The sequence below is a fragment of the Peromyscus californicus genome, unplaced genomic scaffold, assembly GCF_007827085.1.
Source record: "Peromyscus californicus insignis strain IS unplaced genomic scaffold, ASM782708v3 Scaffold_6__1_contigs__length_162567912, whole genome shotgun sequence".
In the NCBI taxonomy this organism is placed as follows: domain Eukaryota; kingdom Metazoa; phylum Chordata; class Mammalia; order Rodentia; family Cricetidae; genus Peromyscus; species Peromyscus californicus.
In genome coordinates, this window is record NW_026294584.1 from 112,198,044 (window position 1) to 112,342,222 (window position 144,179).

The window sequence follows — 144,179 nt, forward strand, 5'->3', positions numbered from 1 at the left end:
TCTGGGTCAGTCTGCAATAGTTCTCTGCCATACTGGAGGAATGAGAAGCCCCCACAAAGGGTGGTGGGAACTGAGAATTTACCCCCTTGCACCCGAAATATCGTCCCATAAACCTACTGAACTGTGGCAACTGAACTGTCTAAGTCACTGCAAATGAATGTCTTGGTAAAGTTCATCTTTGCTTTCAATTATCATGCTAGAACCATAAATGGAGAATCTGGGGATAGCTCCCCGGCTTTCTGGATCAAAGTACATGCAGTTGATAGGCAGTGGCACTCTTTAGTGGATGTCTAGGGCAATAGGAAGATATTTAAAAAACACTTGTTTTTAAAGGGCTGATTCAGAAAAGATCTCTGGAAAACTTCCCCTGAATCCACAAAGAGATAAATATCACACACTGTCCCTCATGTTAAATAGGCTTTAGAAACTGCTTGTGGTGAAAGGCATTGGCGCCTTACTTGGCCCCTAGAGTAAACAGAGCAGGATGAGAACTGGCTGTCTCTGCTCCCATTTTGCATCTGTCCCTTGACTTTGGGTCAGATACTTGTTCACATCCACACACAGACAACTTTAAGGAGGGTCTGTCTAAAACCTGGCAATTTTGAACCTGTATCCTCTCTCTCTTCGAGGCTGAGGATTCAAAGGTAACTGTCAGCTTTTTACAAGAGTGTATTCCATACCGGCCAAAGACACGTAAAGGTCTCCAGTCCTTGCCCTAAGCCTATTCATTTTTAATTCCAGGAACTACAGAGCTTTACAAGACAGACCATCCCCCACCCTCCACCCTACCCCAAAATGAGGCCAGTTATCCATGGGAGTGAGGCTGTATCCTGGAACAGGAGTGTTCATTTCCTAAGAGCGGGCTTGATCCCTCAAACAACAGGTACTTCAGACCACATTGAAGAACCAGAACTCATGACTGCCCAAGCCACACTTAGACTCTGACTGCCTCATTTTGCAATACATCTTAGCCCCCTCTCCCCAAATCTTCCTCTAGTTGAGCCTAAAAGTTCATGTCAGTACTCCAAACACAAACTTAGGGTCCCTGGACTCCTTCTTCTGTTTCTCACCCAAATGGGCATTGATTAACTCTATGTCTTTGTCTTTTACCATTGGTCATCTAGACCTTTGGGACTCCTGAGCTAAGACTTCTGCCCTAGAACTCTGGTTATATGTAATATGTGGAAATTAAGACCCCGTTTCATTCAAGGAGAAAGTCATATGGCAGTCAGTAGAGTATGGGAAGGAAGAAAGGAAGAGAGGGGAAGGGAGAATGTTCTAGAGTGGGACAGCATACTGGGTGACTAGAATTGACAATTTCTCACATGTTTACAAAGAGCTAGAAGAAAGGCGTTCAGAGTTTCCCAACATGAAGAAATGATAAATGTTTAAGGAGCTGGAACTGCTAAGCACCTGACTTGATCATTACACAATACAAACCTGTCAAATGATCACACCACAGTTATAAATATGTTCAACTATTAAGTGACCATTAAAATGCTTCTACTGGCCCTGCCTCAAAGAATGTGTCCTTCTGTCAAGTTGCTGAGGGTCACATTTTTTAAGTACATTCCCCTTAAGTATTCATAACCCAGTTCTAAATTCATGTTTATTTTATAGCATTTCGCCCTCATCCTTTTATGACTATTAACATTCACTCTGACAAGTTGATAAAGAATATTGAGCCTGATACTTGTGAGTCTTAGTAGAAATTAATCAAAATCCATCTGTTCCCTTCTCAGTCTGGACGATTTCATTACAACTAAACCTGAGATTACAGGATTCTTACATCCCCCCACCCCCACCGCCAGTTCAGTTGATTTAGAAACAATGATTAAAACTGCTTACTTTAAGGAAGATTGTCTCCAATCTTCCCTCTTGGAAGGCACTGAAAGATGAAAGCCTCTCGATCCTGAAATATTTATATCGAAGACTGGAAATCTGTATCTTCGGCAGGTTGACCAGCTGCAGCCGCAGACCTTATCTTAACATCCGTATTTCGTATCTTTACACTTTCAATTTCCCCAATGTGTGATGAAGTAAGAAGGTCTGAAGGCGCTCCCAGTTACCTTTCCTTAATTGTCAATCTAGCATGGCATAATAAAGAGACTTGCAGGGGAAGATTACCTTCCTGACACAGACTATTTACAGGGATAAATACCAGTTATCCTTATGTGGCCTTAGAATGGCTGCGTTCAAAGGAACGCAGAACACCAAACAGGGGGAGTGAGTTTAAGCCTCCCTCGAGGGAATACCTTGATCTTGATTCCAGAAAGCTAAAGAATTAGAAGTGATTACAAGAGAGTAATCCTGGACTCACCCAGCCTCACACAAGTGCTGTAATTAACTGCTCTCACTCTTTTTTTTTCTTTAATATATGCTTTCCCTGTGATTTTTTTCCCCTTTAATGCCCTTCTAATTGAGGCAAAGTGCTGCTATCTTAAGTGCACAGTTGGACAGGCTTTGACAAATGCATATACCGTAGAACCAGCCTTCCCCACTCCTAGCTTCCTTTGCGCCATTTTCAAAAATGAGCATCATTATACCCTCTGCTACTAAAAGCCAACACCCCTCTAAATTCCAGAAGGAATGTAGTCACACAGGCAAGTTGGTTTCTGAAGGAGCTAAATGCTATTCAAGACCAGCCCGTGTCAGCCCGCATCCTTTTAACAAGGCAAGAAAGAGAACCGGGAGCAGGGTGGGGCGCAGGTGGCTCCTGACCAGCCGCCCAGGGGATGGGCATCATGACCCAAACATTAGTTTAGACACATAGCAATTCCCTAGGACCGGACTCCAAATCCCGGCAGACCAGGGCAGCCTTTGAGCTTCTGAAATGGATAAATTGAATGAAGCAAGGCCAATTCTGGGCCAGGCTGCTGGCTGAGGTTTTGTGGGGGATTTTTTTTTTTTTTTTTTTTTTGTTCCTAGCTGTTCTACATAGACATTAAAACATCAGTTACAGCAGACCCAGAAACTGTCCTTGTGCCCTTGACATTTTCTCCCTCCCCACCGGCTTCTTTGTATGTGAGGCTGCTCTCCGCCCACGGCTCCCCACCCTTGGTTCACTGCACCTCGGGGGCGCTTCCTTCTGTGGCGGGATCCCCCTGGATAAGGGCAGAATTATAAACACTCGTCTTTAGAAGTGTTCAAGGGTATATATATATACACAGCCCAAGGAGGACAAAGTGTTCTCCACTTCATTCAGCAATCGCTGTTCGAGACGAGAAGTACAAAACTAAATGAAGAACGAAAGCAGAGAAGAGTGAAAAGGAGCTAGGTTCCCAAGAGTTCTTTTTGCTGGGTTGTTTTTAAAGCAAGAAGGTTTGTACCAGCAGGTTCTCTTGTCACCATATTAGGATGTCATAGTGGAACTGTGGAGCGCGACAGCCTGGCTGTTGGGGTTCAAATCCTAACTATGCCACCTAGTAAGAGATTCATTAAATCAACTGCTTCTCTGCAAAATGAGGACAATGAGAGAGTACTTAGCTCAGCACCCTTTTTTGGTAAAGAGTCAGATACTAAAAACTTTTTACTTAGTGGGCCAGTGGACCTCTGTCCTAAGCTCCCAATTCCATTGCTGCAGTGTAAAAACTGACCTAGGCAACATGGTTAAAAGGTGTAGCTATTGCCGGGCGGTGGTGGCGCACGCCTTTAATCCCAGCACTCGGGAGGCAGAGCCAGGCGGATCTCTGTGAGTTCGAGGCCAGCCTGGTCTCCAAAGCGAGTTCCAGGAAAGGCGCAAAGCTACACAGAGAAACCCTGTCTCGAAAAACCAAAAAAAAAAAAAAAAAAAAAAAAAAAAAGGTGTAGCTATGCCCCCAATAAATCTTGATTTAAAAACATCATATCTGTAATCCTGGCTCTTGAGAGGCAGAGGCAGGAGGATGGAGAGTTAAGGCCAACCTGAGGTATATAATGAGATCTTGGCTCCAAAAGCAAAAGCAAGGAGCTGGAGAGATGGCTCAGGTGGTAAGAGCACCTGCTGTGTAAGCCGAAGACCTGAGTTCAAATCCCCAGTGCCCCTGTAAACAGGCATAGCTGTCCATTCCAGTTGTAGACTGCTGTGCACCCCCAGCATTGTGGAACAGAGACAGGAGGATCCCAGGAGCTCCTTGATCATCCATCATAGCCAAAATTTTGAACTTCTGGTTTAGTGAGAGTCTCAGGACAATAAGGTAGAGAGCAATAAAAGAAAACAACAATTGTCCTCTCATGGCCTCTGCATTTCATTCTTTTTTTTTTTTAATTTTATTTTAGAAAGAAAACAGCAAAAGCAAACTGTGGTGGTTTGAATAAGAATGGCCCCCATAAGCTCATATATTTGAATGCTTGGTCATCAGGGAGTGGCACTACTTGAGAAGGATTAGGAGGTGTGGCCTTGTTGGGGGAAGTGTGTTACTTGGGGGTGGACTTTGGATTTCAAATCCCAAGCCAGTCCTAGAGTTACTCTCTTCCTGCTGCCTGCGGGTCCAATGTAGAACCCTGAGCTACTTCTGCAGCACCATGTCTGCCGGCATGCCACTATGCTCACCACCATGATAAACAGAGGACTAAACCACTGAAACTGTAAGCAAGCCCCAATTAAATGCTTTCTTTTATTAAGAGTTGCCATGGTCATGGTGTCTCTTCACGACAGTAGAATACTGACTAAGAAACAAACTCAATTATAGATCTGAATACGAATGCATTTGAATTTTATATAATTTTCACAGATCAAGAAAGATTGCTCTTTTATCTTTTTCTCCCGCCACTTAAAAATGTAAACAACTGTGTTAGTTTTCAGACTATTTAAAAACAGACTGTGGTGAAATTTGACCCTTAAGCCATGGCTTGTGAACTGACTTAGTTCAAAGAGTTGAGTGTTAACACAAGTGAAACTCTTAGACCCTGATCCTACCTACCGTAAGCACTGCCTCTGAGCTACTGGTCATCATTATTATTTAGTGGAAAGTGATGAAGGCCTCTCTCTTGAGGGGTCTGCTGACTGTTCTTCCCAGCAAGTCGGCCTTATGGGCATCTAGTTTTGAGAATAACAGTTGGAGGTCCTAAGAGACTCAGTGATCTCAGTGCCTCCTTTTAATACCTAGGAAAGACATAGTGAACACTCTCACCAGATATGGATCCAACACACAGAGTGCCCGATCATATAGATATGATCATTTGGTGAATGATTTTTTTTAAAGCCATTGCTGTCCACTTTTGCACATTAAATCCCACAAAGAGATTTATTTACAACATTAAATCATCTCTTTGTGCTGCCTGGCTACATTTTTAACTATTAAAATATTCATCACACACTCTGAGAACCTAATGCCAAGTGTTTTATGACCTTTTAAAGGATGGCTTCTTTTAAAACTCACCTTCAAGTGTGGATGTGAGTTTCCAACTGGGGCTAAGGAAGAACAAATATCAAGGGGATAAACAAGGCACCACTGCCCTGGAAGACAGCACCAGACATGAGCTGATTAAGCAGAAACATACGCAATCAGTAAAGCAAAGCGGTGGGTTTGGGAAGTGGCGATGGGAAACGAGGGGAAATCTGTTTGCTCCTTAGCAAGAGGAATGCCTTCTATTGCCCGCAGCAATGGGTTTCGACAGAGCAAAACTCTAGCCCACAGGTGACAGTTGTCTACGGGCATTTTCAGTTGCCACAGCTAGACAGAAGTAAGGTCGCATTGGCCTCTAATGGGAGAAGTCAGAGGCTTTGTCACACTTCCTGTGATAGTAGATGTCGATTGTCAATGTCCGATGATAGCCAATATCGATTCTCAAGGTGACAAAAATCTAATATCACTAAGGAGATGGGACTCTGGGTGTGCCTGTGGGAAATGTTGCTCGTCACGTTAACTGATGTGGGAAGGTTCATCTTAATCTTGTGAGGGGCCTGAACTGTTAAGTGGAGACGGGGGACTGGGTAGCATGTGTGCCTTCGTTTCTCTCTTCTTCAGATTATGGGTATGACGTGACCAGCTGCTTCAACTTCTGCTGCCTCAGCTTCCGCCAACTCAATGGACCTGACAGACCCGTGGATTGTGCCTGGAACTGTGAGCCAAAATAATCCCTTCATCCTCTAAATTGCCTTTGTCAGAGTATTTCACCCCAATAATGGGAAAAGAAACCCAGACAGCACTTACAAAATGCAGCATGGTCCCCCCAACCAAGAAGCAAACAGCTCGAAATGGTCAGTGAGAATAGCTGGGAAAAGCCCTCCCAGCACCTGCCTAACTCACAACAGACTTTGATTTTGCTTCTACTTGAAACTGACTCTTTGAGACTTGAGTGAAACTAAAGAAAAACACAAGGAAGCATTCCAACGCTTAACATTGCTGCTAAGAATGGCAACTATGCTTGAACTCTGTATCCACCTACTTTTTCAAAATCATCACAGTGGGGGGAAAAAAAATGCAAGATTGGTGTTCATTTAAATTACATAAATTAATTCAATTACCCTGAAGGAAACTGGTACCAGATCACCAGACGCCAAGCAACAGATGCTAATTTTGTAATTCAATTTACTAACGAGGTAACTTGACAAATGCTTAAGAGCTAGTCAGCTGTGGCTAAAACCAAACCATTCAAGGAAGTCGGTACCTGCTGTGTGTCAATTTAAGTATGATTCTTTCTTGTTCTCCACCAGGGTGAAGCTGCTCAGCTTTCTTAAGGAAGTAAGGCTCTTTAGACCAAGGTAAGGTGGAAGAGGAGAGTGAACATCCATCCCTTTTATGACAAAACACTAGATAGCAGAGGAAAGCATCTGGAGCGAAATATGGAGCGTCAAAGTAATTCTGATTCATCTTAAGGTAACTTAAAATTATAAGCACACTCATTAACGCTGTATATTTAACACTATTTTGAATATTTATGTCAGTTTTAGGCTTCAATTTTACAATAAAATTCTATTTAAATTAACCCATATTGTACAGTGCTGTGCAATTCCATTTAAGTCCATCTCTATGTGTAGAGTCTTTCCTAATTCATCAAGTGCATTCACATCTGTCATCTCACTTGAGCCCTAAAATAATTCTGAGAAGAGACTGCCAGTATTGTTACCCTCCATTTACACATTTACTTACTGCAACATCTGGGGCCTTGGGCCTCACAGAAGATACAAGTGATGATAGATGTCTTAGAAAGTTGGATCCAAAGAGATGGGGACACCAAACACTGTTTCATTTTCCTGTCACTCAACAAACATCCCATTATTTGGTGACTTAAAAGAACAGATGTTTTAGAGGTTCCCACCATTTGGTGAGACTGGAATACAGCTGAGGTTCCCTGGAGCATTAACTGTGCTCTGGTGGTATTATAGCCTGGGGTCCCAGGGGCTGTTCTGTGGCCTTTCGCGGGCAGGTAGGTGGGTGAAAGTGTCAAGATAGCTTCACTCACATCTGCTGATGGCCTCAGTGGGACAGCTGAAAGGCCAGGGTCAACAGGGCCCTTCTCTCCACCCTAGCTTGGGGCTTTTCCAGCAAGGTAATCCGATTTCTTTCCCCCTTTAAAACAATTCATTGCATTTACATTTGGGAAGTTCTGTGTGCCACTGAACTCATGTGGAGGTCAGAGAACAACTTGTAAGAGTCAGTTGTCTCCTTCTATCATCTGGGTTCTGGGGATCAAGTTCAGGTCGTCACGCTTGGTGGCAAGTGCCTTTACCCACTGAGCCATCTCGCTGGCCTCAGATTTTCTTAATGGACAACTCAAGCCCTAAAAGTAAACACACCAGCAGACGTGAATGAGAGAAGATGACAGTCTTTCATGCCCAAGCCTGAACACTGGCACAGGGCCACTTCTACCATACTGCATTGGTGTTAGAAATCATAGAGCCTACTCAGGCTTGAGAGGCAGAGCTACAAACAAAAAGGATGTCAGAGAATTCATGGCCATCTTTAATCTGCCATGTCATCTTGAGAATCTCTTCCATCTTAAATATTTAACATGACAGCCCAGTCACTTTGGGTCCTTCTTTAACATGGGAGCAATTCTGAAAAAAAAAATGAGTAATAAGGGTGAACTTTAAGGGTTATTTCCCATCCCTGCTTCCAGCTGGAGTTCTGCCTGCTTACTGTTCAGCTCCATAAAATCAGCTGCCACACTCCTGTCACCACAGACCTAGATCCTTCAGCCATCATGCCTTCCCAAACATGATGGACTATATTTCCTCTGAATCATGAGACAAAATAAATCTTTCCTCTCTCAAATTGCTTCCATCAGGTATTTGGTCACAGCAATGTAAAGATAACTAATATAGAAAAAATGGTACCAGGAGTGGTGGTGTTGCTATGCTCCACCTGACCATATGGTTCTAAGGTCTTTGGAATTGGTTTGCAAAGGAATGTGAAAGAGTTTGGAGCTGTAAGGAAAACATTACCAAGCCTTTATAAGTAGAGGTTAGTGGGCCATGCTGGTGGGAGTGGGGAAGAGTGAAATGCAAAAGAAATGTAGGCTGTGAAGCCCTGGATCATGAGGTTTTTGGAAGGAACCAGGGCAAAGACAATTCTTGTTGCATTTTGGAAAATAATCTGGCTCTGTTCTACTTAGGCCCTGAAAAATTGATCAAGGCTCAATTAAAAAGTAATGGACTAATTTGTTTTGTGGTGGGAATTTCAAAACAGCAAAACATTTAGGCTGTGACATACTTATTGTTCACTGAATTTTAAACAGGTTAATAGTGAGAAGCTGAGAAGAAAGAAATAAAAATATGCAGTTTGACAAGGAAAGGAGCATGGACCAGAAAGTATATAACTTGGATTTTTGTTTTAAAGAGACTCAGAGTTAAGAGATCACCTTGAGAGAGATTTGGGGTTTTTGAACAGGCAGTGTTGGTGCTGTGAAGACTGGGGGGCCTTTCAGGTTGGACTGAATTCATTTTGCATTATGAACCTCTAGGGACCACGGGCAAAGTCTTATGATTTGAATATGAAATGTCCCCCATAGGCTTAGGTGGTTTGAACATTTGGTCCCTTGCTGGTGACAGTGTTCTAAGAGGTTATGGAACCCTAGGAAATAGAGTCTATCTATAGGAATTGGGTCCTTAGGCGGCAGGCCTTAGGGCTATAGCCTAGTCTCTCTTTCACCCAGAGCTCTCTCTGCTTCCTTGTTGGTACCATGTAAAAATCAGCCATTGTGCACCCAGCAACCACAGACCAAGCTGTTTCAGCCACAATGCTTTCCCCACATAAATGGATTATATTTTCTGAACTATAAGTCAAAACAAATTCTTCTTCCCTTAAATTGCTTCTGTTGGATACTTGGCCAATATCTACATTGGAATAACTAATACAACATACCTACTACAAAGTTTATTAATTGGTCATAGTAGGAGATTAATAACTAACAATGAAGTAAAATATACTGTAATAGGAAATATGTAAACTTTTCATTTATTGAATTTCCCATTTAATAGTTTCAGTTAACTGTAGGTAAAGGAAACCATGGACAGAAAAACTAAAGATAAGGGGACACTGTAATTATGTAAGGGAAACTACAAACCAGAAAGGGTACAAGCAGGCCTCAGAACCTGTGTTCACCATTTTCTCTTGTTCTAATACTATCTCCAATTCTGCTCATACCATAGCTCCCTGCAAGATCGATTCTCCTAGTCACAAAGTTCAACACCCATCTTGTACCTACAGTAGAGAGCCCAACTCACAGGCACGTCAGAGTCGATGAACTCAAGATGGAGCTGGCCATCATTCTTTCCAAGCTTTCCTCTCTCCCCATCTTTGTTACTACCAAGTGACATGGTCAGCTACTCCATTTTCCAAATCAGCATCCATCTCAATACCATCCTTGTCTTCTGTACCTTCTTCACCTTCCAACATTAAACTGACAACCACGTTTGATGGATTGTCACTGCTACCTTCCACCCACTTCAGTCCACCCCCACCCCCCTTTTCTACACTTAGACATCAAGCCCCTCCTTACTATTTCCTCTACCTCTTGTCTCACTTGCCTATGATCCAGAGTGACCTTTCTGAAACCCAAATAAGATTATGTCACTTACCATTTTAGTTGGAAGACATGCTGTTGAGGATAAAATCTGAACCCTTTAAAATGATTTATAAATTTTGTTCTTGTGTGATTTGATTTGAAGACATCAAATGCTCTCTCACCACCGCCCACATTTCTCTCACAAACCCTGCCAATACAATGCCCATTTTACTAGTTTCTTCCAGTTAAGACTACTGCAGCTCTTGTTAATTGCAAATGGTATCTAAGAGGAGTCAAGCCAATTAACATCTTATCAGCCATTAACTCTTTTACTTAAGAACATTCATCAGAGCATCTTGGTGGCTATTTGATCCTTCGGGGATGAGTCACAGGAGGTAAGTTTTGAGGAAGATTGTATAAATCAGTGTCTGGAGCCATTTTTAATGCATGACAATCAAAGTAATTTACAAATGAAATGTGAAATATGCAAATATTGGGAGAGACTCCATATTTTGAAATTCTATGTTCTGTTTTTGTTGTTATTGCTGGAATCAGGTAACTAACGATTGTAGCAAGCTTTCTTGTTGGACTATCTTTGGACTACCAGCCCACAAATAATGACCTGGAGACTTATTATTAATTATGAAAGCTTGGCCTTAGCTTAGGTGTAGACGAATTTCTAAACAGTCTTATTAAATAAGAAACACAGAGCCAAATACAGGGTAATAGCAAAAGAGATCAGAGAAATAGCGAATAGCTACAACTAGCCTTAGCTTACCACCATGCAGTAGCTTGCAGAGAGAGAGAGAGAGAGAGAGAGAGAGAGAGAGAGAGAGAGACTTCTTCCTATCTAACCTGTGCTTTTATTGCCTTTCTGTTCTGCCTTCTCATTGGCTCTAAGCTGAGCCACATGACTTCCTCATCACTGCCTGTCTATACAGACCTCCAGGTCTCTATGGTTGGCACTGGGATTAAAGGCTCCTGTCACCACACTTGGCTGTGTCCTTGAACACGCAGAGACTCTACCTGCCATGTGACCAGATTAAGGGTGTGGGCTACCACCTGACTTCTGTTCCTGGCTCGCTAATACCTCTGATCTACAGGCAAACTTTATTTATTAACAAAAAGTAAAATAACACACTTCAGCACAAATAAAATATCATCACACTTAGACCTTTTCCCAACTAGCTCTTATTGCTTAATTAACCCATTTTTTTTAACCTACATTCTGCCACATGGCTCAATTACCTCTTCTTAGTACAGCATATTTGACTTGCTCCAAGTCTGCTGGTGAAATTACAGGCCTAGATTCCTCCTCCCAGTTTCTCTCTCTGCCCAGAAGTCCTGCCTATCCTCTCCTGCCTAGTTATTGGCCATTTCGCTCTTTATTAAACAAATCAGAAGGTACCTTAGGCAGAGACCCATCTTTACAGTGTAAAGAAATATTCCACAACAAATGATATCAGTCAATAAATCAGTGAATAGAACAGTTAAAACCAAATGTCAAAATCATCTTTACTTGATAAGATCAGATAACTAGGAAACTAATCAAATCTCCCCCCAAAAAATAAATAAATTCTGGGGGATAACATCAATGAGTTGATAGTGGTGGTTTGAATGAAAATGGCCTCCATAGGTTCATATGTTTGAACACTTAGCCCCCAATAGGTGGAACTGTTTGGAAAGGGTTAGGAGATGTGGTCTTGTTGGAGAAGGTATGTCACAGGGCCAGCTTTGATATTTCAAAAGACTCCTGCCACTCCCAGTGTGTCTCTCTGCATCCAGCTTATAGATCAAGATGTGAGGTTTCAGCTGTTCCTGCCACTATCATGGACTCTCACCTTCTGAAGCCGTAAGTTCAATTAGACATAGGCTTCTATAAGTTGTCTTAGTCATAGTGTTTTGTCACAGCAATAGAAACATAACTAAGATATGAGATATCCAGTAAGCAGAACAACTAAAGCCAAAATGTCAAAATTATCTAATCATCTTTATTTGATAAGATCAGATAGGTAGGAAAACTAAATATCCCCCCCCCCAAAAAAAAATATTTGAAGGATGACATGAATGAATTGATCACATATAAATTTGAATACTCATCATCTCTGGAAATTAAGAGCTCATCAAACAAGACTTTAAAAGTCTTCATTCATAGCTCAGCTCCTCCAATGTGATACTATTTATCACTGTGATAGGATTTGACCCTTAATAGAACTTAATAGTTGAGGCTTCAGTTCTCTGTCTATTCCTCTTCCATATTCCTCTTCCATATTCATTTCCCCAAGTTTCTAGGCTGTTGCTAGTAACTGAGCACCAGCATGTGGTTAGGACCATCAGAAAACCTACATCCCGGCCTGTGCCCAGGCCACCAGCTGTCCATCACATCTTTCACTAACACACCTGCAACATTTCACATTGTCTTCCCCAGCAGTTTCTAATGTCCCTACATCTTAAATCTCAGCTTTCTAATGCTTCTATAGGTCATATACTAACAAAAACTAGATCTAGTGATGATAAGTACTTAAATTTTTCATCGCTTTGATATTATACTATTTGGAAACTATAATCCTCAAAATATTACTATGAATCTAAGTATCTCTTTTACACGATAGGAAACTGAGGCTTCAAGTCAAATAATTTGTGAAAGCTTCATAATTAACCACTATTTTTGAAGATATAATGTACAATCAGAAAATTAAGTTGACCAATCAGTCATAATCACCTTACATGCTAATAAAATACTGATGAATAAAGCAATATGATGCTGGGGATGTGCTTCAAAACAGTCCAGTGAAGAAATGATTAGACTGTAGACCTAATGAGAGTGGCCAAGGACTGGAGTCCATGGTAAGGTGGAAGTGGGCACCCGAATATTAACTATATTATTCACTGCATCTCTGTAATATGTCCAAAACTCACAATCTAAAAAGCTTGTTAGTGTCATCTTTTAGTACGGTTACAAACAACCCAAGTCTACTGATGAGCACTGCTAATCAGTGCTTGGAGAGAATTCTGAAACTGCTTCATTATACATCCAGGTTTATGCTCACTTGACACGGGAAGGACAGGCCCTCCAGCTTTAAACACAAAGGTCTCACTTTTGTCACCCACGTGTATTTTTTTCTAGCATTGCACACTTATCTTAGTGGGAGAAACAATTACCCAGGCACTGTAAACCACTGGATAGTGTTATCTTTTAATTAACCTGTGTAGCCTTTCTCACTTAACCTAGTTTGAGAAGTGACAGCCACTTGAGTTGTCTAAATACTGTATGCCACTGCTCTTTTATTGGGTTTATTCAGTCAAGAACAATAGTTTCGTGCTGTGGGGTACAGCCCTCCAGAGCTTGTTATACTTTGGATCAGCTGTGATACTTGTCACGACCATTGATGCTGCAACTGTCCCCGACCAAAGCACTTGGGATTGTTTCCCTGTGTAAAACCCAGACTCCGCCTACGCATGCTCTTACAATGTTTCTGGGTGGATGCCATTCTGCAACTGCACTGTAAAACCCCCCCACCTGCTTACAACATTCAGTATTGGAATACTTACATCTCTGCTTAAGGTTGCAATCAAAAAGTGCCCCATTCTAACTTATTAGTATGTAATCAAAGCTCTATAAACATGCATGCTCTGGGGGCCAGAAGTGTCAGACCTCAGAATTCATTAGTCAGAAGGGCATGACTGGAAAGATGCACAAAAGTATACTAGATAGTATACAAGGACATTCAAGGCAGTGAGATTTTGAAATAGTATTTAGTAGTTGCAGCCTAACTTCGTATGATATTGGCACAATAAAATCATCAGACATTACAAGTATTCGTGTCAATATGGTTGTGATGATGGAGAGTGAGGTGTTCGTATTAAGTCCCATTCATGAACATCAGGTTACCAGGAACTATGTATATTATGATCATATGATATAGATTTATATATGTGCACATATGAATAGCCTAGCATGAGAAGTACATCCATGCTTATGAAACTTATACATATGTGTTTGAGGAACTATTGGGAAGGAGTTCACAGCCTAAATCTGAGTTGATAAATACTATGATTTCTTTGAAGTCATTTTTCCCTATCTATATTCTCATAAACATCTTCAATGAAATACTACTGTATGTAGTAGCCACATAAATATTCTTGGGGAAAAATAATATGCAAAACCTACTCTGTCTAAATGTGTTTCAGGGTTCAGATAAAAGGAAAGTGAAATAATTCAGAAGACAACGTACAAAACCTTTGGGGAGCACCTTTCCCACAAAGTAAAGCCTTTCAGTATTAATTACTGAGCAGAAAGGATGGAAAGGGTATCAGAGAAAGAAGAGGAGGAAAGAGCAAAGAGTTATTCTGCCAGTGTTTGTAATAGCCCACCTGGAGTCTGGAGATGAGTGAGATGGTCCTTAAAATCAGGGAATGGTAGCATATCTGTCTCCCCTTTTTTCAATGTGCCACTTACGTGAGCTACAATGTGGCAGGTATTATGGACCCTTTAAGGTAGGTCTTACTAAGCAGTGACCCTGGGGAGTTCAATGCTATGCCAGAGTCACACAGCTGGCAGGCTGTGAGCTGAGATGCCTGTTAACACTGGCTTCAGTGGTTCTCCACTACAAGGGACATAGAAAGCCCAAAGAATTGGCCATTGCTTCTCTGCTACTGACCAAGGCTAGACCTTAGCAGTGTCTGGATAAAGTCCTTGGAAGAAGAAGGAGATAAAGCTGAGCCGCACACCAAACACTGGGAGACATTTTTAGGAAGCCTAAGCAAGCTTTTGTGATAGTGAATGATTCAGGCTAGATGTTTATAATGAGCAATTTAGCTTCAGGCCAATATTAACTTCCGTTCCTATTACTATCAGATTAATTGCATTTTGTTGCTTTTTCTAAATACACTTCAAATCAGGAAACCTGTAATTCAGCAGTCAGTCATTAAAGTAAGCCCTGGATCTGCAACCGAGTTATCTGATGCTCATCTTCCAAATGAAGTAAAAGCCCAGAGCCTCCTTTATCTGTATAATAAACAGAGCATTAATAATAAGCAACTAAAATATTGTTTTAGGGCAAAAATAGATCTATACTGAAAATTTCTTCAGATCTAAGAAATCAAGGCAAGGAGACAAAAATGGCGGCAAAAACTTGGATAAATGTACACTTTAAATAATGCACTTATAGAATCATGGTAAATACAGATGCACATTTTATTTAAAGAGAATTCAAAATTAAAGGAAAATTCATATTATCTGATAAATTTTAAATACTAAAATGCTAAAAAGTCCTATTTCCTCTACCCCATTACCACAGAAGCTCTATATGGATGTGTAAGTATGTGTGCACACATCTATTCTTCTTTTCCATTGTTCCTTATGATCTCATACCATTAACATGCAGCTAATATCAAATATGGTTTCACAGCTAATCAATAAAACACAGTTTACATCAAATGACCAGAGAGTTGTCAATTTTTTAAAATCCCAGCCTCTCTTGTGGCTTGCTGACTTCAAAGACATGCATTAAGATTATTAAGCAAGTAATGATTGATTCATTACATAACATTAAGAAATGTTTTCTTTGAAGCTCAAATTAAAAGGTCATGCATGCCCAGATTTTTCTTCAGGTTGATAGTTAAAAATGTAGACTAGCTAATACTGCTGGCTGTGAAGGACACATAAAGGGGATTTGAAGTAATGCTCCTTTCTTGGCAATATTTTAATGAAATGCTTAATATTCTGGTGTGGATTAATGAGGCAGTTCACTATTTTCCAACAGTGGCTGAACAATTAAGAGCCAATCCTGAGAACAAATCAATGCCGCTGTTATTTTGATGGCGTTTCAAATGACCACCGCTGTAACAGAGAGGCATTTTACAGGAGCGAGAACAACCATTTACATCAAGCAGTTCGGCGCGGACACATTCAGGGGGTGGGATGTGGCGGCTCCTACTCCCAGAGATAAAGCTGACATTTTAGGACGAAAGCAATAGGACCAGCTGTAACCTGAGCATGCTTTGTGCCATGTAAAGAAGTCACACAAAAACGCATGCCAGTGTGCTAAGCGGTCCCCATAAAGCCAAGTGAGCGGTGCACTTCCTCATGCTGCTATCAAAACATGGCAGAAGAAATGGGTGCAGGGTTTTCAAGAGTCAGGATGGAGGGAATTGACTAGCTTCATAAAGGTAAAAAAAAAAAACCCGTATATCCAGCATTTGGGCAACCATCTCCATGTGGAGGCTAACTAGGGGGAAACTGGTCTTCCAACCAGCCTGAAGTCTGATCCAAGGCTGCCCTAAACACCTGTGTGCCCTAGATTATCGGGGCCTCTGTTGTCCACTAAACTTGCGTAACAGAGTAATAAATTATCTCAAAATTTCCCATGCCCAAATGAGGAAGTAAGTACTATGAGTGGCCAATGAGAATAAACTTTATTTCAGACCCAAGAGTCATAGGAAATAAGGATACTTGCTTATATATTGTGAATTTTATGTTCATCTCAATGCCTGCTCAGGGGAATATTCCTTTTAATCCAATGTCTTGGGGTTATTATTGCTGTGATGAAACAGCATGGACAAAAGCAACTTGGGGAGGGAAAGGTTTATGTGGTTTTTATATTCAGAATCACCATCCACTGAGGAAAGTCAAGGCCAGAACTCAAACTGGGCAGGAACCTGGAGGCAGGAGCTGATGCAGAGGCCATGGAGGGGTGCTGCTTATTGCCTTTCTCCTATAGAACCCAGGACCACCAAAAAGGCCTGGGCCCTCCTGCATCAATCACTAAGGAAACACCTTATAGGTCTGCCCACAGCCTGATCTTACAGGGGCACTTTCCTATCTGAGGTGCTCTCTTCTCAGAGGACTTTAGCTTGTGTCAAGTTGACATAAAACGAGCCAGCACCTCCAGCTTCTCGGAGCTCTCATCTTGCCTTCCCAGGTCGCAAAGTTGTTTTGCTTGCTATTTAAGAAAACTTCTGTAATTTAATCCTCCCCCTTCCAGCTCCCCTTTAGAACAGTCTATCTGACCAAAGTGAGGTGATGAAATGATAGGTTCAAAGAATAATTCATTATACTATCAAGATCTTGGCATGCCAATTGCTGAAAAGACTATTTTGAGCTGTCAGTTCTAAAGCACATATTTTTTCATTGACGGACATGCCAAGTGCTTGATGGAATAATGAATTGTTCCCATTGACATCACTGTCGCACACAACCCTTGGGCTCAAGGCAGCATTTTTCAGGCATGATGAATAACACTGCTGCTCTTTCCTCTGTGAGAGAAGGATAAAGTCGGGCTCCGGGAGTTGCTGAAGAAGACAATGGGGCCTGAAAGAAGAATGGGAAGTGACTGGAAGATCAGCCAAGGTCAGACCTGACTGTGCTGCATTTTATAACATGTCGGAATTTAAAATACTCAGATACATATTTAGACATGACTATCCAAAACAATTCCATCCAAGTATTCTGCTTTCTTGCTTGGAAATGTGATGTGTTTGGGTTTTCTGTTTTTGTTTTTGTTGTTGTTGTTGTTTGTTTATTTGTTTGTTTTGGGTGGTAGTTGGTATTTTTGCTTTGTTTCTCTGACTTGGGAGATACTTCCTATACCCCAACTTAGGAACCCAAGCATTCTTCTGGCTCAAAGAAAAAAAGAATTCACCCAAACCAAAGCCTCAGGAGTCTTGTCCTCACAACTCTCATAGAACTTTCATGTCCCATGTTTCACTCTGCTCCCAAGACATCATCACCATCCATGCATCCCAGGCAGGGCACACATCACCATCCATGCATCCCAAGCAGGACACATCTCTTCCATGCCATGCTAAGGAATGGCCTGTGAGGACTTGAAGTCCCACAAAACAAACTCATCAGGGGTCATCAGTAACAGTCAGTGCAATAACAAAGTCAGTCCACAGAGACAGGCATTAATGCATATGGTACTCACCCTTTGAGTGAAGACCGTTATCCTTGCATTTCCAAGGCTGTGTCAGACTGTCTTGGAGATGGCTCACCAGGTTCCACTTAAGAGCTTTGTCTGCCCACGTGCCTAAGTCATCAACACCACAGTGGGAACAGCTGTTTCAGGAGGTTTCGTCCTCACCTTCTAACTATTTACCTCTGTTGGCCAAAAAAAATAAAAAAGCTTTGGTCTTCCCTTTCCCCTCTCTCCGTGGTCATTTTCCTTCTGTAATTGAAAACTTTGGATTCTGCCAGGATTCCTTCATGTCTCAGCTCACTTCTAAATACTTCAGTTTGTGGGAGACACGCTCCCACTTTTACCCCAGGGTACTCTTGAGGAGGGAGAAGTGAGAAATATTTTAGATAGAAGGATAGAGGGGGGAGAGAGAAACAGAAGCACAGGATAGCTCCGGAGAGCCTTGATCCTTATCCACTGGCCCCTTCTGTCTCTTATAAAGGGCTTTTTAAAGGAATGCCAAGGGGTGGAGTGAAAGACTTCCCCCCAGCACAGTCAAGTGCAGACCCTTCCAAACACCTGGTGACCACGCATGTGGTCAAGTCATCCCCTAATGCAGCTCTGCTGGTAAAGCATGCTCAGATCTCACTAGGAACTTTTGTGGGCCTCCACATCAGTTGATCGATGATCCCTTCGTTACTCCAAGGTTAAGAATCTATGGCTGTGTCTACATCTACATCTGCAACTCTACATCTATAACTGGGTGGGCTGGAGAGAGGGCCTGCAGTTTGATTCCTGCACTCACGAGGCGGCTCATAACCATCTGTAACTTTAGTTCCAGGAATCCGATGTCCAATGTCCTCTTCCGGTCTCCAAGGGCTGCTTCTTACAGGGGCACTTTCCTTCCTGAGGTCCCCTCTTCTTAGAGGACTTTAGCTTGTGTCAAGTTGACATAAAACGAGCCAGCACCTCCAGCTTCTCGGAGCTCTCATCTTGCCTTCCCAGGTCGCGAAGTTGTTTTGCTTGCTATTTGAGAAAACTTCAAGTAGGCAAGTACACACATACATACACATGAAAATAATTTATTAAAAAATATATATACACATATATGCATGTGTGTATATATATGTACACATGTATATGTATTTTTTTCTTTAAAGATTTTGGGATATTCCCCAGAAGAAAACTCTTCCCAACAGGGCTACCTGGTGACTATTTTACATGTCTGGACTGTGAATTTACATATATGTGGATATTTACATATTTTAAAATTAGTCACTTAATCATAAGCTCAATAAGTCAAAGTATAACCTAAATACCGGTCTCTACTCTTTGTTTTCCATTTGTTTGTTTGTTTGTTTGCTTGGTTAGTTAGTGGATTGTTTGTTTGATATATTCATGTAGCCCAAGCTAGCCTTGGAGTCTTGGCACGCATTACAGTTAGCTCCCAAGTGCTGGGAGTCACCTTCTGAGTTCTCTATCCCAGACTCTGAATCACGTCTCATGATTATGATGGATTCCTTCCCTCCACAGCACTCAGCTGTTTATCTTTCCATATCCTTATTACGTCATCAGCGGGCGACTGCGTCCCAGCCTAAAAGCCTAGAAGCTGGACGTGCAACCCCACGCTCTCTCGCTGCATCTCTCTCTGCTCTTGGTCTCTCTCTCTCTGTCCTATCCCCTCTTCTCTCTAATAAAGCCCATTCTAACTCTGGTAACCATGGCTCGTGACTCTTCTGCTCATGACTCTTCCACGGCCAACCAAACCAGCACCATATACTCTTTCACTTACCCCACCTATACTTCCTGCCTTGCTACTGGCCCATCAGTGTTTTATTAAACCAGTGTACAAAAGCATTATCCCCAGGCTGAAGAGATGGCTCAGAGTTTAAGAGCACTGGCTGCTCATCCAGAGGTTCTGAGTTCAATTCTCAACAACCACATGGTGGCTTACAACATCTATAATGAGATCTGGTGCCCTCTTCTGGCAAGGAGGCATCCATGCAGATGTAACACTGTCTATGTAATAAATAAATAAATCTTAAAAAAAAAAAAAGCATTATCCCATAGCACACAGCTGTGGAGGAGTGGGCACCTCAGGAAGAGGCAGAGTATGTATGGTCTCTTTCACAGCTGTGGAGTGGGAACCTCTCTGGTATTATTTTATTCCTTTGCCATCCAGATTTGTTATTTGCACCAAGAAGCATCCACCATAAAACTTTTCTTTCCAGTACTCTGTTATTTGAATTGCAAAAACAAGGCAATCCCAGAGTACAGCATCAAGTAAAAGGTAAATATGATAAGGTTACAGAGTGACTTCGCCGGGAATTGATTTGCATAGAGATGCCTGACAGGACAAAGCAGAGACCAGAGGAGCTCCATCATCAAATCTTCTAGTCTTACAGGAAAGCAGAAGTCGTGACACCCTCATAAACTGAAGGAGGAAACCCTCAGTCCCGCTTCCAGGAGCCCATCCATAAACACTTCTCAAAGCACCTCATGTCAATTCCCTCCTTGAATGCTGGAGAATATGACCCGGAATTTTGAAAAATGATACATAGACGAAGATATTTTTCTGGGGCATTTACATTTTTCTATCATTGAGGAAGTGCTCCAGCTGTGAATTGGGACTGGCTTTCCTTTTCAGCCATTCCCCACCTGCCTTTCCAGTTTGCAGGTTTTCAGGGGTGGAGTGAGGCCTTCTCTTCAGTTTTCCCTTTTGCTCCTCGACTGGCTTTCAAATGCTAATACTGGCCTTTGGCTGCCTTGCCTTGGGTCTGTTCAATGCAGCCCTTGTCCGCAGCCCTCGTTCTAGCCTGTCATCTGCCTTATTTACATGTCTATACCACTTTAGCTTTGGGTTTGCTTCTGGGACTTGCAAGAGTCACCTTTAACTCCATCTCCTACAGGCTGATTGTCTTCCAGCGGATGCTCATCAAATCAGCCTAATTTCACTGGCTAACACTGTACCCAGCTTAGATCTTTGCCCAAAACTGTGCACGATTCAAATTCATTTCAGGGCCCTTGCAATTTCGTTTTCAGATTTCTCAGGATGGCTACCCTTTCCCTTTTCACCCACGCTAGTCTTGCTGATTGAATTACCCACGGCACTGCAGCTATAGCAATCTAGAGGACGTTAAATGTGGAGTGAGACAACCCAGACCCTGCACCCACAATTTCGGTCAGTCTCTATTTCACGGTGTGGTTTGGCAGTAACATCTCCAGGGCTGACGATGCTGTTTTCAGTGGGTGGTTTTGTTTGTTTGTTTTTGTTTGTTTGGATTGCCCAGTTTACAATCTGAACATACCAATGGCCTCATGGGTACTTGACAGGTGGCTTATAATTGACCCCATACAAAGGGATGCACAGATCCTGGACTTTGCCAAAGGACTTTAGCAATCTCTTGGTCAAATAAAAAGCATGCCCAGCAGAAGCCAGTATTACTCTTTCATCCAACAGCCTCCGTATTAGCCAGGTCTTGGTCCAGCTATGTATCCTGACTCTATCAACAAGGACCAGATAGCACAACTGAGTTAATTCAACCAACAACACGCAGCAGAGGCTGCGGTGATAACTCAGTCAGCAAAGCCTTGCAAGTGTGAAGACCCAAATTTGATCCTCGGAATCCACATGAAAGCTGGACAAGTGTGGCAGCATACTTGGAATCCCTGCACTGGAAAGATGGAGACAAGCAGATGCCTGGGGCTCACTGGCTAGCCAGCCTCACCTAATTAATGCACTCCAAGTTCAGAGAGATACCCTGTCTCAAAAGAGAATTGCTGAGGAACAACATCTAAAGTGCTCTGGCTTCCACACACATGCACACACGTGCACACCCACCGACACATATACATATATATGCACATACACATACAAACATGTATATGTATATACTAAGGTACAACTGACTGGAGCAACTTCACGCTGAAGGCACTACCTGGTGTCCTCTTCCCCAGAAGGAAGTTGTGTGGCCTGTCCAAGGGGATCCTCACAACACCATATTTGTGTACCCTGAGACAATGATCCTATGGTTAAATAATGTGTGCGTGTACAGTACAGCTTCCTGCTCACAATTCAACATACAACTAGTATGTCAAAGGTACCAAGAAGCCCAAGATGAAGTCTATTTAACTTGACTTGAGGTAACATTTCCCAGGCAACTCACTGGTTAACGTATCATCCTGTTGACACCCAGTGGAAGGTACCTTGCCATGGGCTGACTTGTTCCCAGGAGCTTGCCAATATCTCCTAAGCCAGCAGCCCCAACTCACTCTAAATCAGAAACACCTGGGGACGTTTAACAAACTACACAGCTAGACTGTGCCCTAGAAATTTTGTTTGGCCAGGCCTGGGAAAAGGTCCTAAGAGCAGAACTGAAACGGTCTGCAGGTGCTGTGCCTCTAAATAACAATAAATCCACGAGTCACAACATAATAATAGCATTTGTTGAACAAGGCTGTGTAGCAGCAACAAATGAGCATGGATTTATTTCCTTTTTACCTCCTTAAATCCATCCTGCCTAATACGTATCAGCACTAGTTTACAAGTAAGAAAAGCAAAGCTTGCTGGGCGGTGGTGGCGCACGCCTTTAATCCCAGCACTCGGGAGGCAGAGCCAGGCGGATCTCTGTGAGTTCGAGGCCAGCCTGGGCTACCAAGTGAGTTCCAGGAAAGGCGCAAAGCTACACAGAGAAACCCTGTCTCGAAAAACCAAAAAAAAAAAAAAAAGAAAGAAAGAAAAGAAAAGCTCCAGGGATAGTGAGATGGCTCAGTGGTTAAGAACATGTACTACTGCTGTTGGGAAGGATCCTAGGTTCCCAGACGCATGTCCTACAGCTCACAATTTATCTCCAGCACCAGGAGATACAATGCCCTCTTCTGGCCTCCATAGGCACTGCACTCTTGTGCACAACCTCACTCTATCCTATGCACTTGGCCGGAATTAGTATCAGCTGTCAACTTGACACTGTCTGGGTCATCTAAGGGAGTCTCAAATGAGGGGTTTGCCCAGATGGGATTGGCCTGTGGCCATATCTGTGAGGAATTTTTCTGGATTAATGGCTGATGTGAGAGGACCCACTGTGGATAGCATCAACTGGAGGTAGGTAGGCGTGGGCTGTATAGGAAAGCTGGTTGAGCATGAATCAGAAAATGAGCCAGCAAGCAGAGTTCCTCTATGGTTCTCGTCTCTAAATTCCTGTCAGAAGTTTCTGCCCAGATTAATCTCAATGATGGATTGTGATCTGGGGGTGTAAGCCAAATAGACCCTATCTTCCCCGAGTTGCTTTTGGTTGTAGGCTTTTTGTTTTTGTTTGTTTTGTTTCTCCCACAGCAACAGAAAGCAAACTAGAACACACATAATTTAAAAAATATATATTTTAATCCAAAACTCCAAAGGGTTGGACAACCAAGATCACAAAGTATCTCATCTCCTAGATGCTTGACACCTTCTGACTCCATGCTAGTGTGTCCATGCTAGTGGTGGATAAATACTGCTCCTGAAGTGCATCCTGGAGTCAGGATAGGAAACAGAACCATTAAAGAATGAAAAACACCATGAAAGACCACTACTGTGTCTTTCAATCCTCCACGCTGGAGCCCAAAGTTGTGAAGATTAAATGCAGCAAGCAAGCACTGTGTAAGAGTTACCGGTCCTCGTCAACATGATGGGATTTAGGACCACCACAGAAACTCAGGTATGGATATGTCTACAAGGGCATTTCCAGAAAGATTTACCTGAGGAGGGAGCTGGCCTGAATGTGGGTGGAGTCCCAAACTTAATAAAAGGGAGAAAGCAGGTGAGTATCTCTCCTTCCCGACTGGGGACACAGTGTGACCAGCAGCCACCTCATGTTCCTGCCTTCTCTGCTGTGATGAAGTGTGTCCTCAAACTGTCTCAGAAAACAGGCCCTTCCTCCCTTAATTTGTTGTTGAGGATCTTGTCACAACAATGACACAAAAAACTAGCACACACTTAGAACTGCATTAGGTCCTACCCATGTGGGCTCAATACTAGCACCCACCTCACTGAACCGCAGTCCTTAATGTTCTATAATTCTTGGGTTTCTGGCCATCAGTGAACTCGTCTAATCAGAATTCTGTCCCAACAAAATAATAGCAATGAGGCCCATGATAAAACCAACACAAGAACTTATCTTCAAGGAGGAACTGAAATGTTACCATGCTGCATTCAGACTTTCAGCAGAGCTCAGATCCCAGCCAAACTCCCAGGCTTTCCAGCATGCATCCTGCCCAACAGCTTCTGTCACTAGAACTATCTCTCAGGGCACCAAGCACTTGCTGCTTCACAAGATGAGGTATTACCCAGGATGCAGATGCTGGCAGCAGCAAAGGCATCCCCCTGTACATCCCCTGTCATACTGAAAGCTGTCCCAGTGACTGCAGGTTCCCTCATTTAAGGAATAGAATCCACCACCACCTCCATCACCACAACCACCGCATCCCCCCCCACACTATCACCACCCCCCCACCCACCCCCACCACCACCAACCCCCATCACCCTGTAGTGGCTGGCAGTCAGGCCTTCCTTCCAGGCTCAGAAGCCTAGAGTGAAGGATGAGAGTCTCACAAGCAGAAAAGGCCCCAGAGGCCATTTAGAAGGGCTTGACTGCCACCTTGTGGCCACTAGGTACACCGGCCCACAGAGTGTAAGAACAAACAGTAAATTGCTCACATCAGCCTCTTTTTGGCTAAGAATGATGACTGCATCTTTTGACATGTCCTAGAGAGGAGTGGTCTTCGAGTGTTCTGGCAACATCCCATGCTTGAGAGGGGTTGGCATGTTTTGTTGTTAGTGGTGTTTTTTAGGACAGATTTTCACGAACCTCAGACTGGCTTCAAAGTCAGTAGCTGAAGCTTGACTGTAAACTTCTGAGCTTCTTGCCGACAACTTCTGAAATTATAGCTATTCATCATCACACCTGAGACAAACCTCTACCAACTGAGTTCCTTCCCTATCCCCAGTAGTTTGTTTTAAATAATTGGTTCCACTCCGAGACAATTGTGATGGTTCACCATCATTACCATATCTGGATTTAGAATAACCACGAACATACATACACCTGTGGTTGTGTCTACGAGGGTGTTTCTAGGCAGGTTTAACTGAGCTATTAAGATCCACCCTGAAAGTGGGCACCACCCTTCCATGGACTGGGGTCCTGGGCTGAGTATAAAGGAGAAAACTCGCTGAGTCCTGAGCAGCAGCCCTCCTCAGTGTCTGCTTCATGACCAGGGATACAACGCAACCAGCTGCCTCAGACTCCTGAGGCCGTGACTTGCCAGCCATGATGGATGCATGCTTGAACTCTGGGCCAAAAGAAATCTTTTCTTCACTCCTTTCTTAAGTGGCCTTTGTAGGGTATTTTGACACAGTAACGAGAAAAGCGGCTAATGCAGCAATCACTCCTGAGCTGACTGACACGCTTCCAGTTGAAAAACATTTTTCTATTTTCTCTGCATTGTCTATACGTCAAAGAAAACTACTTGATGGATCACAGATTGAGAGCACTGGCTGCTCTTCCAGAGGTCCTGAGTTCAATTTCCAGCAACCACACAGTGGCTCACAACCATCTGTAATGAGATCTGGTGCCCTCTTCTCGTGTGCAGGGACACATGCAAGCAGAACACTGTGTACATAATAAATAAACCTTCAGAAAACTACTTGATGATTATAAGAAACCTTAGGACATTTTTTCCATTCTCTGTGTTCCCATTAACTTTTCCCTCCCTGCTTACCTACCTTACATGTAAGCATCCCTAGTTAAATCCCTTCATGAAGAAACCTCTACATCCAACTGCCTGTTGCTGGCCAAGTGGCTTTGGGCACACGTCTTCTCCTCTCTGCTCTGTTTCAACATATAGGAGAATGATCTTTTGGCTTTAGAAAGAGTGTAGGAATAGAGAATTAACTAGTAATACTCAACAGAGCCCCAGTATGGCCCCTACCCTAAAAATTACCCCCTAAAATAAGAACTATCCTTACCCTTGACAATCTACAGTTGGAAGTTCATGATATTGTCTATACAAGTTCCTTTTTAAACAAATAAAAATGAAATTGGCATGTAATGAAGACTCTAAACTCAAACTTCCAGTGGGCAGGAAGTTGATGGGAGAATAGAACGAGCCCACACACTGCCCTCCCTGAGAGTGTCAGCTGCGCTGTGTGTCTTGCCTTCAGACAGGCTCTCAGCCTCCAGGTTGTGGGGAACGCTGACGGATCCCAGCAGTGTGTTCTTCTAATAACTGTCCACCAGCTGGAGGAATTGCCCTGGTCAAGGTTCTCCTATTCTCCTCCTCTATGGCTCCAACCTGGATGGTGACACCTCCTGCCTCTATTGGGACTCCTCTGAAAGATCCTATGTTCTACCATGTCCCTGAAGACCTTCTACTTAACTCCAGGTGATGTCTCCCCCTGCCCAGTCCCTGCCTTTTCTGGACCCCATGCTTCCTCACCTGTGTTGACCATGAGAATCCACACACAATAAACCATCATCTTGTGACCCTTCATCCCAGAGTCTGTGATCCAGAGAACTTGACCTAAGACATCTGCCTGTTACCTGCTCTCAGCATAACATCAAGAGTCACCCTGTCCAAGGGAAAGCCGGGTCTTTACTCCTTTGTATAGATGCATTCAGAATGAAAAGACAAGAGCCTTACCATCAACATGTGGCGTTATCCTTTAAGTGACCTCTGACTCCTCTGTCACACCAACTACACGGGCTGTTCCTCCAACTCAACACACATGCTTCTGCCTCGGAACTTTATTTAGTACTTGCTGTTGTGTATTTTTGGTTAGCTCTTTGTCAGATCGTCAACCAACCTCCACCCCCCGCCTCCTTCTAGTCTTCTAGATTCAACTGTCACCTCCTCAGTGAGAACCCTATACTCAAGCACGCAAAAGTCCACTCAAGGCCAGGCTCCACACCCCTTTCTTACTTTGGCTTTCTCCACAACAGTTCCAGGGTCTGGAACACCGCGCTTTTCTACATCAATATTGCTTAATGCCCATCTCCTCTACCAGAAGCTAAGTTCCTGGAACCTAAGCTGTCTTCCTAGAGGCTGTAAGCGTGACTGGTACACAGTAGTGGCTGGCTCGGTGTGGACTGCATGGGCAAGCAAATGCAATGCAGACCCGGCTGTGGAATGACAAGGCCTGGAACCTTCAGGGACATCACTGAATAGCATCTGGCTTGCTCTTGAAATCAGGAGCCACCATCCTCCCATCATTTTGGTAAGGCTTGTGCAGGGCCACATTTTTGGAAGCATCAGATAAAACAACTGCTAAATAAATGTAAGGTAATTTTTGATTGCACTGAACCCTTCATCAGTGAGCTAATTACTTTTTTAAATCATGTACAAGCTATCAGATTTTTTTTTAAAGCAAAGGATGTGACATTCAGACACAGAAAACCCTGAAGACGTTCGGATATTTAAATGAAATATAGAAAGCTTTATTCCAAAGCCAGGCAACTCCTTACAGACTTAATAAAAAGAGCTATGTCTACATTTTAAATTTTACAACAATTTGAAGACCTTCTGCTCCCACAAAAAAAAAATTTGATAGAAGTCCCATAACTAATTAATTAAATGACTTTCTTATTTATATAAAGTATATTCTGTCTAAATGCAAAATCTTCAGATATGTTTTACTATGAAACTGTTCTCGGTCGCTGAAGTCCCAGGTAGTCTGTGGAAGCTTAGGTCCTGTGCTGCTTGAAATGAGGTAAGAGGATGAAACGGCTTTCCGGAGGCAGTCTTCAGATGTTTATCCTTGATGGCTTGGGCAACATGCTCCTCCCACCCCTTTCCTACAGAACACCCCCCATGCCTGCTGCTCACCTAGGACTCTGCACAGAGAACAAGAGCCACCCGTCACCTAACAGTTCCTAATGTTACAATTCTTTCCAAACAATCTTAAAACCCATCAGAAGTCTTGCCTGTCACACGCCACTATTTTCTCTAACGATATGTTAATAAATACAGTGTACAACTCTGTTACCAAGCCCTGAAAGCAAAAGTCAGCAAACTTCTGAGGAGGTGCAGTTACCAACATTTGGGGGTTTTTTTGGGGGGGAGGGTCACTTCTCTAAAATTTAAAAATAAAATCCTTTGGGGGGCAATTTGTTTAATCCACTGTAAAAACTAAAAGTAGCGTCTACGTGAGGTGACTCAAATGTTAGTAAGATGCAAACGTCACACTGTACAGTAGAGCAAACCCATGGTTTCTGACTGCCGAGCTGGATGCTCACCAACAGGGAGACATGAAGCCATTCAAGGAAAAGCCTGCTCTTCAGCCATCCCATTTACTCAGGGCCACTTTCTTAGGGTTTTTCATTCTGATTGGGTAATTCACAGCTTTACTATTTTTTCAATGGCCTTACTTTTTTCTTTAATAGGCAAAGAGTCTCTTCGTGTAGCCACCTTGAAGTTTTTACAAATATTAGGGTTACTTTCCCCCTGCCAGAGGTAGGTGCACACAGCTGTATGTGCTTATAAATGCCTGCCTGATGTTAACTACCACTTCATGTCAAGTCAACATAAATGTTCTCATGGCTGTTGGGTCTGCAGAGATGGTACTGTAGAATGGTCTGATGGGTTCTTAACACTGCCATTACATTTGGGGAGAACATGATTGGAATGAGATATGTGAACACAAATTAATACAACAGCTTGATTTATTCAGGGTCTTGGTGCACATAACCTGGAGCTGACTAAACACTGATCTATAACACAGTCTTATAGCTTGGTCCTGAGAATCACAGACTTATGCTGGTGTGTGGATGTGCATGTGTGTTGAGCATGTGTGTTGCTAGGGATTGAACCCAGGGCCCCATACATGCAAGGCCAGCATTCTAAACTAAGCCATGTCCCCAGGCCCTAGAACCATAATTATAAACAGACAATGGCAAATACAAAATCAGTTTTGAGTTCATCCAAGTACATAAACAACAAGGTGGAACACTCTGGAATTACAATCATATTACAGTCAACAAACACACTTATAAATTCTAAAGCTGCTTAAGTTGACAACTTTGGTATCCCGACAGGAAAGCTCTGTTACACCAATGGGCACCGGCCCAACTTTGAACTATAAAAGTAACTTTTTTCAGTGCAAAAATACTATTGCTATCGGCAAATAGCAACGACACAATAAACACATGGAAGACTTAAAGACAAAATATCCTGAACGTATGTTTTCATATAGAAAAAGTAATTTTGTAGACAGGCACGGTGGTATACACCTGTAATCTGAGCACTCAGGAAGCTCGGAGGATCGTTAGTTCAAGGCCAGCCTGAGCTATATTCGAAAGTCAAAAGTCATAGTTCATCTTACAGGAGGCTATGGCAGGCTGTTTTGCTCCTTTGACTGTGAGTCTGGATGTGAGAGTGTTTAAACGCTCTCTTCTTGTAAACAAACAACATTTCTACAGTTCATCATGTTTCTTCTTAAATGGCCACTGTGGATGTCGCAGTACATGCTCTGCCGCCTGAAGGACAAGGTACATGAATTCTTCTACATCAAAAGAGTAGTTGGTAAACTTGGGGTGTTCACCCAGAGTTGGATGGTGTCCCTGCAGAGACAAACCAGAACACATTCCCGAAGTCACTGAGGATATGTCTTCTCTACAGAAACGAAATCGTTTTACTTTGGCTAAGACAACTATTTTAACTCATGCTTTTCAACAGAGACTGGCAAGCTTTTCCCACAGAGGTCCCAATAATGTTTTCAGCACTGTCAACCATCTGTTCTCAGTCACAGATGCTCTGCCAAGGAAATACACAAGCAAGCCTAGACAATATGCAGACAAATGTGGCTGCTCTCAATAAAACTTTATTTACAAAAACAATTGGTGGGCCAGATTTGTATTGTACCATAGAGCTACAGTTTGCTGACGGCTGCTATACATAATCTGATGTAAGCTGTTTTAACAATATGGAGGTTTTCTCCAATTTACAAATATAAAGCACACCTCAGTATTCAAGAGAAGAACAGTGTATCTTTGAGACTCAGTGATGGCTCTCATTTTAATAACTGGACTTCAAACCATTTGACTGAATGTTACCTTGTCTTGAGGAAACACTTTGCTGGGCTTCCGCCAGGTGATGTAGTGGACGCCTCTGAGCCTGGCCAGGTCTAAATAACAGCGCTCATCTTCACAGTTGTACCTAAGGACACAGGGGTGTCACAACATGAGGCTTTTTTTCCAGGGGGTTGCCCAATGTGTAACAATCTAGGGTGGGAAATCCATCCCCCAAATATGGTCTTACTAGAGGGTTTGTAAATAACAAAAAAGAGAGAGATAATTTTACAAACATGCTCAGGGCTGGGACACATAGGTCTGAGGTCTGTGGTAGCATGCATAAGGCACTGGGTATCATCCCCAGCACGGCAAAAACAATTTAAATGAGTATTCTCAGAGCCTTGCCTTAACTTTTAAAGAACAGAGTAAGGTCGAGGAGTGGGCATCTTATTCAATAGGTCCTCCTGCCTATGAGCTGGAGACTATCTTATAAGATATTATCTTTACATATGTGGAAAATGGAGTTAGGGAGGTGACACATTCAAGGTTAAACAGCTACTTAATGAAGGAAGCAAAATCCCACCTCAGGTCCCCTGGGCTCCAGTATCTCACTGGCATTCCCTGCCCTTTCTCCTTTCTTCCATCCGCCCCTCTCTTCCTCTAGGACAAATGAATTAAGACAGAAGTCCCAATCACCTCCTACCTCACTAACAGCTCGAAAATGTCGTGCAGAGTATTGGAAGTTTGTATCAACCTTTCCTTCAATGGTCTCCTTATGGATCCCCGTCTCTGCCTCATACATGCTGAGTAAGCAATCCACCTTTGCAGACGGTGCCTCTGCTATCCCCACCACCCCAGCCTGGTTCTTCTTTCAGCATAGTAATTATACTGGTCACAGGGAGGGGAGTGCTCACAGTGTGAGAGGCACACAGTAGTGAACTCTGGGAAACTCTGGGAACTTGGGAAACCACAGACTCACATCTTGCAAATGGTACTGAGGCTACTGGGAAGGAGGGAGTGTCTTGTTTCCTAAGAGCACTGGCAGACCTCAGACCCTTTAGCCTGAGTGAGGTTGCTTTCCTTTCCAGACACCACCATGATGTAGCTTGACGGGAGCATATGAGGCTAGCTAGTGCCCACATTGAAACTCTTAGCTCCGACCCTGGCTCGTGAGCTCTCCATGGAAAGCTGCCACCTGTACTCACAGCTCGAATACAGCAGCCCAGTCTGGAAGGAAAAGTAAGTGGGTAAGGCCAGCTCCGTGCATGCCAATAAATATGTCCGTGTTGTGTGTGATCCTCAGCTGATCTAAAAACGCAAGTTCTCTGCAATATGGGACAACACAAGAGAGGCGAGACAAAGGGTGAGTGAGTTCATGATCCACTGTGACGGTATTTATACACTGTGTCACATTCCACATCTGGGCTGTGATGACAACGTCAGGTGTGCTCCAGTATTCAATAACTTAATTCATTCTTTGATAACTTAACACAGTCTTTAAGCACAAACTTTTATGTCTGTCTTTCAAGGGAACATTAATCAAAAAAGTCATGACACATGATATCCACATAATTACAAAAATAGATAGAATTCGAATAAAAGGTACCATTCCAATGGGCAGATAATACTGCAGCGCAGAGCTAGCGGGAAGTCCCCGCTCTTCCCTCTTCCTGGAAAAGGAAAACGAGCAAGTGCTAAAGAGACATCAGAATAGCCCAAGCTGAAAACTACTCCCATTAAGTAATAAAAGAACTTTTCAAAAACGAGAATGGGGGTGCTGGAGAGACGGCTCACCAGTTGAGAGCACTGACGGCTCTTCCAGAGGGTCTGAGTTCAATTCTCAGCAACCTCAGGGCAGTTCACAGCCATCTCTAACTTCAATGCGAGGGGATTGGAGACACTCTCCTGGCCCCCTCAGTCACAGCACACACGCAGTGTGCAGGCATGCACGCAGGCAAAACGCCCATACACATAAAGGAAAATAATAGCATAAACAAGAGAATAAATGATGTGACGTTACTCGATGCCACAAACCTAAGATGGTCTCGGATGCAACCAGCCATAGTCTGTCTGTGCAGGAGACTACGATTTCACAGCTGTTCTTTTAAAATCAAGACACCAGTGGAGTGCGAGCATCGGAAACCATGTGGGGGGTGGGGGAGATCCGGAGATGAACATAGGAAAGGTAACAGCAAAGAAGACACGGGTAACATTCAGCCTACGTGTGCTTCGTTCTGCCAAAGAAGCCCACTCTCAAAAACCCATTACAAAACTGAGAGAGACAGGCGTATGTCAACGACCCATAAAAGTCGCTGCATACCTCACCCCCCCCCCCCACCCCGCCTCCCTTCTTGCCCCCTCAGAGCCCGGCAGACTCTGCTCTCGGCCTGTAACACCAGCAGACGCAAACATGTCCACTGAAAATCAGTCCACAGAAATGTACTGAAGTAAGGAATTAGAACTGGAATATGGGGGAGGGGGGACTGAACAGTCACAGAAGAACAAGTGCTCCCAGCCCCACTGTACCTGAAGTCCAGATTGATAAAGATCTAAGAAGGAGAAGAAAATTCTTTCTTAAATCAGCTTTTTAAAAAAATCCAAAAAACGAAACAAAGAAATAGGAAGGAAGACAATCTTTCTGTGTGTCTCACACTGGGAAAAGCTGTCTCAGTTTGCCAGGGAATGTGAACTGGTGCCAAGGTAAGGACGGTGTGATAGTTAATTCTGACTAATTTGACCCATTGTGGGAATCACACAGAAAGGGCGTCTCCATGAAGAACTGTCTAGATTGGGTTGGCCCGTAGGTAGATTGTGAGAGGTTTTTGTTTTTTGTTTTTTTTTTTTTAAATTGGGTTAATTGTGGTGGGAAGACCCACCCTTAATATGGGTGGTGCCATTTCATGGCCAGGCCCAGGACTGAAGGAAAGAGGAGAGTAAGCTGCGCTTTGGCCTGCAGGCATGAATTCACTGCTCTCTCATGAGCCAAATGAACTTTACTTTCTTAGGTTGTTTTTGCCAAGGTATTTTTACCACAGCAGTAGAAAAGGAAGGTAAGACAGATGTGTTTGCTCAGGTAAACACAGGTAAACCCCTTGGACTTGCCAGCTGGAGAACCACCTTGGACTAGAAGTCACAGATGCCAATGCTAATCAGCTATTAATGATCACCATAGACTGACAAGGTATGGATTTACTTTTCCTTGCTTCACCGGGAAAATGTTCAGACAGCCTAGAAAGCAGGTAACGGCCCAGCATCAGAGATGCCTCTCTGGCTCCTTCAGGTTGATGCCAGGCCTCCGTCTTGGCCACACATGTCTTCGTGTGCCAATGGAAGAAGCCACCACAGCCCAGTGTACTGTGTAGAACAGGGGAGCGTTACATCCTCAGAGCATTGCTGCAGGTGTAAGGTGAGCGAAGGCCAGTGGAACATAATAGCAAGCCTTAAAATGCAGGGGCTGTCCCACAGCTTCACACTTCTCCACTCTGTGTCTGAGGTCCTCAACACAAGAGGCACACTGTCCACCAAGCCTGGATCTCAGCTTTGAAGTCCAGTGGCCAGCGCACAGTCATATCCTTAAGGATTCATCCCCTTAGGAAGTAGGAGTTCATAAATGAGGTACAGCACTCCCAAGCTTATGTAGCTGCAGGAAGTGCATCTATGGCAGGTACCCTCTCCAGGGTGTGTGTGTGTGTGTGTGTGTGTGTGTGTGTGTGTGTGTGTGTGTGTGTTATAGGAAAAAAAATCCTATCAACTGTCATAAATTTGGATTGTGATCATGGGAAGATGAGGAACAGAGAGAACACTTCACTTTTTGTGGCTTTTCTTTGGGGCTTTCTTTTTGAATTTTTAAAATTAGATTTATTCATTTTTTTTAATGTGTGTGTTTGGCCAGCACGTATGTCTGTGCACCATGTGTGTTTGGTGCCCCCCAGAGGTCAGAAAGGGGCGTTGGAACCTTTGGAATTGGAGTAAACAGCTGGTTCACCCCCATGTGGGTGCTGGGAACCAAACCCAGGTTTTCTGCAAGAGTAACAAGTGATCTTAACCACTGACCATCTCTCCAGCCCCTCTTAATCTTTCTTACACTGCTAGATTTTTTCTACCTGGAGGACATACTGCGTTTTACAGTGTGACTGTTCTCAAACCAACAGGAATTGCTAGACAGCAGTGAGAAGCATGTTCTCTTTCTAAGCCTTTTGGTTCTACCAAAATTTAAAAAGAAATATAAATACTTTATAAGATTTTTTAGTTAATGGTCTTCAAAGTTGAAACCCATTAGCTAACAGGGTAAATTAAGCCGTGTGTATGTGTGTGTGTGTGTGTGTGTGTGTGTGTGTGTGTGTGTGTGTGTACAGGTGTGTATGCATATATCTGTATATGTAGATATATGCATATATGTGTGTGCATGTTAACATTTAATACTAGCTGCTAACTTTTAAAAATTCAGAAATTTGAAGTGAAAATCTGGATTCACTATTTCTCCAGAAAAATAAGATTGTACCTGAACAGGAGACCTCAGAAAGCTCAGCAGCCCTCCTGAACCTGAGTCCCCTGTCACTCCCGTTTTGCTTAATGATAGTGACTGAGTGTCACTTCTTGGTCTGCAAGGGCCAAGAGTGCCCACTGCAAAAATGCTACGTGCCCACCAGTGAGGGGCTCAATCTAGAGGTGAGAGCATCTGCCTGGGCCGAGGCTTACCTGTATTTGTAATCAACAATCTGGACTTCAAATGTGGATACTGTTTTCAGTGCATTTACCAGCTGGAAAAAAAAAAAAAAAAAAAACAGAAGAACACACAGAATTATTCTTTTCTACTTTCCCTTATAAATCCTAAAGTTTGTTTTTTAATTAAAATTTGTTTTGTTTGTGTCTGTGTTCTGTGTTCATACAGTGCCCATGTGTACAGAGGACAGCCTCACATGTTGCTCCACAAAAATACTATGCACTTCATTTGCCCTGGAGCCAGCCACACCTGCCGTGTGTGTGTGTGTGTGTGTGTGTGTGTGTGTGTGTGTGTGTGTGTGTGTGTATGTGTGTGTGTACACGCATGTGTGTGTACATGCATGTGTGTGTGTGTGCACATATGAAAGTGCATTCACCTGTCTTCATACATAACAGAAGTCAGAGGACATCGATGCCTTCCTCCATCACTTTCTACATTGCTGTTTTTTTTTAACTTGTGTAGTGTGTGTCACACATGTCAGTGTGGATGTGTGAACGTGTGCCTGCAGGTGTGTACGTATTTGGAGGCCCAAGAGCAACAACAGGTGTTGCTCCTTCATGATTCTTCAACTTTGTTTCCTGAGACAGGTTCTCTCCCTGTCTCACCAATTTAGACTGGTCAGTCAGTGAGCTTTGGGCACCCATCTGTCCCTGCTGCTCACCCCGCCTCTGGGTGCCATGGTGGAGAATGCCACCACTCTTGGCTTTTGTACATGGGTTCTTGGGATCCAAACTCAGGTCCTTATGCCTGCATAGCAGGTACTTTATCAACTGAGCCATTTTTTCTAGACCCTTCTCCTCTTTAACATTCTGAGACAGGATCTCCCACTGAACTAGAAACTCACTGTTTTGGCTCAGCTGGCTGGAAAGTGAGCTCCTGGCATCTGCATGTTGCGGTTCCCCAACATTGGGGTTTTAGGCACATACAGCCATGCCTGGCTTTTACATCAGCCCTCTTAACCACTGAGCCATCTCTCCAGTCCCTAGGCCTGGATCTTGTATATATGGGTTCTGAGGGTAAAAGCTCAGGTTTTCATGCTCGTATGGCACTCGCTTTACCCACTGTGCCATCTTCTCATCTCCTAAAATTTATTAACTTTTTGCAGATAAAAATTTGTATGCATTAAACATCATTTATGTCTATTATTTTAGACCTCATTTAAATTCAAATGTTGAGCCTATCTCTTGAATTCATCACCCTATTTCCCTATAACTTCAGAGCAACTGGGTACTTTGAGGATGAGGTGACACAATGTTGGAATTCCTGGCCCCTCCCCCAGCTACATGACCGCACATTCGCCATCCAGTAGCCAAGCAAGAAGCTTAGTCATCCTAGGGCCTTATGTCCTACATAATCCACGCGCTTCATGATCACATAATTTGCATGCAGCGTGATCATGCAATCTATGTGGATGTGTGGCATAGCTTTGTAAACCCATATGTGCATGTACAGGGGGAGCCTATAAAAAGTGGGTTCCATCTTATCCCTTCTCTCTCTCTCCCTGCACGATCTTCAATAGGCCTAAGCACTCTCCTCTGTTCTCCTTCCCCTAATAAACTCTTATAGTGGGTTTTGTTGTGCCTCGTGGCTTTTCTTGCCTAGTAAACAGCGCCGCTTAATGAGTAACACAGCGCTGCATAAAAACTAATACACAATGCTTCAGACACTATGCTGAGATGGTTCTTTCCATCCAATGTCTCATTTCAAACAAACCATAACAAGTTTAGGCTCCATCCTCTGGAAATACTGAAGTATTGGCAGAAAAAAACCCTGCTATTTCTATGTCATTTCTAAAATCTCCTTTGACTATCATTCTGGCAGACAGAAAGTAACAGAGGACAAGGAATACGCTATCAGAGAACATCCTGATTCTGCACATCCCTCATGGCTCTGTAACCTGACAGTGTGATGGTTTGCATCTCTACTAGGTGGTCCTACACAGCAATAGCAACTATCAATAGTCACAGAAAGCATTGATCTGGGCAGGAAGTAGAAGTAGTTGTAGGGAGTCTGTCCAAGATGAAGAAGGCCCTTGGTTCAATCCCTGGCACAGATGGAGAGAGAGAAGGGGAGAGAGGAAGGGAGGGAGGAACCAAATCCTGCTCTTCTCACCACACTCTCTGTTCTTAAGCAGTACATATGAATCTTTGGATGCAATCTAATTAGTGACTCCATTTTATACACATGTATGCACAATTGCACAACACACATGCAGTCACAAGATGGATGTTTCCCTCTACAAACAATCACTTTTTTTTTTCCAGGAAAGAATTAATTAGGTAGCATGAGATTTAGTCATTTAATGAGGTGGACTCACATCAAAGGAATTCCAAGTGTCTGAGAGTCCTGGAATGAGTCCTTTCTCCAATTTCCGACCACACAAGATTATCTCAACAAAACTTGTGGGGCAAGTTTGCAGTAACCATCATTTAACCAGACCACCTGGGAGACAGGCTGTTCTCCTAGCACTTATGAGACTGAGGCAGCAGGATTGTGAGTTCAAGACCAGCCAAGCCTACATAGTGGGTTCAAGGTCAGCCTGGGCTCCACACACTCCTGAGTCTTCTTCTCTATTCACTAATCAGTGTGGTCAATGTACTGTTGCCCAAGTCATGCATACCCTTTGGAATCCATAACCTGTCTTAGAGGAAGAGCAGCATGCTGGGTACTCTTGAGCTTGCCATTGGGAGCTGAATTACTAATCTCATCTCAAAACATTTGTGCAATCTGCCCATAGAGTCTGAAAGTATCAGGCCAGCATCACAGCAGGTGCTGGCACTGTGCCTTCCCTGAACTTCCTTCTCACTGGCTCGATGATGTTCCCTGACCTGCCCTTTCCTGATGGCCCAGGCTCACAGGTACACTCAACCTCTTCTTGGTTCACAGTGGAACAACAGTGAAGAACAGTCTTAGGTCCAGACTCCCTTGATTATCTGCCCAGTATGAGACCAGATTCTATTTATGATCTTGTGCTGCCAAAATGAAGTAGATGCCCAGGAGCAGTTTCCAAGATGTTCAGCCATTCAAATGGATGGAATCTCTTCCAATTGTATGTGTTGTCGGATGCTACAGAAACACCAAATGATATCAGTCATCTCCTAAAAGGCATGTTTGCATGTTGTTACTAGTTTGCCTGGAAGAAGAATGTTCAGCCTCCTGCTACAGCCCAGACAGGACTCACAGTTTTGTTTGGCTTTGGTTTTGCCTGTGTTCTACATAGAGCTGGTGCAGGTGTACACTTACAATAAAGTAGATCTGGATGGGATGGGAGTTTGGAGATGCTAACGACAGTAGTTGCAGTAAGCATCGACCATTATGTATCTCTAGAAACCAATCATTTCAAATAAAGACGTTTAATGCAATACGAAAAAACATAGTATATTAGCCATGGAAGGCAGAGTCATTATGATAATATTAAAAGTTCATACCAAAACACTAACCTCATTTTGGTTCAGTATTTTCCGGTATTCTGTGCTGCGTGCAAGAACGGTAACTCGAACTTTCCCATCCTGCGATCAAAATGAAAAGTTAGAATAGTCTTAGATGTGCTCAGGCAAAAAAAATAATAATAATAAAATAATAAAATAATAATAATAATAATAATAATAATAATAATAATAATAATAATAATAAAATGAACCCCAAATCTCAAATGCAATTTCCCAGAGAGGGGAAAGTCACTGAAGATATACTTGGAGAATGGTGACTATTAGCCTGACTTCTTAACCATTATCTCAGGAATGTTACTCGACTATACAAAGGGATAAAAACCGACAGGATTTTGCAGCATGGAGGGAAATGGAAGGCATTATGTTAACGTGAGTCAGGTACACAAAGACAAATACTGCATGCTCTCCCTCAGATGCAGAAGCTAAAAGAGCTGATGTCATAAATGTATACAACAGAATAATGGAGAATACCAGAGAAGTAGAGAATAGACTGGTGGGTAGTGGACACTGGGAAGGAGGGAAGGAAGGAAACAGATGGAGTGGTTACTAGAGACACATTACAGATACTGGAGATTCGAGGTCTGTGTCGATGCCCCTGTAGAGTTACTAGGCTTAACAGTAAGGTATTTTCTATTTCCAAAAAGCGAGGAGAAAAGAATGGAATGTTACCACAACAAAGATTGATGCTTGAGGTAACACAAGTGCTTTGATAATTACATTGTGTCAAAGTATAACACTGCACCCTAGGAATGTGCACAATTATGTGTCAATTATGAGTAGACCTAAGTGTATCCACTTTAGCCATGGAAGACAAAACCTGCTCATTACACTATTACTTGGTTGATGGTGGCAGAGTAGATTGTTTTGGGCAGGGATTACAAGAATTAAATGGGAGAAGGTAGGGAGATATAGGCAAAGAAATAGACAAAGACAAGGAGACTAACACATATTCTTACAGTACCCTTTAGCTTATTTTCAGTGGCTACTGACTCCTGAATTCAGAGGACTCCAGATCAGACAACATTACCATAGCGAACACTGCCTCTTGGTTATGTGTTTCTCTCCAAAGGTGGCATTGATTAGAGATGAATAACCAAGCCTACTCAGAACCAAAGCACATCCATTACCTTGGGTCCCTCCTGAGTGATGTTCAGCCTATGCAGCACATGCTCGGAGAAGGCCCTGAATAACCCAGTATTCTGACAGCCAGAGATCTGAAACAAAAGCGGGTCACGTTACAGCGAATGCTCCTGCCCTGGGGTTTCAGATGATCTCTGAAAACGTAGGACGGTCATCTTAGATGCTTACCAGAGGCGTGTTATAGAACAGCCCGTACCGCATGCGGGGCAGCAACGAGAACACGGCTTCTTTAAAGCACACCTAAAAAGGAAGATAGTTTAGAAGACAGCACGGTGAGTGTGCACCTTCACGGGACAGCACGGTAAGTGTGCACCTTCACGGGACAGCACGCTAAGTGTGCATCCTTCACGGGACAGCACGCTAAGTGTGCCCCCTTCACAGGACAGCACGGTGAGTGTGCACCTTCACGGGACAGCACGGTAAGTGTGCACCTTCACGGGACAGCACGCTAAGTGTGCATCCTTCACGGGACAGCACGCTAAGTGTGCCCCCTTCACAGGACAGCACGGTGAGTGTGCATCCTTCACGGGACAGCACAGTAAGTGTGCCCCTTCATGGGACAGCGCGGTAAGTATGCCCCTTCACAGGACAGCACGGTAAGTGTGCATCCTTCACAGGACAGCACAGTAAGTGTACCCCTTCACGGGACAGCATGGTAAGTGTGCCCCTTCACAGGACAGCACAGTAAGTGTGCATCCTTCAAGGGACAGCACGGTAAGTGTGCCCCTTCACAGGACACCACGGTAAGTGTACACCCTTCACGCCAAAATAGCAGTCCTCATTTAGAAAGTAAATTCTAACTCTTTTCCATCTTCTACCAAAATAGTCTAACTAGCAAACTATGTCAAAGAAAATAAAATTCATATTTTCGGAAAGTTTATAGAAAGAGGGATTGAAGGTTTATTTCCAAGAAGTCTAGCTATAATGATAATAAAAAAAAAGAGAGAAGCCAGAAATCAATGGTAACAGCCAAGAGAAATTCAAATTAAATATTTATTATATGAGTCACTTGGACCTGACAGTTACTTAAAGACATTTCAATAGGTTTCCAGTACCTTTTTGGAATCATAGGCTTTCAAATGTATGACGTCATAATCAGTAAATGCTTTCCAGGTATCGGAGAACAGGTCACCATATCCATAAGAGCTCTGAAGGCAGAAACAACAAGTTAGTGTCACCAGCAGGTGCTTAAGAGGACACATACATATGACATCATTTATACACACAATAATATGCTCACTGAGCAAAATCCGTTATAGTAAGTAGATTGCATTTGGAAAGAAATTTCAAAGCAAATGGCTTGAAAGCTTAAACACTAAATGAATATTCTCCCCATTGAATAATGAATAACGTGACAATACCCCATTCACATTAATAATGTCACTAGTAACATCACATTTATACAACATATAATACTAACAGTATCTGGGTTGCTTCCCACATTCCAGGCATTGTTCTAAGCACTATAGACTATTAATTCAGCAAACAACCCTGCAACTCTAATGGGCAAGCTGATGTCCTCAGCCTCATTTTATACACGAGGAAACCGTATATAAATTCAAAGAGTTTGCCCAAATTGCAGAGCTAGTGAGTTGCAGGGCTGTGGTCAAACCTAGTCTATGGTCTCAGACTTCATGCTCATCTACTCCAGGACAGCTGCTTCTCAGTGGGAACCTGTCCTAGTGAATTTACCAAATGCATCTCCTTCCTGGAAGACAGAAGTTAATTATGAGCTCTACCGGGTAAAGGGAGGGGCTTGGTCCATTTAAAATGGTGTGACTTAAAGTGAAGAGCTCAGCCAAGGGACGGAGAAGGGTCAAGTCAGGGGACTCCAGAGTCTGCAGTCACTTGTCCATTATGCTACGTCTCTTTGTGTTTATAGAATCCTTTTCTTTTTTTAAGATTTTGAAACGTTTATGCTTCCTCTAGTGTAGATATTTCAAAGGTATGGAGATATTAGATATGGTGACGCAGAAGTGATTTCTCCAGCAACAGTCCAATAAAGCCCTTCATGACCATCCACAATCAAACTGTTGTGCTGTTGCTCAATAATAAATAAAGAGCAATTAAAAGCTGTAATTTTATACAGGTTCTTGAGACAAAATACTCTAGATAAAATAAGGTACGTCTGAAAGGAATTTTAATAATAAAATAGAGTGATTCTGACTGGCCTCTTCCCAGGGAACTTGTGAATTACTTGAGAATAACCACATCTAGAAACAAATTCAAATTATCTAGCACAGTGGTGGGAGGGGCAACTTCCCACCTCACACTGAAGAATACCTGGGTACTCCTCAAGGGGAAAAAACAAACAAACAAATAAACAAACCAGAAAATCCTCCTGTGCAGATCTCAAATTTGAACATGCCCAGAGCCTCAGAAACACTACTGTAGGACTCTGCCCACAGGAGTAATAAGGGTGAGTGTGAAGAGAAGGACACAGTCAGCCCTCTGGATCTGATGGTTCACACACACTGGTAGAAAATATTCAGAAAAGTAACTGTGTCTTTATTGAATATATACAAACCTTTTCTCTTTACCACTGTAGTATAACAACTGTTTGCATGCACTGGGGTATGTAAGCAACCTAGAGGCAGCTTCGGAGCATCTAGCAGGATATGCATGGTCACATGCAATTCTATACCACTTAACACAGAGGACTTGAGCATCTAAGGATTTGGGTGTCCAGAGTGGACCTTGGCAGTAATCCCCCATAGATACAGGGAGAATACTGCATATGGAAAAGACATTTATAGCATCCAGGAGATAGCTCAGAATCAGAAACAAATGAAGTGTGGGGTGAAGAGAGACGAACACATGCAGGAAATCCATCAAATGGAAAAATGCTGCCACCACTCCAAAAAGGACATGGAAAGATGCCCTCAGAGCATATTTTATATAATGATATAAATAAATCTTTATACAAATGATATGCATAGAGATCTTTATACAAATTCTGATAATTTTTTGCTTAAGGACATATTTATATTTATTCAGACAAAAAGTCTTGAAGGGACTTACACATATGCTAACTGCTTCCCCCTGCCCCCCAGGGAGACAATGAAATTGGAGGGCGCAGAAGAGACTAAAAGAAAACCTCCCATGCTTCCGTAATGTCTAACCTCATGATAATGAGTTATTAGTCCTATAATTAAAAAGTAATAGTAAAAATGTTCCAAATCCTCAACATCAGAAGTGGCCTTAAATGATTGAGGAGGCTGACAGCTTTGCCCAGGAGCCGGGTGCCTAAAGGGGACAGTCACAGTGCTGAGCTCTGGGAAGTAACATCTTAACGGCCTAGGTCCTCGGGACCCACTGTGGCAGTACCAGTGTTGGTTAACTTTAGGCAGTGGCTCTCAACCTTCTTAATGCTGTGACCCTTTAACACAGTTCCTCAGGTTGTTGTGACCCTCACCCATAAAATTATTTCCATTGCTTCGTCATAACTGTAATTTTGCTGTTATGAATCATAACATAAATATCTGTGTTTTTCAGTGGTCTTAGGTGACCCCTGTGAAAGGGTCATTTGACCCTCAAAGGGGTCATGAACCCCAGCTTGAGAACCACTGACTTAAGGCTTTGCTAACAAAAACTTAACTGTGAACAATACCGTCATGTTGTACTCTCCCCAGGCAACCCACAGGCTTTTATGCACTGGATTCTGGAGTGACTGAGCAGAGCAGCTCGTATGAAGAACTTGACTGGGAAGTTAGCAAGGACTTCTTTGACCAAGAGGGGAGTATGGAATATCCCTTTACACTATGTTAATATATGTCACTGTGACTGGGTTAGTATAGAAACTGACTGGCCAATAGCTGGACAGGTAGAGGTTAGGCAGGACTTGCAGACAAAAAAGAGAATGTAAAGAAGAAGGGGAAGAGAGGTCTTGGGAGTCGCAAGGCAATGCAGAGGAAGCAGGAGATGAACTTGCTGCACTGAGAAAAGGTACCGAGCCATGTGGCATAGCGTAGATAAGAAATATGGGTTAGGCCGGGCGTTGGTGGCGCACGCCTTTAATCCCAGCACTCAGGAGGCAGAGCCAGGCGGATCTCTGTGAGTTCGAGGCCAGCCTGGGCTACCAAGCGAGTCCCAGGAAAGGCGCAAAGCTACACAGAGAAACCCTGTCTCGAAAAACGAAAAAAAAAAAACAAAAACAAGAAATATGGGTTAATTTAAAATGTAAGAGTTAGCTAGTAACAAGCCTGAGCTATTGGCTGGGCATTTATAATTAATAATAAGTCTCTGTATAGTTATTTGGAAACTGACTGGTGGGACAGAAAAGTCCGCCTATAGGGGAGGTTTATAAGGGAGAAGCTAGAGGACCAGCAAAGGACAGGGTAACACCAGGGAAGCCAACCACATTGCTCACCTACATACATGCCACTTATACCAACGGAATGACAGTCCTACTACCGGAAAATCATGTGTCTTGTTGGCAGGGATCTTAATAGTACCCATGAACCCTGTTCTTCCCCAGCAGACACCCAACAGGCAGGATGTTTAGAAGCTAGCTCGCTTTAACTCAGTCCACTTAAGGAAGATGTAAACAGGCATGGAAGATGCTACGAAAAAGCTTCTAGAAGGCATGTGATAAGTTTTTCTTTACCTCACAAGTTCTTCAGAGGACTATACAGAAAGTGTCTTCTGAGCCCAGCTGGAATCCTCGGCTCCAGCCCTCACTAGGTTACCTTAGAACACTCACCTATCTGTAAAATACACTAATAAAAATCCTGATCCAAATCCCTCACTGTATGGATGTGATTTCTTCTTAAGGGCTTTATTTGTTTTTTTTAAGTCTTGCAGAATTGCTGAGAAATGTTTTACTGAGCGATGTAGCCCACTTAAGCAAAAAGAAGGAACGAGAAGGACACAGTGCTCACAGAAACACTGCCAACAAATGAGCCTGAAGTGGCGGTAAAACTGGACTCAAGACGGAAAGGGAAGTGCGTGTGGAGCGAGAGATAAAGAAAGCAAAGGCATGCCAGGAATGCGGAACCAGTTTTCCAAGGACTTGAAGTCATCCCAGAGTTCCGTGAGATAGCTATGGCGACAACTGTACTGTAAGCTTACTGTCTAGGAAGTAGGGTCAGCGAATGCTTTTTTTTTTCCTTGTCTGCAGAACTATCTATGAATCGGCTGGTGTGCTTTGCTCTCTGGAAACGCAGATGGTGCACGCCAGACAACATTGCTTCCGATTTAGATACCTGTGTAAGATTCACCGTAGATAGTGAGCTAAAAAACAGGCCACTTAGTATGAAGCTGCCTGCGGCCGGAAAACTGCTATTAAGCAAAAGATAGGGGCTGGAGTGCCTGCTTTTGCTTAGCATGCATGAGGCTCTGGGTTCCATCTCCAGAGTTGAGGGGGAGGGGTAGTCAAAAGGGCAAGGTAAACAGAAGCGCTACCACCTTGAGTCACAAAGGCTTCATGTCTTGGAGGAGCACTGAGGCAGACACTAGAACTCTGCATTTGAGAACTCTATCCATGCTGAAAGGAAGGAAATTCTCCACTACTTCATTCTGAAATTCGAAGCACTTAGGATCACACATATCTATGGGACAGGATGTGGCTCAGTTGGCATGAAGCCCCGAGTTCAATCCCCAGCACTAAAATTGTAATCCGAGCAATCTGGAAGTGGATGCAAGAGGAGCAAAGGGTCATCCTCAGCTATATAGTCAATTCAAGGTCAGCCTGGGCTACATGAGACCCTGCCTTGAATAAAATCAAAATCCAACAAAACATTAACAGCAACAAAGGACTGCACATCCATATGTGTCTGCCAGTGTGCATATGTATATGTCAGGGGAGCCACAGAAACACATTTGAACACATCTAGACATGTGTGAGTCTATGGATGGGTAGGCATATACTTAAGCATGCATCTTAGAAGGGTCACACAAGGTCAGAGGCACATGGTGGAAGAGCAAGATCGAGCCAGTGCAAAGGAGAGAGCAGGCGCTTACTTACGGTGTCCCACATTACGATGTACACGTCTGTACTGAAGGAATTGTTAACGTGCTGGGTGATGTAGAGATTGAGGAAATCACAGAAGTGGTGATACATGTTAACACCTAGTGTCAGGAAAGAGGGAGCCACGTTAAACAAGAGAATAATGCACAGCAGAACAATTTTTTTTTCCATTCTCTCTGCTTACAGTTTTTTTATTTTTTAATTTCTAGTTAAAAATCAATGAGGAAACATATTTCTCATAAATATGGGCTAGACATCAGTACTTGTCAACTTGAAGGAGTATTGAGTTCAAAAATCTTACTTTTAAAATTGATTATTTTGAAATCAGAAATGCATTTTTCTCCTACACATCAAATCATAAGAGAGCATTACGTTCCCGGGGTGGGGGTGGGGGAACCACACAGGTCTATTTAATGCCGCACGAGGAGCTGTCCAGCCGTGATGACTAATCATTCCTTCCAATTGTTCATTTTGTTTGTTTTAAATCAACCAAACAACACCTGTACACAGAAGTACGGGCAATAATCACAACCACTACCACTGCGGTGGTTTTTAAAAATTCTTGTCTGTTTTTCTCTATTTAATCACTTCTTATATTATTCTTCTTAAAAGTTTTTTGTGTATGAGTGTTTTGCCGGCAAGTATGTCTGTGCACCACATGCTTGCCTGGTACCCTTGGAGGCCAGAAGAGGACGCTGGAGTCACAGATCATCAAGAGCTGTCATGTGAGTGGCACACGTCTTTAATCCCAGCCCTCTGGAGGCAGAGGCAGGCGGATCTCAGAGTTCAAGGCCAGCCTGGTCTATGGAGTGAGTTCCAGGACAGTCAGGACTACACAGAGAAACTCTGTCTCAGAAAACAATGAAGAAGGAGGAGGAAGAGGAGAAGGAGAAGGAAAGAATTAAAGGAAGGAAGGAGGAGAGAGAGAGAGAGAGAGAGAGAGAGAGAGAGAGAGAGAGAGAGAGAAAAGAAAGAAAGAAAGAAAGAAAGAAAGAAAGAAAGAAAGAAAGAAAGAAAGAAAGAAAGAAAGAAAGGAAGGAAGAAAGGAAGAACGGAAGGAAGGAAGGAAGGAAGGAAGGAAGGAAGGAAGGAAGGAAGGAAGGAAGAAAAGAAAAGGCACACGGGACCCAAGAGTCAGCCTAGAAATTGTACAAATATAAATGGAATGACTTCCTATGAAATAACAAATAAAATACACATTTTCAAACCAACCTTTGAATGAAAATCAGTAATTCTCAAAGGCAGAAACCATGAAATACCCTGACTTCATTCCCACAGTAAATTATAATACAGAGTGCCTGCCGGGAAGTAAGAGGAGTAGACACTTAGACACTCCAGTCTGTGGAAATAGCTTCCTTGGTGAACAGTTTTACATTCATTCATTCATTCATTCATTCATTCATTCATTCATTTATTTATTTATTTATTTGTGTGTGTATAGAATCAGAGGACAACTGGCGGGAGCTGGCTCTCCCCTTTCACTATATGTGCCCCAGGGATCAGAGTGAGGTGGTCACACTTGGCGGCAAGTGCCTTTACCCATTCAGCCATCTTGCCATCCCCGCCTGGAAGAAATCATTTCGTGACTCAGAAAAATCTTAGCCAAGAGCCCATTTTCAAATTCACAAGGAAAGCTTGCGTTAGTGAATGTCCCCTTTCCCTCGGTGGACACTACAGCTTACCATAGCTGTCCCTAACATTTACTCCGGCATGCAGTGTGCACGTGACAGTGCCTGGTGTCATGAGGATTTAAAATGGGGAAGTGAATACAGGCTGCAAGCTGGAGAAGTGAGGCTTACCCAAGTTTCGTTACGATGTTCCTTGTCCTAAAGTAAGAGTTAGGACGCAAAAGAAAACTGGATGATGGCATAAGTTAGAGGGAAAGGCGGCTGAGTAACAAATACAGGAAGGCAATGGCATACATCTATCTCAGCCCATTCTTTTCCACTTTACATACTTTATTGCACATAATCTGCATACATATTTTATTGCATATGATCTGCATAAATTTCATGCTTCACACACAACTCTTTTACAGGAAGATCACGGGTTTCCTCTGCCACTTTTTCATTTGCATATTTAAAAAAAAACAAGTCAGAACCTTGAACAAAGCATTTTAAATTTGCCTTTATTTCAAAAAGCCAAACTTGTCTGATTTCTGAGTCTAATACTTTGTAATATAAGAATTATGACTTGAGATGGCAGAGCACATTAAAACTATGATCAATAAATTATGGTAATTCTCAAGTATTCGTGACAGAGGGCTCTCTGTATTTCACTGGAGGCCAGGCCACTCATGAATTTTGATAGGACATAGCCCTGTAATCTCCATCTCTCATAATGAGAGGGATAATATAACATGTGCTGTGTCTCTCCTCTCCAGGGCCGCTAATTGCCAGAGTTAAAGTTATGCTTGCAGGCCAAGACCTAGCGCTGAAGGCATGATGGGAAAACAATTCTAATTTTTTTTTTCAAGAATATACCGCAGTGGTAACTTCCAAAAGAGTTTCAAGTTCATTTGGTTATAGAAAGTAGGCCATGAGAAGGGATGGGCATTTCTTTCTCATTTACAGTATACCTGTGGCTGCTAATATAAATATAAATATATATGTACATACATATGTATGTATAGTGAAACATACATGTAATGAAAGTGATTAGAGAAATCAGACAAGGTAAATTCTGTTACAAAAAGTATACACGGGCCACTTTCTTTCACTTTGATTTTTGATGGAATTATTTCACATAAATGTGACAGTTTCTTCTAGAATACCAACGGTGTAAGATAATAGGAAGTTGAAACCGTCTAGGTTAGAAGAGGAAGAGTCAGTATTTATCACACTGCTTTCAACAAATTCACAGAAAACCACTATAAGCATGTCCACAAACAGATGTGGGGCTGACGAGACAGAGCGGTGACTGAGAGCACTGGCCACTCTAGCTGAGGACCTGGGTTAGTTCTTCTCACCGACAGGGTAGCTCACAACTATGGGAAACTCTGGTTCCTCAGGATCCGACGCCCTCTACTGGCCTCCACAGGCACTGCATGAATGTGGAGCACAGACACACATGCCGGCAAAACACCCATACACATAAAATAAAAACAAACATATCCTTTTCTTAAAAAATAGATGCACCAATCAATACACAAGTAACATACAAAGTGACTTCTCACCTGCATCCAGTTTCATGAAATATGTTGGTTTTTCAACAACGATGTCACATTTAGCATCTTCTATAGGCCTGAAATTGAGCTGAGTGTAGCCTTGCAGTTCAGCAAACCTGGAATTGTGAATTGTGACATAATTTGAAAGTGATTCTTCCAAATGTCCTGTTGCAACACCATAGCCTGGAACCTGCCCCTGAGGCAGATTTTATTTCCAGTATAAAGCGGTCCTACGGAGTACCTTCCCTAATTTGCTGACATTACAGACTCTGACATTAACTTTAATGTTGAGACAGGAACAAAAACGCTTTCGAAATTCAGCCTGACTCATAAGACAGTTCAATTGGGAAGCCACCACAAAATGAAAAAGACTGATGGATTAATAGAGATTCAACAAGGTGTCCTGTCATTTAGGGGCTTAAAGGAAAAGATGTGTAGACATTAGAAACTTGCATGGTAGACATCTTGGATTCTGAGACAGATCATATTCCAAGACCATCTAGAGCCGCAGACAGGTAGAAGGCAAGAAAGCTTCCCTGAAGATTGAGAAACATCTGTGGGAGCCACAAGTACAATTTTCATCCAAATAAATGACAAACACCAGCATGTGAAGAAGAATGTCTAACTAACTAAAGGTCACCAGCAGCCCGCTGTGAGATCGGAACTCATGTGAAATATATCAAACAGAATCATTTAGAACCCATTCATGAGCCTCTGTCCCTCCCTCCCCTTTTCCTGTCTCTCCTTCCCTTCTTGTATACAAATAAGCTCTCTCCCTGCATCACACAGAGGTCAGAGGCTGATGCCAGGATGGCTTCTTCAACCACTTCTCCGCCTTATTGCTTTTAGGCAGGGTCTCTGTCCGAACCTGGACCTTGCAAGTTCAGCGAGACTGACCGGACAGTGAGCCATCAAGGTTACAGATGTGCACCACTGTGCCTGGGTGTTTTATGTGGGTGCTGAGGATTAGAACTCAGGGTCTCATGCTTCAGCAGCAAGCACTTAACCCACTAAGCTGCCTCCCCAGCCACAAGAGTTCCTTATTACTTCCCCTTCAAAAGGTGGAAGTGATAAATATGATACCATGTACCTATAATCCCAGCACTTGGAAAGCTGAGGCAGGAGGACCACAAGCTCCAGGTCATACTGGGTTATTATTTAAAAACAAAAAACAAAAAAAAAACTTTTTTTAAGAAGAAGAAAGAAGGGCTGGAGAGATGACTTAGTGGTTAAGAATGCTGGCTGCTCTTCCAGAGGACCTGGGTTCAATTCCCAGCACCCACATGGCAGCTCACAACTGTCTATAGCTCCAGTTCCAGAGAATCTGACACCTTCACACCAATGTACATAAAATAAATAAGCTAAATAAATTATTTTTTGAAAAGATGACAAAGAAAGAAAAGAAATGGAAATTCATGCCCCCCAATCCCCGAATATGGTCATAGCTCAATGGCTTACTTCTAACCAACAGAACACAGTAGTGTGTCACTTCTGAAGTTAGGTTACGCAACACTGCAGCTTCCAAGGAAGACATGTGCTCTGGAGGAAGCTGGCTGCCATGCTGTGTGTGAGTAGCACTACCAAGAGACCCATAGAGGGAAAACTGAATCCTCCAGCCCAGAGTCAGACAGAAACCTAGACTCCGAGAACAGCCTGGGTGAGCTTGGAAGTCAGGTTTTGAGGCCTAGCTGGGCTTAGAGATGGTGATAGTCTCACCCACGACAGCTTGACTGCGGCCTCACAAGGCTCTGCTGGGCTGCTCCCACTCTGACATCAGAACGGGGTGAAACACTAAATGTCATCCACTTTATTTCAGGGTAATTTGTAACAGCAGTAAACAATAAATATAACTATGCCCTAGAGTATATCTTAGAATAATGCGTTACCCCACAACAAATAATATAATTATACCCTGAGGAACTGCAATATAGAATCAGATATCAAAATGAAGTAGGAATGAAAATGCCTTGCAGAATGGAAGAAGCATCTATTTGTAACAGTTTGCTAATTCCCCAGAAAAATGTCCAAGCAAACTGACAACTACCATACTGCCATTTTGCTCAGTATGAATGACCTGAGAAATCAACTTTACATAAGAGTAGCCCAAACGATCCTAAGGGAAATGCATGAGCTTTTGTGGATGGCAGAGGATTTTGCCTCTTAACGAGGGTGGTGGTCACATGTCTCTAGACATGGGATATAAATTTTCTAAAGTACACATTTGGGGGGGGGGAGTGCAAATGTAAGCGCGGGAGAAGCCCACGTATGTGTGGTTAATAAGACTGTATCAGTGACAATTTCCTGGCTTTGGTAATCGTGCTGTGGTTAAATGAGACATTATCACTCCAGGAAGCTGGAGCGATGGGACGATGGGAACTCTTGCACTATGTTTAGATTTCCATGAGCCTTAAACCGTTTAAAAATAAAAACTTTTAAAGCTCAAAATCTCATCAATGATGGTAAAAGTTGGGGCGGCATCTGGCTCAGAGAGAGGAAGGTGGGGGTGCCTAGTGCCTAAAATGCTCTGCTTTTTAAGCTGAACAGAAGTTACATGGGTGGGCTCGCTTTTTCATTAGCCAGACTCTGTACTTGGGGGAGGGGTAGTACGCTTTATAAAACGTGCTTCCCAGAACACATACAGAAATTGTGAGTTAATAATACTTCATGTCCAATGATTTTTCTTTCATTTACAAACAGCAAATTGTATAGCTTCTTTTTAAATTTTATAAACCACTATTCAGTTCTGATTAAACCGAGGGACTCATCTGCCCCCAACCATTCCTCAGAAGCTCATGTCTGTACAAATTAGGTAACCTTTTCCATTTTAGAGTGCCTTCCAAGATCTAAAAATGCCAAAACAAACACAAATCCTCCAGAGACATATTTTTAGAGAGCAGAATCACGTTACCAAGACTGCAGGGGGCTTTTGCGCTGCCCTTCCGACATCAACGCATGACTGTCCAGTCTACAGTGTCCACCAACTTCACCACCCTGAAGAAAATCTTCCTTGAATCTAGTGAGTAAAAAAAAAAAAAAAAAAAAAAAAAAAAAAAAAAAAAAAAAAAAAGCTGAGCTGGAAAAATTTCTCATGACTCAAGTTGCTGGGTTGGAACTAATTTCCTAACAAATTTTTCAACAGATTTCTTGTAAAAATTTATCTATTTTTATTTTACATGTATGGATGTTTTGCCTGCATGTATGTCTGTACACCGTGTGCATGTCTGGTGCCCATGGAAGCCAAAAGAGGGCATCATATGCCCCGGAACTAGAGTTAGAGGTGATGTGAACCACCACATGGGTGCTGGAAATCAAACCCAGATCCTCTGCAAGAACAGCTAGTGCTCTTAACAGCTGAGCCATCTCTCCAGCCACTGGGTTTATTTTATTTTATTTTGAGACAGGGTCTCATTGTAACCCAGGGTGACCTTAAACTCACTGTGTAGCCAAAGAGGATCACGAACTTCTCGACCCTCCCGCCTCCACCTTCTGAATGCTAGGACTGCAAGCATATATCACCATGTCTGGTGTATGTAGTGCAGGCATACTACCAACAGAGTCATGTCCCCAAACCCCTCTTTGGAATGTAACTTAGAAGCATGTGCTGCATAGTTTCCATATATACACTATACGGAACCCAGTATACCCAGGACCCAAGTCAGCAGGGGGATCGTCAGGTAAAGGGCCCGGGTCACCTGTTCCTCAACTATTCCCTAACTCTTCAACCATTTTACTACAAAACAAACCCAAGACATAGCCCTGCACCTGGGAGTATTTCAGAACGCCATCGGCTTTGATAGCGGCCACAGCACGTTAAGTACCTGTCATGGTTTCTCTTGATGTTTCTTAAGTCCAGGTACAGACCAGTAGCTCTGCAATACTGAAGGTACCGGGAACAAAGCAGACTTGAGTCACTCTGGAATACAATGGAGATGAGGAGAACAGTCAGCTGGGAACAGGAATGGCACTGTAAGGCCTCAGTGTGCGGCCCATGCTGACAGCGTGGTGTGTGGCCCCACTGCAGAGGGAGTCCCCCATTGCTTCTGTGCTGACCCCACTGCAGAGGGAGTCCTCCACTGCTTCTGTGCTGACCCCACTGCAGAGGGAGTCCTCCACTGCTTCTGTGCTGACCCCACTGCAGAGGGAGTCCTCCGCTTCTGTGCTGGCCCCACTGCAGAGGGAGTCCTCCACTGCTTCCATGCTGACCCCACTGCAGAGGGAATCCTCCACTGCTGACCCCACTGCAGAGGGAGTCCTCCAATGCTTCTTCTGTGCAGACTCCACTGCAGAGGGAGTCCTCCACTGCTTCTGTGCTGACCCCACTGCAGAGGGAGTCCTCCACTGCTTCTGTGCTGACCCCACTGCAGAGGGAGTCCTCCGCTTCTGTGCTGGCCCCACTGCAGAGGGAGTCCTCCACTGCTTCCATGCTGACCCCACTGCAGAGGGAATCCTCCACTGCTGACCCCACTGCAGAGGGAGTCCTCCAATGCTTCTTCTGTGCAGACTCCACTGCAGAGGGAGTCCTCCACTGCTTCTGTGCGGCTATCTCCTTCTACCAGTCTGGTCAAGGGTACTTCTGCATGTCTCCATACATTTATCTTACTATGATGATTTCTCAAATGCTCTAGTTTATCACTTCATATGTGTACACATACATGTATATGTGTGTGCATATATAATATATATGTGTGTGTGTGTGTATATATAGCTATACACTATATAGTTCAAGCTAGCCTTAGACTCAGGATCTCCCTCCAAGTCCTGGGAACAGAGACAAATGTCACGACATGCTGCTTCATTAAAGAAAGTGTATTTTTAATTTTTTCATTACATTTGTTTATTTATGTGTGTGTGCACATGCCTCTGTACACATGTGGAGATGAGAGGACAACTTACAGAAGTCCGTTCTTTCCTTCCGCCATCCAGACGCCAGGGACTGAACTCCGGCTGCCAGGCTTGGAAACGATACCTTTACCCGCCAAGCCATCTCATCAGCCCTCAAGTTCTAAAGCCAAGAACTATGTATGTGATTCACTTCAGTCCACCCACCACCACCCCCCCCCCAAAAAAAAACAATCCTTCAAAACTATTTCTACCCCTAAGTACTGAAAAAAGCCTTTTCTAAGGAGGAGCCAAAGGAAACAAGGAAGCTGTACATGTAAGAGACATTCGAATGCAAGTCCGGACAGGCATTTTACCGATGTGAATGTGAGGCGCTTCTGCAAACGGTCCCATAAATTTTGGGGACTCTGTGTCAACAGCAAGGAAAGGCTGAGCTGTTCTAACTGAGTGAAAAGTCAACAGCGACAGCCCATCTCTCCTTCCACCAAACTAGTGTGCTGTGGGATGGTCTGTATGTCAAATGTGTTGCTGATTAGTCAATAAATAAAACACTGATTGGCCATTGGTTAGGCAGGAAGTGTAGGCGGGACAAGGAGGAGAATAAAGCTGGGAAGTGGAAGGCTGAGTCAGAGAGACACTGCCAGCCGCCACGATGACAAACAGCATGTGAAGATGCGGGTAAGCCACGAGCCATGTGGCAAGGTATAGATTTATAGAAATGGATTAATTTAAGCTGTAAGAACAGTTAGCAAGAAGCCTGCCACGGCCATACAGTTTGTAAGCAATATAAGTCTCTGTGTTTACTTGGTTGGGTCTGACGGCTGTGGGAGTGGCAGGTGACAGAGATTTGTCCTGACTGTGGGCCAGGCAGGAAAACAATAGCTACACTAGTGTGCGCTGAAAGAGAGGGTGCTTCAAGAACTTCTGCTCTGAGCTTCATTTAGGGATTAAATGCCGTTTGGTTTCCCTAAAATTTCCAGTGAAAGAGGGGCCTGAAGCTTGCCCTGTTTGTGAATCTAGTCGGTAAAAGATCCCAATGAACTGAATGCTTGCATCCCTAAGAAATTCATGTTGAGACCCTAACTCTTGCATGGTGAGGGGTAAAGGTGCTTGTGGCCAAAGCCTGATGACCTGAGTTGTTCCCTAGAGAAAGAAAGAGAAAATCGCCATGGCAGAAGTAGAGAACCAACTCCTGTAAGATGTCCGCTGACCTTCACATCTCGTGAGCACACACACACTAAATAAATAAATGTAAAGATAAATCAATCATCAATCAACCCCAGCTATCAATGTGATGGGAGTAGGTAATGGAGATTTTGGGGGTTATGAGGGGAAGTCTTCACTGTGCTGGAGTGTGACATGGATTGATGAGAAGTACACACACACACACACACACACACACACGAGAGAGAGAGAGAGAGAGAGAGAGAGAGAGAGAGAGAGAGAGAGAGAGAGAGAGAGAGAGAGGTGTCTTTCAATTCTAAGTATACAGTTATGTAATTCTACAAGATAGCTGTGTAGCCTTGGAGAAGTTGCTTACTTTCTCTGAGGGCCCTGTTTGTCATTCTAGAAAAGAGGCCTCAGTCTATCTGTCCTGCTGGAATAACTATGACAGTCAAATTGAAATACACACAAGACTAAACAAATACAGATCAGTAATGCTCCAACCATAGTACTTATCCCAAACAATTGACAAATAATCTGTAGAGATGAGATTTACCCACTTCTCTTCTTTGGCTTGTGTTGGGGGAGGTCTAAATCTAAAACTATTTTAACTGTCTCAAAATATAACTATCTGATATATATGTGAAGAGGAGGGTGGGCCTTTCAAAGGAAACAAAATGACCTATTTGGGAACACTGACTACAGCAACCCTGCCAGGAATGAAGACGTCCATTCTCTTCTTGTGCCTCTCAGATCATTGAAACAATAGTCCCCAAGGAATTGGAATTTCCTCAGGAATTTCATGTCCTGAGAAGGAAAGGGCTGAAACCTGGTGCCAGTCTGGGGCTGGGGGAAGGAGGCTAGCGGGGAGGGGACGGGGAAGAAAGGGGGAGGGGGGAAGGAATGGGGGTGGGGTGCATACAGTAACTTTCTCCTAGGAAGAAATTTCCCATAGTTTTCACAACTTGTCAGACCACCCTTCAGGAAAGACTGAGATCAACACGGCAATGGGCCAGGAAGGACCACACTGTTCCTGGGACTGCTTTGTGACACATACCTACAGCCCTCTACTTAAACCTCAAGCTCATGGAGGACCCTGAAGATGCCGTGTGTGTGTATGGTGGAAGGTGATATTGAGAGTCACTAAACCACTGTATTCCCCTTCCTTTCCCAATGTGACGGCACGGAATAAATCTTCCTTCTCTGCTTTTCATGAGTGCTTGCGAGTTTCTGTCCTATAGCCAACGAGTGGAATGAGTCTAGCTTGGTAGGGCTGTTAAGAGTCCAGGTTCTGGCCAGGTGGTGGCGGCACATGCCTTTAATCCCATCACTTGGGAGGCAGAGCCAGGCAGATCTCTGTGAGTTTGAGGCCCACCTGAGCTACAGAGTGAGTTCCAGGAAAGGTGCAAACCTATACAGAGGAACCCTGGCTTTTCCAGGAAAGGTGCAAAGCTACACAGAGAATCCCTGGCTTTTCCAGGAAAGGTGCAAAGCTACACAGAGAATCCCTGGCTTAAAAACAACAACAACAAAGAGCCCAGGCCCTGACTGTAACAACTCCCAACTCCACCCCTAGTTTCCACCTATAAGTCTAGTACCAAGGATGAACCAGAAAGACCGTGGGTCTGGAGCCAGCCTGGGCTACACAGGGAAGCTGTATGATGGGACCATCTTGTTTTTACATTACAAGCTATACAATAAAACAAATAATATTGGTTCCACCAAGCAAGCTTACTTAAGTAGCTGGACACTCACAGTTCTCTCTGGCTGACAGAGCACATGTATCTCCTCCAGCCGCTCCCGGGCATATCCAAAGTCAGCTTGCTTCCAGAACATGTCCACAGCCGACTCCAGAGTGTCTGTCCTATTTGCAAAGAAAGAGATCTTAGGACTTGTTTTTCCCTTTTTGTTTAAACTTTATTTTATGTGTATTAGTATTTTGCCTGTATGTGTGCATGTGTGCCCCCATGTGCATGCCTGGTGCCTACAGATGTCAGAAGACGGCATCAGATTCTCTGAAACTGGAGTTATGGGTGGCTGTGAACACCATATGGGTGCTGGGAACTGAACCCAGGACCTCTACAAAAAGCAACAAGTGCTCTTAACCACTAAGCTATCTTTCCATCTACTTTCTTTTTTCTGGCCTTGGGTTTTCTTTCTATCAATTGAGTTACTGAAAGTCTATTTGTACCTTATTTTTTACAGTATGCCATCACAGTTCCCCCCCAAATTATCACTTTGCACATAAAGATACCAAACAAATTATTCACAATTCATAGACTATTCCTTCATATTAAAAGGCACAACAGAAATCTATGTAGTTAGGGTCATCTGGAACTGAAGAAAATAAAGTGCTGTTTACCATGTTGTCACATGCACTTAGATTTACTAATTATATTTGACTTCCCCTTGAGCATAGATAGCTAGTCTTTAAGAATCTATAAGAAACTTCCCATTTATCTTTTTAGCATATACAGGGTGGGGGGGTTCTGTAGTCAATGTAGTTTCTCCCTCTGATAGAAGAAAAACAGTGAGATGGATTGAATTCATGACCTGGATAAGTAAATCAACATCTTCAGGAGTTACTATGTACCAGAGTCTAGCTGAGACTCAGCATGCACTTCAAAGAACACAGACACAGGCAGGAGGAGGGGATTCCATGGGGAGACTTACCATCCCATGTCGACATAGCTGCAAACAGGGTAACCAAATCTAAACTCTGGTTTGCAGGATTTCTCATAACCCCAGCAGTAGTTTAGATTTTCTAGATGTTTCTAGAACATAAAATGTGTACCTTTAGAATTGTCTCTCAGCTTCCTATGGTTAGAGGAGACTCTCGGGCCTTTCTTGACAGAACTTCCATATTTACATTTTACAATATATATTCATGCAACATTCTGAGATGGGCAGGCTCGAGAGTCTCCACCATCGTCTTTACTCATTCCTCCAATGTCTGCTCCATAACCAAAGCCCAGGCTCTAGTTAGACTACCACAGACAACCTGAATTAGGATTCCCTGAGGTACCTTAAGGGACTATCTTCTGTCTTTCTCAGAAAGTAAACTCTATAATCAAGCACTAGAAGTGGGGGGGGGGGGGGGGGGAGCAAAAACAAACAAACAAAAAAACATATATCCTCTGGAATTTCTGTTACTAAAAGATTCTGTAAAAAGGGTGGCTCAGCGACTTTACCCATCAATCAAGATCAGTAGCAAACAGCACAAGGTCAGAGCTCCCCAGCCCCGGAGGCCAGGGCTCTTCTGCAAGGCCCAGGAGCCATGGCGGTCAGATTCCAGGAGCTTCCTGTGCCAGCACCATGGGAAAGGAAGTGTCTTTACAATGCCCCACTTTGATCTCCAAAGCCTCCGGAGGCGTCTTAATGGGCTCTGTCTGAGCACTTTCCAAACTCACACAGTCTTACTTATTTGGAGCCAAGGCTGAGGTTGTGACTACTGAAATGAAGTGCTAAGAAGCCTCCTAAGTGCCAAAAGGAGAGGTGTGACATTCTTTACTTTGACAAAATGTTCTTTTCCTCCTGAAATCTCATGTGCTTCATTTTTCAGAATATGCAGATAGCTTTAGCTGTCCATTAATTTTCTCTACAGTTTTAATGCTGAATTCCCTTCTTGTGAGTGGGATATGGTTTTAAGCTAATTTTCATCCCTTAGGAATATTATACGAAATGAAAACAGTGGTTGACTCATGGCAAATGTCAAAAGCCCAGCTTTAGCCATGAGTTATGAAACAGAATAACAAGCCAGCCTAAATTGTATCCTTGTATGAGTGAGAGCAAGGTATGAATGTGAGAAAACATATGCATGAAAATGACATTATGAAACACATTGCTTTGTATGTTAACCTCAAAAATTAACCTAAAAATATAAAGGTGTAAATAAAAAAAAAAACAACTAAAAATAGCATGCTGACCATGAGAAAATGAATGAGAAGAAGTAAGACCTACCTTATATGGACAATGGGAATCCTCTTTGCAGACAGAGGCAATATGCCTGTTATTGTGCAAGAAGAAGGGAATGTGTTTCTCTGGGAGGCGGAGGCTGGGAGTAGTCATACAGGGCTTTGCCTGGCACACTGTCAGCCTCAGAATGAGCCTCATCTTGGCCACTCAGTGGGACTTCATGAAGCAATACTCCAAAGACAAGCAGCATTAACATAGCAACCTGCAGACCTAGAGATACAATTGAAAACCTCATTACTAATGGTGATGACAGCCACAGATGGCCATGACTAAGAAAGCCTCTTTAGACAAGAGTGGTGGTACACACAGTTAATCCCAACACAGGCAGAGGCAGAAGGATCTCTGTGAGTTCAAAACCAACCAGGTCGATATCACCTTTTAGGACATGAAGTTGGGAGGTTGTTGGGATCGAGTATGTTTGAAATACATTGTATGCGTGTGTGAAATTCACAAAGAATAAATTTAAAATAGCACCTTGTTTAAAAATTTTTAAATTCCTCTTTAGGGTTGGGCATATAGCTCAGGGGTAGAATGCTTGCCTAGCATGCATGAGGCCCTGGGTTCAATCCCCAATTCCACACAGTAAATATATAAATCCTCTTCAAACACCAAATGGCTAAGCATGATTACTATATACTCTACTATGTCACCAAATCATGCTTCTTTGTACACCAAATATTTACTGAGCAGTTGCTATGTGCCAAGTACTGTGCTAGGAGCAAGATACACAAGTGTGAGAAAATATATCCCACCCCAACTTGGCCTGTTTCAGAGTTGATTATCTAGAGAGACCCCAGAACTCTTCAGGTCCAGGGATGGTTCCAAAATGCTGTTGTCTTGTAAAAAAAAAAAAAAAGAAAAAAAAAGAAAGAAAAGAAAAGAAATTTGCATCTGTATACATTAGTAAACAGTGGATACAGACATTGGCCTCCCTACCTCACATCCCCTTGGGTGCCCTGGGAAGAGGACCACAGACAGCTGTGACCTTGCAGATAGCAAGACGACCCCAGCTAGAAGCGCCAATGCTCCCTAGCCTGAACCACCTTCCACACCACAGAAGCCCAACCATCGATATTCCGTCATCAAAGTGCAGCCACCCTGCGCCTCTCCAAGCCTCACATTTATTAGGCATTACAGCAAGGTTTGCGGGTCCCCTCCCGACCCCCATCAATCATCTGTTGTCAGTTTCTCTTACGAACTAACCATCATCAGATTTCACAAGGAAAGGATTCATTTAAAATCTCCCTATACAGGTCTGAACAAAGCATTAACATGGTGAAAAACGACAATGGTCAAGAATTCACTGGATGTCTGCTCACCTACCCTACCCAGGAAAGGATACATCTCTTGGGTTTCTCCTTTATATCCCTGACCAACTCACACCATTCTGCCCCTTTTACTGGCAGCAAGGCTTCTTTTTTCCCTAAGTGTCTTTTCTACAAGATAACTGAGCACACCCTGGGCGTCCCACAGTAAAGTCTGGCCTTTACAAGGATGTGAGCACAACAGCTTTCAAATCAGCCTTTGCTGACCATTACACACAGGCTGCTCTGTTCAAGTTCGAGGGCTCTGGGGTCGTAAAGTCAGAACCATGTGGGTTCTGGGAACAAGTCCTTTGCCGGCTTGAGCAATTAACTAAAGGGGTTTCTTACTTTGGGAGTCCTGAAGAGCATGTTGCTATCCCTTGTAAGTCCAAATTAGAATTTTTAGTTGGAACTTTGATCTAACAGCGAGTTACTAGCAATTTCATAAAATTTATAAATGCATATTGATAGAAATAATAATTACTTAGTAATGAAAATACTTAACTCTTTAATCCTTGGAATCACCCAGAAGCTGTTGATGTCCTGGATAACTTAAAACCTGAAAGAAATAAAGCACATTACCTTAAAAGCATGCCACAAGAGACCTTATTCAGCTACTATTTTAATGTAAAGAAACTACCAAGAGAGAAAATACTTTAACTGGAAAACCCCTAGCCAGGGGCCCTGGTTTCAGGATGCTTGCTCTTCCTTATTGAATGAATACCAAATCTCTCAAAGTCAAGTCACAGGCACTATGGCACTGGACACAGTAGCCCACAGAACAGGCAGATGCTAGTGGTGAGCAGGGAGAGAAGGTAGCCCATTCCACACCGACATCGCTCAGTGCAGAACCACTGGATAATTAGCAGAGAAAACATTCCTAAGACCAGTCTGTTCCCAGTTCTCACAGCAGTAATCCTGCTTTCTGATTCCCAGGGCTACCTGGGCCAGCGCCAACCTCAGGATCACAGCAGGCCACTCAGTCCTTGGACTCACCCTTTTGCTCATAAAGTCACGGCTATGACTAAGTGCTGAATTTCTATTATCCAAATCCACTGCCCAGCAATGAGTTCTACCGGTTAACTAAACTCAGCCATTCATGGAGAAAAGCAACCCCTGGCCACGGGGAAAAATCTAAAGAGGCAGCTCAGACAGTTGGCTTTTGCAAGGGAGGGCACGTACCCACTTGCATATGCTGGGTGATGGTGGCTGTGGGGCATGAAAGTACAACCTCAGGCCCTGGCAGAAAGCCTTCCTGGAGTTGAGTCTTCTCCCAAGACTTGGCAGGGATGGGTGGATGCCCAGGTTCCAGCAAATGGAAGCTTTAGTAGGTTAGGCTACTGCGTCCTTCTGCACAAAACGGCCAAGCACGCTCCACCCGTGTATGGCTTGATTGGATTTCCACAGGCCTAAAAGAGGAGGAGGAGGAAAAAGGTAAAAATCTGAACGCCGGGAAAGATGAGACCTGGGGTCACCAGGGACGACCACGTGAGTGGCTTTGGGCAGTGCTCTGCAACAGAGCTGGCAGTGGACTCAAAAAGTCCCCAAGGCAGGTGAGCAGAGTGCTCAAACAGGGCTTGGCTGCCTGAGGCGCCGAGGTGGCTATCCCCCCGGCTGTCTTCGGAAAGTCACCTCCTCCCTGGTGTGGAGGGGTCAGTCTCTCGTGCCCCGCAGCAGCCAGCCCTAGCCCGGGCTGCTGTCCTGGCAAGCGCTCGGAATCCAGGTGTGCGGAGACGATCTGGAGAGTGACTCCGCCCCAGCTTGGGGATCTGGGCAACAGGACAGGCCTGGCCAGGCATCGCCCTTGCCCGCGGCCACCAGCAGGCTCCGGGGGACGAGCTGAAGGCCGCGGACCCGGATCGAGGCCCCAGCATCCGGCTGTGAGCCCACGGGGGTGCAGACGCGGGTGGGGAGCAGGCGAGAACGGCGCGGGCCCACCTGCAGCTGGTTTGTGGAGAAGCGGCGGCTGCTCCCGAGCAGCAAGGCGTCACCGCCGGCGGCCGTACACCGGAAACCTCGGGCGCCCAAGCCGGGCCAGGGGGCGCCCGGGAGCAGCCGCGACACCTTGGCCTGGAGCACCAGGGCGGAACCGAGTGACCTGGGCTACACCCAGCGGCCCGATTGTCTAGACGGCACTGTTGGCCACCCATCAGCCAAGGCTACTGAGACAGCCTAGGACCCGCAGCCTAACCCATGCGGGACTTCCGCCTGAATCCACCCCGGACGCGAGACACCCGCCTACATCCCCCGGAACGCGGGACACCCATCTCCACCTCTCCAAACGTAGGACAGCAGCCTGCATCTCCCCAAATGCGGGACACCTGCCTACAAGTCCTTGGCGGCTGTTCCAGGTGCTTGCAGGCCATCAGCACCAGAGAGTAAGCGGGTGGATCATGGGACTGTTACATGTCACCTAGGGCTGGAATTTTACTCCTTTTTCATTCTGAGCAGAAGTTGCCCTGATTTTAAAATGAGACTGAATGTAGTGACACACACTCTTCTGGTGGGTAGTGAAGATACTGTAGATTCCACGGAGTGTTACCTGTTCATGAGCTGCCCAAGTTCATAGGCTACTGTTTTTGTTTTGTTTTTTTGTGGTTTTGCTATTTCACTATTTCTATTCCGATTGCTTGTTATGTGTTATTTGCATGTGTATCTCCCACTCTTTTCTGTTCTTGGCACCTTGCAGCTCCAGCATGCCTTCTGATTCAAGGGCTGCCGTGTGGGTACTAGGTCTTGAACTCAATCAGTGCTCTTAACTGAACTACTAACTCACACTAGGAAACAGGATTTTAACTTGCTTTGGTAAAGGCAACTTAACCGGGGGGCTTGTGCATTTCACCATAGCAGTGACTTTAAAAATGTTCTTTTCAGTTTATTTGCCACCAACCTATTTTTGTTTGTATCAGGAAATGCAACTTTCCCATCAATGCAGAACAGTGTAGTCATTTTAAACCAACTTGAAATGAGCTTACTTTGAAAAGCAATAATATACAATTAAAAACACGTGTATGTGCAGTAGGTGAAAGGTTTCTAAACACAGATTAGTCTAATTGCAAAGAAAAACCTAATCCAACTGTATGCCATCTACATGGTGCTCTTTTAGATACCAATATATTGAGCAGTCACTAAGATTGGTAGGAAACGAGTTATGGGATTTTAAAAATGAGACAGAGTTCTGTATTACTGGAATAGCCATTCCCAATTTCCACAAAATATATCATAAAATTTTAATTTTTGGCTCTCTTCAAACTGACACTAACAAACTCAAATGCCACCAACAGAAAACTGTGACTAAGCTAGCTGTGCTTTTAGCATTCAATAACCATAAAAAACCCAGATAATAAAATAGTAAGATTTTTTTTAACTCAGTTCAAGTGTTAGTTCATGGACCACAAAGATGGCTAGAGTGTACTTGCTGCATGATGAAGGAGAATCAAATGTAGAACTAAGCAAGTGCAAAAAATAAATCCATGTGTCTCTCTGTATACTACTCATCACTTCATGGAAAAGAACACTATCACTTACTTAAGAGGTACACACACACACACACACACACACACACGAATGTACTTCTTCACAGATGAGAGAATATTTTAAATGTTTACTAAAAGGAAAGAATATTGGTATACGAGGACAAGTGATTTTGGAACAATGCAGACAGTTTATAAAACGAATTTAAAGTACGCAGCATTCCTTGAAAACTGAAATGGACCTGAATTCTTTCCAGTTGCTGCATGAAACACAAAAGCACTACTTCAAACAACTTTGAAACACGATTTGTATCTCCTTAGAGGGAGCTCCCTTCAAGACTGGAAGAATTAAAAACAAAAAAGAACCCAGTCTGTTCTCAGTAAAGGGGAGATTAGTGACAGTACTGGCGCTGTGTGATCGGCCAAGCTGAAATAGTTACAATGTAGCTCTACAGCTGCCCGTCCCACCACTCAGGTCTATGTACAAAGAAACACCACTCTGAATTATATGAAAATGAAATACATTAGCAGACTTTCAAATCTTTATTTAAATCAGATCCATGCTTACTTACATTACCTTTCATTTGGAATTAAAATAATTTATCAGTCTATATTTAAATGATATTTTTAGCCCTTTACAAAATATGTAGCTTTTTTTTAAGTTTCAAACTGACCAAATATAAGAAAAATTGGATCAGCTTTTTTGTAATGAAAATGAGAAGTGATCGCCTAGAACATACATGTATATAATACTAAACAAACAATAGGAAAATAAGACTTTTACACTCATTCTTTAATCTGGGGGCTTTCTTTTAAATACTACAAATCAGGTGCTTTTTAGTAAGCACTCAAATAAAACGTTCAATTAATTAAATAATTGAGGGATGGGGGAAATAATTCCTGAATATTCTTTTCATTTACTTAACTGTAAAAACTGAAATTCCTCTAAGTCAGAAATCATCCACACTTAGAATATTTTGAATTGTACTACCATGTATTTGGTACATTCTACATGCTAAATGCTATACAGTGCTTTCAAGAGAGGCCCAGCAGCAGCAGCAGCAGCAGCCTCTCCACCCAGGCTCCCAGAGGCCCCAGCGTCTGATACCAAGTGCCCGTGCCTCTTACACTCTTAATTCCAAGTATCTTCCTTGTTTCTCAGGAATGGAAGCACATAATTCCAAACTATTTTATGCACTAGAATATTCTACTAGCATATGAGTAGAGAATTTTCAATGATATATAAGCAAATTTAATGAAAGAGCAACCAATATTTAATAAGTGTTCTGCCACCGACTGGATTATTTATAAGAAATTTCTTCAGTACCCCTTACCAACTTGAAATGTATTGAAAGGTCTAAATATATACTAGTCAAAATAAAGACAGTTTGACTATCAGCTATTAATTTGCAGATGAAGCAGACCATGTGATAGATATAAATGGTTGTGTGTCATTCTATAAATAAATAAGCTGAAAACACTTTAAGATTTTAAGTGTAGCTGATTTTATTAATAAGGACAAGAAAAATATTAAATGTTGATATTGTAACATTTATAGTTTAATACAGAAAATTTTAATTTCAATTTTTTTCTCTGCCACTTTTTAAACTATTTGTTTAAGAAGTATTTTATATTCCCAAACTACCAGTTTCAAATGCTTGCCAAGAATTATGAAATTGAGGTTTCCTGTCTCTTCAGACTCTACATTTTTATTGCTGTCAGACTTGTCGTCCTGCCCCTGAATATTAAAAGCTGATTTTTTTGTTGTTGCTGTTTTTTGTTGTTTTGTTTTTTTTGAGACAGGGTCTCACTGTGTAGCCCAAGCTATCCTGGAACTCGATCTGCGACCAGGCTGGCCTCGAACTCACAGAGATCCACCTGCCTCTGCCCCCCAAGAGCTGGGATTAAAGGTGTATGCCACCACCACCCGGCTTAAACATTTTAAAGCTGGAAAAAAAGTTAAGAAGCGGTTCCCTACCACTAAAATATAGAAACTTAATTTTACGACTGTGACTTTCACCAAAAGGACATTTACTCATGCTACAAATCAGAGAGACCCAATGACAGAAACACTGTATAGAACACAAGGACCAAAATCAAGGTCACTTGAATCACCCCCCAAAATTCTCCATTCTGCAAGATGACTACTCACAGCTGTATTCTGAAGTACTGTTTAAAATGTAACTAAAATTTAGCGAGTTTTTATTTTAAATCCTATCTTCTCATTGTGGGGAGGATAATTTCAGACCCTCACTGAATGCCTGAAACAGTGGAAGCTACCAACCTCCAGCAAGATAGCCAACAGTGATGCTCATCTTTCTGCTAAAGGGAAGAACTTCTGCCTAACCTCTGACAGCTTCTTCACTGTGGGGCCATTAAAGAACAGACGGGTTACCTGACACAAGCCTGCCACACTATGACAGTAGACCCAGTGGCGGACACGGCTCAGTGACTAACAAGGGGGGTGTGCATGTACTGGACAAATGCAGTCAACTAGTGAGATTTCAGCAGGCTACTCTGAACAGCATACACCTTTGCACTTAGAAACTCCTTCTGGGATTTCCATGTATTTTTGGATTATTTTTGACCTTAGCTAGAACCACAAAAAGCAAAAGAATAGATAAAGAAGGGCTATGATAAAAGCAGTTCAATAATTTTCAGTAATAAAATCAAAATATTTTACAGGTCTAAAACACAACCCGATTAACTTTTAAACAAAGCAACTTTTGGAAGAGTGCATAACTATGTTCTAAAGCTATTCTACACTACTTTTTGTTATTTTTTTGCTTGTTGAAACTTCAATTAAAAAAATGTCAAACTATGCAAAATTATAAAATTTCCAATTTAAATGTACTCCTATAACTTTTCTTTTGCTATGGAGAGTGTTTTAAAACATTCATTTTTAATGCCCCAAAATACAGCTGTATAAAATTAAACAAGTAGTTTTTAAAAAGTAAATTGACTAATTTTTAAGAGTAAATTTTGTCAGTGATTTTATTATGTTAGATTTGTTTCACAGTGTAGTAAAATACTTCAAAATTACCTGCTACTGATGCTATGTCAAAATTTATTGCAAGCAAAATTTTCCACTATCCAATTATGTGTAGCTAATATTGAATATTTATAAGCTTTCTTTGGATAAGTAATAAAAAGTAATAAAAAGGGTCTACATTTGTTCACACTTCATTGTGGAAGCCACATGGAATAAATTTTCAAAACAGAAATATTTTTTAAGCTTAAATTCCTCTTTATATTTTAGACATGTCAGTGTGACCTCTGCTTTTAAAGGAAAGTCTTAGTTTATAATTTAGTCACAGGCTTAATAACCTTTCCACTTAAATGCTTAAAATACTTTCAAGAAATATGTTTTCAGTGTGAAAGATTTCAAAGTTTCAATGTTAACATTACTCTGTAAGTCTCTCAATATATACAAACACATATAAATTATAGATACAATACAATTAATTATATAGCCACAATAATATGAAAACAGCAATCTCCTTTCCTAACTGTACTGCTATGTGGGTAAAGTAATAATTCTCTGTGCTGTTCAAGGCACACACAAAAAAAAATGCTTTAAAAATTTTTAAAGAATAGTTTCAAAAATAAAATTCAAATATTGCACAAAATAATTTAACTGCAAATATAACTACATACTATAAAAGAATTTTTAAAAAAGTTTTTTTACACTCTACAGCAAATCCCATTTTCTAACTCTATAAAAGAATTTATTGGAAGTCTGCATTTATATATTAAGTGTTTACATTCAGTTTGATGGGAATATGAATTTCACAAGTTAACTGAGCCTTTGTCTTAGAAGTTCATCTATTTGAGTTTTATACATATTTTTTACATCTTCAAGATCCAGGCGAAGTTCCTCTGCTTCTTCTGCCTTTTCTCCATACATCTGCAGAATAGTGTTATATCTTTGATCCAAATCCTAAAAAATATTTGTTTATAATCCTTTAATGACCATACAAATATCTACAGTAGTTACAAGTCAATAGAAAAACATCACGAGTTGAACAAAAATATTAATTTTAAAAAGAATAAACTTACCTTTTAAAAAATTAAACTTATACCCAGTCTATCTAGGAATACAGAACAAAAAGAGGAACTTCTTTGGAAACCTCAATAGAGGGTTCAGTGGGTAAGAGCACTTTCTGAGCAAGCATGAGGACCTCACTTCTAACCCTCAACATTCACATAAAAAGTCACATGACCTGTAACCCCAGAACTGGGAGAAGGCTCACTGGGGCTGGTGGCTCCAGGCTGACTGTGATTCCTGTCTGAAGGGAACAGGAGGGTGAAGAGTGACAGAGCAGGACACCCACTTATCCTCATGGCCTCCTGGTACACATCCCAGCACATACACATGCACATATGCCACACACACCACCCCTATTTCCCCACTAAATCTGTAATTCTCTCCAAACACGACTTAATCAGTCTCCTCCCTATTAATTTAAGTATACTTGATGAGATTTCTGTCTTCGTGACAGATTTGGATTAAGTATTACTTGGCATTTATCCCACAAGACTAGTCTGCCCAAACATTGAATTATGTCACAGTAATGTGATGAAACAAACATTGAGTCAAATACTACAAAGCATGCAATGTACATGCTTACTTTAATAAGTATTGGCCAAATAAAATCTCATTTTCTTTGAGTAGTACTAAAGGTTTTGTGAAAATACTTTAGATATGCAATGACACAAGCAACAGATTCATCTTTAACATTCTTTACTCAACTACTGACTCCTTAATTTTCAAAGAAATTACTAAGTCACACATATGCACCTGATGTAAACTAAAAACTTGATATTTAATAACTGGATGAAAATATCTTCGATTCATCCTGAAGTGAAGAATACTTACTCGTAGCTGAACTCGAAGCTTGGGGATCTCTTTCACTTTCTCCTCCAGTTCATCATTTTGATTTGTTAATTTAACTAGCTCTTCAGACATTATGGATCGAGTTTTTTCTAGATTGCTAATTTCTAGCTGAGAAACAAAATCATAAAATGGTTTCAATAAAAACATATCTTGTTTAATGCTCTCACTAACATAAAAATATTTAATGTGTCATTTTTGAAGAAAAACATATGTCAACATATAATGCTGAACAGTGGGGGCAAGGGGCCCAAACTTTCTTTATAAGTTATTTATTTATTTATTTATAGGGTTCACTATGCAAGAAAGAAAGAAGTCAAGAAAATACAGTGATCTGTCTGAAAAATGCAACCATGTTTATCTCTAATCTAAGAAAACAACACACATTTCCACTATTCTAAGTTACTGGAAAAAGCCAGAGCAGTGAGAACATACTTCAGTGTTGCCCCTCCCAACTACGTAAGTTGAACTGCTAAAAGCTTTCACTACTACATGAGAAACTAAGCAGGACTCTCAACAGACACATCAACACACATCAACCCACTTCACAAGTGTTCAAATGGGAAGTGAAAGAGGTATTCATTTTGAGTGTGTAAGTTTAACATCAAAAACTACAAAACTCCTTTCCTAATTCTTACAGCAACAGTCCTTACAGCTCCCTCCTATTTGTGTTGTTTCTTCTATGTGCAGGTCTCTTTCATTGCACTCATTCCTTGTGGGGAAGAAGAGAGACTTTTCCTGTGGCATTTATGGGAAAAATAAAGCAAGCATGCTGGTTCAGCACTTCCTTTTTTCTTGATGAGAAAAGACGCTGGGAAAGAATGGGCTATCCCCGCTTAGATGTCCCCAGGTCTGTGGTGATATCGTGTTCCCCCAAATATTGTGCACCCTAATAAACTTATCTGGGGTCAGAGAACAGAACAGCCAGAGGCCAGAAAATGGTGGCACGCACACCTTTAATCTAGCATTCTGAAGGCAGAGATCCATTCGGATCTCTGTGAGTTCAAGGCCACACTAGAAACAGCCAGGCATGGTGACTCACACCTTTAATCCCAGGAAGTGATGGCAGGAAGCAGAAAGGTATATAAGGCATGAAAACCAGGAACTAGGTTGGTTAGGCTTTTAGGCTTTTAGCAGCAGTTCAGCTGAGATTCATTCTGGATTAGGACTCAGAGGCTTCCAGTCTGAGGAAACAGGATCAGCTGAGGAATTGGCAAGGCGAGGTGGCTTGTTCTGCTTCTCTGATCTTCCAGTGTTGACTCCAGTACCTGGCTCCAGGTTTATTTTTATAATAAGACCCTTTTAACATTTGTGCTACACAGGTCCTTTCTAGGCAGGCCACGGCACAAGGCACCTAGCATTTCCTAAGACAGAGCAGATAAATCTGCCTACTTCTGGCAGTCAGTCAGTTAGGAGGCTCATTTGGTTCCAGCTTATATCATTACTATATGTGATACACTTTGGGTTTCATATGTCACTCATTCATCTTATTTTCCAATGTGCTCAGAACTCAAGTGGACCCACTATCTCATAGGCTTCTACAGCACACTTCATTTTTCCAGTACCTGTAAATGACTAATTTCCCCTTCCCTCAGCTTTAGTTGAGACTGCAGATTTTCAATAATGCTCGATCCTGCTCCCAGCCTTACAGCTTCATAAAGATTGCTTCCACTGGCTGATGCAGACATTGGTCCAAATGAATGGTCATGAGACTCATCCTATTCAGTTAAAGAACACAGACAATTATCATATGTTATGTTCTATTATCAAGTTCAAACAAAGATCTTATCAATTCAAATGTCTGCGTTTCTCAAAAGCAGAAAATCATCTGTATTTCTTTACTTCAATTATCACCATATTCTGACGAATTTCCCCAACAAGGTTATGGAGACCACCAACCTGATGTTCCCTTACTCAAGGTAAGAACTAAGCACATGTAAGAGGTAAGCCATTACCTGAGACAGGAAAGATGTCTGGAGCCCTGCCATATCTACTCCACTTATAGAGCTCGAGCGTGACATGGTGGGAGTACTAGAAACAGAAAACAGTTTGTGGTCCTTGGAGAGAAAAAAAAAATCTGTAAGATTGAGAAGCAAAACATAAGGGACGCAAGAAAAATTTCTAGGATTAATGAACACCAAGGCATTAAATTCCTCCATAAAATGTTATAAATACAATTTCTCAAAGTATAAAAAGCATTTAAAATTAAGAGCTGAGCTGGCAAGATGGTTCAGCAGGTAAAGATGCTTTATCTGACCTGAGTTCAATCCGAGGACTCGTATGTAAAAAGAGAGAGAAACAACTCTAGCATGATATCTTCTGACCTCCACACATAAATCATGAGATACATGCGCGTGCGCGCGCACACACACACACACACACACTAAATTACTCATAATAAAAAAATTTTTAATTAAAATTAAAAGCCTGTATTGCCCCATTTATATTATAACACAGTTAGCCAGGTTTATTTATTTTTTTTAAGGAAATGAGAATGCTTTGGTTGAAATGACTGCAGAAGCTAACTATTTCATGTTCTGTAACATATTGTCAATTACTCGTAAAAGTGCTGAAATTTCTGACTTACCTATCTTATTTTAATATATTCAAAACAAAACGAAACAAAAAACCCAACAAAACACTTGGGGGATGGAGAGATGGCTCAGCAATTAGGAAGGAGCACTGGCTCAGTTCCCAGCAGGAACATAGTGTACACAACTCCTGTAACTTGTCAGGTAATCGGATGCCCTCTTGTGGCTTCCGAGGACACTGGATGCATGTGAAACACAGACTTATGTGCAGACAAACATCCACACAAATAAAATAAAACTAAAATTTAAAAACTCCAACTACACTGAAAAGGTAATTTCCATTTTTGTGTACTATTTGAACATATGCTAACTCTCAGTATGCCACACTACTTCAAGTACAGGAAACCCACTTTGTAAAAATTACCTTTCGGAGCTAAGGAGGTGGCTTAGTGCATAAAGCATGGAGACCAGAGTTCGGATCCCTAGAACCCACGGACAAGTCAGGCAAATGTGATGGCTGCCTGTAATTCCAGCACTCAGGAAGCACAGACAGGATTCCTGGCGCAAACTAGCTAGTTAGACTAGCCAGAATCAGCTAGCCCCAGGTTCAGCAAGAGGCTTGTCTCAACAAAACAAGTAGAAAGTAATCAAGGAAGATACCCAGTGTCAACTTTGGGCCTCCACATGCATGTGGACACAGACACACCTGCACATATGCAAATATGCATACACATATTCATGCGCACCAAACACAAACACATGCAAAAAATAAATAAAAACAAAACCAAACAACCTCACTACATTTACTAATCACAAAGACAGAACAAGCCAGTTCTATTCTGAAGTTGCCTATGGGCCATTTGCTACATTAGTTGCCATGAGAAATCACAAAATTCATTTGAAAGTGTAAAGTATCTAATTCAAAGCCAATGACAGGCCGATCTGAATGCACTCCAATGACTCCGTTCTACATGGAGCACTGACAATGCTACTACACCTGACCAGTATAGTAATTCTAAAGATATGAGTACAAGTAAACCCAGATCAATCCATGTCACCCACAACAGCTCAGCTACACAAACCAACTCAAACCAACACAATTCAGTACCTTTTCTTTTGCTGCTTCTTGAGTGAAAATGGCTTTCTTCCTTTCTTGTTCAACTTTCATTTTTTCCATTTCTAACTGACTGCACAACAGTGTCTAATGGAGAGAGATACAGTTAGGTAGTTTTGAGACACTACTCCACAGCACCATAGGAAGTCAACTGCAAAGCTCAGAGTGTAAAACACAAGCTGCCATTCCACCACCAAAGACAAGGGTCCATATCACCCTTCTCATCTCCTCAGCAGGCTGCTACCATCCCCATCCATCTCTAATGCCAGCCCTGGGGGAGCGAACACTAAGAAAAATACCTTTTCTTTCCTTGTCTCTTCAAGTGTTCTTACATATTCATCTTTTAAGTTTTCTAACTCAACCTGGTACCTAGTAAACCAGAGGGAATTAAAACAAAAAGGTGACAGTACAGACTATTAAAAACTCCAGTTCCATATTCACTTGTCATCGTATCAGCAGCTCAGCCCCGAAGACTTCCCAACTGACTGTCCCAGCTCACTGGGATTCCACTCATTAGCTGAAGCACAAGGGGAAAGTTCTACTTTTTCTTTCCCATTTTTTTCTTTTCTTTTTATTAAGAGATTTTTATTCGTTTTACATATCAACCACAGATTCCTCTGTCCTCCCTCCTCCCCCCCTTTTTTTAACCAGTACTCTGAGATTTAAAATGAGACATTTAAGCAGTAATTTTAAGTATTATCATTCCAACCAAGTTCAAAGGTGGAAAAAAAAAAAAAAAGCAGGAGTTCTATGGAATGTTTATAGAAGTGCAGACATTTATTTCATTTTTACTTAACTATTTTTCTCTTTGGAAGTCAAGGGCGAAAACATACCCACTATAACCTTATGTAATTTCAGATGAATGATTTTATACCCTGTGGTTGCAGAAGAATCCAAATACTTATTTAGAAAAACCTGGAAGACTACTATAAAAAGTTCCATGCACAATAATCACTCCTTCCCTCCTTCCTTCCCACCTCCCTTCCTTTCTGTTGATGGCATTAGACCCTTTAAAAAAAAAAAATCACATTAATGGGATAAATCTTTCCCTAGAAAAATATAAATACATGTAGAACATAACACATAACTTCGAAAGAAACACAATGGCTCCTAGCACTAGCTTAATGCATGCCAGTAATGACCCTGCCTTTAAATGCTGCAAGGTTTTCACTTCTAGTTCTCACTGCAATGAGGCTAAAACCCAACAAACACACTTCCCAACGGTGACTTAAAATGTCATGGAACCAGAGAATACCACACAAATACACTCACCGACTATTTTCGTCTTCCAGTTTTCGTAGTTTATTCTTCTCTGCCTCTAGCTGGGCCTGAAGTCTACTGTTTTCCTGCCGTAAGAGAGCATTCTGTGACTCCACCGAAGACATCTGGATTTTGTTGGCAAGGAGTTCTTCTGTAGCTGCTCGTTCTCTTTCAACTGCTGCAGCCAGCAAAGTCTGCGATTCACCTGATTATAGAGGAAGAAAAGTCATACACACATAACCCAGGGAAGATCAGACACCAGGCTGGCTCTGACTTCAAACTCCTAATGACTCAAATTTCCAAACTAGGACAAGACTACCAACTGAGACAAGCAAGCCAACATCAGTTAATGCACAAGTTGACACTCTCTCCTCATGAGACATAGGACATTATCCATAATAGTCAAAAACTGGAACCAGCCAGGATATCCTTCCCCAAGCAAATGGCTAAACTACGGAAACAGACATTTCAGAGACTAACACTCAACAATCAAAACACTAAAGTTTTGAAACACTGATGACTTTTTAAATTTTATTTTATTTATTTATGTAGACTAGAAGTATATGAATAGAGTAATACTCTCTATTCAGTCATTCCCCCGAGTCAATTTCAATGTCCCAAAGTTTAATTAACAGAACAGGGAAGCTGCCCTGAACTGAACTCAACACTTTGGAGTGATAACTTCCATGTGCATTTCAGGAGGACCTGTTTGCATTAGGTCAGGCTGGAGGAGCCCTGCACCTATTTATTAAGCTTCTCTGTCAACAAAATAACAGCCCCAGAGGCTTCCAATGGGCTACTAAATAACACTTGAAAGCTAAGAATCTAGTTTGCCAGTAGTTTATTGTGGAGGTATCTTTGTGGATTTCTGGGGACCTCTCTAGCACAATAGACTACTGGCAATGGTCGAGAGAAAGCCCGAGCTGACCTACTCTGGTAACCTGATGGCCGAACACCCTGTCATGATAGAACTCTCATCCAGTGACTGATGGAAGCAGATGCAGAGATCCATGGCCAAGCCCCAGGTAGAGCTCCAGAAGTCCAATCGGCGAGAGAGAGGAGGGATTATATGAGCAAGAGATACTGAGACCATGACTGGAAAAAGCACAGGAACAAATATCGGAAATGCATGAACTGTGAACCAATAGCTGAGGAGCCCCCAGGGAACTGGACCAGGCCCTCTATAAGTGAGACAGTTGATTAGCTTGGACTATTTAAGAGGCCCCCAGGCAGTGGGACTGGGACCTGTCCTTAGTGCATGAGCTGGCTTTTTGGAACATAGGGCCTATGCTGAGATATTTTGCTCAGTCTTGGTGTACAGAGGAGGGGACTGGGTCTGCCTCAACTGAATCTACCAGGTTGAGCTGAATCCCCAGGGAAGACCTTGTCTTGGAGGAGGTGGGAATGGGGGTGGATTGGGGGGGAAGGCTGGGGGGTGGGAGGAGGGAGGACAGGGGAATCCGTGGCTGATATGTAAAATTAAATTAACTATAAAATTAAAAAAAAAAAAAAAAAAAAAGAATCTAGTTGCCATCCCAGGACTGACAAGGAGTCACTCAAAGACAGAGTCTGGAGTAAACTAAGTGACTTGCTGTTGACTGAAAAGTCAAACACAGTATTACACCAGACACTTATCTCCTGACCCCTCACTCATATGCTTTGTCACAAGAACATGATATCTCTCCAATTATACATGGGATTCTTGAGAACCAGAAGGCATGCATCAACTTTTCATGAGTCTGTTAGCGTCTGGACATCCAGGTATACACATACCACTTGCCTGAGACTAGAGAGAAACACCTTGACATTGTCTTCTTTATTAAGAGCAGTGAGGAAATAGCTCAAGGAATGTCTATACGGAAGCAGAATATGCAGTCTTAAGACTCCATCATCTCTCTCTTCTAGGATTTCATCTTGATCCTTTTCAGACTTGCCTCAGCTCCTGGAATTCTACCACTATCTGGAACTGTATCTGATCCCTGTCACTTACATTCTTGTAGACAAGCTAGAAAGAGGTCAGAGGCAGCAACCTCTGGATGAGGGACAAGAAAAGAGTTGTCTAGCCATCTATAAAAATAAATGAAAGAATCAGGCCTGGGGAGATAGCTTAGTAAAGTACTTGCTATGTGAGCACAGGGACGAGCTGGGAGTCCCAGCACCATATCAAAGGCAAGTGAGTAAAGCATGTAATCCCAAAGCCAGGCAGGCAGACACAGGAGGGGATGCATGCAGCTTGCTAGCCAGTCAATCTAGCCAAATCAATTAGCTCCAGGTTCAGGGAAAAAATAAGGGGGAGAAGCAATTGGTCTCCACACACACTCACATAGTATGTGCACATGAATTTACACACACACACACACACACACACACACACAGACACCCTACAAATGAAATGGTAGGCAGTAAAGTATATGACACACTGTGTAAGGAAAACTAACTGCTTTAGAAGAGTTATGATTGAGGTATTGATATAAGAATGAAAAAGGGGAAGACAAATCTATACATATTAGACACCAAATGTCACCATGAGATCAGATGAATTTCAATGCCATACCACTATCCTACTTCTACACACAAGACAGAAAGTCTCCTGAACCAAACATAAAATACTGAAGAGATTACCAAGCCTATCAGAAAGATTCTTCTCTAGCGTTTCCCACGAGGAAGTCTGAGACCCTAGAGTTGCTTGCAAATTTTCTATCTGTCGAAGCAATGGTCTTGTTGTTGATGAAACACTTTGACTCAGTTCTTGATTTCGATTCTCTGCTTCTTGGAGTCTCTGAATCAAAAAATCCTCAGGTTATTACCACTGACAGAAACAAAAGCACTAAAAACACCAGCAAACCTAAATTTAGTTAGATTTCTGGAAAAAGAAATTTTTCCAGAGAAAAATTATTAGCTTTCTTACTAAAAAAAATATACATTATATATACATATGTGTGCGTGTGTGTGTGCGTGTGTACATATATATACTCAATAGACAGCAAATCTATCATGCTAAAATTACTTCCTTTAAGACAAAATTAAAGATTTTCCTTTTTTTCCCCCAGGAGATCAGCTTGGTTCACCTAAGCTATAAAAATACATCCAATTGCAGGCATAGTAAGAATACAGTAATAATGCTTTCAATCCAGGAATGTTACTTCAAGAAGACACACGTGTAACCTTGTGCTTGGGAAAGCTGTGACCTACCTGCTGAAGTTCACTGATCTCGTGGCGTAAATAATCCTCTCTCCTGGCAGCTGCCTGCTCTGCCCGTTGCAATGTGAGCCTAAGGTCCCCCACCTGCAAGGCAAACAACACTTATTGTCAGAACATTGGCTGCAACTTCCTGCTGGTGACATTTGTGTTGACTTTTTATGTATGACACTTCACACTAAACAATGAGCACACATCCCGCTCCTTAAGCAATGCCAGAGCTATAAATATATTCACTATCTACTTAAGAAAGCACTCTGTTATCCAAAAAAAAGCCTGCAAATATGTACAGCTCTGACATACAATGAAACAGAGGGGAGATAATGTATGCATAAACATTTGCCACAAGGCAGGGTGTGATAAGAACTAGATGAGCTATAAAGAAGTAGGTAAATAAATAAAATCTAGGCACTAAACTAGGTGTGGTGGCATACACCTGTGATTTCAGTATGAGCATTTTGAGTTCCAGGGCAGCCCAGGTTACATAGGGAGTTCCAGAAAGGTCTGTGCTACATAGTAGGCCTTATCTAAACACCCCAAAACTAAAACTAAAAGAGAAAAGTGTTAGCAAAGTATAATGGTGTGTGTTTGCAGTCACAGCTATTAGGGAGAGGCTGAGACAAGAGTTGAGGGTCATTTGCATAACATGGCTAGACACTGTCTCAGAAAAAATTAAGGAAGAGGGTGTCACTCATACACAGTTGCATACTTTACAATTGCCTACTGTGGCAATATATTTAAATAATAAAAAAATGATGTCAGGCCTCTATCTGGTTATTGTAGTCCTGAAGATTTATTCTATGGAGCATACAGAGACGCTCTACAGCATTAGCAAGCCCGGCAACGACAAAATGAAACCAGAACTCTAAACAGCCATCAGGATTGTAATCTGTTTTCAAATGTTCATACATGAACATAAGTGTTAAAAAGTATAATCAATACAGAAAATATTTACTCATCCTAAATGAAAAAAAAAAGACTATAATATCTATGGTTATCAATTTTAAGAAAAAAACTAGATGGAGATAATGTTAACAAAGTAACCCACAAAATTAGCAATCCTTATATACCACGGTGGTTTTAAGAATGACAGTCCCATACCCTATTCCTCACTCCCTCAATTTTTCTTTATTATAGTAATGTATTTTTAATTTGAAAGAATTTTTCAAAATTGGGGTGTGTGTGTGTGTCTAAAAGTATGCATGTGTACTACACGTGTACAAGGGCCCGTGGAGGTCAGAAGAGGTCGCTAGACCACTTGGAACTGGAGTTATTATGGGCAGTTCTAAGCTGCCATGTGAGATCTGGGAACCAACCTGGGTCTGCAAGAGCAGTAAGTGCTCCTAACTGCTGAGCCACGGCTCAAGCCCACTAATTTAAAATAGTAATATTCTGTATCTTTTCTTGATAGGGTGGCAGAAACACATGGATATATGGAACATGGCATGATTTACAACAGCAAAACATTGAAAACAATCCAAACCCATCAAAAATAAAGCTGAAAATTACATAGCAAAGTGGTATAAAACTAAAACTCTAAGTTCAACTATTATGCAACCATCAGAACAGTCTGAAGAGATGGCTCAATCGTTAAAGGCAAGATTCCTAACCAAAAAGGTAACAGCCTACTAAGTCCATAATGCCAGCTGTAAAACATGGAAGTGTGGTCTTTAATGGAAGAGGAGGGAAGGAGACACACGTGTACCTGGTGAATTGATTAAAAAGCAGACATACGTACTGTCTGCATTTATAATAGGAACACTGAAAAGATAAGGCAAACACTGGTCAAGTGGTTGATGTTTAGACAAAGAGGAGCAAGAAGGAGGGGATAAATTAGAAGCAAATGCTGTCTGACTGTATTTTGTTATATAGCTTTCAACTGTAAGTAATTTATCCACCAAAAATGTAAAACAAAACCAAAAGCTAATTGAGGGTGCTGAGAATAGTTTCATGTGTTTTGTTTTGTTTTTTAACAGTGCTGGGGAAACTAGGTATCCGTATACATAATTCCTATTGTGGAATGAAGCTATAGCTAAGTAGGGCAGCACTTGCCTAGCACACAAAAGGCTGGTCAGACCCCCTACACTGAAAAAAAAAAAAAAAAAAATCAAAAAAAAAAGTGTAATGAATGTTTACAGCAGCATCATTAACAAGAGCCAAATGATGTAAGTATCCCAGATGTTCAATATTGAACTATTTTTTTTTTTCTTTTTTCTTTTGATTTTTCAAGATAGGGCTTCTCTGTGTAGCCCTGGCTGTCCTGGAAGTTGCTCTATAAACCAGGCGGGCCTCGAACTCACAGAGATTCACCTGCCTATGCCTCCTGAGTGCTGGGGTTAAAGGCATGCACCATGACCACCCAACAATATCTGATGATTTTGAAAACAATGTGTTCCAAATTTTTTTTCTTCATCAGGCTCATGAATTGCCAGAGATGTTACAAATGTGTCAAAAGTCAACTATATAATGTAGTCTATTGAAACTGTATGTTTTAATTATACGTACATACATTACTCTGACAACAGGATACCTAGTTTCACAAAATTCTCCTTCCTCCAGCAGTGCTGGGCCCTCTGCATATAGGAGGCAGAGGCTCCACCAGTGAGCTACATCCCCCGCACTATATACTTATAAATATATATAAACCTCACAGAAAACCAAGCAATAACAGCAAGGTATATGCATCGCACTAAGGCAGTGGTTCTCAACCTTACTAATGCTGAGACCCTTTAATACACTTCCTCACGTTGTGTTGACCCCAACCACAAAATTATTTTCGTTGCTACTTCATAACTTTAATGTTGCTACTGTTATGAACTGTAATATAAATATCTGTGTTTTCCGATGCTCTTAGGCAACCCCTGTGAAAGGGTCGTTCAACCCCCAAAGAGGTTGTGGCCCACAGGTTGAGAACCACTGCACTAAGGACATTTCTAAAGACACATAAGTAAGGTTTGTAGAATCCATTACTCTAAAATGCCAGTAACATGATCACAGAAGCCTACCAGATGTACTTCATCTAAGAACAGATTCACACTTGCTAGTCAACTGCTTCACTTTACAGAAACATGCACAAATACATAAAAGGTGGCTTTAACCACCTACTGCCTACCTGAAGCGCTAAGGCCTCTTGCTGCTGACGGGCTTCTTCCTGGGCCTTCTCCAGTGCTGCAGAAAGTTCTTCCTTAGCCTTCATCTCACGCCTCAAAGCAGCTTCCTGCACCTCACTGTCCTTAGCAGCATTGGCTTTGTGAAGATCAGTAAGTTCTCTTTCAAAAGTACATTGATATTTTTCATTTACTCCAATGCAAAAGTAAACACATATCCACACTAATTCAATTTCTATGGACCACAGAAACCTCAAAATAACAGTAAGCACACCTTATAATAACACAAGGAACTATGAGGACTCTGCTGGACTTGCCTTGTCTAATAACAAACTCACTCATACATAAATCTATAAATGTTGCTAATAATCAATAATAGAAAAGAGACTAGCTAGAGGGATGGCTCAGTATTTAAAGAGCACTGACCATTCTTCCAGAGGACCTAAGTTCAATTCCTAGCACCCACATGGCACCTGACAACTGCTGAACTCCAGTTCTAAGGATCCAATAACCTCTTCTGGACTCCTTGGCTATGTGGTACACAGATATACAAGCAGGAAAAATACAATGAATATAAAGTAATTTTAAAAAATTCAGGAGGCAGAGCCAGGAGGATCTCTGTGAGTTCGAGGCCAGCCTGGGCTACCAAGTGAGTTCCAGGAAAGGCGCAAAGCTACACAGAGAAACCCTGTCTCGAAAAAACAAAAAAAACAAACAAACAAAAAAAAAAAAAAAAAAAAAAAAAAAAAAAAAAAATTAAAGAAAAGAGACTTTTTCAACCTAGATAACAGAATCTGTTATCACAGATAACACTGCGTACTTCATACCTGTATGCACTATCTAGGGCAGCCTGAGTACTTCGGCTCTTTTCTTCAAGTTCATCCATGTCTACTTGAAGTCGGCCAAGATCTTTCTCCTGGCGTTCTACCACAGAATTTAGTTTTTTAATATTTTCTCTATGTTGTTTCTCAACTTCTTCTTTGCCATCAAGGACCTATGTTATCAAAACAGACAAGAACATCTTTCAGTAAATAATGCCATGGTAGATAATGCCAGGAATCTCCTAATACTGGTTATAGCTTGAATAGGAAATGGCCCACCAGTGCATGTGTCTGAACATGTGCTCTGCTGGGGGTGTTTTGGAAAGCCATGGAAACTTTGGCTGGAGGAAATGATCACTGGAGAACAGGCCTTCAGAGTTGGCTCTTCCCCATTTCCAGCCTCACCTCTCTCTACTCCCTGGTTTGGACCACGTAACAAACAATTGCACACACTTATGTCACCACATACCAAGCCCCCTGTCAACACCTTCCCACTACTGGAATCTCATCCTCTGAAATCTGGAGTCAAAGGAAACCTCTTCTCCTTCAAGTTGTTCATGTCATGTCAAGTATTTGGTCACAGTGATGTTAGGTAACATATTAGCTATTCATTTATCTATTAGACTATAACCTTTTTCTTGCATGAAATCCCATGAAGTCGATCTGAATGCTCCACAAGCCATGACCAATTACAGGAAGAAAAAACAATACACAGACAGAGAGCACTGACTGCTGCTCACCTGTCTTAAATGTTGTAACTCCTCTTCCAGCTCCTTAGTTTTCCTGTTCAGCTTTGCAATAACATTTTCACTGTCTTTGTCTTTAGTTCTTAATTTCTTAATGATGTTAGAATTATGTAGCTGCTGTTTTGAAAGTTTTTCTCCTGGTGATTATAAAAAAAGAAAAGCATAAATGCCAAAAACAGTGATTGTTTAAGAATCTGCATAAAAAGCTTTATCTAACCAGTAGCATACATGAGTTCTTTTTTTTTTTAATGCCATAAAAATTTTAAACTCCAGTGTTAAAATTCACTTGGACCTGAGTTATCAATGAATACTAAAATTATTACGTGAAAGGATTCTAGGAAACAAGATACTAACAGTCTTCATTTGATTTTTAGCTTCAAATTCAGGGTCCTAGTACCTCAACCTCCCAAATGCTGGGATGACAGATATGTACCACCATACCCAGCTTACAGCTGTATTTTAAAATTGTCTATGTACCTATGTTTCCCGCTGGCTAAACTAGGTTCTCAAAAAGACAGGAAGTATGTCATATCTAGTATTGTATCAAATAATATACAATATATTCATTATTCAAAAGAATTCTTATGTAAATAAAAAAAAAGTTGGGTAATACTAATTTCAAATGAAGTGAATGCTTCCAAATGTCCTCAAATTCTATAAATGCTCTAAACACATTTATATTTAACAACTTAAGTTAGAAATGTTCACCCAATATTTGCAATATGAACATTTTAATAATAAAAGATCCAACATTAACAATCCTTAAAATAATTGCAATACCCCCATACAATGGACTTTATACAGCCATCAGTAATGATATACAAAGCATTTAATAGTACAGTGATATATAAAGAAAACTGCACATGGAATATACAATCTAAACTGTGAGAGAAAGATACACTGAAGAAAAACCAGACCTCCAAGTCATCAAATGCTAAAACCATAGCTCACTATACTCCAACTAAGGATTCAGAGACCTTATAGACCCTAGAATTTCAACCTTTGGATATCTTTCTTTAAATGATGGGCTCTTTCATATCAAGCACAAATTCTGCCTTGCTTTTGGAGAGTTAACAAAAAGCTACACAGCACATACTTCTTTCACTACATCTGACCCCATTCTTCCATAAACGGTCACAAGCCACTTCTGTGGTTTAAGCCCACCCTTCCCTTGCTTTCATTTCTCGTCCCCTCTCCTCCTCTTCTTCCTCCTCCTGTTCCCGTTCTCATGTCCTCCCCTCTTCTTTTCTTTCTCTTTCTGAGGACAGCTTCTGTAGTACTCAAGTTTATCTTCACTCCCTGGGCTCAACAGATCCTCCAGTCTCCTGTGTAGCTAGGACTACAGGCGTATACCATCATACCCAGCTCACTATTTGTTCTTAGAAAATATGTACTATCTATTATATAATATTTTCCCTTTTCTTAGACTATTTTTAATAATCAACAGAAAACTCACCTTCCTCCATTAACCCTTGAATCTGTTCATCTTTCTCCTTCAAGAGGTCTGCAGTCTCACTACTGTTTAATCTAGTGGCAAGTTCTTCTTTTATGGTTTTCACTTCCTAATTTTAAAAACAAAACAAAACAAAGAACTGTGGTTATCATAAAGGATTATTTTCATTCTAGGTACGTTTTTCTCAGCTTTCCCATTTGAAGAAGCCACCCATAATCACATTCCCATAATAAATTTGTCAGCTGAGTCAACCCACTTACCTAGTTAACTAAGACAAAGAAACAGCTTTGATTACCACACTAAAGCCTACACACATCAGTTATAAAAGCAAGTTTTAATATGGAAATGTGAGTAAAACAACTTCCTATACTGTCCTTCAGTATCTCTCTAGGCTATGCTTTGCATTTGGAACAACATAGCAGCATACGATAAGAAGTTATCAAGTTATTGTCAGTATCTGAAATGAGCTAGCTAATTAAAGCAACCGAGCAGGTAGAAGTATGAGACTCTGTGTTAGAGTTCACATAGAAAAACAATAAATTACCATTGACATTAGTCAGGAAGTAGGACGGGGCCCTGTGAGATGGCTTGGTGGTTAAAAGCACTTGACACAAAGCTGATGACCTGTACTCAATGTACAGGACCCGCATATTTTCATATGTGTCCTGTAGTGTGCCAAGCAAAATGTGACCTGGACACACCCAGACCCGTACACACACACCCACACACAGAAACTAAAATGTAAAAGATTAAAAAATAAATAAAGTGGGAAAGCAGCCTAATCTCAAAAAGTTAAATGCATACACTAAATTGTTAGTAACAGCTAGGACTTGTTCAGTAATTAACAGCCATATTGTTAACAATGGAAGTCTATAAGTACTCCAGATGGGAGCACAGCAGCTCCTGAATAGGCATGGCTTCGCACCCAAAAGGCATTTGGCCATCCCCAGCAACTAAACAGGGAAGGCACTACTACAATGACACGGAGAAGCCAGGGATGCTGTTAAATACCCAAACAGAATAGCCCCCATAACAAAATTAGCCTCCTAAATGTCAACAGCATCAAAGATGAGGAATGTCAAAACAAGCCAAAATTTACATATGCCAGCCAAAGAAGAGTCAATAACCATTAACTATAAATTACACTTTTAATTCACACTTAGGAGTATAAATCTCTGAAGTGGTAAGAAAATAATCCATAGGACTAATGATTACTTTTTAAAATGTACATAACATTTAGGTTTGCTACTTATTCTAAAGGAATTATCATTTTTAGATATCTTAATGATCTTTGCTATGTAACTTGCAAGGATTCATTCATAAATTACATAGGTACCCATTTAAAGAAAACCTGTGTGCATGCATGTGTACATTTGTATGCACGACTGTGGAAGGTGACTTCTCTGATTACTGTTCCACATTATTTTTTGAGACATGGTCTGAACCTGGAGCTCATCAATTTGTCAAGGCTGGCTAACGAGCTTTTGAAGGCTCCACCTATCTCTCGGCCCTTGCTCCCAGCACCGGGGTTACAGACACACGCCATTATGCCTGGCTTTTACGGGTTCTGGAGATCCACACTCAAGTCCTCGTGTTTGCTCAACGGGTATTTCAAAGTCTACTGAGCCAAATCTCCAGTTCCTAGATTTCTTTAAAGTATTAAAATCTACCAATTTTAATAGAGCAAAAATCTATAATTTACTTGTTAATATACTATATATATATGTTTTTAATATTATTTTTTTCTGATACCAAAATATGAGTTCATTCATGAAGTTCTACAGTTTAAATTACCTTCTTAGCAGCATCTCTCTCTTTGCAGGCTAGTTGAACTTTCTTTTCTGCTTCTGCAATTCTTTGGGTAAATTCATCTTTCAGGGAAGAAATGCTACTACTTTCTTCTTTTACTCTAAACATTTCACTAGATTTAAAATACACGAGAATGAAGATACTGTTTATACAGTCCAGAGGTAATAAGGTCCGTTCCCAAAATGCAGACACATTTTTTCCAATATATACCATATTAAAATAGAACTGTGTGAGGTCCAGTAACTTTTATTCTGTTTTGTTTTTAAGACAAGGTCCTACAATATAGTACAAGAAGCCCCTCTAACTCATCCCCTTGCTTCTGCTTCTCTGCTGGGATTACAGATATGTGCCATCATATCTGGCCAGCCAATTACTTTCTCAAAAAAAAAATTACTTGCTAAATTTCCTTTATATATTTATTGGTATTGCTCAAGATTGAACCCAGGGCTGTACAGGCTAAGAAAATGCTCTACCACAGACCTGTATCCTCAGCCCTATAAATTAATTTTAAAAAACTTCAAACAAAACCAACTGGTGGAAATGTCACCAATATTAGATGTGCAAAACTAAGACAAAAGCAAATATTTCGATGAATCTTCTGGGTCACACTTCCTCAGTCATCTCAAAGTAAACCAGTTCGGTATTTTTAACTTCAGTATTTCAATTTTCACTAAATATATGTTCTAAATTTCTAATACTAAAAGAATAAGGAGAAATACATATATATACATATGTATTTTTATGAAACAATTTTCAATGCCAAAGATATGGTAAAGATAATTTAAGAAAAAAAATCTTTAAATACGGTAACAACTGGAACACTAAGCAATTTTCAGTGACTATAAACAATTTCAACTGCAAAACACTCTGTAAAGATTTGGTTAATGAGTGTTTGCATGCATGTATGTACATATACCACATATGAACCTGGTACCCTTGGAGTTATGAAGGTTCTGGGAACCAAACACAGGCCCTCTGCAAAAGCAACAAGTGTTCTTAACCACTAAACCACCTCTCCAGCCCCAAGTTGTGAAACATTTTAATTTCAAAACATCGAAGTACACTGGCCTGCACATACTGTGAGAAATCACTCACGTGCTTTGAATACTTACTCCTTCAAGTTATCATAAGCTTCTTCTAGAAGTGCTTTTTCCTTACTAAGAGATAATAACTGAGCTTCCCTCTTCTCTAGTTTCTCATTCAGAAATTCAACTGTCTGGATAAAGAGAACAAACACAGGTCAATCATTTTAAAGAGCTATAAGGGTATGCCATTCACAAATCAAAACCCAATGTTGTGGTCACACAGAACACCTCTGCCAGGAAAGCACAAAGCAGAGCAAGCACATGACTGATGGGAAAGCACACAAAACAATTAGGCAGTACTAGTTGATCAGCTACCAATCTGAGGATGCAAAAAATTCCACCTCTAGGTATACCTTAGAGGAAGCACATGGTGAATATACTAGGTGATATGCATGAGGACATTTAAAGCATTTTGTTTCTAACAGAAAAATCTAGGATTTATTTATTTGTATAACCACTAAGGAAGGAATATAAATAAAATTAAAAAAAAAAAAAAAGGTCAAGAAAGGGTTCAAAATTTCTGGTAAGGTTTCAGATCTTCCTTTAGTGGTATCTAGATATCCCTTTGTGTTCTTATTATTCTTTAACCCAAACATATAATTTTTTTTACTATTATCCACTGTACTTAAAAATAAAAATACTTTTAAAAAACATAAGCACGTAATTTGAATTTTTTAGGATATATCACACAAAGATAACAGAAGTAATTCTATGAATCACATTCCTTAGGTCTTGCTAAAGCAGTGATAAACTTATCTGTAAAGGGAGAAAGGGTGCCTTTCCAGCTTCCAAAAAGTCTTGTCTGAGTCAGGACAGACTAAAAATCACTTACCTTCATAAAGACACTGAAAACATGAACAGTAACTAGTGCTGGCTTTCAGCGATTCAAAGTATCAGCATATACTGCAAGGTTGCTACCACCCATTCAAAAGTATAGCATGGCAGTTTGTTTCTGAATAATATTAAACCCAGGAAACAGAATCTGCTCCTTTCAAAAACGGTAGGTAAGGCAACACTGAGCACTTACAGTACACTTCTCCACATATGTTATATATACATTTCAGAAGCCTATGAAAGATGCCAGCTCCTGTTTAATTTCTAAGAATCAGGAAAAACCAAAGCTCTGATTTAACGTTGAAGAATCGACACCATTTTCTTTTGTATGTATTAGGAAGAAGTCATTTGTCATCCTAAGTTTCACTTTTGTTCCCTGGGCATTTCCTTTTCTCATTCACATAAGATAGCTATTAACAGCAGATATCAAAAACAGCATAAGAAGAAACCAAGCCAAAAGATTTTAACAAGTATACTAGTTATGTCAACAAAACATCAACATTAGAATATTAATCACAGGAAAACATCAATAGTATTCATTTAGACAAAATCTAAAATTTCCCATAAAGAGTATAAACATGCAAAATACTCTGATACAAGAAAAAATAGTAACATTTGAGTTGCTTTAACATGTATATCTTTAAAAGAGTTAAAGATACATGTGACATAAACAGTCCTTTGCAAACTGACATAAGGATGTATGGAGCATAAAGGAATTTTAAAGTGATAGGGATTCAACAATAAAAATGTAAAACGGAAACATTAAGCTTTTTTATAATATCTACTTATCCTATCATAGTTGCTTTGCAGACATTTCAAATAACTTAATATCAACATTATCCATTTTAAGGTCCTTATTGCTACAATTAAATGACCAGAGATCTACGTTTTCAAATCATCACATGTCCATGAGAATGTTTTCATCACTGACACATCCCAAACCCAAACATTGTAGTTACCTTGCAAATGTCTTCTTTCTCAGGCAGTGCTTCCGGCTGACTGTCAGCAGCTTCACATTGCTCAGCAGCCGGGCCAGAGACAAGATGCCCTTCGTTTACTGGTGTAGGGGAAGCCAACGTATCTGGCTGTTCACAGTTAACAGGAGTAGCACTTCGGCCACTTTCCTCTAATTCTGCTTCTTCAGAAGGTGCAATCAACGTTTCGTTTCCCTCCTCTTCTTCAGTCTTTTCTTCAGTGGGTTCTACTACTGCAGACTTTGGGGTCGAAGGGTTCACTACGATAGGCACTAAAGCATAGCCCTTGCCTGGCAGTTCGTCATCTGAGTTGATTTCGCTTACACTCCGGCTATCTAGAGACTGCACACTAAACGAGTCTATTCTTTCAAAAGCATCCGACGAGCAGCAACTCTCGTTGAGTTTTTGGAACTCATCTAAGCGGCTATACTCAGGACAAGCAGATGCAGAGAGCAGCTGAAATGATGTCTGCATGAGGTGAAGACTTGATTTCGCATCTGAAGTCTCTTGCCTTGAACTAGCCGAGCTCTCACTTATTACACTCTCATGATCTAAAACTTCAATGTCACTGGTGGTCGAAGTGCCCGATGAGAAGGAGCTAACAGGAGGAGAAGGTGTATTGCTCTGTCTGTCTTCGTGTTTTTGTTCCTTAGGTTCCAAAGCCATATCCTTAGTGTCTGCCGTGAGAGACTGGGTGGATGTGGTAGATCCATCTTCTGTTGTTGTGTTTACATTCACTACATTTTCAGACGCTTTCAATCGCACAGTGGGCACCTTCACCTCAGACTCTTGACTAGCAGTTTCTGCATGCTTGCCTTCAGGTACAGGGGATGGAGTGCCCACAGCCGGAGTTTCTCCTGAGACACACACAGAGTCTCTCACTTCTGACTCAGCTGTTTCAGAAGTTCTGGACTGGCCAGGAGATGATGATTCATGTAAACTGCTCTTCACTTCTTCTTCTGGACGCTGTGATTTAGCCGGAGGTTTTGATACCACTGGACTCTTCTGAATGGTCTGAACATCTGATGGGGAGAGAAAGGCACTGAAGAAATTTTCAGATTCATCTACTACAGTCCTTCGAACTGGCTTTGTAATTGCTTTAGGAGAGGCTGTTGGTGGACTCTGAGGTTCAGTGCTTGAGTTCAATCCCCAGGTTGAAGTATCCCATCCTCCACTCACAGGGGGACTTATTCCTTTAACAAAAAAATAAATTAACTCATTAAATAAAACATATCTAGCATTAATATTTCAATCATCATCAGAGGTTTCATATGAGAGAAAAAGCCTATGAAATGCACCCTGTAACATCTTTGCTTACAGTATCACTAATTAGGTTCCAGACTAACTTTGGGCCTAAAAGAATAAAACCAGTGTGGGCTGACCTGAGAGGGTCTATGAACAAGTACAAGACCAGGCTTGGCTTTTCCTAGCCAAAGCAAGTATGTTATTCCCCTCCCAGAACATGCTTAAAGTAATGATATAGGTTTCATAGCCCATCCCAGATATGTGACTCATCTCACAAAAACAGTCTAAATCCTAAACAGAACTATTTAGGCACACAATCATTTTATTCTTGTAACATTAGATAAAACTTGATTATAAGCTAAACAGACAACAGCACTCAAAACTGAACCTGAGATAAGAGATGTTCTTTTTTGAAATCATAATTAAACTGATGAGAACAGTAAGTTCTAGTGAATAAATTTACTTTTATGTACTTAATGACCAGTCTGCCAGTGCCTCTCTCTTCAAACCCAAAGTATTTCTTTATATTTTTTATTATAAATTAAATAGTAGACAAGCAAAATCACCAAAATTTTGTGTGCAATTAGAAGTTGTTAGGGAGGGTACACATTAACTGGAGACTTTTTAAGAAAAATCAAGAAGCTCTTTAACAAAGTAGACCCTTGACTAAGAGTCCAACACTACCTAGAACAAAGTGCTAAGGAAACTCTGAGTTGGAGACAAGAGTTTTCCAGTCACCTGTTCAATGTGAAAACAGAAAACAAAGCTTAAAGCAAGATTAGGTCTGCTAGTTAGCTTAGGTCTGCTAGTTAGCCTAGGTCTACAAGGTAGGTAATTATCATCCTCATGGGTGGGTTTAAATTCGCCTCTTGGAAAACGTGGTATGAAACTGCAGTTACCTCAACTAAACTCCCATTCTTCAGACCTATGTCGTTTTGTAATCCAAAACACAACTGGTGATGAAAATCAATGAAAACAGCATTTATGAAAACTTGGCTCCATTCCAGATAACCTGCCCTTAGAAATAAATTATACAGCACTATTCATGCCTCAGATTTCAGGGGGGTAAAGAAAGATTGTATTTGAAACTGATTTGATCTCCAGTTTAGTAACTCAAACTCTGGGGTCCAAACACAAAAAAGCAAGATGAGCTATTCCATAGCAAGGTCATGTAACACAGAAAGAAGTAAGATCATGACATATCTACATACACACATACACTAAGACATCAGTGGTTCAAACTTGGGCCCCGAGTCTTGAACACTGTACAACTAAAACCAGAAGCCAGAGAGTGATCAAGTATTGTTTTCATCCAAAGGTTTGTACTCCTGTGTCCGTTGCTACAAACGCAAAAATGCTCAAGAACCCCTCAGACTTAAAGACACAAGTAACTGGACCCTCGAAAGAGCAATTTCGGCCATTTCGGCCAATCTGAAAGACCTGGGTCTGCAGAAAATGAGTTACACTTGGGAACTCTTGGAACAAGCACACAGCCCCCTGGTACTATCCCCAGTACATTCTGTGCCTCACCTGGAGCAGGTTACTTATGCATTCAGAGTTTCGCTTAGCTCTTCTGTAGAACAACTACCAACCCTGACTCGGGTTGTTCTTAAAGACGAGGAAGCGTTTTGTAAAGTCTGTGCTACCAAGCATGAAGTGTTCATTAAGTGCTACCCGCGGGGCTCCCTGACTCCGTGAATTTACATAGTTCGGACCTAGGACGCAAACTGCGGAAGATGCGCAGCAATTAGGGGATCGGAGGCTGTGCTCGGGACCCTGCAGGAAGGACCTGGGGCCAGGGGCAGACTGAGAGCTGACACCTGAGGTCAGCGGGACCCGCACCGGGGCCGAGGCAGGCGGGCCGCGGGGCTGGGGTCTGACGGCGAGCAGGCAACGACTCCCCGGGACCCGCTTACCCGGCTCGCCGTACGGGATGGCCTCGGCCCAGGCGCTCGGCTCCTCCTCCTGGATGTCCAGGACCCTGTCGATGGACTTCTGGGCCTGAGACAGGGCCTGCTTGGCGAAGCTGGACAACTGCGAGGCGTTGAACCAGCTCATGGCCCCTCCTCAGCGCCGGCTCCGGCCGGCTCCGGGGGGCCTCCGCGGTGGCCAGGGCCCACCACCTCCCGGGGCCGCGCGGCAGCTCACAGCCTCCGGCCCAGCTGAGCCCGGCCCCGCCGCGCATGCGCTGGCCTTCCACGTACACAACCATCAGATCCGGGAGCCGAGCTCCGCCCAGACGGAAGGAAGGGGCGGTGGCGTGACGCCACATCCGGGAGCGGAGCGTTGCCCTTAGTTACGGTTCCTGAGAGGAGACTTTGCGGATTTGTGCCCGCTCTCTGCTGACGGCTGCGGTCGGCGCCGAGACCTGGCTCTCCGAGCGGAACCGCACGTGCCTCGCAGTAAAATCGGCGGTTAGGCCTCGCATTTCTCTTGGCACTCGAAAAACATCTGACCTGTTCACGCTGGGCCTGGTTATCTTTGCTTTGCCTGCCTGACTTTCCAGGCACTGTCCCCAAATCCTGGAGCATTTGCAAACGAAACAACCTTCCTCAAAACTTGAGTTCTGTAATCTGAATGCCGTTCATCAGCACACTCCTGTGTCAAGAGGTGGCGCCAGAAGACAAATGCCCATTAAAAGGTCTCAGACTGTCTTTGCCCTCTCAGGCAAGACGTACCAAAGCCATGCCAGCCATGAACCGGGAAAAGGAGCCCACATCAGAACAAGGGCTGTGTTGATCTTGGACCTCCCAGGCTTCGGAACTGTAAATACTAAGTTTCTGTTGTTGTCCGTGAACCAGCTACTTTATGGCGATTTGTAATAGCAGTTTGGAGGGACTAAGACATTTGGGAAGCAATAAAATATAACCCATCAGTATATAGTGTGCACACTGCTTAAAAGATATAGTTTGAATGCACTTTTTGCACACTTGGTCATGGAAGGAAACTTAAAGTCAACGGCCTCCTTTTGTCTAGTCAGAAGTTGTTTGGTCTAATAATACTAAAGAAAAAAAAATCTACCAGCATTTAAAAGCTAAAGTTCATTCAGACATCCAGAGTTTCAGCCCCTTGTGAAAAGAGAATCCAGTCCTACACAAAGAACTATAGGCAACTAGGGAATGCTAACGCTAGATGTGAGAAATAGTCCTCCCCTGGGAAGATCACACCACTTGGTTATCTAATACCAAATGGTCAGCCCTGCAAACATACACAAGCAACATTATACAGATTGATCAGGCTGTATTTATGTACTTAAAAATACATATGTATATACATACATATAGGTATACAACAAATAATGAAAATAGAGGCCGTTAATTTGAAAGAGAGCAAGGAAGGATATATGAGAGGGTTTGGAGGGAGGAAAGAAAAAGGAGAAATGATGTAATTATAACTCCCGAAAACATTCCCTAGGACTATTATAACAAACAACTATCAACGGGGTGGCTTAAAACTACACAAATATTTTCATGGTTTGGAGCCATAAGTCTGAACTTATTCAACTGGGCTATATTCTCTTCTTCTGACAGCTTCAGGAAGAACATATCCTACTTTGATGAATGAATCTCCTAGCTTTACATCTTTGCAGGCAATCCTTTTCCTTGGTTACTGATACATCACTTCTTCTCTCGCGCCTCTTCTAATCAGGATGCCTACCATAGCAGGCTAATGCCCCCATATTTGAGAATGATCACACCCTACTTAATTATATCTGTAATGGCCCTATTTAAAAAAAAAATCACATTCTTAAGGGCTCAAGGGCCCTATTCTGGTTCATGGCTGGCATAGCCTTAGTATGTCATGCTTTAGAGGGCAAAGGCACTCTGAGACCTTTTACTAGGGCACTAATTCTTTTTCCAAGGGTGTCAACTAAGGACATTGAATGAATGAATGAAAATGGTAATGGTGAGCTAGAATGGTCACTCCTTTTGATAATTATTTTCACACACTTCAATTGTCCATATATCTGAAAATTCATTCTAAGAACTGTTTAATAAAATTATCTGCCTGCCCCTCATACCTGAGTTATTTGCTTTACATTGCAAGGAACTACGCTATAAAGGGACTTTTTCTTTAAAAAACAAAACAAACAAAACGTATCCTTGGCAAGTTATATTTCAATAATTGTATCCGACTGCATTACATTTTTGACTGTGTCAGGAGCCCTGGTGGCAGGCTAGTGGCTAGAGGGTTCTTACTGAAATCCAGGTCCTAGATCTTGGCAGTTCTGTGCATCTGAACAGCAACTTGCCCAGTCCCTGAAGGACAGAAGGGGCATGGGTAGAGGGGTGCTGACACAGAAACACTCTACAATGAAGATGATGGGAAACCAGGGACAGACAGAAGGCAAAACTAAGCCTTAGGATGAAGGGAAAAGCCGATGCCAGAGGGAAACTGGCCCTTGAGGAAGAGATGGATGATGAAGTACAAACAACAAGTGAGGAGCCAGAGAGCAGGGAAAGTCACAAGATAAGGGCACATCAGAATCCCAGCAAGCTGAAAAGACTTATGGCAATGTCATAGCTGAGGAATATCTGGGGAAAAGGAGGTGGTTTTCACTGGACGAAAAGAAATGCATAGGATGTGTTGCCATAGGAGGCAAAGTGCCAGAAGAGGCTTATATCCTGTACCATTAGGCTTTCACCCTTGGACTCTGACTTCTCTGAGGATCGCAGGCCTTGTTTGCTTTGGTAGAGTTCTGCAGGCCCTGTGTTTTACCATTAATTTTGCTTTTCACTGTCACTATCCTGACCAGAAGCCTCTGATCCAAACAGCACTCTTTGAGCACAGGGCTTTGACTCATGTGCATGTACATTATGAAACATAAAAACATTTGCAGATCCAAAGGAAAAAAGTCTAAGTGTGTACTAATACTTCAGTTAATTACACAAGTTTGTACTAAATAACACAATTCGTTCCAAAGAGCTTAGATGAGTATCTAAGGAGAACTGAGGCCTATTAGACTCCCTGTCCCAATACTTCTAACTGCACAGCATTGGGCAAGTGCCATAAACCATGTCTGAGTTCTGTGATGAAAATATTGTTGCCTTTTTATAAAAATTACTACAGCATCTTTATGGAAGAGGTACTAAGGGTTAAAAATCTTTATCTTTAAAAAAGACTCAGCTGTTGGGAGGCAGAGGCAGGTGTATCTGTGTGAGTTTAAAGCCAGCCTGATCTACATAGTGAGTTCCAAGCCAGCTAGAGCTACATCGTGAGACCCCATCTTGAAAAACACAAAACAAAAAAAGGATTGCTTTGTGACACATCCCTATAATCCTAGTACAGAAAGGGGCAGTAGAAGGAGGGTCACAAGTTCAAAGCCTGTTTAGACTACACAATCAAATCTCTTACTTAAAAAAAAAAAGACTTGCCAGGGGATAGTTTAGTGATGGAATACCAGCCTAGCAATGAACAAGACCCTAAGTCTGATCCCAGAAACAACCACAAAGAAAAACTGTGTTAACTCTACCATTTTGGGTAAAGATTATAAATGTACTATGTGGTTTATTTATTTGTTTGTTTGTTTGGGGGGGACAGGGTTTCTCTGTGTAATAGCTCTGGCTGTCCTAGAACTTATTTTATAGACCAGGCCTGCCTCTGCCTCCCAAGTGCTGGGATTAAAGGTGTAAGCCACCAATGCCCAATGATCCTACTGTTTTTTTTAAGCACATAATGCTTTTTTTTAAATATTCTATTTATTTATTTTATGTGTACATTTGTCTGTGTGAGGGTGTTGGATCCCATAGAACTGGAGTTATAGACAGTTGTGAGCTGCCATGTGAGTGCTGGGAATTGAACCTGGGTCCTCTGGAAGAGCAGCCAGTGCTCTTACTGCGGAGCCATCTCTCCAGCCCTCCGTGTGGTTTTATAATGAAACTAAACTTGTTAACATGGAGCTAGAAAGAAGAATAAATGGAGTATTGTTCAGTGATGGAGCACTTGAAGAACAGGTGAGAGGTGCTAGGTTCTATCCCTGCATCATAACCACACTAGAAAGAAGACAGACTGACTTCATCCACTAACATTTCACAAATCTTATGAATAAAAAAAGTGCAACCTAACAATTAAAAAGCAAGCAAACAAACAAACAAACAAACAAAACACTGTAAACTAAGTAAAACACAGGTACTATTTGTTCCCACATTAAAATATTACAACAGTATTTTTTTCAGCATTTGTGCTCCAGTTTGATTTTAGTATTTTTTAAGAAAACAGGCATTTACTATAAAAATTTAGTCATCCCCTTTCATTTATCAGTTTGAGCCGGCTGACCTAGTAGGTTTATACTATGGAAATCACTACAGCAAAATTTTAACTCAGGTGTAATAAAAATCTGACAACTTAAATTTAAAAATTACTCTTACATCACTATGTAACTATTTACTAATATTAATATACTTCAAAAATTTCAATAAAAAAGTAGACAATGTACAATTTTATTAATAAATAGTGCAAAAGCATCAGTGATAACTGTTTAAACATTAATTTTCTTTGAACAGCCATTGTCCTGGTTTAAGTTTGTGCATAGTGACCTCTATGGCATTGCAAATAAACACATGAAAATACTTCATATTTTCATGCACAGGTATTAATCTGTAATACTGTTTACAAATTTTTATGGACAAGTTAACTCTACAATAATTAATACACATTTGGATAGCCACAATTATATGAGTAGTAATGAAGAAACAGCCTATGTCTGATATATTCTAGATGTCAGGTTGTAATATTTAATGTTCTTAAAACATAATTCCTCATTTCCATTCAAGGATACATTCCTATACATGTGGACACTCAAATGCGAGCTGAGGAATACGTTCTTTGACCATAATAACAAACTCACACAAAAGACAGTGTTTGTCCTGCTTTAAAGAAGCAATACATTTGTTCATAATCTTCCTCTCCAGGCATTGTTTTCCATATTACTAATGAAAATGCTTACTAGCCCAACCCCAAAGTTCAATCTTCAAGAGAAACTTATAAAGTTAAAAAAGAGTCATTCATTTTATATATATATATATATATATATATATATATAAAAGCCAAATTCTAGCAACATTAATGCTAAAAATGATATCAATTAAATTTCCTTTCTTGGGTGTCCCCTCTGCCTCATTTTTACCGCTCTTCAATTAAATTCCTTAGCATTCACAAAGTATATTGTTTCTATGAATTTTCTATTAGGTATAGATTTATTTTCCTTAAGTAAAATGAAGTTTGAATAGTACAGTCTGTGGTGTGGTAACATCAGCAACAGCCAGTTCTTGTCCATCAACGAGTCCCAATTCTAAAATAGAAAGAAATGTCATTAGCCCAAACAAAAATAAATATCTCAACAAAAAGAATAACATACACATACACACAAATTATAGTTTTATAGTTCAGATATGCCTCAAAATCCAATTCTTTTTTAAGAAGATAAAATTTGATTTCTTAGAATTTTAAAATTTTTTTCTATTAAGAGCCATCAATTCTATTATTTTTGTAGATATAAGTAATTATGACTTGCTCATATTTAATAAAGAATAAATCTAATTTCAAAGCCAGCCTGGGCTACAAGCAAGTCCAATACCAGCTGAAGCGAAAGCAAGGCATCCTATCTCCAAACACCAAGGGCTTAGGATAGATCAGTGATAAGGCACCTTCCTAGCAAGTCAAGCGGAACCTGATTGTGATCCCTGGCACTGGGACAGAGAGACAGAGAGAGAGAGAGAGAGAGAGAGAGAGAGAGAGAGAGAGAGAGAGAGAGAGAGAGAGACAGAGACAGAGACAGAGAGACAGAGACAGAGACAGACAGACAGACACACACACACACACACACACACACACACACACACACACACACACACAGAGCACAGACATTACTATTACTTTTTTTGGGGTTTTCGAGACAAGATTTCTCTGTGTTAACAGCCCTGGCTGTCCTGGAACTTACTTTGTAGACCAGGCTGGCCTCAAACCCACGAAGATCCACCTGCCTCTGCCTCCCGAGTGCTGGGATTAAAGATGTGCACCACCAAAAGGAAACTATTAATATACACATTTACTTAAAATACCTTTCAACGTCTTGGAAAGATTAGGCCTTGTTCGTTCTTCAATAGATGTTACTGACTGGAAAACAATATTATTTTAATGTATAGCACATGAAGAGACAAAAAACCAATTTTCCTGAAAACTCTAACACTGAGTACTGCTGACCTGTAAGTACAGTGTCCTGTTCTTTCCCTCTAACGTAGCTGTGATAGCTGGAGACTTCATTTGCCTAGATAAAGTAGCAAACATCATTTTAGTTAAAGAAATAGTTCTTCCTCCTCCTAAAGTTTAAAAAGTGATTTTACAGTAACAAACTCTGAACACTTACAGAGAAGCACTAGTGGTCAGATAGTCTAACACTTCCTGGAGTTTAGCTGATGGGGAAAACTGAATGTTCTGAGGAAGCTGGCTACATGCCGGACAATTTTCCTACAAATAAAAGGATAATTTAGAGGCATACAAACTAATGTCAGTCTTTTTTAAGCAAAGATATGTTAGTCAAATTGTCTTTCAATCATGCATATTTCCAATGAAAATATTTTCTGCTTTAAAGCCTGTTTTTGTAATAGAGCATTCCCTCTAAATTATTTTGCTTTACAATTTAAGCTAGCCAACAAAAAATACATATGATTAGCTTTAGTAGCTCAGAACATGAATATTTACCTTTAAATTCCTAATTAATAATTAATAAATAAAAGCAAAGGCTGAATACTGAAAAACATTTCCATTAGTTTAACACTACTAACCTTTCTCTCTGCTTCAAATGTGTATGTGTACAGTCCATCTACATCATTGAATACCAAGTAATTATTAAGGGGAATGTATGCACTGTAATGAAAAATGTCCATGTTTATCTAATTGAGCAAGGTTATAACACAAAGTTAAACTCAAGTTAAAAATAAAACTCATTACCTTGTGGCTATCTTAAAAACCTCAGTGGCACACACAGCTAGAGAAAAACAAAGGCATTTTAACTTAGTAAAAATTAAATACTTTTAAAGTCAGTGATAAATCAGATAAACTTGTAATATCTATAGAGAAAATAGATTTTAAAATACATAATTTAAAAACCATAGGAAGGACCAAGTTTCATATTTGTTTTACATAATCTAGGCAATACACCTTTCCCTTTGTCTTCATTCGATCAATGAAAAGCTAAGCCTATGAGTAAAAAGACATGCTAAGCTACCCTTCACTGTGAGCACTTGGTCTAAGAGAGATACAATGTCTTGTAAGACATAATGATATGAGGAGGTGCGGGGATTGGGAAGAGCAGAGGTAAGGAAAACTGTGGTCAGCATGTAACGTATGTAAAGAATAAAAATTTTTTAAAAAGACATACAAGATATATATGTACAGAGGATACAGTAGCATATTTGGTTTGGGTAACTCACTCAAGAAGATATCAAATTCCTAGAACACAAGTAACTACAGAAATATCAATTTAGATATTAAGTCAAAAATTAAAGAAAAAGTAAAGCTGAGAAAGTCTTTTTGCTTTACCTGCGATAACTGCATTTGTAGAAGCGACTGCAGGAATGATTCGTTTTACTACCCCTGAAAAAATTATGAAATAAGATATGGTCATTTCTTTTCTTTTTTTTTTTCTTTCAAGATTTATTTTCAATTATATGTAGGGGTGTGTATGTGTGTGTGCGTGCATGCATGCGTACACATGTATATGCAGGTATATGAACATGTGAGTGTAGGTGTCCTCAGAGTCCAAAAGAGTTTGTCCGATTCCCTAGAGCTGGAGTTAAAAGTGGTTGTGGACAGTAAGCAACTCTTGACAGCTAAGCCATCTCCAGCTCCATTTAAAGAAGTAGTTACCTTAAGTTAAAGTAATATAATTAAATCATTTGAAGTCTGATTGTTAAATACCATTTTCTGAAACTTGATTTTTCAGGCTTTCAAATCAAGAAATGAAATTGAGAATAGTCAGGCTCAGTGACATGGGCCTATTCCCAGCACCTGGGAATCTGGGGCAGAAGAACCATGAATTTAAAGCCAGTCTGGGCTACACAGAAAAACGCTATCTCAAACAAACAAACAAATTAAAAAAAAATTAAAAATAAAAATAAAAAAACCCTGAAAAGGTTAAACATGAACTATCTTCTTTCACATTCCCAACATTCTGTAGTGTGTTGAAAATCTTAAGCAACAGTACTGAAATAAAGGCTCTGTAGTTTTACATAATGACAAAGCAGTAACGCAATAACAAGTGTTCCCTTCTACTCCAGGTTTAGTGTGAAATGTGAATAGAAAATAGTATTCAATGTTGCTGACATGCTGATGCTAGTCACACCATCCTTGTTCTAAAAAGAAGGAAAGGAAGACTGAGAAATTAAATGTCATATCCACAACATTATCCCTAGTAAACGTAGGAGTGGGTTGGGCCTACACATGCCCACCCCATATTAGTCTTATCCACTGATACACTTGTATTAGACACTGAAATGCCTAGTAAGTGTGAAGAAAATTACCTAGTTATTCTTGATATAGTTAGTTCAAGTCATTCCATTCACAAAATATCACAATTTAAAAAAACCAATTTTTTAAAAGTATCTTTCCTTTACACTACAGTCCTGACCACACAAAATGACATATAGCTCTCTATTTTGACTATGATTTTCAGTTCCGTATTCATGTAAGCATTGAACAAATCATCTCCCTTAGTACAAAAGAGCCTCTCTTCTAACTGCACTGGAATTGTTTGCTCTAGAAGAAACCACATGATCCTGGAGGGAGAGGAAGCACACCGCAAGATGTGTTCCCAGCATTCCAGCAAGAGGAGCACAAAGCAGGCTGCTGTAGGGGAAGGTAAGAAAATAGGCAGCAGGCATGACCTGAACTTTCAAGCGACAATTCTAGAACATGAGTAAGTAAGAAAAAACAATCATAGAAGAGAAATGACAAATTTGCAAAAAGAATACAAAGCTCTCTCTGGAGAATTCGGCAAAGCTCCAGAAGAGATGAACTGTAACAGGACTGGAACACTGGTCACCAAGGCTGAACAGGAGGACTGCTCATTGCGAGCCCATGCTAGAGGAGACACATTCAGTGACTGTGACTGACCCAGCACTCAGGAAACGGGAAAACAGAACACCCAGGCTTCTGTAGAGCATCTGGAAGGATCTTTCATGGCTTCCTTGTGAAGACAGTGAAGAAGTCTGAGAGACTCAAGAAGATCTGAGAACAGACTGAGACAAATCTAAAAGGCTGCTAAGGCCCTGGGTTGATCTCCAGGACCAATAAACAATTTAATAAATAACTCCAGAATACCAGTTCTTTGAGAGAGGGGGATGAGGAGGAAAGAAAGGGGAAGAGAAGGTTTTAGCAACTGCCCTGGTGAAAAGATAGCAGATTTTAACAAACAGCAGCATCAAAGAATAGAATCAGAACACCAATGCAAACAACAAAAGTAAGCATCAGCTCTCCTTTAAGACTGTATCCATCTTCAGAGGTAAGGCTAGCCCTAGAACCCTGCACTCAGGACTAGAAGATTCAAGAAGGATGGACAACTGGACGCTGGTCAGGGAAGAACATCAAGACTTGAAGCTCGTGACACTTAAATCAGGAAGACTTAAGAGTGGTACAAACTACAAATGTGGAGAACATGTGATTGCTATGCTCAATAGTTAGAAACTACTATTAAAATGGGAATTAGGAACTGGAGAGATGGCTCACAGTTAAGAGCACTCACTGCTCTTCCAGAACACCCTGGTTCAGTTCCCAGCACCCACATACAGCTCACATCTTTTTGTAACTCCAATTCCAGGGGATCCAACGCCCTCTTCTGTCCTCTGCAGGCACCAGGCATGCATGAAATGCACATACATACAAGTAGGCAAAACACTTTTAACATTAAAATTTAAAAATAAAAATAAAAAGTAACTAGATTGATTGGGTAAGATACTGAACAAAACTCAAACCAAAAAAGACATAGATTTCTGCTCAACATACAGAGTAACAGTGTTTTGACTGCTCCCAGGAGGGAATGAATTTCTCTTCAGTGAAAGATGAAGTAGACAGACTTTGAAGATAAGGCCTCTTTCAATTGTATGTAAATATGAGTCAGTGATACTATTCAATCCCCACTAGCTAAATTGTATGCATTCTGCTGAATAGTTCCCTCCTACCTTGGGAAAGTGGGAAACCACTGCTCCTATAGTTCCATAACTGAACTTCAAATGGATGGTGATCTCTAATCACTCATCAAGCATCCTCCCCATAGAGCATCCCCACCAATGCCATGACAATGACAGTTTACTAACTCACCTTGAGTGAGTCTATAGGTAACACCTCTAATATTATATTGTGATGCTCTCTCTACAGACTTTTGGAAAATCCACTGAATATGTTCAGGGTCATCTCCATCTAATGGAACCCCATCTGTTGAGGGGAAGACAGACATATATGACCATAAGGCAATTTTTAAACGAAATTTTGAAATGAATAATATATAAAATACTTTCTAAGTCTAGATTGTTAAATTACCTCCAAACGGCTGCTCTTTAGGCCATTGTAACATCCTTACATACTCGATACAGTGTTCTGGGAGCCTGGGCATAGATGCAATGGTGCACATGGGGAAATTGACCTAAAACCACAGTTTGTCTTTCTTAGTAAAATTTAAGTAACGCGTTATTTTAAAATGCAACTTCCAGGTCTGGTTTAGTTCATAACATTCATTTCAGCTCTTGACTTACATAAGCAAAACACTATAAGGCATTAAAACTGCTATACTAATAGAAGGCATCAGAGTCTCTTTAAGTTGAGCTGCCTATAAAGAAAGACACATTTGTCCTACATTTTTAGAGCATACTCACTCAAGTTCTGTTGGCAACAAGAAGAAAAATATTAAATAATTTCTGAAATGTGAATGATTTAGTTTTACCTGTGTTTAATGTGAAGGTATAATACACACCAACACAAAAGCACAATCAGAGTTAAATCAATTATAAATTAATATTCATAGGGCTGCTGACGTTTATAAATCAAAATTGCAACTATTCTTAAAAAGGAGTATGTAAAGAAACGCACCTCTGAAAAGATCATTCTTAATACTGTATTTCGATTTGTATTGCATTTATTTTGCATGTATACATGTGGAGCACATGCTACAATGTACATATGAAGATTAGAAGGAAACTTTCAGCTCTCTCCTTCCGCCATGGGGTGCTAGGACCAAACTCAGTCCCTTTATCTGCAGAGACAGCTCACCAGCCCTTTTCCTAGTATTTTTGGTCTCTGAAATAATCACAGTAGACCTTTCCTATTCATGAAAGATACGTCCCAAGACCCCAACAAATGTCTGAACTCCTATGTACACACACTTTATCTTAAGTATAACATAGAAATTACGTACAATAGAAAATTAAAAAAAAAAAACACTAATAAAAAAGAATTCAAGGACTGGAGAAAGAATGTTAACAGCTTTTGCACAGGAGCCAAGTTAGGTTCCTAGCACCCACATCAAGTGAATCCCAACGTCCTGAACCTCTAGCTCCAGGGAATCCAATGCTTCCAGCTTCTTAAGCACCTGCACCCATGTGTATATATATTCATTGGTTTATTCACAGAAATAAACATAATTAGAATAAATTTAAAACACAGAGTAACTCAAGTATACTCAACAAGATGACTCAAAAGTTCATATTATCCAGAAATGGATGCAACTTAAAATGGAGGGGGAGGGGACCAATTTCAATCTTATAAATCATTTATTTCTAGAATCTTCTGTTTAATATTCCCAGCCTATAGGCAGCTAGAACCATGGATAATAAAACTACAGATTAAGGGCAGGTATACGGGGAAAACAGACAGAATATAACTTATCCCAATATATAACTTTGTAATTTCTCTTAAATAAAAAATTAAGGGGCTGGAAAGATAGTGAAGGGTATATGTTCCTTTTTCAGAAGACCTGAGTTCGGTTCCCAGCACCCACATTAGACAGCTCATACCAACCTATAACTCCAGCTACAGAGGGACCTGTCACTTCTGACCTCCAGGGACACTACATTCACATACCTACATACTCATACATATACACATACATAATTAAAATTTAAAAAAACCACCAAGAAACCATAAAAACACAAGACCTGATAGACAGTCTCTCACAATAGACTGTCATAGTTTATTCTTCTTAGCAAATTTTGTTTTAAATTTTGCTTTTGTTTTGATTCTGAAGTGCACAAGTTTGAGCCCATGCCCTCATTATGGTAAATACTAACCTATACTCCCATTATGGTAAACACTAACCTATACTCCCAGGCCTTAGCATATCTTTAAATACATGTTTATCCCCAAACACTGACTAGATATACTAATTAGCACTAACTACAACCCAAGATGCTAAGAAAGCAATGCAGGTGCTTTTCTGATTACCTGCGGGGGATAAAGTTCCAGGGTGCACTCAACACAAGCAGTCATTCCAGGCAAGATCACCCGGGCATTTCCTTTAAAGCCTTCTGTCCCCCCATCTATCAAAGGGACAATGGAGCTTGGATCCAACACACCATCTTCATAATTTAGAAGAGATATCTAGGAAAATGTTTTAAAGGGTTTAAAATAAGGGTATAGGAAATGGGAAAAAAAAAAAGCAGCAACATGCTTCTAACAAATTCCAGAAATCAGTCTGGGACTCAGTAGCAACACATCTGAACGAAGGAATTATATTCCTTACAATAAACATGTTCTCACTGAACCAATGACAGGCAATAACAGTGGCATATATCTACTTAATTTAAAACTGAACAAATTTCTTATTTTATAAAAATATGACAATTTTGATCTGGGCTATGTCAAAAGCAAGAGCAAAGATCTTTAGAGAACCCCAACACTGAAGTGTTTACCAGCATTCCATTGATCCATCTTCTGGCTATGATAGAGTCCAGGCCACATACAATAATATGAAATTCTATGAGGAAATAAAATCTACGTTAAATTTTTGATTAGTCTCACTATGTAGTCCTAGGCTGGTCTCAAATTCTCTGTCCTCTTGCCTCAGACTGCCTAGTGCTGGTCCCAGCACATCCACTAAGTCTGGTGCTTACAAATGCACTTATGTAACAGTGGTCTAGCACCAGCTCACAGATCACTGTGGATGGAAAATGCTAGGAGAGCTCTCTACCTTCCATCCAACTTTGCTGTGTCTCCAAAACTGCTTTGAACACAATTATGCAAAGTACATCACTTTGTAAGACAAAAAAACAAAAAATAATTTTATTAGAATCTCCCCACCCCCTAATCTTTCAGTAATTCTCATTTGAATGAGCAGCTAGTGGTATCTACTAAGGATCAGGACAGTGGTATTCCAGTTAGTTAACAAGCTTACTCAAAATACAGCAGTGAGAACCATGAAAGGATAGCCAAGCAGCCAGAATTGGGGGGGCAGGGATGGGGGCGGGAACAGCAGCAAACTGTAAGAATCAACAAGAATTTAGTTTCAAGTGAACAACTTACGTCGGTAGAAAGTATCGTTAAAATCTTGAATCTTGTTGAAATGTCTGAATCCAAGTAAAGGAACTTAAGATGCCAAGTTTCAAATTTCTGAAGTGATTGTAACAATGCCATAAGGAACAAACTGTGTTTATTTAAAACAATAGGTTTAAATAAATAGGTTTATTTAAAACAAGGTGGAATTCAAGAAATCTGATAAATTGAACACAACCCTACTTTCTGACAAAACTATTTTAAATTACTTATGTATGTATGTATATGCCACAGTGCACAAGTGAAGGCAGATTTCTCTCTCTCTCTCTCTCTCTCACACACACACACACACACACACACACACACACACACACACACACACACAAAATAAATAAATGTGAAAAAATTAGAATTATGGTATTTTTGTGAACTTGTTTCATTTTGCTTTATTTTGGCATTTTTATTGGTCTTTTGCTTGTTTGATTTATATTTTAGTGGGGGGTAGGTGTTTGTTTCTTGGGCTTTGGGGTCTTTTTTTTAAGGAGAGAGAAAAAGAACAATGTTGGGTGGATAGGGAGGTGAAAAGGATCTGGGAATTGAGAGAGGGGAAAAAACACGATGAAAATACATTGTGTGAAAAAATTATTTTCAATAAAAACAGACTTCTAGAAAATGTCAAACTACTGGAAGCCTTACATAAAAACAATACAGAGAATTTTGAAAGCTTTTTCAGTTGCTAGTAGTACAGTTGGGTTTGTTGTGTTTTAAGAGGCTTGGGGGTCTTGGAGTAAAGTATGAGTATTTTCTGCCCCTCATAAAATTCAGCTGTGGGTCTTTTTACTCAATCAGCAACAGTTGGTCATCAACTGTCCTGTGCTTGCAGGCCACTCATGAGTCACCGTTCCATTAGCTGTGAGAATGAGTCAGTCACAGCATCTAACGTTTTAAAAGCATAAGAACTACACACTTTAATCTCAGCATTTGGGAGACAGAGGCCAGCCTGGTCTAGTCAAGAAATTCCTGAACAGCCAGGGCTACATAGAAAGACCATCTCAAAAAACAAAACAAAACAAAAAAATCATGAGCCTGTACAAAATGTTTAATTTTTCTAATAAAGGAACGTTTAATACAAATGATACTGCTCTACAATGCACCCTGTTTTTAACAGCAACACAAAGAGGTGCAGCTTCTCTGTACTGCCTTTACAGATTCTGCTGAATATGTCATTTTGAAGTAAAACTGTTTCAAAATGGAAATATAGGCCTCTTTGTAAGGAAACGGAATTAAAAGGGGGGATATTCATGTTCCATCTAGCCCCACTGCTGAGACCTGGGAAACTTGTTTTATAGGCCTCCACCCAGGAGAGAGAATGTCTTGGGCAGCCTCCTGGCTTCTCTGTTGCCTCTCCTCCACCGCTCTCAACCTAGTTCCCGGTGTGCCTTCAGTCCCTGCTTGCCCAGCATTCAAAGGGAAGAGTTCTGAATGAGTGAGGGTTAGAAACGAGTTGATTTTTTTTTTAATGCCTGCATTAGTAAGTATAAAAGTCTAGAGAAGTACTCTTTCTGTTGAAAGGATACGGGACGACATTGCAGTTAGGAACTCGGTCATTTAGAAATTCTGCAGCAACTTCAGCCTTGGGTCTTCCAACATCTTTAGGCCTACAGAAAACATTAAATTGTCACCCACAGCCAGGCAGTGGTGGCACACACCTTTAATCCCAACAATCAGGAGGCAGAGGCAGGCTGATCTACAGAGCTAGTTCCAAGACAGCCAGGGCCACACAGAGAAACCCTGCCTTAAAAAATAAATGAAAAAATGAATGAATGAATATCTAAATTATCATCCATAATATGAATTTAGATGGTCTACATAAATACTTTCCAAACATAAAAATGAACAGTTTATTTATAACATAACTTAGAAAAAAATACTTTAACTACATTATTTTTATTTTTTTTTAAATTATATGTATGCATGTACATCTGTGTGTGAGTATGTACATGTGAGTGCCAATGCCTGTAGAGGCTAGAGTCCTCAGATTCCCTGAAGCTGGAATTGTAGGCACATGTGAACCACCTGACATTGGTGCTGAGAACAGAATCTAAGTCCTCTGCAAGAATAATATGTGTTCTTAACTGATAAGCCAACTCTTCATCAACCCCTAAGTATTTTTATATCAGTAATAAATTAAATGCACACTTACTAAACCCTTCCTGATAGTACAAATAAATATGACAAGTCTAATTGTATCTCATAACTGAAAATATAAACTATTGAACAGTAGTCGTCCCCCTCCCCCAGGTAAAGCATAATAACAGCATGTTTAGTGGCCACTCCAACCATGACACTTTCTAATATAAAAATATCCTACACCCAGAGCCTTCCAAGTATACTGCCTGAATCCCAGAATCTCAATGGTTCGGTTTTCTGGGACAGGATCTCACTCTACAGCTTGGGCTAGCCTCAAGGTTACTATTGAGCCCAGCATGACGACCTCAAACTCTAAGCAATCCTCCTGCTTCAGCCACCCAAATGCTAGGATTACAACTGGGAGCCTGCATGCCTGCTTCACTGTGTTTATATGCTGGTCTTAGTAAAATATACACAAAGAGATTCACTTTATGAAAGGAATACCCTCTAAGCATCACCTCCATTCTGTGTGTGCTACTTAAATAGGAATCGGAGGTCCCTAAAGCATGGTGGGGTTTGATATTTCTTGCTTGTTTGGCCTGGATCCTGTCTCAGCTTCCTAAGTGTTAAGATTACAGGTATGCACCACTAGGCCCAGTTTCCTTTGTTTGTTTGTTTGTTTGTTTTTGCTTTTTGTTTTTCCAAGACAGGGTTTCTCTGTGTAGTTTTGGATTCTGTCCTGAAACTCACTCTGTAGACCAGGTTGGCCTCAAACTCAGAGATCTGCCTGCCTCTGTCTCCCGAGCGCTGGGATTAAACGTGCACCACCATCACCTGACCAGGCCCAGCTTCTTTAACCATGTTTTAAAAGAAAGAATAAATTTCAAAGCATTATCAGCATTTTCAACAAACTAAGTTTGGAAGCATCACTCTGATAATTACCAGATGTTAAGTACAGAAGGACACAAAGTGTCTCTTCAAGCATGTGAATATTTTCTTTTTACTATTTCCTCAAAGTTCTCATGGAAATGAGTCATGCTTCACATGTGAGAGTAAGTGCTTCACTACAACTTCCTATAATACACATGTATTCCTAGACACTGAACTCTTAATCCTTGTATCATTCATACTGGGCAGTGTAAATATTTTTAAAAAGTAAAAATAATAAATCAAAATTTTATTTTAAAATTAGAATTTCAAAGGAAACATTTAATTGTGTCAATTTTTCTCTTCTCCAATAAAAAATTACTCTTTTCCTATTTGAAGTTGTCAAAAATTTTATTCTTCGTTCTTACTTGCATAGAAAAGTACTATAAATTAGAAATTTTGATTTGAGTACTACATTCAAGCACTCTGCAGACAGGTCTTCACATATGGAAAAGCAAAACAGTGGAGTGCCAAGAGTCTTCTAAATGTATTTTTGTGCTTTTATAAGTCTCACACAAAAAACCTCCAGTGTGGTTTTAGTGAAGACTGTTAACAAAATTTACAGGATCAGGGGACTATTCAACTGTCCCAATGAAGACAGTGTCATAATTAAAATGGCAAGTCACCCTTCCTGGCACCATGCCCAAATTAGTTACCTCTGTAAGCATCATTATTATTGCAATCATGTTAGTTACAAATTAAAGGGTGTGGCTTGTTATCAATAACCAATCATTGCTGTGGGATGGTCTGTATATCAAGTGTGTTGCTGATTGGTTGATAAATAAATCACTGATTGGCCAGTAGCCAGGCAGGAAGTATAGGCGGGACAAGGAGGAGAATAAAGCTGGGAAGTGGAAGGCTGAGTCAGAGAGACACTGCCAGCCGCCACAATGACAAACAGCATGTGAAGATGCTGGTAAGCCACGAGTCACGTGGCAAGGTATAGATTTATAGAAATGGATTAATTTAAGCTGTAAGAACAGTTAGCAAGAAGCCTGCCACGGCCATACAGTTTGTAACCAATATAAGTCTCTGTGTTTACTTGGTTGGGTTTGAGTGGCTGTGGGACTGGCAGGTGAGAGAGATTTGTCCTGACTGTGGGCCAGGCAGGAAAACGCTAGCTACAAATCATCTCAGTCTATTTCAAAGCGGTAATAAATTAAAACCTTGTCAGAATGGAAAAGGCACACAAAATGCATACATGTGCTCATAAAACAATCATCCCCTGAATACTCAGGTTATAGTTTTGAGTATCTCCCTAAGTGTAAAAGTAGCTCTTCCTGATTTTGTAAGATCCATGTTAGACCCTCAGCAGTTATTAAATTACAATGTACAAAAATTCAAATGTTTATCACAATTTTTAAAATATCAAAACTTACCTAAATAAAAACTGCCTATTTAGATTGGAAACATCTATAGTGTCCATGTCTATAACATGAATCTGTCTAAAACCAGACAATGCCTGCAGAAAGAAAAGCAATTTAATTAGGCAAGAACTTCCTTTCTTATAAAACATAACAGACTTTCAAAAACCTATGTCCTAAGTCCATACATTTACAGTAATAAATTCTGCATAACTGTATTCTTTGACTTAAAAAAAAATCTGTACAAGGCATAAAAAAAATTTAAGAATCTTGTCAAAGGCCAAAACTGCACAAGCACTCAGGTTTAAATCATGTATAAAACTCACTCTCTGCCAATTTCCATCTGCAGCTCCCTCCGCTGAGAACCTTTCCTTCCCAACCTTCTTCTAGCTCACTGCTCACCCCTTATTCCAACTGCACCTTTTGAAAACCCTTCCCCTCACCACCAGGCTGCCTGTCCTCATTCACCCTTCCTTTCTTCATGCATTTACCACCATCTGACATTCCACATGCTCTCTCTTCTCAGCAAAAATCTAAGTCCCAGAAACAATCACTTGCCTATGTTGCTCCATTTGAGTCTTTATTACCTTAAAATGGTGCTTGGCATTTACAAGAGGAGACTCAATAAACTTTTGGTAAATCAGTGATATTAATGTCATAGTCTCTCTCTCTTTTTTTTTTTTAGAATATGCCTTTAGGGGGTTTACAATCAGTGAAAAGGAAGAGAAAAAAACAATCACCCATGTCTTCTATGCTTACATCTAAAACAAGCAAAGTAACAAATGATAAAGTAAAAGGCCAACATTCTGTGTATGAGCTTAAAAGATCAGAATATAGTAAATTAACAACAGAACCACTCCCTAAAATTGCTTGACAAGTAATCCTCAGATCTAATCTTTAATAACAGTAATTTAAAAGTCAATATACACTGCAACAGTAAATCATGGCTTCAAAATGAAAAAAGTTAAGCTTTAAGGGATGTGTACAGGCCTAATGCCTAAACAAAAAACAATGGCCAACTCCACAAACCCTTCCTTTCTACAAGTTTTAGGTTTTCATACTACTAGAGTAAGTCTGAGAGGGTGCTGCCATTTTGGAACACCACATTACTCCATACACACTGCTATTTATTTCAGTAAGACTTATCTCCCCAAACTTCAAATTCACTGAAGACAAGGATCACAGTGACCTACAATCCCCATAGATGTAACATAGCACTAAACCAAGTTGAGTGCATTTCATTTAAAACTTTAGTAGGAGCGATACTACTGTTTCCTAGCAAATCAAGCTGGCTTTGTTGACATCTAAAATTTAACTATCAGGATTGAAGAGATGGCTTAGCAGTTAAGAGCACTTACTGCTCCTGTAGAGGACCTGTGTTAGTTCTCAGAACCCACATGGTGGCTCACAAGTCTCTAACTCCAGTTTCAGTGAGACACCCTCCCTGGGCAGCAAGTACCCATGTGGTATACATACATGTAGGGAAAACACTTATACAGGTAAAATAAAAATAAACCTTGTAAAATAAGTAAATTTAACTCTGGCAGGTTATTGGTGTCCTCTATCTGGCTATGAGCTGCTTAATCTTCTAATTTTCCACTTTCTACCCAGTGAGAAGCCAGGGATACAGCTGTTCTACATTAATTCTCTCCTTCCTCAAGCTATTAAACCAAGAAAAACTTATACAAAGCTACTTCGTGGTTATAAGAACTCTATGAAAGCAATTACAACACAACCATGTATTTCTAAACAGTACCCAGAAACAGTTTTACTAAAGGCTCAGCTGTCACAAACCCTAGGCATTTACTAGCCTATGGTCATCAAAAACAACCATCTTAGGTCATGCAAAAATCATCTTAGGTCAGTGAAAAAACACTGTACTTTAAAGAACTGATGACCTGAATCAGATCTTAGGAACCTCACTATAATCCAGGGGAAAAAAATGAGTCTTTTATTTTATGCACCTCAATGTCCCTTTGGATAAAATGATACAAAACTTCACCTGAGTTATTTGGATAAGCAAAAGAAATAATAAATTATATGAAATTACACTTTAAAAGATGAACTATTCTGTCATTTACTTCAATGAAATGAAGTTAGCACTAGGCAAAAGGAAGCAACAACAACAAACTGGGCAGAGAAGAAACAAATGACTTTAAGGCTTTCAGAGTTCCAAAGTAATATTATGTATTTTTATTACTGTACAGAATTTGACTTGCTAAACTTACCCAATAAATGTTAAAGGGAAAAATTAATAATCATGAAATGAAGACATTCCTCATATGATAGAAAAGCAAAAGGACTTACTCATCTCTAATAAAATAGTACTTTATTTATGATATATTACCAGATTTTTCAGGAGCTCACATCCTAAGCCACCAGCTCCAATGACTAGAACTTTACATGTATCTAATAGGAACTGGAGCGACTGCAAAGAATGGAAAGGCATATTAAAATCTAGGCAATCACCACAGGAACCATGAATAAGGCAACAAACCACACAACAGTTGTTAATGCAGGCATTAAAAGGGCAATTATCCAAAAGAAACACACCTGGCATATCATCAATTATTTCAAATTATGAAAGAGATGTCATTATAAATTTTGAAATCCTAATGATTTCTGAGTTGCAATTTTAACACTTGAAATTGACTTTTAGTATATGAAATCAAAAGCCTCCTTCTAACCGGAAAAACCACCCCTAGGGCCAGATGACTCAGCAGATAAGAGCACTTGTTACCCTTGCAGAGGATCCAGGTTTGGTTTCCAGCACATACGTGGTGGCTCACAACCATCCATAACTCAAGTTCCAGAGGTACAGATGCCCTCTTCTGGCCTTTGAGGGCTCTTGGCATACACAGTGCACATACATACACGAAGACAAAATTACTCATACACATAAAAATAAATCTAAAAGTAATTTTAAAACCTATTCCTAGTTGTTATCTTTTTTCCAAAGAGTTGGTTTATTATTTCATAGGTAATGTAACAACTTTTGCTACAGTATTCTCTATTTTCCTTCTCCTATGCTTTTTTCTTTAATTTTTAAACTGTAGGGTAGACATCAGTTACTTAACTGATTTCTAAAAACAGAAAAAAATTAAAATATCAAAACCAGAAGGTAAAGGGACATCAGTGTTTGAAGCTCTAACAAAAATGAGGTAAGTAAGAAAGTTACAGCTTCCTTTAAACAATGAATGAAACTTATAAAACATGAGAAATTCAGGAAATTCCAGATCAGCAGAAATACAACTTAGAAACATTGCTTAACAGAAGTGACAATCTTACACTATTGTGTAGAAACACTTTCAAAGTACAAGAAAATATGATGTATTATGTAACTATATTATCCAAAGAAAGAATGAATACTAAGCATTCTGCTCACCATTAAAGGAGGAAGAGATTCATTCACACAGGCTACTGAGCCAAATTCAAGAGTTTACACAACTTTATAAGTAGCTTTTCTATTTCAAAATTTCTTCATAGGCACAAAGGACACAGAAAACACTATAGTGAATATGTTTTTTCCTACTTCATAATAAGAAGCATATTTTATCTAATTAAATATTTGCTTTAAGCAAGACAGTTCAAAATATATATCTATTATATTGAAAGCACATTTTAAACATTCAATTAACTATAGTCAATGCTAAATAAAGATTTCCAACTAAGTATGCATACCTTAGTCTTAGAAGAACTAATTTATCACAGTAGGACTACAAAAGGGGAAATGAGTCTTAGAAATCCTTTCAAACTAGATTTTAAGCATACCAAAATATGAAGTCATCAAGTTTTTCTACTCTTGGAAATTTTAAACTTACATGAAAATGTAAAATGCATTACTGGTCATTTACATAAAATCAGTTGTAAAGATTTAGTTCAATACTCACTATAACTTAATTTCACAAAACAATTTTACTTATTTGCATTATAACAGCAAATTAAAAAGGAAACTTTTATTATTTTTGAAATGTAAAACTACTAAAGCAGTTATTTAAAAATAAATGTTTCTCACTTCAGTGCTTGGTTCGAAATCAGGGTGTGTGAAGGGTCCAGATCGCTCGAGGAACTTCTTTACATGGTTCCAGCGACCTTCCCAGTCTCCAGTGTCCCCACACCCACCATCAACAGCCATTCTGCATAGAACATAGTAAATTCAGCTGCAAAGATCAGTATGAAAAAGTCACACCTACAACTATTAGGTTTCCCCAGATGTAAAGGTAACCACACCAGACCTGCTCAAATAAAAAGGAAAACTTGAGTTGTCATAGTATTTCTCCAATTTTAACTTGTCTGTTATGGAAAAGCACTTTTCACCTACTTGACGAAATAAGTCAGTCTCTGTGTTTCTAGCTTCCTCAGCACCCAAAGATCAAAGTTGGAACACTAATGTCTCAGTGAGAAAAGGACTTTCCTATGTTTGGTATTTACAGTCACTGTGAACTTCCATAATCTCTTCCTTTATTACACTTGGATAGGGAAATAACAGATGCAGAGGGTGAGAGGGACTTTGAGAGCTATGGTGCTTCAAATCTAATACTATCTATGGCTCTCCCAAGTTGGAAAGGTGGGATCTACTGAGCCTTCTGGATAAAAGCAACTCTCAACATTTCTTTCCTTAGAGAGGTCCCAGTATTTTCTTAAAGCCCTCTATTAAAACTGAGGTGCACTTGTTGTCACTAAACACACAAGAGAAAATGTTTTGGTTAAGATTATGCCACAGATAGGTACTACCATCAAGAAATCTTTGAGAATATGCAACAAAATAAAGTGGACTCCTCTTAAAAAAAAATGACTTTATAATTACAGATTCATGTTTGGTTGTGATAACTTTCCTGTAACTCTGCAATTTCTACCTTCAAACATATTAGTGTTATCAAATTTTTACAAAAAGGACCAACAGGTATTTCACAGCAAGAGAAGAGGAGGTTCTGATGCATAGTTGGGTTTCAATCCACAACCAAGCACATTGTAACCTTGAGAAGATACTCAACTGTCAGAAACCTCAACAGTAGATTGCAACTACTTCTGATGGTCACGAGATAAAGAGATAATTACACAGAAGGCTTAGGGAAGCTCTTGGCATACAGCAAGCATTCAAACTCTGTCATTTCATGCAAAAAGAAAGAAAAAGAAGCAGGAAATTAGAAGGTGGGAAAGGAATGTGAACTCTTGCATTTGAAATTCAACCATGAGGGGAGTATGGAAAAGAGACCAAGGTACTACTGAGAAGTGACACAGAAATTATTAATTCACCACACCCATTACAGGAGTACTTTTTTTCCCTTCCACAGAGGGAGGGGACTCATGTAGGGTTGGCCATATGAAAAGAACTATAAATCTGTGGCATCAAAAACTTAAGTAGCTGATTCAGGTTGTGTGGTAAATGAGGGAGCAAGTGCTGGGGTCGACATATCCTTTAAGACCCAATAACTTTGCAAAACTGACAAGTTTTAACACAATTCTTGATGCAGTGTTCAGAAAAAGTTTATAATGGGTACTATTATCTCGGTGTTTACCAGGGGCCCAAAACAGGCCTCGTGTCCATTTAGATTTAGATTGGATTCACTTGCCACAAGGTCCCAGCTCTGACAATTTGGGTTGGAGGAAGAAGGGGACACCGGGCGGCTTTTGCAGGAGCACAGCCGGGGAGCGGCCGGCCGGTGGCCCGGGATGGGGACGGGGTCAGGGGTGAGGCCGAGCGGCCTGCTCCGGGTGCCCCCCTCCCAGTCCCCCGGGCCTGCTGCGGCTGTTCCCCTAGGCCTGGGGTTGAGGGGAGGCGGGGGTCTCCGGAGAGGACCCCGGCCTCCCGGCAGCACTAACTTCTCAGCCAGCAGCTCCTCTATTCTCCTTCTTTTCTTCTCCCTAAAAGAAAGAGAGAATAAAAGAAGGGTCAGCATCAAGCTCCACAGAGGGCGCCGCAAGGGTATGGGGGACGAGGGGACGGGGCGGGGGTTGGGGGACCCCCGGGTGGCAGCGGTGGCCGCCCACTGCCGCGCTCTCTCACAACCCAGCCCAACCCCGCGCTCCGGCAAAACCCCGATACTTACGGCTCCTCGCCATCCGCCATATTGTTCCCCGCCTCTTCCCAGAAGCCCTCGCGGCGCGTGGGCCCGCCCGGGAGGGGCGGGACTGCAAGTAAATGGAAAGAGTGGAGGGCGGAGCCAGCGCGGAAGGGAGGAGCTGCAGGTGAGGAAATGCGTGGGCGGGGCCAGGGCGGGGCTTCAAGCGAAGGGGCGGAGCTGGCATTTGGGGACCGGGGCTTTATGGAGGGAAAAAAAGCCGAGTAGGCGCGGTTGGGCGGCATCAGTGCGTTGAGATGGGGCTAGTAGGAAGAGGAGCGAGGGGCGGGGCCAGTACAGGGGGCGGGACTTCAGGGAAAGGAAGGGAACGCAGGGTTGGCTGGAATGCCCGCTGAATCCAGGGTAGCCTTGGGCAAGGTGGCTTGCTAAGGCTCCCTTGGGCTTTTTAAGCATTTCACACTGTAATTAAAATCTTGATTAATTGTACCTACTTAATGTTTTGTCATCTATAATGTTGCCATGCCGCATGAACTTAGATATGTTATTTATTTATACACTTATATATTGACAAGTAATTGCATAAAATGTTGATGTATTCTATTTAAAAACTGAAAGAACCACCCTAAGATGCCAGTGCTTTCCTCTGGGAAAAATGGTGAGAGGAATTTCCGTTTTCCATACTTCAGGAAGATTCAAAATCCTTGTCTTTATAGGCAGGCAATTTAAAACATTAAATAGAAGTAGGGCAGGGAGTCTTATTTTCTTTGTGAAAATTCATATTAAAATTTTAGTTTCACACCATTCTGTCAGAAAACTATTCTGTTATATATAAATATATCCAGATATATAATAGATAAATAAATGAATGATTGATAGATGAGATAGATGACAGATGTGAAAAATAAAGAGATGTATAATTCATTACCTAATAATGGCAATAAATGCCAATGAAGTTTTTGTCTCTTTTCTTCACAATCACATACTGTCTGCAAATGAGAGTCTGGTAGACAAAAGAGGGAAAAATAATTATGTTCTTGTGTTTCAAATATGTATCTACACAAACATATCTCCTTTACTGAGGTGAGATAGAAATTTAATATGGAGTTAGAACTGAATTTAAATGGTTACCACCCAGCTACTAACTATGAGGCTTTGGGTATTTCCAGACCCTCATTTGTAAAGTGAGAATAACAATATTTACTAATTAAGATTGAAAATTAAATGAAATCTTTTTTTTTTTTTTTTTTGGTTTTTCGAGACAGGGTTTCTCTGTGTAGCTTTGCGCCTTTCCTGGAACTCGCTTTGTAGACCAGGCTGGCCTTGAACTCACAGAGATTCGTCTGCCTCTGCCTCTCGAGTGCTGGGATTAAAGGTGTGCGCCACCACTGCCCGGCTAAATGAAATCTTAAGTGATTCTCATATACAGTCCTTGATCAGAATCACTTGAATGTTACAAATGCCCATTTGTTGAGTTTTACAATAGGTGGTTTTGTGGGTGTGATGATTGAAAACCAATGAAGTACAGGAAATAAAGCTTTCAAGATGCTCATTAAAGTAGGGGCTGTTACTCGATTGCAGCATTCAATCTACTCCTTGTCCTGTTCTCTATTGAACCTTAAGGAAGACTTGCCTGTTATGAACCCCCAACTATGTTCATCAATGGCACTCATTGAGCTAAAAAAATCATTCAGAACCAGGTAGCGAGTGGGAGAATAGAATTCATGGGCCATACTAGGAGACACCCACCTCTTCCCAGGTCACATGTCTCAAGATCAACTCAGAAATCTCTTTTTCTTACCCAGACAGTTTCACACGTGGACCTCACTAAGATGAAGTCATTTCTGATCAGGATGGGTTTTCTGTGGGCTGGACCTTTGGTTCATGTCAGCAAATACTTTCGCCTCCTCAGAGAATGAAAACTAACAGAGATTGTCCACTTATGTCACAGAAGAAGAGACTGAGCCTTAGAGATAGGACAGAAATGGCTAAAAAAGAAGTCTGGAGAAAGAGAGCAGTTAAGAGAATAGCTGCTCTTCCAGGGGACTCAGCTTCAATTCACAGTATGCACACCATACCTGGCAATAGCCCATAACTCTGTGAGCACTCAGCATACAAGTGACACCGATGTACATGCTGACAAAACACCCCAAATAAGCCTACAAAGGTGTTAGTCTTGCATCATTGCATTTTGGGTGACACCATGACTCCCCATGTTGACAGGTGACACCAACATCCATTAGCTGACAGGTGACACCAACATCGATCAGCTGATTAGAAATTGCCTTCTCCATTTGTTCACACTAATAGTAATAGTGGTGTGTGAGCAAAATCTTCAGTGGATTGATTTCATTTACAAATGGAGCAATCATAAATTATTAGACATCTGCTACAGTCTATGGCCAGACAGAAGAATATTCAGGGTGCCACTTACTAAAACTTAAGTCCCTTTGGAATAGCCCCAAGAGATTTCTTTTCTTAAAAAAGAAAAAAGTTGTATTTATGTGTATGTATGTCATGTGTGTGCCCACAGAGGCCAGAAAGAAAGCACCAGATGCCCTGGAGCTGGAGTTGCGGGTAATTGATGTGGGTGCTGGGAAATGACCTCTGGTCCGCTGGAGGAACAGCAAGTACTCTTAACCTCAAAGCCGTCTCTCCAGCATTTGTCGTAAGAGACTTCTACAATGAATATGCTTACTCCTACTGCCCCCACCTAAAAACAGTGACAAAGAGCTGCTAGTAGTCACTTTTAAATAGAGACTGGAGTAAAGCTGATTCAATGTGTGGCCATTCTCATTTAAAATGGTTGGATGACAAGGTATTACTATATAAGAGAAAAAACAACAAGTGAACAAACAAAAACCTACCCAGAATCCAACCAGAGACAGAAGCATACTCAATATTTTCAGAGAGAGGGTGGGGGACTCATGCTATAAATAGAAAAACAAATAAAAACGTCTTTGGACCCTTTTGGATTCTATTTCTCTTTTCTAGTAATTAGACATGAACCTGGGGACCTGTGCATGCTAGTAAAACTACCATTGAGCTACATCCATACCCATTTTCTTTTTATTTTGAAACAGAGTCTCACTAAGTTATCAGGCCTTGAACTTGTAATCCTTCTGCCTCAGTCTTCCAAGAAGCTGAGGATAGAGGCTTGCATCACTCTGCTCAACTATCTTTGGAGGCCTAAGCAAATAAATAAAAATGTCGCCAACTCATGTTTATCGACTATGTATTGCCTGTGATGGAGTAGTAATGATGTTACTAGCACATTTTTGATAGCCTTTGTTCATGCAGTTCTGAGGAGCTGGAAGGAAAAAGCTCTTCCTTGTAGTTCCTAATGCTCACAGATTTCTCTGACAGGTGTTGTGCTCTATGTTCCCTCCCCATCATTTACTCAGTTTACCCACACTGCTGCCTCTTAAAATTCTTATGCTCTGGGAATTCCACACCCTCTGATTTCTTGGAACTTAACAGAGGCCTGGCATTTCTCTATTAGCACTCTTCTCACTGTCTCATAGTTGAGCATTTCCTGCATTGCCGGCCCTCGGAAGGCAGAGTAGGGCAGGAGCTTCCCCTTTTTGGCTCCCCACAGTGCTTTCATAGAGCTTGAAAAGGACTTAGAATACCTGTTGGATTGGTATTAAGCAGTCTCAACATTTTCCTCCCATCCTATCTATTCAGACACCGCCATAATGTCAATGGCAACATAATAAAAGTCAGTAGATGTTTACTCTAAGGGTATAGAAACAGGTTAAAACTCTATAAATATCAACCAGGTAAATCACACAATATACTAGCTTTTTGCTTTATTTTTGTTGCAATAGTGGTGACTGAACACAGGACCAATGTTGTTCCATGCTAGGCAAGTGTTGATCACTGAACTACGTATTTCTAGCCCTCTTCTTGCTTTTTATGTTGAGATAGAGTCTCACCAAGTTGCTCAGGGTGCCCTTGAATTCACTTCACAGGCAAGCACTGAACTTGAAATCCTCCTGCCTCAGCCTCTGGAATAGCTGGGCTTCCAGGTCTGCCTTACCAGGCCAAGTTTGTACTGTTATTGATAACTGTAAAAATCTATAAACACGTATATATACTAAACACTTCCCAAACATCCCTCATTTAGCCTCATCTCTGTGGCAGATTTTCTGGAGGAATTTAAGAATGTCTCCCTGAGAGTTCAAGGCCTGCCTGGGCTACAGAGTGAGTTTCAGGAAAGGCGCAAAACTACACAGAGAAACCCTATCTCAAAAAACCAAAAAAGAAAAAGAAAAAAAAAAAAAACAAAGAAAGAAATGTCTCCATGGGGCTGGATGCTGCAAGCCGCAGAAATATGAAGTAGAAATTCAGCTGACTGTGGCAAAAGCTATTACCTGGAAGAGTTAATAACTCTTCCAGAGGATAAAGTCAAGACTCAAGGAGTTTTGGTCATATTGGCTTTTGAATATGTTAGCTGTGTCCTACAATGAATTTCTTGTGTGCTATTATAGCTTTCTCATTTGATTCTTTCCCCCAAGAACTTCTAACAGTGTGGTTGAACTATTCATTGGGCACAATGTCCAGTGTCTGCTATACAATTAGAGTATTTGGATAACATTCCCCCAAACTGTGCTGACAGCAGTTACACAGCCAAGACCCCTAATGTCAGGCCTTTTTGTAATTACTGTCATTAGCAACATCCAGCCAGGACCATCTCTGGATGAAAGTATTTTATCTGAGATACTTCCCAGGCTTTCTAAGAACAGACTGCAGATAGATAAGCATCCAGACTATCTGTTAAGTCCTGAGAGAAGATAAAAATTTACAAAGAGACAACCGCCAAGGCCAGGTGGATGTGCTAATTAAGCTTAACCCTCCCTCTTCCAAGTGCTATCTTTAGTTCTAGATCTCCCTTTAACAATTAACTCAGAACAAAGGGGCTTTTACATACCAGGTACATCAAGCTGTGATGCAGGTTGCCTAGTTACCAAGCTACACTTCCCCTGCCCTGCCAGAAAACAGCACAACTTGGACAGATTTCAGCACCAAAAGGGAAAAAAAGGCAGTTTCATTTTCACTCACTACTTAGTGACTTATGGAGTCCCAACATTTTACCTAACCATTTCTAAGAATACAGTTTGAGCACATAAATTCCCTTTTTCGATCTATTAAGCGAATTTAGCCCTTAGTTGATTCATTCCCCATTAGTCACTTCCCTTTTGGGTTGCTAATGACAGCTGACAATTACTACTCTTTATGTGGATCTTTTTGTTTGTTTGTTTGTTTCTTTTTGGTTTTTCAAGACAGGGTTTCTCTGTGTAGCTTTGCGCCTTTCCTGGAACTCACTCTGTAGTTCAGACCAGCCTCAAACTCACAGAGATCTGCCTGCTTCTGCCTTCTGAGTGCTGGGATTAAAGGCATGCATCACTACCGCCTGGCCTTTGTGTGGTTCTTATCACCCCTTTTTTTGACCCTGTAAGAATCCAAGCCTGGTGACCTTGCCTTGGCCGGAGCACTGCTGATTGCATGGGTATATAACTGAAAACTTCAGAGACGTGAGAAGAATTAAGATGGGGAAGAATTAAGTTAGGAAGAACAACATGGAAAGAACTAGATGGGAAAGAACTAAAATGGGAAGGAATAAGATGGGAGAATTAAGATAGAACTTAGAACAGCAGGAAAATGTAGAATCAGGCAAGAAAGGAGCTAAGTATGAGAGCAGAAAAGAAGCTGTGTAGAGAGAGAATTGACTCAGAAGAATAAAATGAGTGGACTAAAGAGTTTTGTGTACATAGATTCATTCGACATCCCTCAGATTATTTAATTCACCGCTGGTAGCGTCTCTTCTGGAACTCTGGGAAAAGACTATAAGGGTCTGGGTCCCAACAGTCTTTGTTAGCTCAAGAGATGACTCAATGGTTAAGAGCACTTGCTGTTCTTTCAGAGGACCCAGATTCAAGTCCCAACACCTACATGGCAGCTTACAACCGTCTATAACTCCTGTCCCAAGAGATCTGACACCTTCTTCTTACCTCAGGGCTCATAGGAACTCAGAGAAACTGAAGGGACAAACATAGATATGGGTCTATGCTGCACAAATCCTAAATGGTCTTATAATAAAAACCCAGAGCCAGATATCAGGGTGAAAGCTGAAAGATCAGAGAAGCAGAGCAAGCCACAGCCACCACCTCTTACCTCACCAACTCCTCAGCCTGAAAGAGCTGTCTCCTCCTGCCTTATATTCCTTTCTCTGCCCAGCCATATCATTTCCTGTCTCATCCTTCCTAGTGCTGGGATTAAAGGTGTGTGATCTCAAGTAATGGAATTAAAGGTGTGTGCTACCGTTTCTCTATTAGACTGGATTAATCTCATGTAGCCCAGTATGGGCTTGAACTCACAGACATCCAGACAGATCTCTGCCTCTGCCTCCCAAGTTCTAGGACTAAAGATGTGTACCACCACTGCCTGACCTCTATGGCCAACTCTGTGCTAGCTTTGTCCTTTGATCTTCAGGCAAGCTTTATTTCCTAGATTACAAACAATGTATCACCACAGGTCTGAGCTAGATCCTCTGCATATATGCTGTGGTTGGGTAGCTTGGTGTTCTTGTGGGACTGGCAACCATGGGAGTGGGAGTGTCCCTGACTCTTTTGCCTGCTCTTGGGACCCTTTTCCTCCTCCTACTGGGTCGACTCATCCAGCCTTGACATGAGGGTTTGTGCTTAGTCTTATTGCATCTTGTTATACCACGTTCAGTTCATATCCCTGGGCGGCTGCTCTTTTCTGAAGGGAAACAGAGGAGTAGATCTGGGGGATAGAGGAGCTGCTGGAGGGTAGGGGGGAACAGGAGGAGTGGAGGGAGGGAGGCTGTGGTCAGAATGTAGTGTATAAGAGAATTTTTTTTTAAAAAAAGTCTGCCTTCCACCCTAGGAACTAACTAAAATATAGCCATTAGCAATCTTCCCATCCACTACCATTCACAGATTAAACCAACCACATGTGTAAAATAGTTTGTTTTATCTTTTATGAACATGCCCATATTTTTCGTTCCATTATTAACTAAGTAACACAACACAGTTATTTGCATCTCACTCACGTGGCATTGGGTATTATCAGAACCTGGAGGTGCTCTAAACACTCAGGGTTTGTGTGTAAATACTATAGCATTTAAAATAAGAGCTGGAGCATCCAGGGAGAGTCCTAATGAATATGAAGAGCATTGTACCTTGTTCTCATGTATTTGATATAAAAGGCTTATTGATGTGATGATGCATACCTTTAGTCCCAGCACTTACTTGGGTGGCTAATGTAGGAGAATCTCTTGTTAGTTCAAGGCCAGCCTGGTCTACATTGAGAGTTCCAGGCCAGAGCTACATAGTGAGATCTTGTTGTTGTTGTTGTTGTTTTTTTAAGGGGGATGTAGGGAGTTATCCTACCAACAATTACCTTACCTGGGGAAAAAAACAAAACAAAACATGAGCCTTTGAAGAAAAACAGCAGTTACCAATATAGCTTTGGGGTAGGGTAAAAATGTCTCCTTATCTGTTAAGAAATGTGCTTGGGCTGAGAGATGGCTTGGTTAAGGTCCTCTAGGGCTCCTGCAGAGTACCTGAGTTCAGTTCCCAGCACATTCACTGGGTGGTTAAAGCCACTGATAACTCCAGCTCCAGGGGGTCCAATGGCCTTTTCTGGACTCTAAGAACACCCCCATTCATATATGCACATACCCACACACACCCATAATTTTTTAAATAAAATACACCTTTTTTTAAAAAAAAAGACATTGTTTTCTTAAGTAAATGTTATTGGTTTAATATTGGAATAAAACTAAGAAAGCTTTTTGGTGTGGAATCCATGAATCTGCCCAGAAACATGGAGCTCTGCAGGCAGTGTGCTTTGAAGCTAAGAGCACACTCAGCCAAAAGTGAAGCCATCAAGTACCTATTTGATCGTCTATCTATTACGATGGCACAGCAGTTCAGTAATTTTGCCACAAGACAGCAGAAATGGAGGGCAAAGAAAAAGGCGAAGCCACAATCAGCTGTTCGTTTCAGTCAAACCCTCGCTCACATTTTTCCAGTCTGATTTCACACAAAGTGACTCACGAGAATTGCATGCACATGTGGGGAGCTTAGCAATACTGGACTTCATGCAGCACTGAGGTCGTCTTCCATTCCCTTCCACTTAGATTGACATCTAACAGCTGCCTTTTTACTCCCCGCAAGGCAGAGAATCCACAGTTCCACGTTTAACACTCACAAAACGTGTCTAAAAAGAGATGGTTTATATTCAAATTGCCAGGGAGAATTGACACCACTTTTAGGCAAGGGATATCCGCTGGCTACTTTCTGTCAGTACTCTGTTCTACATTTGTTTCTTTGCTCAGTAGAAGAAGGCCCCTGTTTTCTGTCACTAACCACTTCCAGCCAATCACGGGACAGACAAACACACCCGCCCGAACCCGATTTCCTGGGCCTGCGGTGCTCTAACCGCAGAGCCAATCCAAAGGAGCCGGCTGTCATCTTTCACCCAGCTGGGTTGCCGCCGCCGCCGCCTCCAGATTCCGGAGGCGAAGCACGCGAAGCCGAGGAACATGGACGTGAACCTCGCCCCGCTCCGTGCCTGGGACGATTTCTTCCCGGGCTCTGATCGCTTCGCCCGGCCGGACTTCAGGGACATTTCCAAATGGAACAACCGTGTAGTGAGCAATCTGCTCTATTACCAGACCAACTACCTAGTGGTGGCTGCCATGATGATTTCGGTCGTGGGGTAAGTGGGGTCTCCTGCCCGGAGCACCTGTCCGAGGTCGGGACGCAGGGACTCCGGGGACAAGGCCATGAGATGCAAGACTAGGTCCACGCAGAGCGCCTGCCCCGCGGTCTCGGCGAGTGGCCGACCCAGTGGAAACTTGTTCTCAGGGCGAGGCCGCGTCTCTCTGGGGTCCCCGTTCTCTTTCTCTTTCTGCTCCAGGTGGCTGAGACTTGACAAGGACCCTGGGAGGGAGAAGCTAAGGGGAGTGCTGAGAACTTGGGGCAATAAAAGTTACCCCCTTCCCCGTCCCCCATGCTGAGGTCAGGTGCCTGTCCGATGTTTGTAGCACGCTTGGATGTTTCAAAAATAAGAAAAATGTAGTGTTGCAACCTTGTCCTGGGGCTGCCTAGAGGAGCCTGGAGTGACAGGGTGTGGACCCAGGGCGGTGTTTAAGTGACTCCTCTGTCTAATTTCCGCCACACTGTACAAGAGAGCTGAGCTAGGGCTCAAGAGGGTGCGCGTCTCCTGGTGGCGCATCTTCCCGTGTGAGGTGACTCTGGGAACGAGGCCCCCGACATATTTTTCCCCCAGAAGTTGCTAGATATGGTGGTCACTTTAGCTTTGCTCCTTAGCCTGGGGTCTTATCCATAAATGAAAGCCTTTTCGATGCTTGATAGTTAAGAAATGCCATGTGTTAATTAAGGTTCTACGTGGGCATGCGGACACACACACACACACACACACACACACACACACACACACACGTACACATTTCTGCACCTGTTTCCTTAGAAGCTGTCTTATCCTTTAAAAATGATGCTCTCACCTTTTACAAAATAAGTGGTTATATTTACCATCTTGTTTGTTATCTCTTACCTGGATTTAAAGAAAAGGCTTTTTCCTTGAACTCGCTTGCGGTAAAAAAAAAAAAAAAATCTTGTCTAAGGCTTCTTTTTCAGAAGAAACTCAAAGAGAAAGAAACCTGCCAAGAAAACGAAAAGGAGAGATTCATACTTGGAGGGAGTAGGAAGGAGTGAGTGAGAAAGCTGCCTTAAATTGGCCTGAGGTTAGCTGGCTTTATTTACTGAGCTACCTCTGGGCACCAGAGCCCATGCCAAGTTCCGAGCACACCAAGATGAATCAGACTTGAATTCTGGCCCAGGGACACATGGTATTTGCTGAGCCTCAAAAGGAGCAAACTCTCACAGCACCGGAGACTGGCAGAATTTCCTATTCCGGGCGTGGTTCAGAGTGGGCGCCAATTCCCAAATGCAAGTTCCATGTGGGATCCTTGCTGTGTGTGACTGAGGAAGTGCCAACTCTAGGGATGATGGCCTAGTGTGCAGAGGACACTGGCCCTGGTGGATTCTGACTAAACTGGCAGCTGAGGAACCGTTAGTCGGGGTCAGAAGGCCTAGGCAGTTGTACCTAAAGCTGCCCCAGACTCTGTGCTTCTTCCTGGAGAAAAACTGTGTGGAAAAGTATCTTTAAAATAAAATTGCTAATAATGGGTCTACATATCTTTTCTTCCTCCTTTGTGGTGATGTAGTCATGGGGGAATTTTCTTATCTTAAATAGAAAGAAATAGTTGACAAACCAATCAAATATACAATGAGAACAAATCCTCCTTCCCCAAAGCAGTGTGTGCCCAGGCTCTAGCACAAACCCTGGCCATCTTGTGGCCTTCATAGAGTCCATTTTTCATAGTCAGCTCTTTAACTAAATATGGCTCTTTCCTTGTGGTCTCAAGCCACTAAACCAGGCAGTCTGGGAGTCTTAACCCTTCTCATTCCCATTACGCATAGAAGTCTCAATTGTTAGTGGCATCTTTGAAGGAGAAAGAGAAAAGTACCTGTTATTGTTGTTGTTACAAATTTGCAAAGAGCCAGGCAAGGCATGGCGGCTCATAACTAGCACTCAATTGTCTGAGGCAGGAGGATTGCCATGAGTTCCAGGCCAGCCAGGGCTAGAGCGTGAGACTCTGCAACAGTTGTTTCAAAAACATGAGTGTGTGTAAAATATAAAATTTTCTTTATACCCCAGCATAAATTTGGTCATGTAACTTTTAGTTGTTTTTTTCTATGCATCTCTAAACACTTTATAGCTTTCCCCACAAATTCTTATTTTCTTTCTTTATAATTAATAATAATAAACATTTATTGAGGGCTCTGTGATAAGTACTGCGTGCTAAGTATTTTCCTGCATTGTGTCCTACAGCTCCATAACTAAACTATTATTATTTTCATTACTAAACCAAATGCTCAGAGAAGTTGAATGACATACTTATAACCACAGACCTGGGCTTATCCCCTTAACTACTGTGGCATCTTCCTAGGATTCAGGAGGTTTAGAATTATAGTGCCTGAAAGGTGGAAGAAATCCAATACCTTTGGGATCAGGGAGAGTGGCTGATTCTGGAACATTCCCCATTCTAAATAGAACTGTACTCTTTGGGTGCTGCAGTGGATGGGTGGGTCTGGTCACCGCTGGAAGCTGCTTATCAGGACCCTCTGCTAGTGGATGATAGTTTCTCATGATGAAATGTGCAAATAAGACACATTACCTGGGGTGAAGACTGTTCAGTGATTCCATCCCTGTGGCCAGGAGGCCCCTTGGGGACAATGGATGGCTATTGAGGTCCTCTAGTGTTTCAAGTGTGCTTGGCTGAGGACAGACAGGGCTGTTTTTTCCCCAGATTTCAGCATGAGGGGAGGGGAGATTGGAGGATGTGATGTAGCTCCAGAAGCAGTAAGAAGCACTAGCCCAAGATGGAGAATAAGAGAAGTAAGATAGAGACAGAGTTCCGTACTGGGTCCTGAACAGGAAGGGCTTGGCCGTCAGAAGTTAGGTCTTCAGTGAGGCATGGAGGTGCATGGTTTTTTTTTTATCCCAGTAATAGGGAGGATGAGGCTGGAGGAGAGTGAGTTTGAGGCCAGCCTGAGTTAAATAGTGAGTTTGGTGCTGTATAACAATACTTTCTCTCCAAAAGAAGAGGAGGAGAAGGAGGCAGTTTGGTTTTTGTTTTAAAACCATGGTCTTACTCAGTACGTGACTTCCATGCAGTAGGTACACTGTGCATCCCAGATCCTGTGAGCTTGGGGCTGCTGCTCCTCTCCCTCCTCCTCCTCCTCCTCTCCCCTTTCCTCTTCCTCCTTTTCTGCCTCTCTTCTTCTTTTGCTCTCCTCCTCTCTCCTTTCTCCACCCTCCTCCTGCTCTCTACTTCTCATCCCACCCTCTCTGTTTTATTTTATTTTTTTTTATTTAACAACAACAAAAAAAAAATAAACATGGTTTCACTGTGTACCTCTTGGCTGGCTTGGAACTCAAGCTCCTCCTACTCTAGAGTCCCAGGTGCCAGGATCATAGGCATGTATCGCTCAGCCCTGTAGCCCTCCCCACAGACAGTTTTTATTTTTGCCGGTCTCTTTGAGTAGTGTAAGTTAGTAGTTATAAGCCAGATGAAGTGGGTTGGAATCCCAGCTGCCAGCCACTGGCTGTATGACCACACTGCCTCATCTTCGCCATCTATACAGTGACAGTAAGGACAGCGCCCACCTTACAGGCCTGCTGGGAGGACTAACCAGTGTCTTACAGGTACTGCTTTCAGAACAGAGCGGGCCTCCTCAGTTTGCCACAAGAAATGTTACTTCTTTCTTACCGCTATTAGTGTTACCAACTAGACAGCTTAGAAATGCAGCGTCTTTAGACCAGTGGCTTCCACTGCCAAAGTGCAGCTCTGATCTGTTTTCCCACTTCTGCAAGACTCAGTTTTGGTGTCACCCCACGGGAGAAACCCTGTCCCAGTGTCTCTCATTGCCAGTGTTAATTGGATCCCACATCTGTACTTGCAGTTTTCCAATTACCCAAAAGTCTTTTGTGAATACATGTCCACAAGAAAAGAAAGACGTCTAAGATCAAAGACCAGAAACTGTCTTTCCATCCATGATGGGAGCCATGAATGCATTAATATATTATGTTTACATCACACTCATCAACTGGAGTTGTCTTAGCCAATGTTCTATTGCTGTGAAGAGATACCATGACCAGGGCAACGACTATAAAAGAAAGCATTTAATTGGGGCCTGGTTTGCAGTTTCAGAGGTTTAGTCCATTAACATCGTGGTGGGGGACATGGAGGTACACGTGGTGCTGGAACAGTAGCTGAGAGCTGCATCCTGATCCACAAGCTAACAGAAGCGGAAAGGGAGGGACAGACAGAGAGACAGAGACTGGGCCTAGCATGGCTTTTGACACCTCAAAGTCTGCTCCCCCCCACTCCAGTAACATACTTCCTCCAACAAGGTCACACCTCCTAATCCTTCTAATCCTTTCAAAGATTTCCACTCCCTGATAACTAAGTATTCAACTATATGAGCCTGTAGGGGCCTCTCTCATTCAAACCACCACAGAAGTTTTTCAAAGTAAAAATACAGGCAACAGTTAATTGCACTTGACCTTAGTACCATGCCAGTGATACACTCTAGCTGTGGGTGAGGATTTCTGAGTGCTTGATGGAGTGCCTACAGATACAAACTAGAAAAATCTATTCAAAATACTGAGCCAAGGAGCAATAGCAACCTGCATCTGGCAGCTTATCACAAATGAAGACCCTCTCGACCGTTTCCAGCCTCTGGGCTCTATATTTTAATAAGGGTCTCAGAGGATTCATCCTCACATTAAAATTTGGTCTAGTCTGACTCAAAAGAAACACTGACAGAACTTAAAAATTAATACACCACATGCCAGTGTCACTTTTAGAAATTCTAATTGCATTTTTTTTTCTAGATTCAGGAATCTGTTGATTTCCCCCCTCTGACTCCCCAAATGATTGCAATATGGATACCCCAAAGCTGAATAAGAGCTAGTAATCCTGCTGAGCGACAATCCGTCAGAAAGCATGAAGGCTTGAGGTCATGCAGCTAATTGGAACCCAAACTGCTAATAGTAGCTGGGCTGCTTACTAGCGGGTGAAATAGCTCTTCAATCAAACCACATGGTAAATTTGCTAAAGCTCCTACTTAATCAGATTTAACTGAATGTTTGAAAATTACGTTTCTTTTTTTTTTTTTTTTTTTTTTTTTTTTTGGTTTTTCGAGACAGGGTTTCTCTGTGTAGCTTTGCGCCTTTCCTGGGACTCACTTGGTAGCCCAGGCTGGCCTCGAACTCACAGAGATCCGCCTGACTCTGCCTCCCGAGTGCTGGGATTGAAAATTACGTTTTTACTGCTATGCTAACTTCCCTTTTTCATTCCTGACATCAGAACATATGTTTTCTATTTTCCTGGTGTGGCCTCACAGTCACCAACCGCACGCCGTATTTGCAGCTTGTATAAATGCTTCCCCCCGCTTGCCTGCAAGGCACATGCACACATCTCTCCCCCCCCAGCCCCCACCTTACACAGAGTGGTGTCACGGCTAGGTGAATGAGCCCAGGTTTTCTTGGCAGGAGTCACTCTGTGTCCTGATGGTTTGGCCTGTGGAAGTGTTAAAAGAGGGTGGGATCCACAGCTGCTACTTCATGCTGCTGCTGGCTTGCCAGGTCAGAAGTTTCTAGAAGGCTAGTAGTAATTACAGACTTGAAAAAAAAAAGGTATTAGGCTAATTCTTTTCAAAAGAACTAGGACTCTGTACAAGCCCAAAGCATATGGCTGTCAGCATCTGGTATTAGGAATGCTCACACTGTTTGTGCTTTTAAAATGCTATAAGGAGAAAGAACTGGTTGCCAGTTGGTGAGAGAAGAAAGAGCTAAGAAAGTCCCGGGTGCTCTGCACGGGGATATATTTAAACATTTGTGGGAAGAAAAGACTTGACATCTGGGTCCTCCCCCTGCTGGCCTCTAAATAGCCCTAGAGGTGCATTTTTTAAGTTCTTGCTCCCTTGTAACCACTGTCCTTGCCCCTGGCTTTGTCGAGGCAAACCTGATCATCTTAGGGGTTGTTTTGTTTGGTTGGTTTTTTGTTCTGCTTTGTTTTGCTTTTGTTTTTGTTGTGAAAGGTAGACCGTAAGACAAAAGACTGTTGGAATTTTTCAGACTGTCTGTTGCCATGTATCAGTGAACCCTTCACAAGCCCGTCCCTGTTTTACCTGTACACTGGCCCTGATTGTAAATTTATGCTGGCAGGTGTATGGATTTGTTTCTGTTTTTTTTTTTAAACTATTTTTTAGACTACTAGTGTAAGTAATGCTAAGAATAATATGAAATGGAAACCACTAGCAGTTCTTTTCATAGTTATTTTTCAAATGGAATAAATTGCAGTCTGTTTACAAGTTAAGATGAGTCAGAGTCTGGGGCTGGAGAGATGGCTCAGCAGTTAAGAGCACTGACTACTCTTCCAGAGGACCCACGTTCAATTCCCAGCACCCACATGGCAGCTCACAACTGTCTGTAACCCCAAGATCTGACCCCCTCACACAGACATACATGCAGGCAAAACACCAATGTACATAAAATAAGAATAAATAAATTAATTTAAAAAAACGATTAGTCAGAGTCAGCAGTTTTATGGTGGGATTCTTGTGTCCCTTCATTCATTCACTCCACAGAGTGAGAGGCATTCACCAGCCTTTCAGGTACTATTGGGAGGAAGTGGAGAATGGGTATTATGATTCCTTTATCAAGCTGGAGGTCTAGAGGGGTAGTCAGACAATGCTGAAAAGGTCAGAATCAATTTTTATACAAGGCAACCAAGCCTACAGAAATACACAACTACATTTAGGCGGTGGTGGTACACACCTTTAATCCCAGCACTTGGGAGGCAGAGACAGGTGGATCCCTGAGTTTGAGGCCAACCTCGTCTACAAAGCAAGTTCCAGGGCAGAGAAACCAAAAAAAAAAAAAAAAAAAAAAAAAAAAAAAAAAAAAGAAAAGAAAAAGAAAGAAAGAAAGAAATACACAACTCTATGGGCATATGTCTTTCCTACATGGTCTTTCCTAAACAATTCCACTTAGAAAATTCTCCAGTGTTAGCAACAGGGGAAACACTGTTATGTGTTATGTGGATAGGTGAGAGGGTTATTACGTTCTCATAATATTCACTCACAATTCACATTGCTTCTCTATTGAACAAATATTAAGTGGGTGTCTAGCCGCAGCCCTGAGGATACAGCAAGACATACCACGTCCGCACCTGCCCGATCCTCCCAGACTCCACCCGCCCCACATTTCTTCTGAAGTACACTTCATCCAGGAAAGACAGTGCAGGTGGATGGAGTTTTCTTCTGATGGGTCTTGAGTTTTTTCTGTGTGCAGACCTCTAAGAGAACTGTCAACATTCAGATGTTTAATCTAAAGATCCTTCATCTGAACTGAAGATGTAGCTCAGTGGGAGAGCCAGCTTTGCCTGCACACGGCCATGGGTTCAATCCCCTGCAGGCAGAATTGCCTCTCATTTAAATATCCTTAGCATCATGTATCTCCCTTGTGCTTCCTGACCTGCTCTCTGTCACCATCACGTGCTTTTTATTAGAAGAATTAATTTTCCACCCTGTCTCTGTCAACTAGTTGGTGTTTCGGTTTCTTTTTACTAGGGAGAGATTTACAATTTCTAGGTAAAGTGAGATAATGTGTGTAGTCTGGATTCCTGGCCCCCCTCTTAGAAGTTGGAGTTGTAAATCAATTTAGGGATGCAGAACTCCGGACAATGTTGGGATTGTATCATTTAATATTATATTGTATTATATTATTTTCCTTTTGGACAGGTGAGTTTTATCCTTTATCAGTTCATCTTTAGAAGGCTTACCCTTGATGTCGCCTCTGGTCAGGTAATGCTTTTGCAGCTTTGGTCAGAGATAAAACCCGCAGTTTGGCTCCCATTCAGCAGCCATTTACTGTAAACAGAGAGGATTTTAGGTCCTTGCGATGAATAGGCACATGTCTGGGCCTTCCCTTCCATAAGCATTCACTGGTAGGCAGAAAGGCCATTTAATGTAGAAAACAGCATTTTGGTTGCTCCTTCTGCTAACTGGATTAGTAGCCCACCGATTCAATGTATAGGTTGGAGGTTAGTGTGAAATAAATAAGACACTCTTATGGGAAGAGAACTTAGTGTCATCAACCTTATTATTAGCATGTGTCAATTCCAACTTCTCTCCCTTGCCACGTGACAATAGTTCAATAATTCTCTAGTTTTCCTTGCCTAAAATTACACCACTGAAATAATTCAGGAGGACCAGTTTGTCAACAAGCAGGTGTCTTCTATCACTTCCAAAAAGTTCCTGGGAAGGATCATGAGCCAAGGTAGTGATGAGTATGTGAGCATCATTATGCCACGCTCTCTAACATTGTAGGTGATGAAAGCTCTCCATCATAAAAAGTTTAAAAGGACTCACTACGGTCTAATTCCAGTTCCGTCACCATTTGACACGCCGACACTCCGGTGAGGATTAGAGTTATGATTTCTAACTCAGGTCCAATGGATTGTCTATGAAAAGTAAACTTACCAGTCCTGGGTGTGGGGAACGGCCCAGTGGGTGAAGTGCTTGCTGTGAGAACATGAGGATCTGAGTTTGGACCATAGCAACCACATTAAAACAGCCTGGGAAAGCTGAGACATGAGAATCCCTGGAGCTCACTGGCTGGCCAGTGAGCTGCCGGTCACTAAGATATCTTGTCTCAAAAGATAAGATAGAAGCTGAGTAGTGGTGGTGCACACCTTTAATCCCAGCACTTGGGAGGCAAAGGCAGATGGATCTCTGTGAGTTCAAGGCCAGCCTGGTCTACAAAGCGAGCTCCAGGACAGCCAGGGGTGCACAGAGAAACCCTGTCTCGAAACACACCCCCTCAAAAAAAAAAAAAATAAGATAGAGAGCAATGGAGAAAGACACTTGATGTCAACCTTTCACCTCCATGTATACACAAATATACATACACATAAATAATAAATACATTCATACATAAGCAAATAGTTTAGTAAATGCCAAACAAAACACAAGAGGCTAACAAAGTATGCCTTGCTAGGAATACATTGAGATGCCAATTGTATGAACTAGTGGGGGAGAGTTCTCAGTTTGCTGGTGCAATGTGTGCAGGATACAGTGACTTCTGTGGCCCTTGCTAATTCAGCCAGTTAGGGAAGTCCCAAGGTTATGTTACTTTGACCTTCTGTGACAAAATAGACAGGCTCCTATGCCACCTAAACTTTCCTTTGTCCCATCTTTTTGAAGTCTCCTTTACCCTGGTGCTCCTTGGGTCCAGGAGATAATGGTTATATATACTGGCGGTTAATTTGTGTCTAAAGTCCATAGTTACACTTTACAGTGAGATATAGTTCTTGCATGCTGGCAGGATTGCTCTGTGATAATGGCACTCGCAGACAAACCTAATAGCCTAAGTTGGATATCTGGGTGGGAGGAGAGAACTGACTCCTGAACGTTGCCTCCTGACCTCCCCATCGGCACCATGGTGAATGTATACACTAAATAAATAAATGTAATTTTTAAAATTAAAAAGAAAAAAATAAAATAGTTCTTGCCAGGACAGAAGCCATATTGGCAAACCAAAACAAACAAACAAACAAAATCCACTGAACACTGTTAGGGTGATCACAGGAAGCAGAAAGGACCCTCAAAGGATAGGCTAGCAGTATGTTAATCTCTCTCCTTTGTCCCTGCTGTCCTTTAGCCTGTGCCGGTCACACAGCCTGCAGAGGTGCCTTGCAGAAAGCCTACTGCGTTTCTTCCTTGTCCATTCATCTCCTCATGTAGGAGCATGAGGAGATGCATTTTTTTTTCCCAGTGATACTTTTTCACTTGTCCCTTTAATAAGCTCTGCGAAGAAACAAAAGCTGGGACTATTTCCCTGTCCTGTCTAGTATACAATAGGAATAATAGCGGCTTGTCTATATTCATCTCATGCTCCTTAGTTGATGGCCACAGAAATACGCTGAACTTAATGAAATGGTATGAAAACGCAACGATCTTTTACTTTTTTTCTTTCATTGGACACATTTATCAAGTATGCTGTGCTAGGTGCTGGGGCCAAAACTGTGACATCTCCGTTCCTTATGGAACTCTCTATGTGTTCAGCACTCACCCACATAAATGTGAAGCCACCACTGTGGTAAGCACTGTGGCAAGAGGCATATGGTGCTATGTGCTGTTCGGAGAGGCTGAGAAAAGGCTGCTGAACTGAGCCTTAGAGAAGGTTGGAGTGAACCGAGCAGAGAGAACAACTTCTGCATGGGCCTGTGACTCCCCAGCAAGCAGGGTGCGCTCTAGCAACCACCAGAAACGTGGGCATAAGTGCAGAATCAGGACGTGGTATCAGGAAGTTGGTAGGGAGGGCTGCTGCATGCCAGGTGCCCCTTAGTACAAGCAGCCTAAACTAAACACCGAGGTTGGTGAGCAGAGCATGGATCTCACCCTGTAGCCAAGCTCCCTGTCCCAGGTACCCACTCCTGGTACAACTATGTTCAGTAGTAGGGGCTACAGAGGCAGGCAGGCCTTGTAGAGTGGGTAAAGGGTGCTGGTTTTATAAGGGCCATGAGAAGAAAGTGGATAGGTATGTCCATAATTGCCACGAGCCCCCGGCTGTGGAAAGACCACAGGAAAACCTCTACTTCTCAGAGAAGTGCCCTGTGAGTACACATCCCCTCTGCCCCCCTTCCCTGTGAGCCAGGCTCCTCTGGAAACCACTCTTCAAACACAGCGTCCAAGTTAGAAGTCAGCGTGAGTCTGTGTCTGCTTAGGAAGCACTTCTCTGCCCTCTGGGTTCTGCTTGGTGTGACAGAATTTCCCGAATGGCCCTTGCGGCGCTGCTCTGAATCCTCTGCTGTCGTTAACTGTACTGGCAGCTCTGCCGTTGGTGGCCTTGGACACATTTACTGACTGCCTAGATTCCTTAGCTCACTTCTTTGTGAACTGAGGGGTTTTTCAAGATCCCCCTAGCCCTAGAACACTGTGATTAATAGGGTTTTCCCCCCTGCCAGCAGTTTATGGCGACTCTGCAGATCCCGTCAGCAGCCTCACAGTGGCAAGTCTGGGGCATATTTCACCACAAAGCTGCCTTCCTTCAGCCGTCTCTCTCTCTCCCTTCTGCCTCCATGTACACACGCTGGGCAAGTGTTAAACCACTGAGCTACCCCTCAGCCTCTGCCACCTTCTCTCAGAGAGAAATAACCCTGTGGAGGGATTCCTTAGTAGTTGACTTCAAGTGGAAGAACATGGCAGTTTGGAATGGAAGGGTTAAGTCCTTGAGTGCATTAAGATGCTTAACCACACAGGATGACTATATTGTGACCCCCACCCCCACCATCCTTCCTCCCTCAAATCCCGTGACTGTGCTTTTTCACTTCTTTGGACCTCAGTTTTGTCTTATACTGCATAATGGGATGGTATTGATTCAGAAATTCACAGTGGCATTCTGAATGTTTTTTTACAACCAAGAACAACCCCACTGAGTAGAGGTTTTATTAATTAGTAGAGTGGGGTAGTTTATATGAATATGTTTATCTCAAAATTGAAAACATGTTTCATATTTTTAACTTGCATAATTAGGTTGTGTTCTACAAAGAACAGAATCTCAAACGTTCGGTCTCCCCTCCTTCACTCCTCCATAGTCTTCTAGTGCTTTCTCTCTCTTTTCCTCCCTGCTTCTTATTATTCATGGTAACCAGCAATAAACCTGCTCCCAGCAGAGCCTCGTAAGAGATGTCCTGTTTATGGAAACCACTCTTCCAAAAGCTCCTGGATTTTATTTTGACTGGTGTGACTTAACAGGCCAATGGTTGGCATCGAACACAACAACTGCTTCCCAGATTCTTGTGCTCATCAGAAAATGCAGTTAGTTAGTCTGGTGTCTGTGTGTGTGTGTGTGTGTGTGTGTGTGTGTGTGTGTGTTTCATGTGTGCCTGTGTGTCATTTTGTTACAAGGATAAGTGGCTACCAGGGCATCTTCACGGCACACACTTTATTGATTTTCAGGATGGAATCGCATGTCCTCAGAATATGGAAGGAAATCATTTCTCCTCCCAGTGACTTTGTACTTTTCCCCATCAGTTTGGAGCTGGACTGCTTTCTAATTATAGTTTGTGGCTGGGCATGTTGCAAGCTGAAACCAGTTCTATAGGAGCGCTTGCTTCTTTTCTCCAGAGCTTGAGTTACAGGAACAGGTGAACAGCAAATGGGGAACGGCTTGAATCGGCCCTGGGTTTTCCATTCTTCTTCATCCCAGGCTTTATTTAGACGTTCAGTTTAGAGATCTGCTTTACTTGTCAAAAGTAAAAATAGAAAAGAAAAAAAACTTTATGGGAATTTCATTGTATGCCGCATAAATTGTTATCTTAATGAGTATTCTAGAAAGATCTTTGGTACTTTGCTGCAGACTGACCAGCTCCCCTTTGCAGTTTAGTTTGCAAGAGTTTTCTTAAGTTTCAGCCTTTCCCCATGATTCACCTTGTTTTTGAGACAAGGTCTCTCACTGAGACCTGGGCCTTGCCAAATACATGAAGGTCATTGAGTCCCCAGGCTCTGCCTGGGTCTACTTCGCCAGTTCCAGGATTACAAGTGCACAGCTCCACACATGGCTTTTTTTTTGTGGGTGCTGGGGACCAAGTTCATTTCCTCAAGCTCGTGTAGCAAGCATGCTGTTTCCTGGCCCTCCCTTCTAGCTCTTTCTGTTAATTTTGTTCTTTGCTTTACAGCTCAGACACATTTGAGTGGGTCCTAGATGAAAAGGATGTCCTTGTGAGGGTCTATGTTTCTTATTTTAAAATGTCAGGCATTTTCAGTTATTCAAGTAGCATAAAGTAATTGAGAAATATAAAAACAAATGCTAGGCTTGGTAGCCCATGCTGGAATCCCAGCATTTGGAAGGCCGAGGCTGGAGGATTGCCATGAATTCAAGGCCAGCTAGGCTGTGTAGCAAGACCCTTTCACACACACACACACACACACACACACACACACACACACACACACACACACACACACACACACACACGAAGAAAGAAAGGAAGATGAGCAGATGAGGGAAAGAGAGAGAGAGAAACAACCTATTATGCCCCTACCCACCATGAGTACTGAAGTCTTTGGCCTTAATTTCTCTCAGACTTTCTCTTTTAGTACTAGGAATGAGATTTTGTTCATCTGTGAAAGTTCCTAGTCCTCTAATACAAGGCAGTCTAAGGCTTGTTCAAGGAGATATACTTTTTGCATTACCTGATTCTGCCTTTCTTCCAGCCTGTAAAACTTTTGTCTTTCCCACCACATTAGGTATTGGGGCATGGTGTCATGTGCTCTTAATCCCATCTCTAGGGAGGTAGAGGCAGGAGCATCAGGAACTTAAGGTCTTCCCCAGCTACACAGGGAGCTCCAATTAACCTGTGCTATACGAGACCCTGTCTGCAACAACAACAACATCAAACAAAACAAAAATCAAACAAATATCAAATCTGAGACTGTTGATGAAGTAACAGGTGAAAATATAAACTAAAATAATAATACATTACAGAGGCTGAGTCACTCTGGGTGACTTGGAGCTGGAAGGGAGGGCAGGCAAGGCAGAACAGCCTGTGAGCTGGGCGTTGAGAGCTTGGAGGAGGTCAGATGGTACAAACCGGCACACAGAGTACAGACAGCAGGAAGCCAAGGTTGAGGTAAAGAAGGAAAAAAAACCTCAAGGTGGTGTATGAACTCAAGTCCCAGTAATGCTATTAGATACTAGGAGAGCACTAAGCCTGGGCTGTGGACTGAGAAGCTGCTGGTTTTATATTTTTATATTTTCTTTTTTGTGTATAGTTATTTTGTTTTTGATTAGAAAATAATACACAAATGATAAGCCAGATCTGGTAGTGCAAATCTGTAATCCCAGCTACTAGGGAAGCTAAGATAGGAAGATAGAGTTCAAGGTTAGCCTGGGCAACTTGGTGAGATGCTAAGACTCCCCCCCTACCCAAAAGAAAAAAGAAAAAAAAAAACCAGACAAGATAAAACAAAGCCAACAGTGTGAGGATATAACTTAATGATAGAACATTTGCCTGCCATGCATAAGGCCCTCGTGTCCATCCCCAGTAGCACACACACATATGTAGCAAGATCTGGGATTATAGTTCAGCTGGTAGAATCCTTGCTTAACATTCACAAAGCCCTGGGTTTTATCCTCAGCACCACATAAACTGGGCACAGTGGCCTACACCAGAATTCCAGGACCTAGGAGGTAGAGGCAGGAGGATCAGGAGTTTAGGTCATCTTTACCTACACATCTTCACCTACACTATGGTGGGATACGTGAGACCCCATCTATATAAAAGAAAGAGAGAGTAGAAAAGAAGGAAGGAGAAAGGGAGGGAAAAGGGAAACATAAATTATAGACATTTCTGTTTTAGGGTTATGTCACATGCATGAAATGATAAATCTGTCTAACAGAGGGAATGTGTTATCATTGTTTTTACCTTTTAAATATTTTACTCAATATATTGTTAATATCTTGTTGTGCTACTAAATTATATGCCAGATCTGGTAGTGCAGTCCTAAATACTTCAGCTTTTTAAACATACCGCCAGCATGATATATCTCAGTCTTGGCAATTTTATTTATTACCTTTGTATTCTCAAGCTCGAAGGGTCTCAGTGTTTTCAAGGATTTTGAGTGACATGGCAACTGTTACTGTCCTCCCAGGGATGGCACTGGTGGGAATGGATCCTCTAAAGACAAAAAGTATAGCTCATGAGACACATGGTGCTCCATCCACAGAGGCCAAGGCAGTAGAGAGAGCCCATCTGCATGCAGCCATTCAAGGGACTGCTTTTGACGCTGGAAGGGGCATTTCCATGCAGGCAGTCAGGCCTGTTTCAATGTCACGGTGTCCTGGGGTAATTGAAGTTAGAGCTTACTGTGGTTAGCAACAGCCCGGCCTTGAGGCAGTTATGATCTTGCCCTGAGTCAGAAGGGGCTCAGCATGACCATTATCCCAAGTTGGCACCCATATGGTGTAGCTTGTTATGTTTCACCTTTTCTGAGAAGGTGACAGTCTGCTTGGAGGCAACAGAGGTGAAAGTAGCCGTGTTCTGAAAGGAGACTGGCCCAGAACAGCAGAGGGGCCCAGGACACAAGTGTTACAGGCTATGTTTAAACTATGCTACGCTACTCTTACGTTGTTTAATTCTCTTCTGGATCACTCTCCCACCGCCTCTCTTGTTTGTTTTAAAGACAGGATCTCACTATGCAGTCCTGACTGTCCTGGAACTCACATTGTAGACCAGGCTGTCCTCGAACTCACAGAGATCCACTTGCCTTTGCCTCCTGAGATTAAAGGTGTGCAGCACCACGTCCAGCAATTCTTTGCTTTTTTAGTGAATGGCTTTAGCTTTTTTCAAAGCAGTTTCACATTAATTCCAACACCCTGACAGCAAGGATAAGAAATTTTCACTTTCTACTCAAAATAGTTTGTCTTTCAGTGGGTAGCATCAGAGCTAACTATAAAGGGATTTTCAGTTGGAAACGGTGGTGCACATCTGTAATCACAGTACTTGGGAGGCTGAGGCAGGAGGATCATGGGTTTGAGGGTGGGGGAGCAAAGGTATCGCCAGAGGAACAGCTGCTAGCTCAGGCTTGGTTTGGCAAGCAGGAAGCCGAGGGGGCATGCTAGGCATGGCTTGAGTCTTTTAATATCTCAAAGCCTACTCCCTACTGACAAACCTCCTCCAACAAGGCCATTCCTCTGAATCCGTCCCAGTCAGTTCCAACAATTAGGAACCAAGTATTCAAACACGTGAGCCTGTGGGGACCATTCTCATCCAAACCACAATATCAGGCTATATAGTGAGAATCTGCCTCTTAAAAAAGGGCGGGAAGGTAGCCGGGCGGTGGTGGCGCACGCCTTTAATCCCAGCACTCGGGAGGCAGAGGCAGGCGGATCTCTGTGAGTTCGAGGCCAGCCTGGTCTCCAAAGCGAGTTCCAGGAAAGGCGCAAAGCTACACAGAGAAACCCTGTCTCGAAAAACCAAAAAAAAAAAAAAAAAAAAAAAAGGGCGGGAAGGTAGAAGACTACAGTGCTGTGTCCTTTTCATTTACAAAATACTTGTGGGAAATTACTTCTTTGTAGTGTTTTCTGCATTATCCAGACTCAGTGATGGCTGTCCAGTGATCAAGACCTTTGTCTCGTGGACCAGTGAATTTAGAGACTATATATACATCTGGAATTCTGAGTTGAAAAGCTGTGTGGAGGATACTGTGATTTGGATCATTTATTAGAAAAACAAAGACTAGTGACAGCTTGCTTTAGACTTCCGTGTCAAGGAGGCAGTAGTGGATAGGGAAGACTGGGCGCTCCATAGAAAGCTTTTGTTCAGCCTCAAGGAGAAGGCACTCTAGCTGCTGGGTCGCACAATGGAAGGGGGGTCCAGGGAGATTAGATTGTCTTATTCTAGGAGAAGCAAGTTACCCTGTGCTTTGTACACTGTTTTGTTGTTGTTGTTTGTTTTGTGTTGTGTTTTTTCCCATAAGGATTCAAATAAACACTGTAATAAACACTGTACAGTCCCAACAGAAATGTGACTGTAGACAGGGTCTTGCTCATGGAGGCCACTGTATAGCCTCTACTCTACATTCATCTATCATTCCTATTAAGGCTGAAATACTTAGTCCTAAAAAACAAATACAACTGGGGTGTGGTAGTGCCCAGGATGTATGAAGGCTAAACACAGCACATCTATAAAAGGTGTGGTCTTCAAATTGTGGGGCTCTAGTAAGATACGCTAGTGAGTCTGGTGGGCATCAGGCTGCGTGTGGTCATCTTAATGTCTTAGTCCCACCATTTTCTTTGTTGTTGTTATTATTATTGATCATCTCTTCTTCCCTTTCCCTTTTTCACCTTTTGTTTTGGTTTTGGGTTTTTGTTGTTGTTGTTGTTGTTATTTTGTTGTTTGTTTGTTTTGAGACAGTCTTGGCTATGTGGCTGAAGCTAGCCTTGAACTCATGATCTTCTTGCCTCAGCCTCCCAAGCACTAGGATTGTGTGGGCCAACATGCCTGGCTGTACGTGTCACCATTTTCTAACCACTAAGGCCATTTCTCTATTTAGAATTAGTCAGTCCTGTCTACTCCATAGGCTGAGGGCTTTAAGGTTCTGGTGTTGACGAAGTACTTAGTAAGTACTCAATGGGTTTTGCTCCTCCTCTTCCTGTCTCTCTGCATGCTGTACCTGCTACTGAGCCAGTCTTTCTTTGTCCCCACATCCCAGGTTTCTGAGCCCCTTCAACATGATCCTTGGAGGAATCATTGTGGTGCTGGTATTCACAGGGTTCGTGTGGGCAGCGCAAAATAAAGACATCCTCCGCCGAATGAAGAAGCAGTACCCCACAGCCTTCGTGATGGTGGTCATGTTGGCCAGCTACTTCCTCATATCCATGTTTGGGGGTGTCATGGTCTTTGTGTTTGGCATCACTTTTCCTTTGTTGTGTAAGTAAACCTGTTTTCTTTTTCTCACTTCATTAAAATAAATGTAGGCATAGTTGGCCAATGGGCATTGCATAACCTCTTGGTATATCTAGTACAGTATCAGAATCCTCTAAAACGGCACATGAAAGCCGAGTAGTTGCTTATTTCCACAAATACATGTGGGCACTTGCAATGTGTCAGGTGCTCTTACAGAGAGATACCAATAAACTAAACACATACAAATCCCAGTCACATGGCAAGAACTGGTACAGCCTGCATGGTATCTGCATGGTGGCTTACAACTAACTATCCATAACTCCAGTGGCAGGGGATCTGATACCTTCTTCTGACCTATGCAGGCACCAGGCATGCATACATCCCTACATATAGGTAAAACACTCATACACATAAATATATATGTATGATATATATATATATATATATATATATATATATATATATATCTGAAAAAAACTGGACCACAATATAAACACTAAATACTATAATTCTGGTGAACTATATATTTTCTAAATAGCTTATTTTCAAAAACCTCAAACAATATGAAATGAAATAAAGTTCCAATTCAGGTCTCAGCAGCACAAATCTGGCTGAAATGCTAGTGTAGTTGGTGGCAAGAAAATGTCCCTCTGTATTTGAAAATGTTTCACCTATGCATCTATTCTAGTAAATAAAATCATTTGCTTATTTGAGATCTTATCAGCTCAGAATATTTACAAATGAATCCTATACTTTGTTACACACCCTTGTAGTCGGTTTTTTGTTTGTTTGTTTGTTTGTTTTTACTCTTTGGGGGCCCGTCACCCAACTCCCAAATAAAACACACAGAAGCTTATTATTACTTATAAATGTCCAGCCTTAGCTTGGCTTGTGTCCAGCCAGCTTTTCTAACTTACGTTATCCTGTTTCTCTCTAACTATGTTTTGCTTCTGGGCTTTTTACCTTTCTGTATTTTATAATCTTTCTTTCCTTCTTACTCCGTGGCTGGCTAGGTGGCTGGGTGGCTGGCCCCAGCATCCTCTTTTCCTTCTCTAAATTTCTCCTCCTACTTATTCTCTCTGCATGCCAGCCCCATCTGTTTCTCTCTCCTGCCTAGCTACTGGCTGTTCAGCTCTTTATTAGACCAATCGGGTGTTTTAGGCAGGCAAAGTAGCACAGCTTCACAGAGTTAAACAAATGCAACATCAAAGAATGCGACACATCTTTGCATCATTAAACAAATATTCCACAGCATAAACAAATGTAACACATCTTAAACTAATATTCCACAACACATACTGTTTCAACCAGTAAATTCAAACTTTGGAGAAATTTCCCCAGATTTTCCTTGTTATACTGGAAGCTAGTGCTGGAATGATTCCACTTAAACACACTGCTTGATAACTGTAGTCCCCTTTCTGCCTACGAGCCTGAGACAGCCAGAGTAATGAAATACATCACAGCGTCAGGAGCCTCAGCTTCTCTTTCCAGATTCAGAGTGTGATTACTCATCCTAATTAAGATGCATTCACTCATCTCTAAGACACGGAAATTAATGTCAGTTATTCTCAAACTCAGATACATGAGGATCATCTGTCCAGATACTTTTTAAAAATATGCTTTTCTGACCCATATTCCCTTGGAGAGCCTGATTCTGTGGGTCACTTGTATCTCTAAAGGTCAGAGTAGGCTAGGAACTCTAGTCTTCCTCTGAATTGTGCATAGTGTAATGTGGGAATTTGTCTGTAGTAGGTTCTTTTTATTTCTGTATTTATTATGTAGTGCATGTGTGTATGCACATGCATACATGTGTTTCCCTGTGTGTAAAGGTGAGCATGCAGGCCCAGAGTTGACATCAGGAGTTTTCCTCCGTTGCTCTCCACTTTATTTGAGGTAGGGTCTCTTGGTGAAACAATTGGCTACTACTCTATCTAGCTGGTTTGTCCTGAGGATCCTCTGTTTCTGCCTTCTAAGTGCTGGGATTGCAGGCTGGCCGCCATGCCTACCTGGCTTTTATATTGGTCCTAGAAACTCAAATTCCAGTCCTCACTCATTGTCCATTGAGTCATTTTCATGATCTTTTTTTTTTAATTTTTAAAAATTGCACCTGTCTGTCTGTCTATCTATCTACCTACCTACCTATCATCTATCTATTAATCATCTATCATCTATTAATCATCTATTATCTATCTATCTATCTATCTATCTATCTATCTATCATCTATCTGTCTGTCTGTCTGTCTATCATCTTTCTCAAGAAACGTGGTAAGAAGACAACTCGTTCCACCATGTGACTCCTGGGGATCAAACTCAGGTCACCAGGCTTGGAGGCAGGCACCTCTACCCACTGAACCATCTCATTAACTCCCTAGCCCTATTTAACAGACTCTTTGGGTGCTTTGTACGTACATGGAAAAATGATTACTACAGATCACATAGAATGTCTTAAAATACAAATTCTCTAACCCTTTCCCTTGAAGTCCTGGGACAAGAGGTCCACGAGAAGGGACCATAGAATCTGTTTCATTGTAAACAATGTGAGGACATTCTTGATGATACTTTAGAAAACATGCCTCTTTGGAGGCACCTTAAAAGTGGAATTTACCTACGTTCTGGCATTCAGGGAACAAAGTACAGATAAACCTAGAATGTAAAAAATGTCCTTTCTGGGAAACTTGGGGTAAGTAGACTCATGTTCAGGTTGGAATCATGTCGGTAGACAATTATGTTGACTGTCATGTTGTTTAAGTAACATTTGCAAGGTGGGGATTTCAGTGGGGAAGAAAGAATGTGGCTGCCAGATCAGGGCTCTTCCAAGGGACTACTGTGTTTTCTTCCACACACAAAACAATGTGTATGGCTTGACAGGTAGCTTTATATGAAGTTTATGCAGCCATCTGAAAGCCTGGATCAGCAAGGTGAGCCGATCTGACAGCTAAAAGAGACAGTTTACCATATGTGTGAGGAGTGAGAAGGAGTACTATGTTGATGTGAAAAGGGGAATTCTTGGGTTGGAGAAATGGCTCAGTGCTCAAGAGTACAGAGGACCCAAGTCTGGTTCTCCACATCCTTATAGTAGAAGGAGTTGTTCTTTTCCTTCCACAGTTTCTTGAGCAAGACAGATAGATAGATAGATAGATAGATAGATAGATAGATAGATAGATAGATAGATAGATAGATTATAGATAGATATGCAATTTTTAAATTAATTTAATTTTTTAAAAATTAAAAAAATAGGGCCAGAAAAAAATGATTCAGTTGACAACGTGTGAGGCCTGGGTAGCTCACAACCACCTATAACTCCAGCTCCATGGGGACCAGATAGATGCCTTTGACCTGTGCAGGCACCTGCAGTCAAGTGCATAAACCCATAGACACAGACATACATACACATAATTAAAAAACAACAGTAGTTTTATTTTTTTTTACATAATTAAAAAAAAATGTAAAGGGAATTCTTGCTTTGATGCTGTCGTTTCTTTCAGTGATGTTCATCCATGCATCCCTGAGACTTCGAAACCTCAAGAACAAGCTGGAAAATAAAATGGAGGGAATAGGTTTGAAGAAGACGCCAATGGGCATCATCCTGGACGCCTTGGAACAGCAGGAAGAGAGCATCACCAAACTGGCTGACTACATCAGCAAAGCGAGGGAGTAAGCATGCTAGCCTGGTGACGGGGCCGCAGAGGAATCCAGCTGCACTTTCCCCTTGTTCAGACCCACTTTCTGCCTGTGGTTTGGAAACAGAAGGTGCACGTTTTTACCACCCAACTATCTATGGCATCATGCATGCACAGGCCCACCTGTTAAGATCTCCACCATGACCCAAGGAAGGCCTCAGAAACTGCAAAAATATAGACCCACTTTTCCTGTTAGGTCTGAAGTTTCCAGTGTGTTTTTGAAAGAGAATTGCAGGTTGGACAGCAACGGTACTATTCTATTGTAGGGGAACAGTCCTTGTAGAATCTGGAGGCAATGCTGAGTAAGTGAAAAGTCAGTTAGAGTAGAGGGTGCCGTGT

The 144,179-nt window shown here is 41.6% G+C and overlaps 4 protein-coding genes and 1 non-coding gene across 6 annotated transcripts in view; 1 reads left to right on the forward strand and 4 right to left on the reverse strand.

Moving 5' to 3' along the window:
- Window positions 1-27,272: 27,272 nt before the first annotated feature.
- Eogt (EGF domain specific O-linked N-acetylglucosamine transferase) lies at window positions 27,273-63,471 on the reverse strand. Its single transcript, XM_052721751.1, is given in 18 exon segments — window positions 27,273-29,419; window positions 29,912-30,014; window positions 31,075-31,194; window positions 34,568-34,629; window positions 38,033-38,101; window positions 39,169-39,255; window positions 39,350-39,421; window positions 40,237-40,329; window positions 45,147-45,250; window positions 48,325-48,431; window positions 51,224-51,328; window positions 52,134-52,228; window positions 56,074-56,182; window positions 56,992-57,092; window positions 58,279-58,374; window positions 58,376-58,503; window positions 60,103-60,156; window positions 60,780-63,471. Coding segments are annotated over 16 exon segments (1,584 nt in total). The 5' UTR covers window positions 58,490-58,503; window positions 60,103-60,156; window positions 60,780-63,471; the 3' UTR covers window positions 27,273-29,272.
- Window positions 63,472-63,590: 119 nt separating this feature from the next.
- On the reverse strand, window positions 63,591-90,344 carry Tmf1 (TATA element modulatory factor 1). The gene is made up of 17 exons (XM_052721750.1): window positions 90,058-90,344; window positions 86,882-88,089; window positions 85,116-85,219; window positions 83,989-84,115; window positions 82,198-82,303; window positions 80,736-80,878; window positions 80,002-80,168; window positions 79,180-79,336; window positions 76,062-76,154; window positions 75,492-75,648; window positions 72,882-73,074; window positions 71,909-71,978; window positions 71,604-71,696; window positions 69,920-70,021; window positions 69,530-69,682; window positions 67,950-68,075; window positions 63,591-67,010 (listed from the first exon to the last, which is right to left on the reverse strand). The coding sequence occupies exons 1-17, from the start codon at window positions 90,197-90,199 to the stop codon at window positions 66,867-66,869; spliced, it is 3,285 nt and encodes a 1,094-aa protein (XP_052577710.1). The 5' UTR covers window positions 90,200-90,344; the 3' UTR covers window positions 63,591-66,866.
- Window positions 73,414-73,544, reverse strand: LOC128100213 (small nucleolar RNA SNORA36 family). Its single transcript, XR_008214727.1, has one exon. It is a non-coding gene; the product is annotated as a small nucleolar RNA SNORA36 family (small nucleolar RNA).
- A 4,221-nt stretch (window positions 90,345-94,565) lies between the features above and the next one.
- Window positions 94,566-114,208, reverse strand: Uba3 (ubiquitin like modifier activating enzyme 3). 2 transcript variants are annotated; one of them, XM_052721752.1, is made up of 18 exons: window positions 114,090-114,174; window positions 113,863-113,904; window positions 112,055-112,175; window positions 110,387-110,467; window positions 108,055-108,137; window positions 105,196-105,276; window positions 103,649-103,692; window positions 103,039-103,103; window positions 102,572-102,727; window positions 100,676-100,778; window positions 100,457-100,570; window positions 97,682-97,735; window positions 97,091-97,127; window positions 96,925-97,006; window positions 96,507-96,607; window positions 96,344-96,407; window positions 96,202-96,256; window positions 94,566-95,432 (listed from the first exon to the last, which is right to left on the reverse strand). In XM_052721752.1, the coding sequence occupies exons 1-18, from the start codon at window positions 114,107-114,109 to the stop codon at window positions 95,347-95,349; spliced, it is 1,389 nt and encodes a 462-aa protein (XP_052577712.1). In that variant the 5' UTR covers window positions 114,110-114,174; the 3' UTR covers window positions 94,566-95,346. The 2 variants fall into 2 exon arrangements, with proteins under 2 accessions (XP_052577712.1, XP_052577713.1); XM_052721753.1 differs by lacking the exon at window positions 113,863-113,904 and having other exon boundaries at window positions 114,090-114,208.
- Window positions 114,209-122,590: 8,382 nt separating this feature from the next.
- Arl6ip5 (ADP ribosylation factor like GTPase 6 interacting protein 5) overlaps window positions 122,591-144,179 on the forward strand; it is a 21,975-nt gene continuing 386 nt past the window's right edge. Inside the window, exons 1-3 of the mRNA XM_052720688.1 lie at window positions 122,591-122,810; window positions 139,967-140,184; window positions 143,646-144,179. The exon at window positions 143,646-144,179 is cut by the window's right edge and continues 386 nt beyond it. Coding sequence (XP_052576648.1) covers window positions 122,635-122,810; window positions 139,967-140,184; window positions 143,646-143,818 — 567 coding nt within the window. The 5' untranslated portion in view covers window positions 122,591-122,634 and the 3' untranslated portion in view covers window positions 143,819-144,179. The remainder of the gene's footprint in view (window positions 122,811-139,966; window positions 140,185-143,645) is intronic.

Excerpts from the sequence above, each read along its gene's own strand:
- Uba3 (XM_052721752.1), bottom strand. The coding sequence starts at position 114,109 with ATGGCGGATGGCGAGGAGCC. Across the intron at positions 96,257-96,343 it reads ACAGGACACTGTACTTACAG|TCAGTAACATCTATTGAAGA; the intron begins GTCAGCAGTACT and ends ATTGTTTTCCAG. Across the intron at positions 95,433-96,201 it reads TCTTTCCAAGACGTTGAAAG|AATTGGGACTCGTTGATGGA; the intron begins GTATTTTAAGTA and ends TTTCTATTTTAG.
- Tmf1 (XM_052721750.1), bottom strand. The coding sequence starts at position 90,199 with ATGAGCTGGTTCAACGCCTCGCAGTTGTCCAGCTTCGCCAAGCAGGCC. Across the intron at positions 85,220-86,881 it reads AGAAAGAAGACATTTGCAAG|ACAGTTGAATTTCTGAATGA; the intron begins GTAACTACAATG and ends CTCTTTATCCAG. Across the intron at positions 80,879-82,197 it reads TCAAGGGTTAATGGAGGAAG|GAGAAAAACTTTCAAAACAG; the intron begins GTGAGTTTTCTG and ends TATAATCACCAG.